The sequence below is a fragment of the Rhipicephalus sanguineus genome, chromosome 1 (genome assembly GCF_013339695.2).
Source record: "Rhipicephalus sanguineus isolate Rsan-2018 chromosome 1, BIME_Rsan_1.4, whole genome shotgun sequence".
Classification (NCBI taxonomy): Eukaryota; Metazoa; Arthropoda; class Arachnida; order Ixodida; family Ixodidae; genus Rhipicephalus; species Rhipicephalus sanguineus.
This window is the reverse complement of record NC_051176.1, coordinates 230570870-230694495: the sequence shown is the minus strand read 5'-3', so window position 1 is coordinate 230694495 and position 123626 is coordinate 230570870. Positions and strand designations below refer to the sequence as shown.

Here is a 123626-nt window from a genome sequence, read left to right as displayed (position 1 = left end):
GCAGCCTAAGGATGAACAATTTGGAAATCAATACTTTAACTCCAGCAGAGCACAGTACTGCGACCAAAATATACCTCTCGCCATTTATCATAGAAAGGACTCAAAAGGCATTATTTCTTGCAGTCTTCAATTTATCTGTAAGGAAAAGGACCTACATGAAGGAACAGCTGTTGTGGCAGGACACTGCACCAGATTGGTACAAAATAGGGAAGGGGAAAAAAAAAACACAGCAACATGGGACACAGCACGAAAGATGGGGGCACAGGCACACGGACACACAGCACTCTGCACATAATTCCCAAAGTGCTTGTTTTGCAATATATTTCCAAGATTCCAGTTCTCTAAGACTCTGAAGAGAAAGAATTATGGATAAGAGGTATGAAGAAAGGAAGGTAACGTGCCCTACTGGATTTTTGTGCGAAAGAAGATGGAACAGAAGTATACGAAAACTCCTCAGAACACCTGTGCATTGGAAAAGCACTGGTTCAAATGCGATCAAAAGCTAGAGCGACCTAAGAACACAATAGCACTCCGAGCTTTTGTGCCAATTAATGGCGAGGTCAGTGTTCCAGGATCACATTTGCACTTGTTGTATCATCATACTGGTGTGCTGGAGACTGATTGTCCACGAGTATCGAACTAAGGCCACTAAAAAACTGTGCGAGAGAGGAAATGGGACGACAAGAGAAAACATACAGCTCAACGCTGCGTTCTTTAGTTGAAAGTGACAACTGCTATCGGATGGAAAGACTAATTTGATATTAGTACAGCAATATGGCCACAAAATTCATAAATCAGCCCTTCTGCCACCAAACAAACACTGCCAAAGTTCCGAAAGAGCAATACACCAGTTAAGCCTGATAAGAATTTAATTTTAGTTCTCTCTTAAGAGTGCAAACTATCACAGCAATGAATTACATGTTTTTCTTAGCTTTCATAAAACCACATGACTCAACATCAGGTTCTTCAACAGATGGGGCTTGTGGGGCTGTCAACTCAAAAAACATCTAGAGTTAAACTCCCGAATCCAAAGCTTAAAGGGGTACTGACAAAAAATTTCATGGCCGAGATAACCTGCGAGATAGATTCCCGTGAACATGTATCTGCAAAATATTAACGCGAATATAGCTTGGATGGTATTTTATATGAATTTGAAGTTTACGTGCGTGATTCAGCGCTATATGCCGCCTCGCAACATTGACACCCTTAAAAGGACTCGAAGGCAACCCTCCCTACTTCCCCGACGTCATCACGCTGCAGCCGATGCAAACAAGTTACGATGATGTCATAGCCGCCATTTCCCTTTTGCCTGCGCTTGCGCCAGCAGACTACTTTTCGGCGGCTCTCACGAGTCTGTGGCCGCGGTGCACGTGTTGAAGTTTGTGTTGGCGACACTGCTTTCCCATTTTCCTGTTCGAAAGGACTTCTTGATTTCCTTGTACTGTCTGGGCTGCGGACTGCGTGAGGTGCGTCACAGTTCTGTGAGCTGACGTGGTTGAGCATTTCCACACGCTAGGTGGTGATAGTTGCACTGGCGGCTTGTTGTTTTTGAAGCTCTCTCAAGCCAGAATAGAGGACTGGTCGGTAATGAGGAGCCTGTAATTGATTATCTGTCGCGTGCTGCAGCAAACAATGTGCCGTGTTATGATAACAGGGCCCCAGCAATATGTTGCAGCAAAAAAAACGAGAGGCCAAAATTTTTGGGTCAGTACCCCTAAATTCATATCTCTTCTAGCACTACACTGCTATTTCACGTGAAGGCTAAGAGGCTGACGTTAACCCACATTAGGATTTCAAATTGACAACTATTTCCTGAGGCAGCAAACTACTAGAATTATGATGGCAGTTGTGCGAATAGGTGTTACAAAAGGAAAAAAACATAAATTGAGGGCATTGTGTCTGTGAATGCATATTTTGTACCACTTATTTGTGCTCAAAGAAAAAAATATAATCAAATTCAAAGTAGCTTCTTACTACTGTGGTAAAATGAAGCATGCCAGGTAACCATGACCTAAGACGTGTACGAAATTAGCTGAATCAAACTATGACGCCTTAGTTACAACCACACTTCCTTAGAAAGCCATTCACTGAGCCACAAAGTAAGTAAACACATACAAAATCAAAAAATGTAAATGAAACATGATGCTATGACCCAGTTGCAGTAAATTGCAACTTCATGAAAATTAGGAGGCATGAAATATGCAAAAAAAGTAGAACTTGTACAGTTGCACATAAACAACCACGTCACATTGAGAGGTAAACCTATCAACGCAGCTATATCACAGTCCTGTACTACGTGTACTCCCAGTTCACTTGAGAGGTCTCACTCTATGATTAGTTGGCAGAGGACTTAGACAACCAGTGAAGCATACAAAGGAGCAAGTGAACTCTACCCACTTCTCTGCATGCCAAGCAAAATGGGCACTTTTCCACACCAACAAAACAATCAGCTGTAAATCAGGGGCAGCTAAAGGGGGCAAGAGATAAAAGAGCCAAAGCCCGGCTACACCACCAATGAAAAAGGAGAATACCCCCACCCCCTCAAGGGAATTGTGGTGCTGCCCTTGCTCCTAACACAGAGCATAACCACTGTCCATCCCTATAATAACTAGTAACACTTCAGCATTAGTACACTTCTTTTTTAGAGTCCTACATCAGATAGAATATACACCATGAACAACACAGTGTTGACTGACAATTTCTTCCATGTTCACTTCTTCTTGGCTATTTTCTTTTCAGCGGAGATGACTCGGAGTCTACCTCGTTTGAGAACTCTCCTGGGACTCTAGGTGTTGCTCGAGCTTCCGCAGTATGGACCTGAGCTCATCCTTGTAGAAAAAAAAAAGACAAACAAGAAATGTGGTTTGTAAGTACTTCATGAGGTCAACAATAAAAGTACTAGAACAATTATCCCATGACACATTTATAAAGTGATGCAGTTAAGGCAGAGCAAGAAATATGGGTGATAAGATGCTGGCAACGAAAGGAATGCAAAATGAATAAGTAGACTGAGAAGTGGGGATGACAGGTCTGAGCAGCACTCAGAAGCTGCACATCTTAGAAAGCAAGCATGAATTCTCCTGCAAAACTCCCACAAAGGCCCATGCTGTGTGCAGAGGGTGATATTCACTTAAGCATCCTTTTTTGATTTAGGATCACTGAGCCAGCATGGTCTGAATTTAGAAGAAGTGAGGTAAAACACATAGAGTCCTATTCATACCATGTCATAGGTGTAAAGAAGCTTCCAAGACTTCATGTTTTTCCTCTGCAGGCAATGCACAGCATGCTCTAGGCAGTACAGGATGTCATCTTGCATGTTCACAACCTGCATAAAAGATTGCTTTAGCAGTAGTATCTGTGCAAGCAGAGCCTTCAAGATCAGTCTACAAAGTTTTTAGCTTGTATAGACCTCGTGAGATGGTATGGTGGCGCTACTGCTCTCGCCCTCTATCGGGCTAGCGGCGCACTGTTAGGATTGTCACCTACGGGCCCGTCTGCATGTTTCAAGGCGGCGGCTACGGTTGCGGCGGCTGCTGTTCTCCAAACGCCACCGTAGTTCTTTTTTTTTTTGTCTGCGTGTGTAAATAGTACGCTGTGCTAACTTATGTTTATTTTTGTTTTTCTTCCTGTCTGAAAAACTTCTCAAACTACAGCCGTTAAAGCTGTAGCCGAAAAACCAGCATTCAGCGACTCTTGTTAACGCAAGCATTCAACAAGACTTCGTCCCCTTTTTGCCTCAAGCTATTCGAGAGAGACAGGCACTCCTCAGTCCGTCTTTTGATGAAAACCGAACTGCGAGCCCTACCAAAAAAAAAAAAAAAAAAAAAAAAAAGCCGACAAAACACAGCTAGTTCTTTTCCGTCCCTTGGACACTACGCGCGGAACAGTAGATTACCCCCCCCCCCCTCCCACACACAAACACGCTCACAACGCACACACACACACACAGGCGAGCGCTCACAAACACTTTACAGACAGTGAGACTGCAAGCGCCCACCCATCAGTTGGTCACTGGTTGTCGTCTGCTGGGAAAGCGCATCGCCAGACAAGGCCGCCAGCCCGCGTGTGAACGTGAGGACAAGAAGAGACGATCGTGTGTTGTTCTGCGGTTTCCGTAGGATTGAAATTGCAATAACGTGTGTTTCAAAAGGAGTTCTTGGTCGCTTGGTACGAAGTTGCACGCGAGTGGTCGGTGTGTCGTCTGAAAGAAGAATTGATGTGCGTGATGGAATCTTTCGACATTGGGAAATGCAGAGTGCAATCGAAAACCGTGGACTACGAAGTACGAGTGGAGGTGAGCTTTTGATTTTTCAGTGCTCTACGTGTGCTGAGCCATACCGAACTGTTTTCGTTCCCAACGAAGAGGACGCGGCAAATTTGTGTCTGATTCCGCACTGGCTACCCCTGCTCGCCGCTCTGGCCGGCAAGAAATCACGCGTGAGAGCAGAAGACGCAGACAGGCGCATTGCCCCTCTAGGTGGCCGTTGTCAGCCTGCTATCTTCCTATTTCTTTGTGACCTTGTAAGCTTGTGTATACATTTAAAACAAATAATAAAATGCGAAAAAGAAAACGCACGAGAGTGGGGACACTTATAGACGGAATTCGAGGCGTTGCTTACGCAGCCCCGCACAGCTGCGGTAGAGTTGTCTTTCATTTTCGTCCGACTTCTGAGGTAACCCGCAGAATTTTAAAGCTAGTGTCTTCGGAACGGTGTTCCTACAGCTGTTGTGCCAGCCATGCACGCGAAAGTACGAAAAAGTACTGGACTACTGCGACGTTTTTACGTCCTTTCGGCGAGGAGCCCTGCGTTTCTACCGTGACTGTGCGCCCGGGAGCAACAAACGACAATCTCAACTTTTCCGCCGCGGGCGTCTGGTGGCACTGCCTGTTCGGTTCAAAGCTGCAGCGCACTAAGCCTATACACAGTCGTCTTGCTGAGACAGCATTGCTAAAAGATGACACTTCAAGGGTTTGCCAAGACAGGCTTTCATCAACAAAGTGGTCAGACCAGTGATACATATTATCACCACTATTTGCATAATAGGCAAAAGAAAAATCTAGCAGCAAGGTTTTATTCATTTCTACTGCCTATATGTGAATATGCTGGGACAGTATGGGATCTGTCCACATACACAAATATAAAGTGACGTTAAAATGTGCAGTGAAAGGCAGCTAGGTTTATTTTTAATCAGTATAGGTGGAAAAAGCTCCCAACGGTTCTTTTATAGGCTGAAAATCCAGAGTCCCTTTAAAAAACGTATGCTATCGTGAAAGGCAAAAATGTTCTATCTGACATATGATGACAAACTTCGATTGAACAAAATCATGTTATACACTTTCCAGGAATTCTTCTTGCCCCCGTACAATTCGTGAATGGAAGTGCATATCAAGAGATATAGCTGAGTAAGTGCCCTTCGGTTCCCGCTTTCGCTAATGCACTTGAAATACTGAATTGAAAATATCCTTATCATCAAGCAATGTAAAGTACCTCTTCCATTTTATGCTTGTGCAGTGATTGTGCTTTCTCAATATTGTGCCTGATGTGTCCAATGCACACAACACATCAACTGCCCAGAGTTTCCAGTTGTCTTTTTGCTCTAGTTTATTGACACGTGTGTGTGTACACACGCACACACACACGATGCTTTCCATGACTATGCCATGCCTTGCTGGTGACGTATCCAATGCTTGCGACACTGCTATATTACATCATCCAAATAATGTTATACTCAGTGTCAATGTTATACTCCGAGAACTCTAACGCCGTTAATTTTGCCATCATAGGTTATTAACAGAGGAAAAATCAAGTTCAAAGTTTCATTTTTAAATTTTGTGACGAAATCTCCCCGTGTGACGTCACGGATTTCAAAGTGTATTTATCGTATTTTGGCGCCATTGGCTTAACAAAATTACCCCAAACTTGTATGTTAAGCCTATGACCCCCTCAGAGGACAATCTACTTCATTTTTACCGATTAGGAACTACGTAGTCGCTAGTAGGCGCACTCAAAACAGGTGATGTCACGGCAAATAGTGCCGAAACCTTAAGGTCGCGTCGCCACTTACATTTCGTTTTTGCATGTTTTCTCGCTTACTAAGCGTCTTCTCGCAGTAAGCATGGTGTTTTTGATGTCGTGAAAGAGTGCTTTACTAATATGAAAAAATCGTTTTGCTCTTTATGTCCCTTTAAGGCCTATATACAGGCTAGCAGTACCTACAAAATAACTAAACAAACAAATAAACAACGTTCCTTTCACCCCACAACAGTATTGTGATAGTTATGAACTCTGCTTTCACTGTTCAAAAGTTATGGTGCTGTATTTAATAAAAGTAACATGGGCCTCAGGAGCATAGCCAGGATTGTATTTCGAAAGGGGTCTGACCCTCCATAAGTATGTACATGTGTGTATCTCTGCATACATATCTCCTGCAAAAGTCTGAGGAAAATGGGGGAGGGTGGATCTCAACTGTCGGATTCTCTTAAGATGTGGCTGATGCCAGTTCAACTTCAGTAAGTATTACTTGCAATATGACTCACTAACACTAAACCTTGATTATCATTGCACCGAGATTCTGCATTAAGTTTACATTAGCTTTTATTTTTGTCAATTGCAATGGCTTCCTACCCTGCAATAAAATGAACAGTGTTTCTCTACAGTAATGCCATGGGTACAAAAACACTATGAGCAGGCTACGCAAGCATAAACTGGGCAAACTGACATCTGTTGTTGCTCCCTTTCTATACAGGGTGACAACTTGATCATTCAGTGCAAGCTCCCTCCACAAAACTGTGCTGCATCTGCACCGTATGAAACAAGACATTATGCATCAAAAGAACAATGATATCGAAAGAAGCTCGACTCTGCCATGACATAATGGAAATAAGCAAAAGTAATCGGTTGGTGTACTACACAAATAGTCTGAGTTTAACAGTGGCATGCTACTTGCCAGTGTATTCTTAGGCTATCCAGAAACTATACAATGTAATCATGCAGCCAAGCACAAGTTTGCAGGTAGGACATATGACATGGTGTTTCAGTAACTGTGGTGGCACAATGCGAAAATACAAATCTGCTGTCTTCGAGTGCACAATGCAGAGATTGGCTGAATATGTTTATCCGAATAAGCTGTGTAAACCACAGAGAGATGCTGAACACGAAAAAAAAAAAAAAGACATAATGCATTGCTTTACATGTCCTCTCAATCTTTCTTCCATAGCTCAGCATCATTTACTTTCACCATGCTACGAGTTAGGTAACAAAAAACTCAGTATTGTGCATATGATATGCAAAAGCACTCATGCCCTGCTGTGCAAGCAACATTTAGGTGTTGGAGCGGGCAAAGCATCACACACGCTGGCAGAGTAGCAGACAGCATGCTTACAGCAACTGCCTTTGGCTCAATGAGTCAGTGCAAACAGTCCTAAAAGCTATATGTAGTGAGTGGCACCCACCTGAGCACCGTCATGTTTGGTAGATAACCCTTAAACATCATTCAGTGAAATATTTGCTAGAAAAAAAGCTTAACATGACAGTTCAAATCTAGCTTCATTCTGGACCATCTAGCTATTGGAGTTAAAAGTGGCAATGCAGAGCATCCTATGCTATGAATGTTCCTTTTCAAGTATGGTTGCACACAATGCCATCTCCTAATTGATGCCAGGAGCAAGTGTGGTGACCTCTTATGAATACAAGCATGCAGAATCACAACATTCAGCCTTTCAGCCAACATAATAGAATTTCCTTAAAAACCAGACAATATCTTAGTTTTGGGTGCAATTGCATACTTCATCTGCTGACAGAGAAAAAAAAAAATTCAATTTCTGCTGGTATTTTCTCTGTAGACTGTCAGAAAATGAAGTAGTATTACCAAATTCTTATCACATAGTTAATTCTACTTAGCAGAGAGGTATACAGTTTCTGCCCTTTTCTTCTTCCCATCTCTTATGAAAGTTTTATAAAATTATGAGTAAACAAAATCTAGTTCTTGAAAATATTCATACACTATCTTGATTATTTCCAATGCACCCCAGTTCCTCTATGGCAATGTTTCTCGCAAACAAAAAAGCTTCATCTTCTATGCGCGTAAGAAGTGCAGTTTACTTTACAAAATACTACAGATAAAACAAAACTTTACTTTGTACAGCTGCCAATATTTGTACTGCAAAGTGTCTTTTATTGCACTGTAGAACACTTGCAAAGCAGGCTGCCTTTTCGAGCTCAGAACCCTCGGCCGCACCACTTCGCTCTCCTCCTTGTCGTTCGCTTGTCCAGACACTGATATACAATAATATTGGGGTGTGCGAATATTCGAAATTTCGAATATTTTTCGAATAGTGTTTGCTATTCGATTCGATTCGCACTGAAATTTTACTATTCGAACTATTCGAACTTCCCAAAGACAAATACAGTCAACGTCCGGTTGAAAGTGACCCCTTCAGATTTTCAATTTGCTTCACCTCATTACACTTTCGTATTGCGGCAAAGCTGCCTTTCAAGCTCCGTTACGGTCGAACTTAGCCAAGAGACAAAGTTTGGTTAAAAGTGGTCCCTAGATTTTCAATATGCTTCACCTCATCACACCTCCGTATTGCGGCAAAGCTGCCTTTCAAGCTCCGCTACGGTCGAACTTAGTCGAGAGACAGTCGTCCGTTTGGAAGTGGTCTCTAGATTTTCAATATGCTTCACCTCATCACAACCCCGTATTGCGGCAAAGCTGCCTTTTAAGCTCCGCTACGGTCGCAAATGTATTAACTCAAGAAAACGCTGGTTCCAATATGGAGATGAAAGATGTGGCAGAGTTGGGGGCTCAATTAATGCTGTTTGGACCTGAAATTTGGGCAGGAAGTCTGAAAAAATCGGACGCCGAAGCTTTTAGCATCCAAAATTTTAGATGTTCTTATATATCGACGTTTACGAGGCAGATTCGGAACTCCGGAATTGAAGGGAGCACACCCTTGTCTGCCACATCAGTTGGCCTTCCAGAGAAGTTGAAAGAGAAGGAGAGGCTGAGGAAACGGCATCTCTGCCTATCACGTGTAAAGTGTTGTCGGCAACACTTTGGTTGCACCAAATCATGCACATAAATACAATTCGGCCGCTACAATGCCTCATTCTTGATAAGAAAGACAACTATGAAATATGACCCCACCAGCGCTTCATCAACCTAGCGAAAAGAAACACTTTCACAAGAACATACTTAGGGATTCTCTACAACTTTTTCTGTAATTTCACTTCGAATTATTCGAAAAATGTTTGAGAAATATTCGAAAATTATTCGAAATGATTCGATTCGATTCGCACTCAATCTTTATTATTCGAATTCGCTTCGCACCCAAAATTTTGCTATTCGCACAGCTCTAACAATAATTCATTCAGATGTGTATCAGAATAAAGCTTTACTTAGTTCTGAGCCACGTTCCAATCTGTTCCATCCTGTGACGGGGAAAAATTGCCATCCACCCGTTGGCAGCACAAAGCTACGGGGTAATCCACATGGTTTTCTCAGAAAGAAAAGCTTTGTAGTTGATAAAAAATCTGTCCTGATCCGGGTTAAAACCCAGGACGAACGCCTCTGTGGGGCTGTCACTCTACTAATCAAGCTAACTAGGAGTCTAGCAGTTGGCAGAGCGAGGGCAAATTAATTGACAATTACAAACGGCTGGATGGCAATTTTCCCTTTCAAAAACCCTTTCTCCATATTGCGGAATTCTGCAGAACTGACTGGCCATGCCCATCTTATGTCTTGTGCTCTAGCGTTGGTATTGTATAATGGAAAACCCACAAACCTAATGCAAAAACAAGTTCACAGCTATCTAGTATTTCAAGAGAGACAGAATTCTTTAGCAAGTCCTCCTGAACAAGAACAGAAACACATACCATGGAGACATGACAACTGATGCGGCAGAAGTCACACTCGTGATTGCTATCTTCAGGTCGTAGCCTTGGCCGCTTCGCTTTCTTTGGTTCTGCTGCTTCATCAAAGCGAAGGCGCTCAAACGTCTTCAGACCCATTTCCACAAGCTGGGTACGATACCTTTGCTCATTTTCACTGCATGCAAAGCACAAAAAACAGATGCTTTTTTCCTCATCTCAAGACTTTTAGTACCACAACTTGTCAAGTAACAAACTGGAAATGTGCACGCCCTCAACATTAATATACCTCCTTACATAACTATGTGTTAAATTAAACAGACCAATACAGCATGTCAAAAGTTTCTTGCAGCAATAAAAACACAGTCAATGTAACTTTAGTTCCTAGCAGCCACAGTGATATGCATATTGCTCAGGGACACATCAGGACTGGCTTTCTGAGCTCAGGTTAGAAGATGCAATGGTAGTGTAAGGATCTACTTGTAATTGTAATAATCTTTACAAAACATGAAAACCTCCCCATCCGAATTGGTGGACATGAAAAATGGTAGTATTAAGGAGAAATATATTTACACACTTGCTTAAAAGTGGCACATCTTTCCTAATAGCTTGGCTGGGCACAGCACCAAATATTTCCTCAATTAAAAACAAGACATGAGTGGTCCCTGCCAATAAGTTTATCTTTCAGTTAATGTTGCAGCTTCCCCTTCTCCCCTCTTTTGTCTCCATGCACCCTGATTAAATTTTAAAGCTAACACACTGGTTTGTTAGGGGAGCTGCAACACATTTCGAAATTTTGCAAGAAGAAATATGGCAATGCATTGCATGGTACATTTTGAGTCTGTATTTCTGGAGACTGGTGCTTATTATGCATAATGTTATAAGCAGAAAACTGTGCTATGAGTACTGGCTGACTTTATTCAATTACATGCTCACAAAATAATTATTTTCAGAAGATAATTAGTCAGCTTTTGTTGGCTAACAAATGTATTGGCAATTATCACAAATTATAATGTACAGTACTGCTTGATCAGCAAAGAGTGTTTATCTCAAAAGCATCATTTTTTATAATCAAGAAGCCTGCACAGAAGCATGCAGTAGTATAGTGTAGTAGAGCCAAAAGAAACTGCTACACGTCATTTTAGACAATTGTTTTTAAAAAGGAAGATGTGAGCATACCAGTAGCTCTGCAAGATAAAAATTCTATTCAGGTCATGACAGAACTTGTGTAACACACCACATTTTCGAAGGAGAGGAAGGGTCCAACGACAGGTGTCCAGGTTCTCTCGATGTTCAGTTGCAATTCCCAAGATCAATTTTTCAAAGGAGAATGTTGGCGGTTCACAGCTGGCTTTCATGTGCTGCACACAATAAGCAGGGGTGGAAGCGGGCTTGAGTGTTTTGGAGCAGCTCAGGGAGCAGGCATAATGCTGTTTTGGAGCAGCTTTGGAGCACCAAAATGTGTATTTTGGAGCAATGAAAGTTAGTTTTGGAGCAGAATTCTAGGGTCAAACATCACTGTTGTGTAATCTTTTTTTTTATTTCTGCTAAACACTAGAAGTTCCAACGATTTTAGAAAACATACAATACTAATGAACCAACCACACTTAACACATAAGATATATATATATATATATATATATATATATATATATATATATGCGTACGTGTTATTATTAAAACATCACAGCTGTGATAGAGCAATGACTCAGAAAAACGACATAAGCGATGTTTTGAATAGCTACACTTGACTAGACTGACAAATAAAAAACGTTCATGGGAATGAACATTTTTCAGCAGCGGCGTTTTTGCGCCGCGTTTGCCGGGTTGCTACATTTTCGTCAAAAGCCTACGCCGGCTTCAAACTGTTCCTTCGAAATGCGCGCAGGTCCAAGCGCCGTCTGGAGGCACTCGAAGAAACCAAGCAAAGACGCGTCTGCACCCTAAACTCCGCTTGTTGGACGAGCGAGCGCCGCGCCGCGTGAGGTGTTTCCAATTAGGAAGACGCGGTGGCGCGATTTTGAGATGGCGTTCGTCAAAATGACGGGCGCGACTCTCCGACCACGTGTGAGTCGCGCATGAAATCATGCCATTTGGGACGCAACAGTGCGATTTCGCAAAGGCGTTCCTCAAAAAACACGCGCGTCCCTACAAACGCGCGTAAATCGCGCCAAAAACTGCGCCATGCGGTTCCACCTTTTCCCTTCAAGTTCCCTTCCAAGATTTGTCAATTACTGGTGTCGCTTATATGCACGCAAATATGGTACATGAGGTGCGATGGTACTAGATGTTGCAAGCGCACAATCTGTTTCGCGTGGTTCTGTTTTCGTACTATGTATACCTCACGTTCGTCTGAATAATAAGCGTTCCAAGTGTCTATCTCATACTTTTTTGTATATTTCTTCACTCGCCCCCTCATGTATAAAACCACACAGCAACGGCGGTGAGCGGATGGTACGAGCTACAGCGTACTCAACCACGAGCCGAGCGCAGGTTCTGACGAACAAAAATCGAACAACGCGACTGATCACACTGGCGAGACTAAGCTCGTCGGTGCACGAGCGCGTTTACATGCTGCATTTATAGCGTCTAAGGGCTTGTGTGCAATGCGAAAAATTCTCCACATGGTGCGCTCTCACTAGAGAAAATGAGTTTCGAAAATGGTATAACCGACTTACATAAACCGAAGCCTTGTGAGTGGTTTCGCGGTTGGTAGTGGCTTCACTGACCGCAAACGGATAAAATGTTTCTTTCTCACGCAGACTTATGACACAATATCCATCTTACACACTCAGCTATACAGCAGTTTCCTTGATGCAAAGTTTCTAAATAATGGTCGCGCGTTTACGTCCACGGCAGCTGCTCGCACTATCCTCATGGCCTCACATCAAATTAAATATTCGCAGTAAATAGAACCTTTTCGACATTATCAAGCGTCAACACACTTACTTTCATTCATGTTCGCAATCCGAGGCCACGATGACAGCAACCGCCTCGTGCGCGCAGCACGTCGAAAAACTCTGTTGCCACCGGCGCCATCGAAATATGGCTGCACAACTCACTTTCTTGAATCTAAAAATGTTGCTTTCTTGTAGCTAGCTCCTGTACAGGCTCGCTAGCTTTTTTGCGCCTTCGACAACGTCATGAGAGCGCGCCATGTGATGTGATGATGATATTAGAGTGACCTAGAATAGGGGGAGTGTCCAAAGCGCCGCGCGAATACACGGGAGGAGCGAGGGCTTTTTGCAGTGAACTTCCGCGCCGCGGCGCTGCTGTGCCGGACCCGTGGGCTTTCTCCGCGGCGGAAGCCGCGTCAGAGCGGCGAGCGTCTGCTACGCGCCTGATATTTTGGCCGCTATTAGCTAAAATTGCGGAAATTTGGGCAGTATTTAATACTGCGTCACTGCAACATAATACTGTAGCGACTCATCACACAGAGAATGCGTTTGTGCGTTCATGTGTTGTGAAACGGGGATTTTGTATATATCCTTTCAGCTGGTTTGTCACCGCATTGGTTCACACTTCCGCGGCTGTTTGAGGAACGCATCCTGCGCGCACCTCATCGTGAGAGAAGGCGCTTAACTTACTTTCGTGTGGAATGACGAACGTAAACTCGCTGCAGGAGAGAATTAACTGGAGATAACCATGAGAACGTAGCAGATACGCACGTAGTAACTAGCTCATGCTAACGCGTTTGGACCCTTCATATTCTATCTTTTATTGGGAGCATTCAATTTGTTTTACAAGGCTGCCTCCCGCGCTTTGCTGTTTCAAGCCATTTCATGCAAAGCCGAATGTGTCAGTCGGCATGGCCGCGGTACCAAAAGTAAAAAATTACTTGCTGTCATGATGTGCGCGGTAGGCTCATTTGGTGCGCGGTGTTTGTGGGTTTGTGCTGTGCCGTGCGCCGACGAAGACGACGATGAGATAAGAAAAAGGCGGAATCGTGTCGTCTAAGTCAAGCCAAGCCATGGGAAGAAGATAGAGGAGGAAGACGACGAGGGGGCGTTCGAGAACGGAAACCGAACGAAGCAGTCGCAGGGTGAAGCGCTCGTCGGGTCCTGGTCCCGAAGCCTACCCCTGTGCCTGGTGACCGCTCGAGCCTGGCTACCGTCTACCAGGTGCTCCAGCAGCTGGCGCCGGTCCGTTGTTCTCGGACCCGGGCGTACTCCAGACCTGGGCCTACTACTGGCTGTCCGGGACGTCTTTGCCACACCGGCTTTGCCGCACGCTCCGCTCCGACCATGCCTGTGTCATCGCTGCTGTCGGCGTAAGATGCAGCACAACTCATCGACTGATCCGCCCTCGACCGTCACACGGTGAAGTGATCACACAAATCTTGTGTAGTGCAGTGGGGGAATACGCTGAGGGTCAGACCTTGAGTCCTTCAAGAACGTGTGTCGTGCTAGTAGCTATAGGGCAGTTCTTCGCTGTTGCATTGTAACGCGCCAAGCTTCATCATCATTTTGTGGCATTAAAGCCTTATAACGTCAAGCTGCAAATGTCTTCGTCCGTCTCGGCAACAATTCTTTAAGTTGCCGTGATTACCTGAACCTTATCCCTCACACTTGCGTAACTCGCGTCTCGTTCACTTGGTATACGAAAATTGGCACGGAGAGGCACGAATGTATGTAAGTCTAACATGACCGATAGGTCATGGCATCACTAACTTGACATATGCTTGCTAATTGCGTAACAACTATAACAATAATAACATGGTGTGTGGCGCACAAACCCGCTTTCTTTAGCCAGAAAGAATTCTGACGATGTGTGGTCTGACGATTTGTTTCCGTCAGGTGATAAAAAACGTGGCGGTCACCAATATCGATGCCAACATGTAAGACTTACCCATACATTTTGAAGAACTGACCGCACAGGTAAAATGTATGCAAAAAAATTACATGAAAAAAAAAGACACGGTCCCTTATGCAATTCGCCTGAGACGACTTGAAAGCGAAAGCCATCTTCTTCATTTTTGTCAGTCGATGCATTGATCCTCCTCCGCCCCTCTCCGAAAGCTTTCTGCACATAACGTGGTTTCGGAGTGCCCACAGGATCGAAGGCATTTGCAAGCTTTCTGCACCTCGCCTGCTTTTACATTGCCTCCGTGATCGGCCACCAATCATGGAGGCAATGCAAAGCGACCATGTCATGTGATGACGTCACATTGAATGGCGTCATAGTGACGTCACAAGTTTTGTCGATCTGTGACGTCATGGTGACATCATCGCGTGATGATTTTTAGCATCACTCGTGTTGGCGACGCTGGAAGCCGACGGTCAATTTCCGTGTTTGATGAGTCATCTAAGGCTTTAGCCTTAAAAAAAACAAGACAAATCAAAGTAAATGAAACGATAACAGTGCAACATCATGTATGCCTCACTTCATGTTACGAGCGATCGCCCGAAAACAAACGTGATTCTCAGCTCAGAGCAGCTGAATGCACGCATCTGCGGGACAAAAGAGGCTTGCTTTACCCGTCTGGTCATCCCTTTATATTTATTCAACAGATGGCCAGACACGCTGTTTAAATACGGAGCTTCAGCACGAAATTGTGGTGTATGCTATACAGTTGAACCCCTTTATAAGAGGCACGCATGGGGGAGAAATTCTTGCCTGTTATATGAGATGTCTCTTATAAGCAGGGTACTAAATTATGCATTTTCCTATCAACCCTTACTTTCATGTAGCACGCTGGTGTCTCTTATACCCCACGTGTCTCTTATAACAGTGTCTCTTATAAAGGGGTTCAACTGTATTGAGGTCATCAGGAAAAAGCAGGAAATTGTGGTCGGGTGCCGTGCTGACGCACACTCAATTGCCGCAGAAACAATTGTATTTTATGTAACTACTCGTCCACATCTTTTTGTAAAGTCTCTGAACCGGGCGAACGCTAACCGCCGAGAACCGTGAACATATCTGAAGTTGAGAATGAGTTGTTTGAAACTGTTTTCATTCGTATGGTGAAGGCTTGAAATGCACGCATCTCGCGCGAACGTTTCATAGTGACGGTCAGCGATTCCTGTAGATAGAAACTATAAGACCGACGCATGAGTGACCACAGCTGGCTCCGAAACATCTAGTCGATGTTATATACCCCCCCCCCCCTCTCTCTCTCTCTCTACACACACACACACACATATATATATATATATATATATATATATATATATATATATCTGCAGGGAATAACTTCTTGGATGCCGGTAAATAATATGAATAAAAAGAAGACACACGTCGAAAAACAGAATGGTTTCTTTACGTTTCGCATTTCTTCAGGCTAGGCACATAAGGCATCTCTGCATTTGAACAATTTTCTGAAGTGATTGAGATATTACACTTCTCTTTTTCAATTTCTTACCGCATTTTCGTTCAGGCAGCTATTTAACTCGTACAGCAAGAATGGGGGTATTTGTAACTTTATTTCATGATATCTGAATATTTGTAAAGCATTTTCTATATTACGCCTTTTATGCATAAACATGTGGAATAAGGTTAGTTTACCTGGCATCGCTTTTCTTTTCAAATGTTTGCGCACGGTGCATGAGCCTTGTGCGCTACCTTAGAAGCAAAAATAAGCCAACGGCATTGCGGTCGTATGGCCGTCTCTACTCATTTTTTGTTTCCCTTGCGTCTTCCCGGTGTGCTCTGTCCATAATAAAGTTCTATAGTGGAGGCTAATGAATTGTCGAATAAAGCGGTGTGCAGATGGCTAGCAAACCACTGGCAACCATGATTAAAAAGCTCGTAGTGTGAAGTGGTCACTGCGCGTAAGTATTTCAGCTGACTGCGCGTGTAATTTAGCTTTTTTTTATTACTCTTACTTCTTGCATGCGTGATGCTATTGCCCGATTACTCGTGCGAATAAGTTTTTTTCGTTCTTTCCTTGTGCGTGTCCGTTTTGCGCATTTTTACGCACGTATCAACGTTCTTGAACTCTGTGACCGGAACTAGGCCACGCTGATGCCACTTGACAAATGATTTTTTGCATTTTGTTGTTGCCCCAGCACTAACACAACGCTTAAAGATGAAAAAGCTCCATTCCGCACCGCATTATAAAAGTTAAGTAGACTTCAAGTGCCCTGTGTGGAAACTCAGCGCAAAAAACTACAGCGCGTAGCAGACGTCCCTCGCTTTCCACGCGCGGAAAGCCCACGGGTCCGGCGCAGCAGCGGCGTGGCACGGGAGTTCAATGCAGAAGGCCCACGCGGGAGCCGGCGCTTTGGACACTCCCCCTATTCTAGGTCACTCTAATGATATAAGCTCGCATAGGCGCGCCATGACACGGATGACAGCGGCACATGAAGGCACCAAGCGTAGCCTCGGTGATCGGTTTCGGCAGCGCGCCAGAGCCCATCGCGGAGGCCGTGCAACAAAGACAGCTTTGGAGCAGTTTCGGCGCAATATTGTGTTTTGGAGCAGGATGGCACAGCAGAAGCGGAGTGGCGCAGCGTGGCGCAAATGGCGCAGCACTTCCACCCTGAATAAGGGATGACACTATTATAACTAGAGACCAGATTTTAGGCAAATGCCTATTTTGTTCCTTGCACTTCTGTCGTGCCATTTTGATATATGAGCATGAATTAGAGGTTAAGAAGGGCTTTTATAGTGTTTTTATAGTGCCTATAAATGCCTATTTTTGGCATTCGTGCCTAAATGCTTACAAATGCCTATAAATGCCTATTTTCAAAATTGGTGCTTATATGAACGCATTTTTAGCCCCAAGTTTCACTCCCTGTGCTGTTTGATACTGTTATTCATGTTACCGCGTAACATTGACTGTTGGGAACTATGGGGTTCAACCTAGTCCTCTAGTTCAACCAACTACTGGAAACAACCGCTAGCAGCAGTGACGTGGGACACGTCAGCGGAAAGGAGAGTGAAGAGGGGGGGGGGGGGGGAAAAAAAAAAGAGAGAGAGAGAGAGAGAAAGAAAATGTAACGTGCATGCAGCTTTTGTTTTGTTTGCAATTTACTTTTTAAGGTGTTCACTGCAGTAGCGTAGCCATAAATTTTTTTTTTTCGGGGGCGGGGTTCAGCCATACTTTATGTATGTTCATGCATGCGTTTGTATGTGTGCGTGTATATACACACCCACAAAACTGAAAAGGCAGAGGGGGGGGGGTGACCCCTCCCTCCGCCTGGCTACGCCAGTGGTTCACTGACAGGGGAGAAATTGGCTCTATGCGATTTGACCTGGCCAATAGGAGAGTCCCTCTTTTCTGGTCTTTTATCAATCTGGCTGTCTGCTCCTGCTCTGCCCTTCTCAGTCATGCCGAAAAGACACCCAGCAGTGTGTTGATTCGATAGTGGACACTTGACTCCCCGTGCAGAATACGGAAGAGATTGTGTTCTGCTAACCGTGCAGGACAAGGCACAATTGCACGGCTCTGTTCAACTGTTGGCGCCTTTGTGCCTTCTTAAGCAATGACATTTTTGTTTTCCTATCGTAGATAGAGGTCGCGCACGTCTTCGTTTGAAATTATTTGCATTTATGTGAAAGTTTATTGTGCCTATATTTACGATATTGGAGGCCTAAAACATTGTTTTGCCTGCCTATTTTTGGAGCCTAAAACGAGCTTTTTAAATGCCTAGAAATCCAGTCTCTAATTATAACATAATTAAATGATGTGAAATCACACGAGGCAAAATGTTGTATTATGTTACATGACACTTCAAGAAAAATGATATGATACCAGTTCAGTAATGTAGCGTTTTGGCCGTGTTGGTATGACATGATGTAGGTTTTAGTGCATAAAAGGACACGGAAGAATGTTCATTTCAGCTTGAAATAAGTGCTGTTGCAAATGAGTGCGTGTGTGTACCAGATCTCTCTGTATCCTTGCCCTTTCGTGTGCTACAACTATCCAAGAAATAATCTTGTTAAGTAAGCTCATAATTAGATGCTGATGGTCATATCTCCATATAAGTGGACCGTCTAATCATGACCCTTGTCATAAAACCCTTTGTAATTGTATAAATGCAGATACAAAGATATAAAATGATGCAAGAGGCTAGGATGTTGAGCTGCATCTTGCATTTTTGTGTCAACTCATGGTACCTGAAAGATACCTTAAAGGCAGTTTTCATCATCTTTGGTGACAGAATTGTCTTGACAAAACTGATGCAAATTTCCACAAAAGCTGACAGCAATATAATGCACCCCACTTCGCTCACATCCACAAGCACGTGACTTTACATCCAGGATAGTTATTTCATGTAATCCCTTTTGATTTTATTTTGAAAAGGCCAGAAGCAATGTACCCAAGCAGGTACCATAGGACCGAGTAGTAGTGGTATCAAAAAGATAGCGGATGTAAAAAATAATTGGTGCTCTCACTTAACATACAATGGAGAGTGAATCCACATTACCCAATAACTATAGGTACAGCATAAGGCAAGTAACAAACTGCAGTAAAATATCTGATGTGCATCCAAGCCACACCCTTCCACCTTTACTTAATCTCTTACAATTTTCTTTACCAACTGGAAGACCTCCTCCTAGATGCCATCAGGTGGCCTGTGGGGAGCCATATAATACTAATTTGCCCCCATGTATGATTTGAATTTCAAACATATGCTTTATGGCATTCATAGCATAACTCCATCTATTATCGGAAAGATGCAGCCATATAACAAAAGCTGTTCATGTGCCTTGACACAGGAGGGGAATTGACAGAGGGGCCAGTTTTTGTTAAATGTGTTGTTAAATGTGATACATGCATGCTTATAAAATGTCATAAGTTTAATTATTACCTTATCTGTACTCCACTACCCATAAGTGGCATTGAAAACAGAATAACGAAGAAGCACTGTTTCAAACTAGCAATACTATACATACAGTGGTAACAGTGCACACAGAGGCTGCAACACCCACCTCAAAGCATTCTGCTGCCTGGAGTAACCAATCTTGGGTGGCGAAGTAGACAGACTCGGACACAGAGTAGCCACATGCAATGGTGGAGGTGAAGGCACCTGGAAAAATGACCACAAACTGCCCTTTCTCCTGGACCAAACGGCTCAAGGGGCAGCCATGTTCCACAAGTTGAGGAGGAGGCACCTAACGAAAAGGAAAAAAGAAATGCATACGCTAATGCAGAATGCCACATCCAACCTTCACCACATGAAAACATGGCTCATATCAAAGCATCAAAGCTGCAAGCATCGCACACTCAGACTGGTCCCACCCATTTGGAGGCAGCAGAGATTGGTGGCATGATTGGACAAAAAGCATGCAATACACATCCAATGTCACTAACCCTACTATGTCGCAAGCGTAATTGAGATGCTCATTGAGATAGGGTTTGCAGTGGTAGCTGTGAAAGCGACAAGCTACAGCCCAATATGAGATATACAGCAGACTCTCATTAAATGGAACCTGAAGGGACCAGGAAAGTATGTTCCATTTAACAGGAGTTCCGGTTACTGGGAGATGAACAGGGTTGCAGAATACAAGTACAAAACCAATCATAATCGAGGCAGTTTCATTTAAGCAGCAGTTCCGTTTAAGAGATTTCTGTTTACTGAGAGTCTATTGCACTGCGAATGAAAGAGGAAATGATACAGAGAAAACTGAAAGCGCACCCATGGATGTGAACGGCAGCTACTGCTCTCCATGGTGAGTGCCTCGTGCCCTTCCTTGTTCAAACGGGATACAGCAACCAGAAAATGTATCATACAATCACAGCTTGGCTATGTACTAAATGTGGTGTTGAAAAATCGACATTTACAGGGAACAGAGGATCATTACCTCGTAAAAAATGAGATTCAACTTTATTGCATCATTTGTTCTGTTCTAAACTGCAAACAGTGGTGCCTGGAAATCATAGAAAACAGGACTGTACTAAGAAGGTTTTGCTGTAGTGTGGCAGTGTGCCACTTTTGAGAAAAAAATTTTACAATTGTACTCCAAAAGTTATAATTATGGTTTTCGCTTATAGGGCTTAAAGGGCCAGTAAACAACCCCGAGGTTCAAAAATTGTAATGAAGAGAAATATGCGCACTTTTGTGATGTGAACATGCTGCCGCAAGAATTTTGCGAGTACGTGCTATAATAAGGAATATACAGGGGTTAGAACATCCGTTTCAGCTGGTTTCAAATTTTTGCGCGGCCTCGCCACCCTTCTCCGCCACAGGGAGGGGAAGGCGTAGCCCGTCGTCGTGATTCCGCCCAATTCGGCAACGTGACAGGACGTCGGCAATTGACGTCATTGGCGAGCTTCCGCTTGCTGCGGCCCCTGGTTGTTTATTGTTTACATTGTTGCACGTGCTCCGTAACTTTACGGGCAGTTTTCAGCTCTTCGGTATTTTTAAACTTTTGTGACAGTTCACAATGCAGCAGGAATGCATGCTTGCTTTCCAAGACGACGAAGGGGCACGAGAGAAAAGAACCCTGCTTGCCGCGCATGCAACAAGAAAACCAAGCAAGCGCAACCCGTCTGAGCTACCGGAGGTTCCCCCTCTCTCCCCTCAATTTGCAGCCGACAAGTGAACAATGCTTCCTCTACGTGTTGCTCCTGTTGTAGGCCAAGTGCGTGCAGGTGCTATGCAGAGCGAGGAATATATGCGCAACAACCCGACAACTGCGTGGCCGAAACCGCATCACCGCAGGGCCAAGAAACAAGGCGCAGTTTCGTGCCGGTGGGTGGGAACAGGAACTGACGTTAACTTGTTGAGACGTGGTTTAGACCAATCGACGAGCTCAGTGGTACGCCAAGTTAACCATGGGCAAGTTTGCGTCACTGCGCGTACTAGGGGGATTGGTCAGGCGAAGGAAAGAAGCACGGGAATTGTTTTTCAAAATGGAGAGTCTGCGCGGTGCGCGCGCCGTAATATTCGGAAAATGTGACCGCCGCGGTCTACTGTACGAATTGGCGAACTCGTTCGGGGCGTGTAAAAAAAAAAAAGTTGGAGTCTGTTTACTGGCCCTTTAAGTAAATTTAAACTTTAAAATGATGACGTTGTTAAAAATGTAAAAAATAAAATTTATAAAAATCAAAATGTGCCAAAATATGCATGCTGCGTCAACAGCCATAAATGCAAAACGGTTGGTGCGATTCAAACGTGACTTGGTAGTGAGGACAATATCCTGTGCATCTAACCTCCACGATCACAACACCTCTAAGCTAAGGTGCGTTATCATAAAAAGACTTATAAAGTTGATATTTGGCAGGTTTGTTTTGCACACAATTGGCCATAGTACAAAACGTTACCACTCGTTTTCAATCATTCTGCTTGAATGCACAGTTCTGCCTTTAAAGAAATAGCACGCAAAATTTCAAGTGAAAATACTTATTGGAAGTAAAGTTATCACTGTTCGCATAACTGTACCACGAAAAATTGTGTTTTGAGAAAAATGGCTTTAAAAGATTTGAACCGAATGTCCATGTAACAAAAAAACATTCAATATGTCTGAAATTTACCAGGCTCATAGCTTTGGACCTCCTTTGAAGCAGCGCAATCTCCATTTGAGCGAGCTGAAGCACGTATTGTTTTTTCTAGCTTGTTTTGCGTCTCCAGCTGACTCTCATCCACGTGCTCCAGAGTGGATTCACCCTTGGTATACTGATTCCCTAACTTGCGTCGATGCTTCCTTTTTGTCCTATACTTTGCCAGATTTCATGGAGTGCTATAACTTTTTCCTTGAAAGTCCAGAACTAAGTGCAAGAGCTCAAAACGGCGTAAGAAAAAACAGAGACAGCCGAGCGACAACAACAGTGTCGCAGCTGTGTAGTGGAAATATTAAAATGAATCGAAAACATCATGTCCCACAAGCTTTAGAACATACCTAGACAACTTTGCATTGCGAAGAGACATTTACGATGAGATGGCAGGTGTTGTGGAATCAGAAACCTTCAGTTTTGGTTTCGGACGAGTCTAGGAGGGGTTGGAAAAATGGTCATGACTTTCGAACGGCTCAAGATAACTACATAATTCTTTTTGCTAAATATTCTTGAATAGACAGGGAGCGTGAAAATGTTAAATCCAAAAAAAAAAAAAAAAGTTCTTTTTTTTAAAAATGCGTTTTTGAAGGTGGTGACCTGCCTTAACGCGAGTGCAGGCTCAGTGCACATCATCTGTCAAAACAACCTGTCATACGAAGACTATATTGTACACTGTATCTTCAGTTGCTGATGCCAATGCAAAGAAACTTCTGGAAGGAAGCTGTGGCACGAGTGCTAAAACTTTACTAAAATCTCACTGATTATTTTGACTGCCTCATCACTGTGGGTGAGTACTGGGTGCACCATTATGTGAACATGGAACAAGATCACAAAGGAAACAGCAAAAGCACCTGTATACGCCATTGCCAAAAAAGGCCGGAGCTGTGCCGTCATCAGGAGCATCATGCTGAGCCTCTTGTGAAAATGCTATGGTCACTTCTGACAGATTATGCCCGAGAGGGGCAAACCATTACGTAACGTGCTATTATGAGGTTCTCATTGAGTTGCGAAACGATATCGAGGCAAACTGTAGAAGAAAGCTCAAAAGAGGCACCAGTCTCTTCCATGACAATGCATAAACTCAGGTGACAGTGAGGGATGTGGCCTCCTTAGGCTATGAAATTTTTTACCCTCCTCTATATCCACCCGACCCAGTGACTTCTGTTTCCCTTACATGAAGAACCATCTCTGCAGGAAGCTAAGGAAGTGGTAACGCAAATGGAGCTCATGCTGAACTCTCATCAGAATGAGGTGCTCTACAGCGACAGTCTGTGGCATTTCATCCACCGGGGTCAGAAATCCATGGCAGTGGGGGCAGGATATGTAAAGAAAGAATAAACTTCCAGCAACGTGTTACATTATAGTTTAATGTTTCTTCCTTCATGGCGACAGTACAAACTTTCTAAACACTCTTCACAGCAAGCTCTCCGCCTCTAAAAACCAAGAACACAAAGGCAATAAACATGGGCAATTCTTCAATGCAAAAAAGACTCACTTTTGATTGAGAACATGAACCACCTGCTGCCTATGTGTACATGCTTGTGAGTACTATGTGGATGGGTTTGTCTCTATGCATGCATTCATGGACATGTGTGTAAAGTAAAAAGTTTATTCAGAAAAATTGGGCTCTGTGAAAGATGCTGGAGAGCATGGAGGGTGGAGAGGAGAGAGATAAAATGCATGAACATTAAGAAGAGCTCTGTACCAATGACTGCTGGTGGAGAAGTGTACCAAATCAATCTAGCATGAATGTGCCAAGCCCAACGACGAGATAATTAGGCACAGTGATGTGTTAAGGCGTAAGACACCTGGTCCTCATTAACATCTACGTAGCAACTTGTCAGCACAGAGCTCTTATATCTGGCTCAATGGCAGCAGTAAATCAGCACCCCTTTTCCTTTAGCTACAGATGTGTGCATACTGCAGAAAATGCAAGAGCTAGCTCTATCAAGAATTCAAATTTAGGCTTACATCATCACAGCTCTCTAAAACCTTCCCTTCAACTTCTTCCCTTCCCATACACTATCCTCTTCATTCATCTGGTTTTGAATCTCATTTTGTGGAAAAATGCAGACATAAATCACCATTCCTGAGAAGTACCTGCAATAGCGATATCATTTTTTTCATGTGTGTGTAAAGTTTTACTTCTTGCTAGGGCTGCTCATCTGAAGCACTCTATTCTGGCATCCAGAGTTCAGTAAAAAAATCTTGACACAAAAATATGAAAAATGCAGGACATCTATGCCAGCCAACTATATCGCATGGAAATCTACCTACATTACATATTGAAATATAATAGTACTAGCTGATAAGAACTTCTCGCATATAATCAAAACTATTGCCAACAAACTTAAAAACTGCACATCACAAGGCAAGTCTTACCATGGCACAGTCTGAAGGAAGCCAGATAACACTGTCCTTGCAAACCTGTGGCATTATCTCCTTCATTGCTGCACGAAACCGGTCCGAGCTATGTGCTGGAACACTGTACCTGCACATTAAAAACATTCACATCGAGCAATGACCTGGCAATAACTGTACACAAGTAAACATTGCAAAAGAACTAGGAGTCAACAAAGTATTTCTCCCATTTGCATGCCAAATGATCTTCAGGGCCCTTAATCCATAAACAAATCTAATTCAAAATACTATACCAACCTCTGGCTATTAAGAAGCACATGGTGAAAAATCAAAACTTGCTATGAAGGTGATTTTCGAGCAGTTAGCTATACTAGACTGCATTGGTACTTCTTACTAGTATGGTGTTTATTCCCAATGACAAAGAAAAGCCATAAGATAACAAATGCCAGTAATGAGCATAGAGTAGTCACAAAATTCCAGGGTTAAGAACTGGAATTGTGTATAAATGTTGATAACAGATAAATATTTCAGTTTAACACAGTTGGGACACTCAGCACTCTTGTGTCCCTTGGTAATGTTTTCCCCACATAAGATAGAAGTCTGTACAATGGCACGGTGGTAGAGAACATGACACTAGTGTTTTGATGCTAATGCCACCTGAAGGTGGTGAAAAGTATTTACTCAACTGTAATGCAACTATGATTGTAATGCGAGGGGTGACTTTTCGTTGCGTCCAAGAAAAAATAGTTATTTCAGTATTCGATTGCAACGCAAGGGTCTACTTTGGGTAGCAAAGGTCTCGCGTTACGTTCGAGTAAATACGGTACTCAGGTGCGAGGGGAACTTGCTTCTTTTTCTTGGGGCTGTGGAGGATCATGCCATGCACATGACAGTGCACTCCCTGGAAGAGATGTGCAGATGATCTCTCATTCGTTTGAATGTGCCTATGTAGATTTGTCTACTTTGCTTGAAAATGACTTCGTCATGAGTTACCAGCAAGAGGTGAACATAATTGCTTGGTATCTTTGAATGGCGAGTAGAACATCCTCAATTCTTCAATGCATTTTATTCATTACGTAATTCAGCTAGCTGACATTATTGTGCAAAAGGTGCAATAAATGCCTTTTTGTTTTTATGATTGTGTACTGCATCCTTTGTTGCTACACCACATATGAAGCTACAACGTAATGAAAATTGATCAGCTACACTTTATCTTGGAATCTACTTTCAGTGCAGAAAAGGCTATGCAGCGCTTGAACCAATCACGTAAGTGCGGATGGTGTCAATCACGTAAATGCGGATGGTGTCAATTCACAATGTACAGTGTAGACCGTTTATAAATGAAGTCGCTGGAGTTGCGAATACCTGCACTATAAGCAGCACCGCATGATAGCCGAAACAACCTTTTTTCAAAGGCTGCACAAATGCAAAACATGTTGTGTAAGTGGTCGTGCATGTCCAAGAATTGACATATTAGACCGGGTTATTTGCCTCCCTTTTGTCTTCTAAATGTTGAAAGATTAAGTCCGAGAACCTGCATTGCCGACAAAATGAACATACATGTGCACATACAAAAAAGTTAACAACGCACATGCACACGCACACACATAATCGCCAAAAGTCGCCAACTACCTTTCCGAATCTTCTGAATTATGCAGGCTTCTCTGCGTGGAACCACACTACACAAAAACAATGTCCAATGTCAACCAAAATTACACACTATGTGCGGTACGTTCAAGTTTTCAGGAGTGCGCGTGATGTCCAGTGTTGCAGCTACTGTGAAGGGTTTAGTTGACTGGGTAACAAACCGCAACAGACACTAAAGAGGGAAGCAATCTTTCTTACATTAGTAAATTTCTCTTTCACAATTCCAATATCACCATGCTTGCTGAGATAAGAGGCGTGGTAAGCGAGAAAATGCACATAAAAAAAGCGGGTGGCGACGTCACATTGAAGTTCCCACAGCAAACGCTGTGATGTCATGGATTTTGACGGCGTCTACTAGGTCCTACATAGTTCCTAATCAGTAGAAGTGAAGCACATTGTCCTTCAAGGGAGCCACAGACTTAACAGACCAAGCTTCAGAAAATGTCATAGAGCGAGTGTCGCCAAGATACGAAAAATACACTTTGAAATCCGTGACGTCACATGTGTACATTTTGGCGTGAAATTTAAAAATGAAATTTTGTCCTTGATTTTTTCCTCTGTTAATAAACTTATGATGTTGAAATTAACGATATTAGAGTTTTCCAAGTACAGTTTATCAATCTAAACTGATTCATTGTTCACTTTAGTGTCCCTTTAACAGCTGCTATGGACCAGGCGGCTGGCACGCATTACGCCGAGCCTGCGCATTGGTGTGCTGTCACAGGAATATTGCCTAAACATAGAGATCGGGCGTCAAAGGGATCACACTCACGCAATGAAGCAAGGGCAGTGAACATGAAACTGTTGTCTTTGAGATAAAGAACAGTAACGCGCACTCGATGTGGATGCTGGTGCGCATTCCGCGTGCACAGCTGACAAGCGGTCGGAGCAAAGCCAGTGCAAAGGCCTCTCTGTCGTCTTGGCAACTGCACCTTTTCCTCACTCTGTGCGACCGCGACAGCTGCTGGCGTGGACTTTTTATTTATCCCCTGGCTCTTCCTTCATTTGCTCTGTGTCTACTCCTCCCTTGGTTCGCCTTCGTCACGCTCTCCCCGGCTGGCGTACCTTTGTTGTGAAGGGTGCTCGCTACTTCGCTTGACGGCGGGATTTTCCCAGAAGCCGCATTATAACTGGATATTCATTTCGGGACAGGGGGCTGTGCAATAAGTGGTATGCACATACATGAAGTTCTATGGGAGGGTAAAAGGAAGTCAGAAAAAAATTTGCAGTGGCTTAGCTCAGCTATGCCAGGATATACATAGCGTTAGCAAAGGTTCAGCTGATTATTCTTAGCTTTCCCGATTGTCTAGGATTATTAGCCTTCTTCTGTTCATTCTTCGTACACTGAACCGCTAATTACAAGGCAACTACTTCGGGATCCGATGAGATAAGCTTCTCGGATCTCCTGCTGCCATTGAGCAGCATTTGCGCTCTCCTTCTCCATCGCGTTACCCACCTGCAAACGCCAGTCAGAGGCTCTATCAAGCGGCTCCAGCACAGTGTCAGACGGCGACTGCACAGCGAAGGCGAATAGCTGCGCACGCGCTGGCGCCAATACGTCTTCCAAGGCTACGACGTTACTCCTCTGGAAAGCGCAGACCTGCGGCAGCGAAGTCGTGCGCGGCGATGGCGGAGTCGGCGCGCGCGCCGGCGCCTGTTTGTTGCCGCGTCTACGACGCCACTCCTCCCGAACGCGCAGACAAGCAGCGGCGAGCCGCGCGCGGCGGTGGCGGAGAGCGCGTGAGATGCCGGCTCCGGTGAGCCAGCTGTGTGACACCACTGATGCTCGCGCATGCGCAGCACGGCTCATGACGATCCAAGCGAAATCGGCTCCTGGCTAGGCAAGTGTAGCTAACGCTACAAAACCACATTATAGCAAGTCCTGCACCATAAGCAGTTACATTATAAGAGGTCTATACTGTATCAATCTACGCCTGTGCCACTCTCTCTGAGGAGAATGGGGCAACTGATAAGGACAACAGATGTATACAAATAATTATGCATTCGTACTGTTGTTCATGACATTTTAAACCTTATAATGCTGATGGAGACACATTTACATGAAAAAAAATCACACAGATTCCCATAATAATATAGAAACTTGAGTGAGTTGGTACATCTTCATAATGCGTAAAGTGCAGCGCGCGGGAAACGACGGACGAAAGAGAAGAAGCAAACAGGACTAGCACCGACTCTCACCTCAAATTTTATTGGAAAAAGGAAAAAAAATTTTAGTTGAGAGTCAGCGCTGGCCCTATTTGCTTCTTCTTTTTTGTCCATCGTTTCCCATGCACACTGCACTTTACGCATGCTGAAGATTCCCACATACTAGAAACCCATGCAAGTTAAGCTTTTCCTCCCAAAGTTGGACCACACCTTCCAACTCTCGCTGTGTTGCAAGTTGATTGCAAGATGAAGTACAGTGAACTGCTAGAGCCAAAAACACATTTGAAGCGATCAACAACAAAAAAAGTACTGTTAAGACAGCAGTAAAGGGCATACTAAAAAAACAAGGAAAACAAGAGATTCCCACAGTGATTGCCCTGCAGATATTGGTTGAAAAAAAAAAAAAACAGAATGAAATGTCATTTATTAACATGTAAGTTATCTCATATGGTCAGATGATGGGAGGACAGTGGCGTCTAAAAGCAATGGCGATTGCATATTACCATAAAAGGTGCAGTATATGACTGCCTCTGCTGCTCCAAACACAAACGGAATATAGTACAGGGAAAATCCACTTAAGAAAAATAAAATTGGGGAACAGTGCTACCGCTGTCAATACTTGTACCAATACTGATGATCAAGTGCCTGGCACAAACAGTACGTACTGATCATATCTTAAAGCAAATAGGCGCACTATGGGAACAAGGACATAAGGGAGGAACCGACGACACACCTTATGTCCTTGTTCCCATAGTGCGCCTATTTGCTTTAAAGGGGCCCTGCAACACTTTTCGAGCATGCTCAAAAAGCGCTGCCGATCGGTAGTCGAGGCTCCCGAGAACACGCGAGCCAAATATTATAGCGATGCGCACGGCCTGGAATTTACAATAAATTCTCAAAGTCAGCTGAAAATCGCTCCCTCTTCTCTCGACAAATGATGTATTAGTCCGCAAAATATGACGCGATTGTCGGCAGTTCCACCATTGGCTGATGTTATAATCACGATAACACCCTCATTATTACTTTCGTTGTTAATTTTGAGTTCAATAAGTAGATAATACGTAGGTTTATATTCTGTTATCGCGTTAAAAACACCGAACAAACATTAATATGAGCACTTCCGGTCTCACCGACAGCTCGTCTGCTCGTAGTTGCGTGGTTCCGTTGTCTTCGCCATGCGCAGTGCCGAAAACGTGAATATTTCTGTGCTTTTGACCATCGCCGGTTGCCGTTGAGAGTGGCAGCCGTTCGAGTGTTGCCTCGTCCGCTGAGAACTGCATCGTCGGCATGTTCTCACGACTGACCGAGGCAGAGGCGCAGCGTGTCTCCGATAACAATGCTGGCGTCCGGTAATGGCGGAGCTTCGGGGTCGTCTGCCAGTGCCGTCTTACGAGGCGGTGTATCGGAGTATGGGCCGAAACCGATCTCAGCTGTCATTCGTTCCAAACGAGCGCGCACGTTTGCTTCCATGGTTGGCAGAGCGATGAAAACACTGTGGCGTTCGAGGTGCACACCCAACATTACCAAACCGACGCGCAGTTTTCAAGCACGCGCGATACACAGCGCGATCGACTCCGCTCAACGAGGACGCAAGCCGACCGGAAGTGGCGGCACAGACCACGTGGTTGCGCCGAGACGCCAGAGAGAAAAAAATGAAAAAAATGCCGCCGGCGCTGACGTCGCCTCCTCGCACCTCCGCCCTCCCTCCCTCCCCTCACGCCGCGCGCAGCTTTCCGCGCGCTCGCTGCGTTGAGTTGAGAGAGAAAGCTGCGGAACGTGATCTCTATAATTTGGTAACACCACTTAGACTTGACGGATTCGAAAAATTTTTGCGGCATATGGCTCGTGAAGAGTCATAGGTCAATAATGGGACTATTCCAATATAACAAAGAAAGGTGTTGCAGGGCCCCTTTAAGATATGAACCGTTACCAACTAGCCCAAACAGCTGTTTTGCTACAATATAGTACGTACTGCTTGTGACGATTCCCTCAACCAAGGAGACAATAGGTGAGAAAGTTGCCTCAAGACTTTCATTCAGCACTTACCAGATCTTGTTTGCACCAGTGTGAAGGTACTCAATCCATGGTAAGCAGTGAGGGTCCCTGTACCAGCAGCCAGTTGTGTACAGCATACTAAGGTGTAATGTCGGAATTGTCACCCCTGCAACATGTCACTTTGTCATAATGCTGCTGAAAGATTTCTAACTTTTCTTTTTCTTCGAAAGGCGTTTCATGCATATGACATTTCACCTGATACAGGTCCCATGCAGCGTAGAACGGTTCCTGGGTTGTTGGTAAGCACCTTGAGGTTCCACGGATGCCTTGAAAAAAAAAAAGAATAAGAAAAGGAAGAGCCATAAATCCAATGAATGTAGAGCATTTTACATGTATAATGTGAGGTAGAGCCACATGTTCTATTTTTAAACAGCATAAAGAGAGTTAGGATACCTTCAACAACCACTAAGGTTACAATATATAACATTACAATCTTTGTTTTCTTTTCCTTGGAAGAACATATTACGCACTGGTTAGCTGACTACCACTACAACCATGGCAACATTACAAAGGAAGTGTGCCATGGCTACTTTTACAGAACTGTTTCACTTTTAAAAGCCCATCACCAGGACAAATCGCAAATATTGGTTATACTACATTGAAAGCTCTAAGGCATCACCTAGGGAGCTAACATGCTGCTCAGATGACACATTATAAAATAATTTTTCAAACTGGTTCATTATTACAGATGAAAGAAGCAAATCATATGCCATGTTGCCATGTCATAAGGATGAAAGTGTCACTGCCAAGAGAGGTGCTCTGCCCCACTGCCTCAATTAGCAACTTCAAGTAGCCTTCTTTCTCTACCTTTTCCGATACCAGAGCTGAGGATCCATGTTATGTTCACATGACAAATGCTACTGCCCTTATTTTTTTGTGTCTTTCTTTCTTGGTACACATCACTCCGAGCAGTGGCACTGCAGATTCACCACGGGATAATTAGTGAACTCGAACTTCCATGGTAAATGAAGTTGCAGGCAGTGCATCTTGAATAGAGGCATCTGTGTGACCTTGACTCTTCAGGCTGAAAGTTGGGCTCCCTCGACAGGAAGGGCGCACTCACTTTTGTTTGGCATTTCAGCTGTCTTTGCAATGTGCATCACTCTGATACTGAGACATAGTTTTTAAAAATTATTATTACATTTAACAGTAAATACGGGAAGAGATAGAAGATAAAGTACTTGATCTTTCATCTCTTCCCTGCTTTACAGTAAATTGTGGTACTAAAGAAAAAAAACAATGCCTCAACATCAAAACCAATCAGCCCACTAAAACCCCTTCCATTGCTTCAATACTTAGCAGACAGGATCATCAGCACATGATGTTAAAGCACTCGTCCTTTGGCAATAACTAACCCTGGTGAGTATCCCTTTTAAAATATAACAAGAATAGTTGTTCTTCTGGTTTGTATTTTCTTTGCATTATTTAATTGATGAGTGTGAATCACCAAAAAAAAATTACCTTCTCTGCTTTCAGTCAATGCAACAATAAATATTAACTTGTCTTCTATGAAATAATTTGCCAAATCTACACATGCTATGGGTAGCTCCATGAAATGCTGGTACAGGAGGCATCGAAATCCTGTTTCATGCAAAGCGCAGTATAGAGACAGCATAATAACTAGTGCACTATAATGTGTACTAACGATCGAAAGGTTGTGTGCTTTCAGTCCAGGCACATTAAGCAGCCTACACAAGCAACCAGCGGCCTGTACCTAGCTGATAAGCTGGCCAAGATATTGGTTTTAGCTAAAATGCGACACAGGAACATGGATATTTTTTTTACATATGCTGACCTATCCTCACAGGGCTACTGCGTGTGAACCTGCTTCCTACATGGCACTGTGTGGCCACAGCTGTTACTCAGTGTTTCTGCTTGCTAATATTAGCCCAGTGTGTTGCTCTTGGCATTGGGTACTTTACTTTTGCCTGAGTGGAGTGTGCAATGTGATTTGTTTGTAGCATAATTCTTATTATGATGTGGTACATGCAATGCTGGTGTGCATGTGACAGCATTGTTATAGCTCAAGTGATCTAATGCAGCAGAGGAGCAAGGTGTGAGACAGGAGGTGCAAGGCTGCTACTGCAACCAGTGGCTCTATCATCAAAACATTAACTCAAGCTCCACTATATAGATATTGCAGTAAATGTAAACAGGGCACAATGCTACCATCTAACAGTGCTTACACAGAATACAGAGGAAAGCATGAGGTGGATATTGCAGCTGGAGGTAAGAATTATACCGAGATGGTTGCTTATAAAAATGCCCCCTGCTTCTCATTTACAGCTTGTAATTGTCAAAAGAGTGCATCGCCAGAATGTTTACTTTTTGTGTCGCAGTCATGACATTCCACCTTTTACATGAAATATTTTAGCGGGAAGATAACGCATTAAAAAATGTATTTAAATTAAAGCATATTCTGGGGCAGTCTGCTTCAAAAGTAGTGCCAACCTCAGAAAGGTACTATTAAAAAGACAAATTTCCAGCATTCACCAGTTTAAATTTCACAGACATATGTGTACTACAGTCCCTAAATAATTAGCTAACAGGTTTTTCACTTAATTACACTCTTGATGGCTCTAAGTGTATGCACAATGTGTGCCAAGGAGCATAAGCCATCTAAAATATCCGCATTTATATATCTCACATTATGATGTTTTTTTAGTAAAGCTTGAAAAAGCATAAATTTGATGACTAAGTAGAAAATAAGAAGAAATAAAATGATGAACACAGGTACTGTGAAGTGTATATGGCACCACTCCTACAAATATATTTATCTAGTTCAACTGACATGGAAGGAACAGGTAAAAAACCACATTCAATCTCTGGCTACAGCGCACTCCCTCTGCATGGCCAATGACAGAATGATTTTTTACCATACATAACCAAGAAAAGCAATTTCAGTTTCAGAGCATTTTTGATATATTCCATTTACAGCATACCTGTAGTATTAAAGAAGGAAAATTGATCGGGGGGCTCGTTTCTTTGCTAGACACAACATAATGAAGCTAAGGAAGGCGTAGAGGGCATTATTTGTAGTGTTTAACCGTAATGTAGTGATTCTGAAATAAAGTGGACTGGGAACGACTGCAGTCGTAGCTCAAGTGGCAGAGCATCGGATGTGCAGCTCAAAGGTTGTCGCTTCGGCCCGCACCGACAAAAAGTAGTTTTTTTGTCCACTTTAATTAGTTTTCATATGTGTCATAATTACTACACTACAGTTAAAACTACAAACAATGTCCCCTATGCCTTACTTGGTTTCATTTTCTGTTGGGTTCGTTAGGTTGAACCAATAGTATTACGTTTTACAGCACCTCCTAGAATGCATCAGAACTGAAAACTCACACTGTTCACCAAATTGACATTGACTTAATATTATTCAAAGCCCCAAAGAGTAAACATGAGGTGACATCAACTAAAAGTGCTGAAAATTGTTTTAACTATGAATGGGGAACTATGACGATAAAAGTAAAGATAAACAGTAAAAATGTTTGAACAGTTCAGCTTTAGCACAAAAGGTGCAACAAGAGCAAATGTAATGGTACTTTTACAGTAATAACAGAGTGCTTCGTTAGGATGATAATCTCGTCACCCCAATGCTATAGGTATAATCTGCATGCACAAGAATTCGGCGAGTTCACAATATAGACACAAAAACAAAAATACATTTGATATGATTGGTAATCACACAGCTTGCTTAGGCAATGTGATGGAGGCTGTCTCAGGAAGCCATTACAGGCTACAGCTAACCCCACAGGACGACGCGCAAAATTGGCTAGAACTTACCCACGCTCAGAAACAAAAGTCAAACAGATCCCAAACTAATGGAGAGTCAGCTCTACAGGTAGGGCCCTTTACTTTGTTTTAGAACAAAAGCCATTTCTCACTATTTTTACTCCATAAAGGGGCCCTGCAGCACATTTCCGAATAATCATAGAAATACCTCATTACTGGATTTCATTGCCTCAAAATCTGCTGCTGCAAAATTTATTAAAATCTATCAAGTATAAGCAGAGCTACAGAACTTGTTGCAGGCTCCGAGGGCAATCTTTCTTCTTTCGTCTCAAGGAGTGCACAGGAAGCTATACAGAAGGGACGGCAAGGAGTCAAGATGTTACATTACTGCGCATCATGGCCTTGAGTATTCGCTCTACTTTTTTTCTTTGAACATGTTGGCTGCAACTTCTGGTTCAGACGAGTGCAAGGCCGGCATGTGGCACTAGCGGTACCAACATGACTATGGTGTACTACTGTGACACTGAGTATGTTGCCACTGAAGAAACAACACACAGCTGTCATCTTAAAGGGGTACTGACACAAAATTTCTCGGTTGAGGTAGCTTGCGGGATCGATTCTCATGAACATTCGTATATCATATACGAAATCTGAACAGCGAATACAGATTAGAATACAGCTTCAAAATATGAATTTCAAAGTTCACGTGTCCGATCTAGCGCTATACGCTGCACCTCACGACACTGATATGCACCTCGCGACAGTGACCTACGGACCCAAATACTACCGCGACGTCACCACTGTGGCTGCGCTCCAAGATGCCCAGCTAAATAATGACGTCAAAGTCACCATTGCGCTTTTCGGAGGCCACTCGCTAGTCCGTGCCCGTGGCGAATGTGTAAAAGCCTCAAAAAAGTCTGCCATGAGGCTGACAATGGTGACAATGACGGTAACGACATCGCGCTGCACATGCCACATGCGAAAGACCATGCAGGCAGAACGGAAGTGCGTCACAGTTCTCTGTGCTGTTTCACACGCTAGATGGCGTTAGTTGCACACAGCAGGCTTGTCGTTCTCGGAGCTCTCCCAAACCAAAACTGAGACTGGTCGGTAATAAAGAGACTGTAATTCATTATCTGTTGTGCGCTGAAGAAAGCGATGTGCCATGTTATTAGTAATAGGCCTACAGCAACATATTGCAGCAAAAAAACGCCACACCAAAATTTTTGTCAGTACCCCTTTAAGTCTGGCCAAGCTACACAAGTACTGCCTGGTGCACACCAGCTTTGTCCAGCATCAGCTTCAACGATGAATAGTAGCCGAATCCAGGTTGTGCATTTTGGGGCCCTTTTAATTAGCTAAGTACAAAGCAATGTCCGGGAAGGCAGTCTAGTGTGCGATGTATGTGGGAGGGAGAGCTAGAGTGACAGTAGCAAGCATACTGCCGTTTTTAGAGACGACAATATGGATCGGTAAATACTGTGAAAGCAGGCTCAGTACAAGATGAATGACCAACTCAGGCGTGGTTGCTGCCTAACATGAATGTAGAAAAAAGCCGACACCTGAGACGACTGTTGATCGAGACCGAAAGTACAAAAATAATACTTTTTTTATAGTATTTTTGGAGGCAGATACATGTATATATTTTTTACTTTATTGAACTTGAAACAAACAACCAAAGGCAAGAATTTTTAGAGTATAAGCTATACAAGGACAAAAAGGAGAAGTACTAAAGAAGACAACTAAAGAGAAAAGTACAGGGGTTACAAAAGAGGACATCTTCGCAATTGTGAAATTAACCAATCAACCAAATTTGGCTGCCTATGACAGGAAATTGAGAATTCCCTGCTGCGTGCAGCACTACATATAATATTTAGCTAACATATTCACAGGAGCCTTGACTACACATTGGCAGCATTTTTTTACTATGTTCAAGAAGCGCCGCAAGGCACCCTTTAAGCAATTTTTTTAAAAATAGTATTATACCCATAACCTCCCTGAAAAGCCACTTGCTTGCGATCATGCTCGCCACCAAACAGGCAGAGTTGCATAATAGAAATGCTAAAATCACCGAATAGAAATTTCAGCAAATAGTGTTTAAAGTTGCCATGTCTGCTATTAAGAGTACTTATGTACTTTTCACTTCTGGTTAGGGTAGTGCGAATATTCGAGTTTCGAACTTTCAAATAATTCGACAGGGCGAATATCTAAAACGCGACAAAGGGCAATGGTGCAACTTGGTTAGGGTGGGTGGCTAAAACAAATGCTAACGCCATTACAGTAAGCCTTTCGTTAAAACTTGCACCGATATCATGGTTCAAAATCGATTGCATGTTTATTTTAAAGGATATTATGTCATTTCCGCACGTAAAAAACACATGAGAAAACTGTCAAGACCTTCACAACTTCCCTTCCGAAACGAAGGCACGAACTTCTTCTGTAGTTCGGTCGCGTACGCCGCAAGCACCGCAAAATTATTGTCCCGACTTTGGCCCGCGATACCCTCAGTGATTGGCTTCACATGCTGAAAATTTGTTCATGCTGTGCAGTCGCCACTGACGCACCGCACCACTTGTTCACAAACTCTCATTGTTCCGGCGTGCAGTTAGAACGCTGCTGTGAATGGGCACCCAAAGATTTTTGGGCCCGGAGCACCCATGGCGACAAAGCACAACATTACCGTTGCCAGATGAGCTGTAATGCGAGACCATAGGGGAAAAGGAAGCTAGCTACCATACCGCCTATCTTAGCCTTTACAATGTTTATGCATCGACATGCTTGCGCCTCCACAAAAGCTAAAAAAAAAAAAAAAACACACGAGTAAGTGCGTAATGAAGCTGCCAGCACGCCGTAGTATCCTTATTTTTCCTTTGTCTTGATGTTACTGGTGGTACACGTTTCGTGTAAATATACTATTCGATTCGATATTCGACATTTTTGGCCACTATTCGGCACTATTCGATTCAAGATGAAATTTCACTATGCGCACACCCCTACTTCTGATTTTCCAGATCAATAATAAGCTGCAGATTACTCTTTAAGAGCGCCTAACAACAACGAAAAAAAAAAAAAGAAACACAATCAGGCCATGGTTGTTTTGTCTCTACAAATAAAAATTATGACATTATTTTTCATATATAGATACTTGAGTAAAGAAAAATATGCTTCTGTCTAGCATGGTTTTCTAATTCGTAAAAACAAGGCCTGTTATGCACCCCCCCCCCCACCACACACACACAAAAGACTAATATTTAACATTTCCTTTTAGTACAAATAACCAAAAATCTACGTTCTGGAAATACTGCTACAACAGAAAGGAACTAACAAAATATCTCAGAAATATTTGATGATTTTATGAAGACAAATAGCATTCAGTTTTTATTCCTTAAGTTTTGAAGAATACCAAAGCAAAACATGACAGCCACATAATCAAGTGAGTGACTTGAATATCATCATTTAGTACAGCTTTTTGAGAGTTAGAGAGAGAGAGAGAGAGAGAGAGAGAGAGAGAGAGAGAGAGAGAGCATTCATTCAAGCACAGGGAATTCTGCTAGCATATATGTAGGTGACCACCTGCCACTCTATCTGAGGAAGGGGATCAGGAATTGAAGACTTTTATGTTGTGTATTGAAGTACATACAATATAATGCTTTGTATTACTTGTACAGCTTCTAATTTCATTGCAAAAATAACAGCATACTACATGAGATAATGGCTCATGATGCAATGTAGTGTGTAAACTATAAGTCAGGAATTATAATTAAAGCAATAGAGTAGAGCCACATTAAAGAAAACTGTGAAAAGAAGATAAAAAGTGAACACAGGAGAAATCTACAAGTTAATAACGAATGCCTATACAGTAGAGTGTGTATACATTACGTCCACAAAGCAAAAGTAATGAAAAATAACTAAGATAATAAAACTGCAGGCAACCATACCTGCTCATGGTTGTGTAATTCCGCTTCCTGTTCAAATTATAAAACAGAAGTGAGCATGTTGAAGGTGAAAGTTCAGTCAACAAGGAAATAATATTAGATAAAAAGAACACAATATGTTAGGAAAGTATTTCCTATCTCAAAATGGCGTCTGCAGATGAGCATTCCCTACATACAGTAGCCACTCAATTTTTCAGGCTTTCTTGACTATCTAGAATAACAAGGTAGCATACTGGGCCACCTGGTGCATAATTAAATTAAATGAAGCCAGTGATGAATACAGCAGAGAAAAAGGCTGCACCTGACAGAATAAGCTGGAACTAACAACTAAATGTTGATTGCAGAAAGCTGACATTACAAAAATATACGGCATGCACATGTAAAGAAAGCACATATGGTGCAAACCATGTCATATTTAATATCCTGCCTAATACAAGTAGTTTATTGCACGTCTTTATCTTATCGTAAAGTTTACATTAGAAAATTTGACAAGTGTATCAATGATTGCCTCATTGGGCTCCCTTCTTCATAAATGATGCCGCACGCATGCCAAATCAATGTAGGCAATGCAGACGCACCCCTTTAAAAAAAAAGGGCGGTTGTGATTGGTCACGGCAAAGCGAGGACACTGAAATTTTGGAGGGTTTCCATATCATTCAGCAAGGCACAAGGCATTACGTGCATCAGTGCCAGATCCCTAAGACTTGCTTATAAGCAGGCAATATTTCTTAGTGATGTAGTGTAGGTCACCTTCATGCAATGATCGTATAAAGATCATGTGTCCATTGCTTTTCGTTTTCTCCGTTATTTCATTATTATTATTTTCACACATGTGCCAGTACACTTGCACATACAGTAAAACCTCGTTAATTCAAAGTCACTGGGACTGTGAAAAACTTTCGAATTAAGCGGGCTTTCGAATTAACGAAACATACAAAAAGCGGGATGCAAGGAAGTTTGAATTACTGAAAGTAATCAGAGGTGGTCGTTTGGCCTTCTAGCTTGTGGCTCCAAGGGTTGTTTTCTAGCAATACTCGGTCCCATTTTTGCCGCAAACCCGGGAAAACGGCAGGCCTCGCTGCTGTCAGCGAAAAAAAAAAAAAAAAAAAATAGTCTCGTGGTCAGCTGAAATGCGTGCCTGCGGAAAAGAAGGCGTGCTTCACTGCAGCACAGTGGTGACACGCGGGCAGCATGTACCTACCTGCTCCTCGCAGCCTCAGCGCGTCATGATGCAACCATTCGCCCATTCTTTCTGGTAAAATAAAGAATGTGATAATGGCCAGTGTGACGGAATCCGCAATGTGTTCTGGCTGGAAAACATGATCACTAAGTTTTCGAACTGAGTTTTCGAAGTAGGCGTTACAGGCAAGAACTCCGCCAGCAGTGCAAGTGCACAATATGCCGAAGCATCCACCAATCGGAGGTTCCGTCAGACCGTCCTTTATTATCTTTCCTTTTCTTATTCTTTTCTTTTTTTATTATCATGACGCGCCGACGTTGCGAGAAGCATGCGACATGCTGCCCGCGTGTCACCGCTGTGCTGCAGTGAAGCACGTCTTCTTTTCCGCAGGCACACGTTTTAGCTGACCACGAGACTGTGGTTTTTTTTTTCTTTTTTTTTGCGCTAGCAGCAGCGATGCTGGGTTGTTTCAACTGTCACTCATTAATATCACTACATTGCATTGCCCTGTGGCTCCTAAGGGCCGTCGCTTGCGCAGATTTGCGGCGAAATCGGTATCGGGAATTGGCACATGGCACCCAAAGTTTTCGAATTAACCGGGCTGGCGATGACCGCCGCTTCAAATTATGCACTCAGATTTACATTGCGAAATACAGGACCGCAGAAACCCTTCGAATTAAGCGGAATTTCGAAATAACCGAGTTCGAATTAACGAGGTTTTATTGTAATTAACAATTGTTTTATGCTTCCAGTTTGCACCAATATCTAGCTGTTCCTGCCTCTGTGCACTGTGTTCTTCCAAGTTAATGGATTATTTGAAGTTCAAAATGCAGTGCAAAATGTACAGGACCACATACAAAGAAGACTGGACAGGCGCTCAAACATGCTTTTCTTGTCATGGTCCTGTCCATTCTTTCACTGTTCCAATAGTCTAATATGCATAACCAACAGGCGCAAAATGCTACCCCCTCAACGTCAAACATCATCACAAGCTGGCATAGAAATTTGTGGACTGTTGGTAGTTCGCAGTTAGGCAGCTTTCTAGTTACACAGTTGCATACTACATCATGATCTAGCATGATGTATGCAACTGGACCACACAATCACTGTCAATGCTGAAAATTTTGTTCAGCTACTGTATTCAAAGTCGAGAAACACAGGACAGGCACCTGTCCTGTGTTTCTCAACCATTTGTCCTGTGTTTCTCAACCTATGTAAATTTCTATTTTTTTGTACTTTATTTTTCAAAAAGCTATGCACCATCTCGCTAAATATCAAGTTTATTATCTCGAATTTTCTCAAAAGGAAAATACCTTCCTACTGTGGCACAAAAAAATGTAGTGTGAAACTTGTACTGAACTGGTAACCCTCTTCACTAATAATACATCCAGCATTATTTTAATAAGAACTCTCCTGAGTTAGACATATCAAAATACTTTCACATCAACTGGATCACTCGGAAGAATGATGTTAGTAAATGATATTTTCTTGAATTACTTTTCTATTTGTTACTTAAGAGTGCATGTTGCAAGTGCAGTACTGAAGTTAAGCAGTAATGCTGTAATAATTAATGAGTAAAAATCATGTGTTTAGCACCAGTCCCCCCCCCCCCCCAAAAAAAAAGCCCCAGTAATATGTGGTAAAATGCACTGACAGACATACCGATCTTAGCAGCTGACAAATAGTGTGGTCAAAGTCACAATACAGTATATGGTGGAAAATACTAAAACTTGTTCGATTACTCAAGATGATTGTTTATTTATTTAGCAATTTAGCAATTGTGTTTTGTGGAGATGTTGTGAATGGCATTCCACCTAAGAATTCCCTGGTCCTCTGACGTTCCATTAAAGGGCCCCTCACCAGGTGACCTAACGAATTTTAGTTAGACATTGCAAGTTGTTGCGAGCCCAATTAAGAGCATTATGCCACAAGAATATTTCTAATCGGTCGGTTAGAAGCTGAGAAAAACAATAATTTATAGCGGCACGAAACCATGATGCGAGGAGGCGAGCTGCAAACACTTGCCGCTCGCCCCGCGTAGCCTTTGCAAGCCAAATCCCTTCCCTGCCCTCTTCGGCACGCGAGCAGGAGGATCCCATAACGCATACGCATGAACACGTCATGCGCACAAAATGTCACGAGCGCATGACGTGCCCGAACCAGCCCGAGCCCCCGAGATGCGAGCGGTGTTGTGGCGGCGTTCTTTGAGCTTCATCTCTGCAAGCTATGCCGAATGCACCCTCGCCGATCACTTGGCTTTTCAACCTATTACTGAGCACGAAAGTTGCAACATTTTTACGGACGCGAGACTAGCAGTGTGCGCATGAACATCTAGTTAGACGCGGGAGGATAAATGAGGCTAATGAGCGCTGGAATGCGGTAGAAAATTAGTTTCGTTGTAAATGGTGGCGTCTGCACGATGCGCAAAGCGCGAGAACACGAACGCGTGCGAAACGGAGGTACATTAGTCTCGAGTCTCGCTGCGATTCGCAGTAAAATTTAAAACAGAAAACGCACACATTCCATTTGTGTGTTTTATTATTGCTCTCAAGTTTTATTTATCCAATCAAGCAACAAATTACACCAACTACACGTCGTGTCAAATAATTATCACAGTGTCACGTGCTACTGTTAGCGACGTCAGAGCACAGTCGTCTACGTAGAGGAGCGACGTCACAGCACTACCATCTACGTAAGGCCATTCTCTCATGTACGTCATCCCCTCATTCTCTGGGCGCGCGGCCGCGAGAAGAAGGGCAAGCGGCGTTCAGCTTGAAATTTGACCCATTTACGTGGCAAGTAGCGTTGCAAATTTCGGCAGATGTAATCGTGAACGCCCAGTGCATGCATTGCGCTCGTCAGCTCAAAATTGTCAAACCTGGTGAGGGGCCCTTTAATGAGCTTCTACTGTGTGCATGCTTGCGTGCATGCGTGTGTGTATGGGTAAAGTGACAATAGCTGTGCCCTATTGGAGTCACTTGAGCACACCCTGCCTTCTGTACTGCTTGTTTTAGCTGAAAACACTGTGGAAGGTTTGGGACTGGGTATTGCTTCGTACAGCCACGTGAAATATTCTCAGCTTGCTGACAAAAGCTTACGAGTAACTATAGCCATAGCAGAAATGAAAGCAAAAGCATATTAAAGATGCTGCCCATGTGGTGCTTAGGGCAGAGCATCAAGCCCCTATGAATTGAGCAAAAGCAGCGCAGCAATCAACAAGCTTGATGAATTCAGAAGAGACAACAAAGAGACACGAGAGAATGCAATATAGGATGGTAATAACTTTGACATGTGAATTCCTGTGCAAAGTAAGAACAGGCACTGAAGGGATGCAATATGGTAGTAATAAGTGCGTAATTGAATGAGTGCAGCCACGGTAAAAAATGTGAAATGTTATGGAGAACAAAGAAAGCGAAGCATGCCAAGTGAATGACAGAATGAGAGAAGGCATTGTGCCAAGAGTGAAGTTGGGACTAGTGACATCCAAGTATACTATTAGCTTAGTGACATGTGCAACACTTGTAAGCAACTTTGCTTCTGCTCAGACATGAGATACTACTGAAACTTTTATCTGCTTTTGTAAGTGCAGTTTCAAAACAAAACATTGAGTGCATTCATGTTATATGTAGAAGATGGGATCCACAATAAACTGGACACACACAAGCGGTGTCTCAAGGTGACAGCTACAGAATCCTGCTGATCCTCTTGGAAGTGCCCTTTCTAAAACTGACAAATGAACAAAGCCAAGATGATCATTCAGGGCAGTTTCATTGAAAAACATTAGATGCACAACTGTTACAAACATTTCATTGCCAACATAAAACAAGTGCCCACCTCAATCTTCTTCCTGCATGTAAATATCTCCTTGCTTCTGCTGCAAAAACAGTAGGAGCAGCCAGAAGTGGACCAAAATGATGTAACAAAGGGTGACAATTTATACTGTAATGGCAAAGAGAGCCACTAGTGGTGCTCTCTTTGCAACAGACAAAGCCACAAGTCTCGGTGTGGTTGCTTTTCTCAAGCTTGCCTAGCGCTAGACCTAGAGCCAAAAGTTGACCATCATATGTGTTTGAAATGAATCACGAGATCATTTTGAAACCAGGAGTAATATGCACAACCAAACGTCATAATTCTAAAGCCATATGGTGTCTAAAAATAAACGGCTCACAAGTTTCAGTGCGCTAAGGGAAAGGACTTGTCATCATTGAAAATATTACGCTGACGGTGAAGTTGAAGGAAGTCATTCATATATGGAAATTCACTGATAAATTCTGGCAAACATGCCTTACTGCCCTTTGCAGCAATCGATGCTGAACCAAAAATAACGCTGAAGACGACAAGCACATGTGCCCCCAAAATATAGGTCAAGGTCAATCTTCTGGTGCAAGGTCTATCTTACTTTTCGTGGCACTCAGAAATTGAAGTGTATGAAATTGAATGCCATAAGTTCCCAGGAACCTTTCATACTTAATGGCGTAATTCAAAAGAAAAAAATTTGTGTAGCCGATTGGTGTAATTCTAAATCCTGCACTAAATGCAGCTCCACTACTGTGAAACCTGAGGAAGTGCATAGCAAAGGCACCCAGCGATTCTCGTTCGTAGAGTTCCCACTGCTCCGTTAACCAAATTGATGACGTGAATATTTGAGGCAAGCATGTAGGGTTTCCCCAGTACGAACAGAATCTTGTTAGTGAGATTTGCAAACTCGGTGTGTGACATGTGCTACTTTTTGCCGCGCTTTATCGACTCCCTGCTTGTTACGGCGGCTGAGATATGTGTCATCTGCAGCGAGTTCCATCAGAAGTTTTCCCCCTTCAGGTGTAGCGACAAAGACACTGGAGATGCGCCGGCTGGAGGAACAATCGCATGCTTTACGAGGCGGTGGCGCCCTCTCTTGTGTGGCGTGGGTGTAAGCCGCACGTTTCCGAAGCGTTTTTAGCAATTGTAGGTTTATTGTTGCAATTATTTCTGGCTTATTTCTGTTAATTATATTGTTTTAGACCTTGTTGGTTTATTTTAACCCGACTTTGAGCATTGCTAGCCTTGTTGTAGGCCTGCATTGACACTTAATTTTGAGCGTGATCACGCCACATGAGATATACGGATGGACGACAAGCTGGGCCCCTAAAGTGCTACGCACTTAAAAATAAAAGCAATAATCAGATCGAGTGAAGGTAGTCTATACAGCCACCAATGCCCTAACCATGGCATCACCAACACCAGTAGAGGTGGCACTACAAAGTGGTGCTGAAGAACAAACCAAGATTGCTGCTGTGTGTAGCAGTAATATATACAGGGGGTTTCATGTAACAAGAATCAAGGGTTTAAAAAAAAAGTGGTTAATCGCAACTAAATGAAACCAACAACATATTGTTTGCCATCGTGGTGCTCGTTGGGATATTTTTATATTCAACTTAATTTGTTAATTAAGATAAATTAATGGAAAAATTTTCAAAATTCACTTTAGTGCCAAGTGCTTTTCGTTACGTTGTAGAGGACATTTCAAAACAACCAATCCAATTTTTTGTGGTAATGTACAGTACTCACAGATTGAAACAGGACAATTTAGAGCTTAGTAAAGCACATACTTTCATTTCCACAGTGTTCAGTTCGGGTCACGTCGGCATAATTTCGACTCGAACGCGTAGATCAGAGCCAGCACTATCTTTAGAGACCAGATTTGTCGCGACATGACGTGGTTATTTGGAGCAATTGCGCATACCAGTCTTTATACTAAAAAACTGATGTCGCATTTGAATCCGTGAATACTGTACATGCTGCGTGGCAATTTTTTCTGGTGTTTAAAGAAAGCCCACGAAATATGAAATAAAACCACGTGACTGCACTCGTGCACTAACGTATTGCAGCACTATCAACTGTGCTTCAAACGAAAGAACCACGTGCGCAGACCAGCAACCTTATTGCTTATCAGGGACGATAGCGCTTCCTTGCCGTGTTCCGCTGCCAAAAATGCTGACGTGCTGTGAAGCCTGATGCCTAGAGCCGTGGCCGCTCATTTCACCATGGCCTGTGTGCATCACCCTTTCGTACGAAGCATGGTTGATAGCACTGCAACACTGCCTGGCTGTGCATGAGCGCAGCCAGGCGGCTTTATTTCATATTTCATGGGCTTTCTTTAAGCGCCAGAAAAAATTGCCACGTAGCATGTACGTTGCCACAAACAATTCGATCGGCCATTTTGGAATTCTCTCTACAACGTAATAAAATGCACTTGGCCCTAAAGATAATATTAAAAGTTTTACATAATTGATCTTAGTTAATTTACTAATCATGTACAATATAAAAATACCCTAACGAGCTCAACATGACAGCAAACCATATGGAGTTGGTTTACTTCAGTTGCGGTTAACCACTATTTTTTAAAATCCTTGGTTCTTGTTACGTGAAACACCTTGTATGTGCATACTGCTTAATCATTCTTAGCAACTCTGCATCATGTTGACTGTGTGGCTGTTTTTAACCAAAACGGGATTCTATTAGTAAACGGCCAAGGAATGCTTTCTTTTATTGCGATAGCAATTATTTGGACACTCTCGACAGGTTCTTGCCGTTGGTGTCGCTGTCATTTTCTGTATAAAGTCCAAATTGATAACATCACCCAGCACGTCATATGTTCTATCTGCGAGTAAAAGCTCTGAAGGCTGAAGCGGAAATGAAACGAGCTGGCAGTCTCCGTCGCCCGGAGGGTGCATGCGATAACATCACTCCGCGTGCAAGGCCTGCCAGGGGAGGGGGGGTACGTCGCCCAAAGGGCGCGTGCTATCTCGACAGGCAACAGGAGACGGCTCATAAACTTGCTGTGCTCTCAAGGCTTACTTCACGTTTAGAGAACTGACAGCACGAAAACCGCTAAAGTCCCTGGAGTGGCCGCATTCCCTTGAACCAGTGTTTTTGTTGAGTTACGCAAGATCGGATCCAAAAGATTTAGCAGCTAGCCTTACTTTGTATTTACAAATCGTTGCTATCACATTCATTGCTTTGCTCGTTAGCGAAACTTTTTTTTTGTTGCTGTTGCTTAAAGCCATCTAGCTGGCCATCCATCACTTAGTGAAATCAGCAATTGGAAAGCAAGCTCTTTTATGAAATTCTAAAAACAGATTTTCCACTATGCTTTAACATAACTAACTCTAATATATGGAGCTTTACATCCCAGAACCATGATGTGATTACGAGGCATGCCGTAGTACAGGGCTCCGGAAATTTGACCATCTGGTGTTCTTTAACATGCACTGATATCGCACAGTACACGGGCCTCTAGCATTTCACGTCAATCAAAATGCGACCACCGTGACCGGTATCAAACCTGTGACTTTGAGGTCAGCAGCAGAGCCATAAATAAATCTCATACACAATTTTGTTTGAATTACGGGGTCGCCTTGACTTATTTCGCCAAATGTCAATGCAAAGGGGAGACTATCACTGCATCTGTTCACTGCATTTTTATTTTATACATTTCTGTACAACAGATCATCAGTTAGTTACCCGCCCGTATCCAGTCAGCCCTCTTTCAATGTTGAAGCAGTGCTTCTCAGTGAATAACTTCAACCATGTCAACTAACTGTCAACAACTAATATCCAGATAAACTATTAAAACATCTGTTCAAATGAAGTCTGAGAAGAAGCTATAATCTAGTTGTCTTCTATAATGTTTACACCCTTACACAAATCTCCCCATGCACCTTGGCATGCCTCTCTAAAATTTCCATTTCTTCATGCGCATGAAATTTCAAGCATAATTTTTACTAGTATATCATTGTTACTTGGTTTCTTATGCTTGGTCCTTTAATATAATAGCACATAAAAAAAAGTTTAACAAAAGATACACTTTGTTTCTTTTTCGAAAAAAAAAAATTATATTGGCTTTTATGCCACTTCAGCATTTCGAGTCACTGCTTGTTTCTTGTAAAAAGGTTTTGGACAACAAGACCAGATCAGTTAGTACTGTCAATTTTCAATGCATCAGCCAAATTGTTGTATTCGATAAATATTAAATGCAGGTCTATAAGAAGAACCACCAGAGTATAAGCTACCCGAAAACCTGAGTTTAAGCTGGAACATGTGCAATACATAATTTAGAGCACAATCCTGCACAAAAAGATCCATAAATCTGGCACAACATAGCTCACTTGGCAAATGGGACAAGACGATTAGTTGGGAAGCCACTGCCATGAACACTGCTGTCGATATTTCCTGCATGGACGCAGACATGCCGCCGCTGGTCTATTACCAGGTTCCAGTAATCTTTCTGGAAAATCAAAAGAAATGTGTTTAATTACTCAAGTAAATGTCTGATGCACAGTGAACATTCCTTACATACTACACACCACTGTTCATAAATGTGTCATCAACTGAAAAGTAAACAACAAAGTAAGCACAAGTCTGCACAGGCTGCAATTTACTGCAGTTTGTCGAGTCATAAAATATATTGTCCTGAATTAGCAATGACTGTCTTCAAATGTTAACAGGAGGCTTTTGTTTGGAAGCTTTTCTTACTGAAATACATATGAAATGAAAATAATTTTTCCTGGCGTCCACAGTACTGAATTTCATCAAATCTGTTGCATTTAACAGTAAAAGTTGAGATATCTAGGGAGCGCAGGAAACAATTTTTTATTTAGGCCAGCATCTTTTAAAAACAAATGTTACAAATAGCAAAACTGAAAAAAAATTCATGCACCCCACTCTTAGCTACAACATAGTATTATGCCACATCATAATTCTGCAAGCTGTACTTGTTAACACTTTCCTGTCCATGCCTAGTAGCCCCTTCCTAATCTTTCTACACTTTTCTGCATGACACCAGAGTACTGCAGCGAAAGTGACTTAAAAAGCACTTTGCACATGATAGAGGCCAAGCTCCTTCGCCAAGACCGCCCGCTTCGTCTCTTGGGGTCTTCGTACCACGTTTCATGGGACTTCATGACAGGACCCGCAGATCAAAATTTCAGTCTTGCTTCATAGAACGTCTCATTGTGGGGACATGGCTTGCATCGACGTAGCAGGCACATGCTAACACAGTACAAACACGCTGCTGCCTTGAGCACAGGAGCACGCGTCAACACGTTGGAAAAAAAAAAGGACGACGTCAACGTCATCTGTAATAAAACACAAAGGCACATAAAGGCCTCCAAGAGTCGCGCGCACTAATCTCGGAGGCAATGACGCACTGTTGATGGTCGCGCAGCGTGCATGCCCGCACCCGCGCGTGACTGCTGCATCTTCCGCGACAGCGCGGGCAACACCTGTTCGTACCTGTGCGCTAGCGTATGTTCGTATCAAACGTCGCGGGGTGCAAATCGGTTCGCAACAACCGTACTCCAATACATTGCAGGCTAATGGGCCTTGGCCAGGATCACAGAAAAATTCGTATCACCCCGAAATTAGTACGAGCCGTGATCGTATCACCGTGGTTTTACTGTAATTGCTTAATTTAATACCATTAGAAAGCGTATTATTTGTTGTATAAATTCATAATATATCACAGTATTAATAACTTTGTGTGGCAGTCGAAAAATCATTTGCTACAGTACCCAAGAACGGCCTATTTTAACGCGGACAGGAAAGTGTTAAAGCGGCCCTGCAACACCTTTCTAAGTGATCACAGAATGACCTTAAGTATTAGAACCTGTTGCCTCATGGATTTCCTGCAGGAAAAATGCTTTGAATCTGTCAGGTATATGAAAAGTTAGAACATAACGCGAGCTCGCTTTCTTTTGTTGACAGGAGTACACTGGAAGATACAGCAGCCTTGACTACAGATCAGTAACATTTTCTGACTACGTTCAAGAAAGTGTTGCAGGGCCCTTTCTAAAACATCTGAAGCAGACAAAATTTAAGCAGTTCAAAAATGCCAAGTGTACACCACCAATTTGTCAGTATGAGCCTCACAATATTGTTACGGAGATGAATGAAGGAAGACGAAGAGCTGGTGAAGCTGACTGGCGCGCGAGTCTGGTGGTCAGCCATCTTGACAATTTTTACAATTCTTCTCTGTAAATACATATTGTATACACTCAAACAACCCCATATCATATTGGTGGAGGTGCTGGGTGCCACGAAACAATATCCTCATAAGTCCTGTAAGAACCTCACATAAGCAGTAAAGTCGTATATCAGACACTCAGATGCTCTAGCAGATGTAGTCTTCAGAACTACGTCGAACCTCGTTAATACGTACCCGCTTTAAGCGTACTAACGGTTAAAACGTAGTTGCGACGAATCCCCGACCGAGTCTCATAGAGGCTAATGCATTCGCTGACCGCTTAAGCGGTAGTGCTTCGCCCTACGCCTACCGGTTAGTGCGTACCCTGCGTACCGTGATAACGTTTTGTGCCATAAAATTTTACTGCGCCGCTGAACTTCCCGACGCCACAATGTGCCGCCAAAGGTTTTCCGTCTTTTCGAGAAGTGCGTAGATCGGTCGATCACTGATTCCGACTTCCGCGCGATTGCGGCAACGCCTTTGCGGGTAAGCATCGGGAAAGAACGAAGGTGGGGCGGCGGCCACCGCCGAACGCGCCAGCATGACTTATCGCCGACAACCTTATCACAATAAGTATCTTCAGAGGTATCTGCTCGGGCACGCGTGCGGCGCAGCACTACTTTAAGCCTACTGCACGCATTTGACAGGCGACAACCTAAACGCACTGGGCCGCCGATCGCTGCCGCCTCGTTGTTCGGGGCCGTGTTCAAGCGCGCGCCAATTTGTAGAAACGAAGCAGCTCGCTGTTGCGGAGTTGAGCATTGCTAGTCGTGGGCGACGAGAAACCTCTTTGCATAGACGCTATCACGCTAAACGCATGCGTACGGTTCAGCAAGCGTAGCGCTGTTGTAACCGTACTGCACGCTTTTATTGGGCGACCACCCTAACGCGCTTCCGTCCGCTGCCAGTACCGCTAGAGCGTCGCGGAGTGCGCATCGCTTGCAAGAAGTTCGTCATCGCCGCGTTAACCGAACAAACTCGTCTGTGCTCATCGCCGCATCTGTGCACAGTCTGGAGCGAAGTGGGTACGAAGAACACTCCCACGACAAATGCGCGCGTGCGGTACAGCAAGCGGCCCGGCCGTGAGTCGAGAAGGCGACACGCTGCACGCAACTAGCCAAGAGACGATCTGCTCCACGCAGCCGTTTCCTTCAATCTCCTGCACGTCGTAAACATACTTGACGTTGACGAGCTTCTTGCGTTTACGCAGATTGCTTGGCCTGAAGAACTCAGCCACGCCAGAAACTGGCCGAGATCCAAAGCGCAGCACAACCGACAGCGGCGGCTCCATTGCGCATCTGAGCTTAGTGCTGCATGCGGCCGCCTGTCTGACTACTCGAAACCAAAGAACTTGTCGTAGGGGGCGCTTTTTAGCACCGTTTTCGCAGCGCCGCCTGGGCAGCCAGTCAGGCCTATCGCGGAAAGTCGACACTGTCCGTTCTGTCGCTACGTCAGTCACTGCGTATACCAGACTTATAGTTCCGGAATGCTCCTTGGCGTCGCCACCGCGCGCTATCGGCACTATCAGACGGTCGTGCGAGAGTACCAGAATCTTCTCCAGTTTGGCAAAAAAAAAAAAAAAGAAAAGGCTTTGCACTGGGTACTTTAGGCAATATTTGCTGTGGCACTGTATTTATTTCTTTGCTGGCGGCGATGGCGTACGCGAGGAGATGCAAATTTTTACTTGGTGGTTAACGCGTACTACCGTTTAGTGCGTAGTTATGCGGCGTTCCCGGCAGGTACGCATTAACGAGGTTCCACGTATGTTTTTATGCGAAGTTAGATCTTTAAACATTCCATTGAAAATTTTATGCATTTGTCTATTTCTGACAATGTGTTTAAAAATTTTAAAATATCAGGTCCTAAATTATAATACTGCTTCCTACAACTGTTAGGATTTAGCATGCTTCATTAAACAACAAATTTCATTCAAATAAGTCTAGCAGTTGCTTTACAAGATAATGTCTGAGCTCAGTCATATGTATTTCAATAAGAAAATTGATGTGGGCCCTGAACTAGAGTTTATTTTACTTAAGAATGGGTGAAGCGAGATAAGATGTAAAGGGCCCCCAAACCACCTCCGATATTTTTTCAAACATTTCAAGCAAGCATCCGCATCGTGTTCAGAATGTCGTCACGACCAACGACGCCACACGTGGCAGCGCTGCATGCCACGTGTGGCATGCAACGCTGAAACAATTCCTTCTCCTCTACGAGCCTTTCCGGCTTCCCCGGTGACGTGCGCGATGTCAACATGTTGCATCTGTGATGTTGTCGATAACTAATTTGCATATGTGACCTCCTTCATGTGTTTGTTCATGAACTTCGTTGTTTGTGCAACACCAGCAAATCTTGAACTGCTTTAGTGAGTATAACATTGCACATAAGCACACGGACACAAGAACGAACGATGAAACATACAAGACAGCAAACTAACAACAATTTGCATCTTGTGTGTTTCATCGTTCCTTCTTGTGTCCATGTCCCTTATGTGCAATGTTATACTGAGTAATGGCATACCAACAGGCCCAAATAGCAACTTTAGTGAACTGCTTTGTATTGAACCAATAACTGTTATTGCTTTTGGTTCAGGCTCAGTTTGACTGCAGGTGTGTTCCAAGGATATCAGTTTAGGTTTCAGTTCAGTTCCAGTCAAAATCACTGTTTGGGCAGTTTACAGTTTGGGTTCAGTTCGACATCCTGATAAAAAGTTAAATAGCAGAAGTCATGCCCCAAAAGGCAAAGCTCTGATACCGTGAGAAATGTATTAGAAAACTAAAAGAGGTAGAGTTGGCAGTCTTATTAGCTGTATATATATATATATTGCAGTAAACATTTGCTTACTAATTAAATGAACAAGCATGGTGAACAGAAAATGGCAGGTGTAACACTAACAGATCGAAAGACAGTAGAGTGGGTCAGACAACAAACAGCTGTAGATGATATGCTCGTTGACATTAAACAAAAGAAGTGGACCTGGGCCGGCCATGTAATGTGTAGGGCAGACAACCGGTAGTCAGAGACAGGGAGTGGATACCAAGGGCAGGGAAAAGAACCCGAGGACGGCAGTGAGTTAGATGAAGTGAATAAATTAAGAAGTTCACATGGATAAAACGAAATCAACTTGTGCAAGATTGGGAGAGGCCTTTGTCCTGCATGAAAAGGCAAACATGAATACTAGACCTCATTCAATGACTGCGAACACCCACTGCCACAATGCTGGTGTGCTGAGCAGCCTAGGCATAGGAAATGCTTTGCATCGCTTTCAAAGTGACTTCAAAATTTTGAGATAGCACAACCTCCAAGACTAGGCACCTAGGAACATGGGAAAACAGCACACACACAAGGCCATCAGCCATCTTAGCCTGCCTGGCCTTTGCATCCACTGCAGGTAACCGATAAGACAGGGTGTACAAGAGGACACGTGTACTTATGTTCCCTCTTTCACAACCCTTAGCGGGTGCACAGGAGGATAGCACACATCAATGATGGCACCCTCGCACATTTTTTCTCACGTCGGAAGCAAATATAGTGCACAGTGTGCAATAGTATTTCATTCTATTTGGACCTTTTACGGAACATCACAGCAATGGTGACAATTTACTAGGAATATTTCATGATTTCTATGGTGATATAAAGCTTTACTAACGAGATTCATATTTCCAATCAAAGCACAAATGAGAACTCTACTGCTACTACGAATTCAGGTCAGAAAAAATGATCCTTTTCTCTCAAGTCCAAACTAGGAGAATACATCACTGAAACACTTCGGATATGAAAGAGAGAGAGGGAGGGATACATTAAGGGGGGACCCTGCTTCGGAGACATATTTCTTTGTTTTTGAGTACATTTTTATGAAACTTTCGCAGCTTATGTATTTTTATGTCCTGATTTCAAATATGCAATTATTTTTCTAGTACAGTATGCTGTTTCCAAAATATCAAATATTTCATGTATATTGTTGGGAGCAAGATTTATTTATAATTGTAGAGTTATAAAGCAAATCAGCAATATCACAATAAGCTGGAATGAATGCTGTTTGCAATTAAAACAAGAATGGATGTTCTAGGCCCAATTGAACAAAAGTTATAGTACGTTGAACACTTGGCAAGTCAGCAATGTCGAGCTCGGTCAAACTGGGATCAAGCTGGGAATGTTCAAAATACCATAACTTTTGTTCAAATGGGCCTAGAACATCCATTCTTGTCTTATTGCATACAGCATTGATTCCAGGTTATTGTGATAGGCTGATTTGCTTGATAACTCTCACAGTTTAGGAATAAAGCCTGCTCCTAACAATACAAAAACTATTTAATAGTTTCAAAACTATATAATGTAGTAGAACAATAATTGCATGTTTGAAATCAGCACATAAAAATACATAAGCTGTGAAAGTTTCATAATGATACGCTCAAAAACAAGAAACATGTTTCAGAAGCAGGGTCTCCCCTTAAGCTGCAATCAGACAAGGTCAAGAGTTTTATACAAAACACAGTTAAACTGAATTAAGGACTTGGCAAATACAGGAAAATGTTCACAGTGCAACTATGAGCATATGATTCACGTACCTCAACTTCCTCTGTTGAAGGCTCATGCTTGTACCACATTGACATTGTGTTGCGTGCCACTCTAGAGAACACACTTAATGACATATTGCGTCCCTGAAAAAAAAAAAGTAACAACTGATGGCCTGGACGTACCTTTCCATTTCAATGTGCAGCCCGAGATTTTAAAAAGTATCATAGCAACAAATAACAAGGAGTCTCTGCCAGCAGTTTGTGCCCTCTGTCTTGCTTACAAGTATTAGAGGCACAATTAATCTTTACAAAAGCGTGAGTGACATGGAAGTGTGTGCGTGAGAGAGAGAGAGAGAGATTGGTGCCTTGCGTGTGTTGCTTTGGTCCGTCCATGCTGGCGGTTGTCTCATGCGTCCGTGCGAAGCACGACTGGCAAAGTACCTCGATACCTTCATAAAGCAAGAGTAAACAAACATAACAAAATATAAGTGGCCTAAACAAACACAACAACAAAACTAATCAGATTAATACATGCTTTGCATGCATCATTTCCACAAAATACACCTCTTATTCAGTCATAATGCCAAGCAGAACAAATGCTTTGAAAACAAAATTGATCTGTTTGGTGAAATGAGTGCACATTTTGCTTCTCTCAGGGTTATTAACCATCAGGCAAATCACATACACATACACAAAATGCGTAATACTCAAATCCACTTCTACAAGGACAGTGTTACTGCACAAAATATCATCACAGCCAATACGATTGGTATTCATCACCAGTAGCAATGACAATGCAAACAGTAACCTTAAAAGGCATGTCACTTCAAATGGAAAAAAAAATGTCTTATCACAAGTGTTTCTAGGAAGGCCCAGATTTGCATGCTATGACAATGTGTACAGCATGGTTTGCCCGACAAATTATAAGAAGAGCACTCTGACAGGGGCTACTCTCAGCACACTGTCAGATTTTGCCAGCACGGTGTTGTGCATGCCTTTGTAATGCTCACGGTGCTGTCGAATTCACAGACAATTTCACAACAGGCTCCATGTGATGTGCATGAAGGGTGGACATGCAGCACCAGTAAGCCTGTGTTGCTCACATTGTCAGCGAAGCAGTTGAGATGGTGCAGGTTTACAGCCTTGAAGGATTGAACGTAATCATAAGCTGAACACTTCCTCTCTTTCAGTTATTATTCAAAAAAGAGTTTAAAATGGTGACTACCGGATTGAATGAAGAAATTTCACATATCGCTTCACTGACTTAGTACTAATAAAGTGTTTTTACACTTTTCCTAATACAGCTTACGATTTATATGATATTAGGCAATGTGACATAAAAAAAGAATGGATTATTAAGTACAAGTGAAAAAACAAACATTTTTTTTAATGCATCAAGAAATATTTATATATAACTATACTGTCATAAGTGTTTTAATTTCATAATTACCACCATCTAGTGAAAAGGACACAATATGAAATCTGATTATTTTGAAGTTTTAAAGGGCACATTCATGCTGCTGATAATGTCAGCAGTCCTTTTAAATCATGCTCATGCATCTGCCTATAAGTTAGAAAACGTTTCATCGCAGGCACTTTGCGCCAGTTCATTCTGTAACAAGTTGGACAAACAGCCCGACTGTCAAAAAGTAGGACATGCACATGCACAAACAGCGAATAAATACAGAAAACACTATCCATGACACGCAAATTAAAGCTGTGAATGTGTACTGTAACAAGTGCCAAATCTATAAACTAGGTGTCAACACCAACTGGCAAAAAACTTCATAGTGTGCATGAAGATCAAAAGGAATGTTAGAAGCCAAGCACTGCAGAAGAGTTGTCATCTGGTTCAGTTGGTACATATTCTTGAGGATTTGAACCAGCCAAAAGATGAAACACGGAGGACAGATGTGGCACACGCAGCGACTGGACTGACGAGTGTGCTTTATTGAAAATCCCCATTTCCGAGGAACACCAGGCATGCATGCGCAACTCAAGAGCCTAACACACACCTAAGCAACCTTGAAACCGAGACAGATCAAGTGGCTAGTGCCAGTGCTATCGGATAGGAAGCTTGGTTGCTTCTGCATCAGTGAGATAAAAGGTGTGCCGATGCAATTATCCCCTTGAATGCTGATATAGTAGGCATAGAGAATTTCGCACTGCACTTTGCCCTAGCCTCTACCAAGAATTCTCACATTGGAAAAAAGCGAGACAAAACTGCATTCCTGACAATGACAAGACAGCTTTGCTCCATCAGAAGGGTTTAACAAATTTTGGTGCTCTCGGAGCCCTATCACTGATACACTGGCCTGTTTGGCCTATTTATACCTTTTCACAGGTAAGCGGAAACTCATACACCACATGTGTAGAACACTTAATGTAACCATTAGGATGCAATACTATACAAACAAGGGTTCTAGTTCTAGTTCTGTCATGCAAAACACACAAACAAAAACTTGAAATTTTCAAGGAGTGGAAAAGATGACGCTAACGCCCTGTCTCGGAAACTAATGTTGGAATCTGTAATAGGGCTAGCATAGCTGCCATTTTGTTCCAGATATTATAAGTGAAGTTTGACAACAAGGTTCTCTTCCTGACAAGCGTGTGTACCAAGTCTTCATATATGTACACAATTTTTTATGATTTCAAATCTTTACCAAATGACTCTTTGCTGGTAATAATAATAATATCTGGGGTTTAACGTCCCAAAACCATGATATGCTTATGAGAGACGCCGTAGTGGAGGGGTCCGGAAATTTCTAGGTACACTGGCCTCAAACATTCTCGCCTCCATCGAAAATGCAGCCGTCGCGGCCGGGATTCCATCCCACGACCTTCGGGTGAGCAGTTGAGCACCGTAACCACTAGACTACCGTGGTGGGGCGACTCTTTGCTGGTGCTATTAGATCACCATGCAAGAGGATAATTGCATCAGCATTCCTTCTATCTGACTGATGCAGAAGAAACTAAGCTTTCTATTGCACTGGTGCTAGTCATTTGACCTATCTCACTTTCAACACTTTTTGTGTGTGTTGAGCTGCGAATGCTTGCCATGTTTTCCTCGGAGATAGGTGTTTCAAATAAAGCAGAGTTCTTAGTCCAGTCATCGCATGTGTCACATCTCTCGTGTGTGTCATCTTTTAGCTGGTTCAAATCCTCAAGACAAGCATGCCTCTGCTGTAGACAAAAACTGTCTTCATTTCTGTCTTTATTTAGGTTTGTGGGTAATCATTCTATGAGCTGCTGACTTCTTTTCAAGCACATGATCTGAAGATTGAAACTGGCCATCAGCCTACAGTGTACAGGATGTTCCATCTCTAATTTGTACCAATCAAAAATGCATAACTACATCACCTGTGTTAGGAGCTGTACAAACCCCCTTCAAAAAAGTGTAACACCTAGTAACGTAGTAGCAGTTCAGGACAGTGTAACCCCGAACATGTTGCTGAATTGATGTATATTGTTTTATAGTGTGTCAACTAATCTAGTAAAGAAGCATATTCAATTTTTTTCCAAGAACAAAAACACAGAATCATTGTTTATATAGGTTTAAAGGGCAAAAATTCAAGGGTATTCAAGTCCCTGTCAAAGATTCTTTAAGGACTGTCAAAACAGCACATAAACGGACGAACACAAAGTGACATATGAGTAATGACATCCGACTGGTTAATTTTCCCAGAAACACAGAATTTAATAGCACTGACATCAAAAGGACCACAGAATTACAGTATGTGCAGAAATGTATCCTCTCTGTCAAGAAAAAAGATTGAAGGGGCGTTCACACTGATCCCCAAGTTTTTCTATGAACTCGGCTTCCATAACCTCTCTTGCAATCTGTTCCCAGCCTCTGGAGATGATGAACGACTTGACAAACATTGGAATGCACCCACAGTGAGAACAGTGATGAGCTAAATTGCCTTGCTTATATTTTTCTATGTTTTACTTCTACTCAGATAGTCTACAATTGAGGCGCCTGCCTGTATGGCATAGTATATATACATTTTACCACAAGATAATGGCACGGAATGCGCAACATTCACAGCGCACTGGACAACCTTATTCTTGTGCTGCAAGAACATGCTGCAACTTTCTTGCGGTTCGTACTATAAGTGATTCTGCAAATCTTGGACAACTTATCACATCGTTTATGCGCTGTTTTGACGACTGTGAAGCAACTAGCCCAAATTACTCCAGCGGTGTTTTTCAAGGACACATGGTTGCATCCTAAGTGGTCATATTTTCCTATAACAAGTTTTGCAGAACAATATAGACGGTTTTATTGCACTAGAAATACAAAATTTACACTATAAATGTGCAGTGTAAGTTTGTTTGTTTTATGTTCCTAAAATGCATAAAAGTCCACAACATTAAATAAGCTGCTAGGACTTTTCCTTTGTTGGCTAGGTAATGCTCTTAGATTCTCACACTTCACTTCCTGCAGTCTTCCACAATCTGTTTCACTTCAGTAAGGAGGTGACGTCATTTGATGCCATGTGAATTGTGCAATGGGTGGAAGCTAGCTGCCCACCCATTAAGAACAGCTATGCCACAGATCGTTGTCATCATCAGCAACAGCAGCATCAACAGCGGCCTTCTATTGTCCAAGGAGTCTCGTGTGCAGCTACGTAGTTCCATATGTTGCATGGCAGACACAATATTGCATCGAGTGTCATGCCACGTGAACTGCATGAGTGGGTGCCTTAAAGCTGCGCATCCATTATAAAGCACTCAGCCACGATTCCTCAATATTGTCATCAACAGCAGCACCAACAATTTTGCCTTGCATTTGCACAGCATATGCAAACTCCATGTGTCTTGCAACATGAACTGCGTAAGGGGAGGGCGCTTTAAGACTCCCCAACAGATGTAAAGGGCTGTTCCACAATTCATCAGCAGCAGCCAGGCCACAGCTTTACCTATGACCTGATTAAAGCGGGTGCCTCAGTACTAACCACACATTACAGGCTGTTACAAATGATCATCATCAGACCCTGGCCACAGCGTTCTTTATGGCCCAACTAGCATGTGCCCTTTCATAACCTCAATAACAATGAAGAGACTGCCATGACCTTTGTTTACCACAATCATGCCATGGTCGTACGTGGACATTGTGTTTACAAACAACGTGTCCGTAGTGTCAAATTGAATATCCCTCACAACATACTTTTTGGATCAAAAAGTACAGATGACAGTATTTCAATAAATGAGTGTACATTAAGCCACTACTTTGGGCTCAGTACATCCAGTAAGCACCCTAAGAGTTTACGCTGGGCTCTCAGAATACGCTATGACTATACTGCGTGTTCAAAGCAAGCCTGAAGCTTTTTCCACATGTTGTAAGTTTCATCCTTGAACAGAGACTTCTTTGACTGCCTAGCATGCTCACGCTTCACCTGTTTTTGAGCATCAATAGAGACTGAATTGGATCCGTTGCCGTATTAATAGATAAAAGTTGCCGGATCAATGCCTATCTACACCAGCAAGCGGGTTACATAGTCGATCTTAGACTGCATTGCTTAAGAAATTCAATGGTTTTCACGGAAAGAAAACTGTTCCAGGACTTTCAAGTGCATTGAAAACACAGCTTTCAAATTCAAGAGCTTTCAAGCAGTTCAAGGACTTGTAAGTACCCTTATAGATGCATCAACCATAAAAGTGCTCAACACATTCACTACTAAATGACCTGTCTAAGAAGGGTACGCATTTGGGCAGGTTGCTTAATGATTATGAGCAGACAACAGTGCTAAAAGACTCCCTTCTTTCATCCAGTCTTTAATCACTGTTTTCTGCTCCCAGTTCTATCTAAGCAAAATTTGAGTGCAAGTAGCCACTGTTCAGCTGTAAAAGTGGTTCCCTGAGTGGTGCAGCATACAGCAATACACAACTTCCCATGCTTATGTCCACCCCTGTCGCAATGAAGTTGTCATATTTTTGCTTCAGTTTTACATTTCATCAGGCAAAGTTGAAAATGTGATTAGAAAGCTAAAAAATATTCAGATCTGCAAATATCACCTACACATCTTTCAAAGGCCAAAGTGAATAGGACAGTCTGCAATCATTTTTCCCTTACCAAGCATCTAAATTGCATATGTATTTGGTGCAGATGTGCTTCATGACAAGGGCACAGATAATGTAATTATTATATTACAATGCTATTCTTTATTCTCTTGTGCTTCATCAGTGGTGCGAGCAGTGCTCTGCCCTGTCATCATTGGTATCGTCTAGTCAGGGGCAGCGCCAGCTGAAGGCACATGGTGCAGTCACCCCCCTAATACTTCCAACTGCCTACCCTTTGCCCCCCCCCCCCTCCAAGAGCAAACATAGTAAAAAAACAATGATTAAGTCCCCCCCCCCCCCAAGTTAAAAAGACCTGGCACTGCCCTTGTGTCTGGCTGTGTCTTGCTGGTGGATGGTAAGAAATCAAATTCAAGTGAAAAGAATCCTTACATTGCACTCGCTTTTTCAAAATGTTGCAAATAACGAGATTTTCAGGTTTGAGTGGCTTTACTACCACCGAAACTTTCCACAAAATTGCACAACAAAATGCAAAGGGTGCATGCTAGAGCGCAATTGGCAAAACACATGTTCTGCAGCAGTATGCAACAAAGGCCTACCTTTGCAACACACTCATTACTGAATTCGTCCTCCTCCTCTTCATCAGCTGATGTGGACGATGGTTCACTATCAGCAGCCATTTGACGTTCCCTGTCTGCCAGAACTTGTCGCTCAATTGCCTTCTTCTCATCGCCCGACAAGAGGTCATAGGGGAGGACAAACTTGCAATAGGCATCATCCACTTTTGACACTCTGTCTTGTGCCTGTCAGTCATGAAGATCAGAGTTTTAGAAGCAATTTAACAGGCCATGACAAGAACATTATCGCATGCAAATGACCAAAAAAGTAATAAATTGACTAGTTTTGAGGACATAAATTACAAGAGTCTGCCTGACACAATGGCCAACAGCTTAAAATTGGTAATCAAACTTGCAGCATGCAAGCGGAGCACAATACAAAAGTGATCAAGACAGTCGCACTTTGCCCACGAAAAACAAACTGAGGTTATTCTGCTGGCTGGCTGCTTGTGCACCATTTTCTTGCCAATTTTATTAGGATTACCAAGTTAATAAGTGGCTAATTATTAAGCTTGTTACAACCACTCACACAAAAAAATGCAGGTAGCCAGAAAGCAATAAACTGTAGAGACAACTTAGTGGGCACTAGATATACTCTTCATTCGCCCATACGTGGGAGCAACTGCTAACATAACACAAGCATTATGCATGTGTGTACAAATGGATTATACACTATTATAAAAAATATGCGGAATTTCACAAAATCCAAAAAGGGTAACAAATCAGTATTTCATAGAATAATGGCAGTTATAATGGCAAACACTGGCTTTTCTTCGGGTCAATGGAAGAATGTGATGGTGAGATAATTTCGACATATCTTTCCAGCCCCATAAGGCCGAGAATATTAAGGCTCTACCAGTACACTTATCTTTATACAGTTAATACTTTTAGTGGTAGAAAATCTCTTATTAAACTGGAGAATGCTTAAAGTTTGCCTTCAAGAGTAGAAGACGGTAGCGTTGACGACAGGCTCTACGGCCTCTCGCCGAAATGTGCGCAAACGGTGTTTCCGGTGCTTATGACAGCCAGGAGCTGAGCAACGTTAGTGCAAACTGGAGAGTCTTGACAGTGCAGGCCAGCGCCACATAAACCCTGGCGCAAGCCTCAAGGTCAGACAACGTGAGCGCTCGCTACGTCTGCCTCCAACCTGTTTAAATGACTGAGCCATCATGGCTGTTTGGGTAGCATACTCGTCTCGCATGCTGAAGGGCTGGGTTCGATTCCTACCCCGACCCGAGTTCTCCCAATTTTCTTTTCAGCTCAACTATTTTACTTTATTTGCAGAAGATCCCCGAGAAACACGGTGTAAACCTGAACATAATTTGACCAGCATCCATTGAAATTTTTCACTCACACTAATACCAGCTTGTCTGCAACCCAAGATCCTTATCACTATCGCGTAAAAAAGGCAGACAACTGAACACAATAACACATCCCACATCCAATACTGCCCTTTAAACTTTTAGATAATTTGTGATATCGACCGGAAGTACGAGTGAAAATAAGGTGGCTGACTCACAGCTTTGGGAATGTGCATGGCATCAGCTACCCTGTGCCACTTCTTTTTTTCCATCACCTGCTGTATGCCACCAAAGTTCTGCACCGTGTGGTACAGATGAGACAAGTCCAGCTCAATTCCTCCAATCTGAAAAAAGAAAACAGAAACAAAACATGTCAGGTTTGTTCTACAGCTGAGCAGCCAATGCAAAACACTGACATGCAAAAAAATATCAAATATTACCAAAGGTGGCTGGTCATCAGTGATGCCCTGGTTAGTGAAACAACGCTTGATGCATGCCATATGTTTCACATTTGGGCCCCACCTGTGAATTGTGGCAAAAGAACAAGAGTGACTGTACACAAGCACTTACAGCTTTGCACTATTGTTAAGCACTAATGACAGCTATGTCACAACCTGTATACAAATGCAATCAACACAGGGTTTACATCTTTTTAGACCTAACACAAATTATCAAAAGGGAATCGTTTACACACTGAAACTGAATAATCTGCATACAACAATGTACTATGCAACATCTCAACAATAGAGCAGCCTTTAATGCACCCAACTAACATGCTAGAAAAACACCTATGCAATTTTGTAAATTTCTGTATGCACATGGTATATTACAATATATTCATTACAACCCACTGCAATGCAACAATGCCTTTAACCTTTTGCAGTCCTAAACGTCCATCCATGTTACCACCGGTCCGGTCCAAAACTTCTTAGCTAGTTCTTCTAGGAGCTGTGTGAAAACACTCACATATGCAGACGGACAGCAAAATATTGATATTTTTTTTCTCCGTTCTGTTCTATTCTAGTCCTTCAGCGGTACTTTGAAACAGTGTGGTACCGCTCAAAGCACCCTTCAGGGTGAAACCTGGGGTTTTTGGGCATGTAGATGCACACAGTGGAAGCTGCCGTTCGCTATGTTGTCTTCACGAATGCTGTCATCGCAGCACTCACCTAATAAGCTTTTATCTTCACCGGATGGAGTAAAGTAATTTTCCTCTTGACTAAAGTCATCGTAACTTTCTACAATGCCAGGGCAATCAATTCTGTAGAATGCGTGTGGCGTGACACGAGCTGATATTTATCCCGTATTTTTCTTTTTCTTTGTATGGTTCTGCCACCTCTGGAGAACACGGTGACATAACTGTCATAAGCATCTCTGCTGCTATCCAAAAGATGGCAGTACAAATATTTTCCTAAACAAGAACGTGCACAGTTTAAAACGCCTTGGCAGACGCTTCCCAACAGCTGACCAGACGAGCCACTTCACGATGGCAAGTGCATCCCGGCCACGGACCGCAAAAGGTTTAAACATTGCAACATATTTGAATTAATTTAATTGCACATTATTTCACACACATATTTTCCATGTCAATAGTTCACAAGGCACGAGACCTGAGAAGCAGCTTGATATTTTGGTACCTTGGGCATGGCGACTGATACTTGGATTATTAGAAATTATATTTGCTTATCTGCCACCAAAAAAACATTGCAGTCTTCCTTAGAGCAGCTCCAAACTGTCAGTAAACTAAGCTTTACCACAGAACCCATGTTCCATGAACTTTTCACACAGACTCTTAAAACTAACAAAGCTGATTCTTCACAAATTTGCAGGATCCTTATTTCAACATTGGCTCAGTCAAATTAAAGTTTCAACTGTATGAATATCAAAGCCGTCAGGTTTCTTGAAACGAACATCACTTGATTAGGGTAGTAAGAGGTAACACTCACATAAATAACAAACCTTACAATGCACTTATTAAATAAAACAAAACAAGTGGCACATGCTAAACAAAACCTTGCTCAAGTAGAACACTTGGAAACTACAAATCTATTGCTGGGTAAATGCATTTTCCTATGCTCTCAATTGCTTTTTACATTATAAATAATATTAAACAGTTACCTTGAAAGCATTTTGTGAATGTACTGATTGTATGCTGTAAATCGCATATCATCAAACACCTTGCATTCAGGCTGGAAAAAAGAAGAAATGGTGCTGTTATGTGAGCTGCAGAGAATGAAGAAAACAAGCATGGTATAAGCAGAACAGGCACCAACAATGACCCACAAAGACATGCATGTAATTCTGTGCAATTCTGTGCACAAATATATTTTTCTAGCATTGCAAGCACTAAAATTCAGTCAACGGAGATGAGAAATAAATACACCATGTGCACTACACAGAAAGAAATTACACACTTAGTTTATATTGAACTTGTGTGAAAAACATTGTTATAATTACTGAAATCCTTGCACCATACCTGCCAACCTGTGAAAAAGAGAGGATTTAAATCTTGCAGACTCAACGAGCAGAAAAAGAGGAAGGCACTGGAACTAGTACACTTTCTTAAAGGAGCTGACAACCAATTTTTATGATACCCATTCTTTTCTTTTGCGCAACAGAAAGCTTACTAATCATATCGTGGTAATGCAGAAAAAGCTGTCGAAGATTTTTTATTCAGAATTTCTCTGTTTGTATGAGGATGAAGCCATATGCTGCTTGAAATATGTCGGAAACAGTGACAGGTGAGCATGATTATACACCGGCATTAGCGAGAAGTGGTAGAACATGTCAGTAGTGTCATTTATTCATGTAGTGCTGGCACCCATTTAAGGTAGAGCTAGCCTATGATCTCTAAGCCCTCATTCGCAAGCTCACACAGAAGCACTCAATTTCACTGTTCTACAATGAGCTATAGCACAACTCAACACAGGTCTACAATACTACTTGTTGGTCTGAAGGCAGCGGTGCTTGACAGAACATATTTTTTTTTCACCTTGTAAAACACACAGAATAAAGCATAAATGCCTATATAGTCAAACACCGCTATGACGAACACTTCTGCTATGTAACAGCCTGTGCAACGAAGCATGCCACATAGCTTGGCTGGATTCCTACCTTTCCTATGTATTGTGAGTGCCACTACAACAAAGACCGCTACAGAAAATTTGCCTGTTTAATGAAGCAATTCATGTGCTCCCAGGCACTAAATTGTTGCTTTACAACGAATACGCTTAACCGCACCTGCAACGTACAGCAACCAAATGAAATGGATCAATGGGGCTGGAAAGTCATCCCACGATAACTTTGAAAGAACTCCGAAAAAAAGGGCAATAATGCAGTGGCCTGCTCTCCTGCCTGGGCCAAGCCGGGTTGGCAGGCAAGTGCACGGGCACAAAGCAAGGCGCACGTGAGTTTGAGCTTCCAGGCTAGCCTTGCGGGGGCGGCAGCCAGCTACAGAAAAATGGCTTTATGACCAGCCGCGACGCGGCATTTGACGCCGTGCAGATCTATCTCTCCTCACTCCCTGACCTCGCGCTGCAGCACGCCTTGAACATCAACGACGTCAGGTCGGCGGTGGTTGAGCATTTAGTAAGTCGTACTACTGTGCAGAAGAAAAATGCATTTTTTTCACCAAGGGCCATTTGAATCTGCTGTAAATAAACATTTTTCTATCTCAGTATGTTTACTGCCTTATAGGGGTCATTAAAGTGCTTGATGCATATAACAATTATCGTGGTCCCACATACTTCGTTATAGAGGCGTTTCACTATATTGATATAAAGAAGCAATGTTAAGTAGCAAGTACAGTGGGAGTGGAACTAAATAACAGCGAACTACATACAGTATTTTAAATGCCTCCATCACACAGTACTAAGGCTTCAGCAAGATGACATGACATGCTCGTTTTTTTCCCCGACTTTCAGTGGCAATTTAAAATTCTACTTCCTACTTAAATTGTGAACAGTATGATCAATTCTATTGCTACAATCCATGGTTACTTCATTTACACCATCATCTCGTGACAAATTCTAGGTGGCTGTAAGTCCCAGCAAACCTGCATCACAAAAGACTAACATACAACACACTGCTTTTACAGTGCAGTGACTTTTCCAGAGATATCACTGTTGCCAATTTTGCCTTCCATAGAAACTTTCTGGTTAGACGGACAAGAAACTTGCTCAAAGCAAGTACATTGCTGGTGTCCTTTACCATCAGAACAGTTCCCAGAGTATGCTTGTAGAATGACAAGCGCTACTTTTCCACAAACAGAATTTTTGCAAAATGTGAGCGAACATTCCTAAAATTGTAGAATGAGCCTAAGTTCATAAAATCACAGAAAACTTGGCAAACAGGGCCGATATTCTGCACTACTTTTCAGATGCCCAATGATAGAGTCAAATTGTTGCAATGTTTACATGCTGCACATAGTTATGTGTAAAAACTACTACACTATATAACAGTGAATATGTCTCATATAATAATAATAATTACATATTTCTTTGGTAATACAATAATAATAATTAAGTACTTGGCAATAAAAAGTTTAAAATCTAGGAAGGAAAATATTAAGCATTTGATCAACTTTATTTCAATAAAGCATGCAAAATGACGACAAAGGTGTTCATGGCAACCACTGTTACTAGGGGCTTTAAGCTTGTATGTATACTTCTTTACGTTACCGTGTTACCGGATACCAGATGGAATCTGCGCATGCGTGAGCCTTTATGGAACATAAACTACTCACCGTATACTTGCTACATTCACGGCCATTGCTCGCGAATTCACCTTCGTTCGTGGCTACTCGCAATATCCGCTTTTCGGAGACTCCAGCCGCCGAGCCAAAATAAGCCGACGTGTGAGCGCCAATTACGACCACGTTGTTTGATCCGGATAACCGAAGCTAGAGTGACCTAGAATACTGAAGCCGTAAATGTGAGAGGCCTAAAGCCCCAGAGGGGGCAGACAGGTGGTGCCATCTAGCTGGGCAGAGATGTACCAGGCAAGCACAAAATTGTTCTTGTACAAATGTGGTGCATTCTACTTCTGGTGTAAATGCCTTGCAGCGGCATAATTACAAATGAGTTGCCTTTTAAATCTGTTTTTCCCTCAAAAACACTACATAAAACAAATGTGTCCATGATTGTGGTTGCACGAAGCGTTACAAGATGTTGGCACCATCGTTCGGTAACCTGGCATTCCCAGTTACTCTTTCATCCCTTTGCGTACACCGGGATACCTTACATGCTAAAAACCTCTATTGCGATTTTGCCGCAGCGGAGATTGAATCTTGTCTAAATTAAATATAGTTTGAATGCAGTTATCATCATTTAGTGGTTTGTGCAAGCGTAAAGGTATACGTTTACGTACGTACGTAAACGTTTATGCATGGGAAGCTAAAACTTTGCTAACACATGCGTTCCGGTAACACGGTAAATGCAATCCAGCATTCCGGTAACATGGTAACGTTAAAAAGTATACGAACAAAATAAAAGCCTCTATTAACCGGTTAGGGGAGATACCATGACTGAAGAAGAAAAAAAATTATCTTTTCTTTACTGCAGTCACAACAAATTTTAAAGCAGCACAGCAAACCAGGCTATATAAACCTACCTGAAAAGATGGTGGCAAGACAATTTTGCAGATGCCAAACTTTTCCGCTTCTGGTCTTATCTTGGTAATGTAGCTAATAGGATCCCGCATTTCATCTGCTGTGGGCCTGTATGTAGGTGCAGCAACAAGGCACGCTGGGTCATTCACACTTGGAAACTTCTTGCTGTCCAAAGGTGTCAGTTTGGCTCTCCTGGTATCGTCTGAGCCCATTTTGCCTCTCTTTGAAGGCCCAGACTTGGTAAATGTGAAAGCCATTTTGGGCGAACAAGACTTGGGAGCTCTTGCATTGCTCACTCTTGGATCACCGACACGTGCATCACTTGCTCTCACATTGCTTGTCCTCAAATTACTTGCCTTTGTATCACTTGTCCTGGCATCACTTATGGCATTTGCACTCATGGCACTTGCCCTTGCAACAATGGCCCTTGGAACACTAGCTCTTACAGTTCTTACCGCTGAAACACTTGACCTTGCTACCCTTGCTCTCGCGGCAGTAACCTTTGCAACACTTGCTCTCACAAAATTTGACCTTGCAGCATTTGCCCTTGCAGCATTTGCCCTTGCAGCATTTGCCCTTGCAGCACTTGCCTTTGCAACACTTTCCTTTGCAGCACTTGACTTTGCAGCATTTGCTTTTGCGACACTTGCTCTTGCAACACTTGCCCTTGCAACACTTGCCCTTGATCCAAGCGTTGGATTGAGTGATCCATGCCTTTGCATTGGCGTAATAACAACAGCCACTTTGGCTGCCCCAGATACATGACACCCTTTCGTTTCTGTAACAGCTTTTGCGACTCCAAACTTTGAACTGGAAGCATGGGTAGATAAGGAAGTATGAGACTGCATAGAACTGGTCCTCGAATCGATTTCCAAAGCTGGGTCCACACTTGTGTGGTTTGCCCTTGTATCGAGCATTGTTGAGCAATCTTGGGGCAGCGCAAGATTTTGCAATGGTGATGATGTAGGTTTTGATTTTGGTGATGCAGGCAATGACTTCGGTATTTCAGGGCTGAACTCATGAGCTGCCGCACCGTTTGCTTCTGAAGCAGTAAAGGAAAGCCTCCTTGCAGTTGGTACCAGCGTTGGAAGCCCTTCTTTGTTCATCAAATCCGTGTCAGAGATGCCAGTCTGTGTTCCAACAGAAACTTCCTCTGGCGTCATGACAAGTTCCTCAGGTGTTGAGGCTGCAAGCAGAGCCATTCCTTCTTCACTTGTGTTTGTTGACGCATCGATTTTAGATGGTGTATCATCTCGTTTTAGAAGATTCAAGCCTCCTTCAAAAGAAGCTGACCGACCATCTTGAGTGCTTAGAAGCATGGCCCCCGTAACATTTTCATCAAAAGCACCAGAGAACTCGCTTGTCATTAAACTCTGAATTTCCTGTGCACTGCCAAAACTCAAGCGACATGACATAACTTGAGAGATTTCACCAGCAAGAGCATCTAAGGCTTCTACACCTCCCGACATTGATTCCAGATCATCGAAATGTGCTTGAGTATCAAGAGGGTCTCCTGCAGCATCTGCAATGGTTTCAGACAGTGATGATGGCGATGGTTCCGAAAAACGCTCAGATGACAGGCTTGTCTTGAGCAATTTTGATTTATCAGCTTCAGTAGGCTTACTTTTGTTTTTAGCTGGTGCTGGTTTTCTGCGTGAAAGCATTCCAGAAGCTGGCAAGGATGAAACACCACATCTTTGAGTAGAACCAGACTTAGTCTGTTGTGAATCAGAATCTTTTTCTATAACTTTATCTGGTAACCCAGCTTTCTTCTCAGTGTGGCGTCCGGCCATTCTGATAAGAGGTTCATCATCACTGTCAGAAAACATACGATTGGATACAGTGATACCAGTGCTACCTTCTGTTTTACGCCTCTTTGCTACAGTTGCCTTCTGTGCTTCTTCAGACATTCCAATGGATGCTTTACGAGTTTGACGTGAATATTGCGCAGAAGAAACGCCACTCCTCTGTCTCAAGCATCGTGTATCCTTCACAAGCTCACTCGATATCCTGCGAGAGGATCGTTTTGCCACGCTATCACTGTGCCTGAGTAACGTGCCCTTTTTAGTCTTCTGGTGCACTGGTGTTGTGCTTGCTCGAGACGAGACTGGCACCAACTCACTGCCCTTTGTCAAAGGAGCTTTTGATTTAGCAGCGTTTGCAGCAAGCTCATCCATTTTCTTTTTCATAGCTGTACTGCCTGAACGACCTGCTCCACGTTTGGTTGGTAGAGCCAGAACTAAAGGGTATTCCTTTACAGGTCCAAGGCTTCGTGTTTTTCGTCTGAACACTGCACATCTGGTAGCCTTGCGAGCTTTCGATGATGGCCTCATCCTTGTTGTGGCACGACTGAGCAGCCTCCTAGCAATAACTGAGGTTGTTGGCTTTTTCTTAGTTATTGGTGCTGAGGTAGCAACCTTGGCCCTTGGCTTCAGTGGTGCATTGAGGGTTTTACTTCCTGCAGCTCGTGACCTTGGCTGAACAGAGATAACAGGGGACCTTGGAGGAGACAATGGGGACATGTCTTTTTCACTTTCGGATTCATAGTCTACAATTGGCGGAACCATTTTGGCTTTGCGTAAATGTGGTGTAATCCCAACTGAGCGCCTACGCGTAACGACACCAGCTGTCGTATTTGTCACAAAGGGATATCGTAGGCTAGCTGCAATACGTGGGTGAAGACGTGTCAGCTGAACGCTCAGCTGCTTTTTTAGCACCAATCGGCTCTTAGCAGCTATATCTTCATCTTTAGGTGGTACGGGGTGTCGACTTAATGGCACACTGGTTGACTGTTCCCTCGGCTTTGAAGTTTTTACTGCCCCCTTTGAACTCAGGTGGGAGGCTTCACGGCTGGCTTGTGATCTGAGAGCATGTCCACTTCCAAGACCCAAAGCCGAAGGCTTTCTAGATGATGCAGACTGATGCGCAATCCTCTGCTGTTTGTACTTTTCTTGAAGTGCTGTCAAGTTTCCACTGGACTTGCCATGACTTCTTGACGTGCTGCCAGCTTTATACACTTCCTTCAATTTTTCAGGTGCAGCCTTCTTTTTGTCTACTTTCTGAAAATGGATACAAAAAAATTGTATAAGCATGCTTCAACTTTTAAAAATTGATGCTTTGGTGGTATCAGTCTCATTAGGTAGCAAGTTCATGTTAAAGGAAATGGCCGGACAATGACCAAAAGTTTGTTGTTATTGAGTCTAAGCAGTTTTGCTTCTGCACAGAATCTTTATTCACAAAACACTTTCCACTTTAAATGGCAATGCTTAGAACATTTTGTACCTAACACAGGCATCTGGGGTAGGCGGTGGGAGATTTCCGTTGCTGTGATTCAGTGTTTTTCCTGTAGTCTGAATAGCAAACTGTTATCTATCTTCCCTGTTATGCACCTCTTGCATCTATAAACATCTTAACCCTTTGCGGTCCATTGTCAGCCCCTGCCTGACAACACAACATGGCCGCAGCGGCTCGTGGCTGGCCACTGCTTGACAAGTTCTTTTGTGGTTGATTCCCGTGTGCGTTTTCTCACTGCATTATGCACCATCTCTAAAACGGTAAGTACTCTTCTTTTAATGAGCTTTGCTTTCTTTAGTTTCAGACCAGAATGGACAGAAGGTGGGCAAAAATTTCTGGCCGCAAAGGGTTAACAATACTTTATTGGTTGGCATCTTTCTATTCCTCCTGACATGGCCTCAATGATTTTTTTTTTTTTTCAATATTCTGACTATGCAAAGAAATCAGTACAAAGTAAAGAGTGATTAGCAAAAATTGTTATACAATCAAACCTCATTATAATAAAGTAGCATTGGGACCATAAATTAGTGTGTTATATCTGATATTCGTTAAAACAGTAGAGGTGAAAACTGGCTCTAACAAATCGGCAATAAGGTTAATGCAAAAGTTCTAGATACAAAAACACATTATTCTAGCCTTCAAACCATTACCAGTGCCATTTCGCATGCTGCCATACAACAGACACCAACAGACAGTGGCGGTTTGCTGTGCTAGCCTTTCTTCAACGCTGGACAAGTGGCACTACCCTTCATCATCACATTAGCTTCCAAAGCATTCCCGTTCTGTTCATATGGCGGTGCAACCAACCAAATGCGCTTTCTTTTTGGTCTGGATGACCAAAACTTCCGCAACCTTTTTAATGATAAAAAAAAAATGTGGTTGCAAATGCTTTCTAAATATTTATTTTGCATTTTTGCTACCTTTCATGTCTTGAGCTTTGATAAAACCAAATATTTCTTTGTTACAGCTGATAAAGCGGCGGCTCTCGCATTTTCCATTTCGTTATAAAAAGAATAAATTTTACTGAAATGAAGCATGACCCACCCAAAGTTCATATGCAGTTTACTATAACCAATAATTCGCTACATCAGTGTTCGTTATAACGAGGTTCAACAATACCAAGGTTTTCCAAAACGTGTGTTAATAGAAACTGGAGTGTAGAAAAAGATAAATTTACAAATTAAACAATAGCACTTGAGAAGAACAAGCAAACTTGGAATTCTGGATGCAACCTGGCCCCCTCCTTCCATCAGCGACTCTTTCAGAAGCTGCGACGATGCCACCTCTACAATGTACTTCCCCCAGTCGCTACACAAGCCACTGCTCACATGAATGTCGTGCTAAGTGCATCTTCTGAAGCATCATGTATGTGTAGGTTGCCTCACGGTGAGACTTTCCTATTGAATGTCTGGAAGCTAATATTAAAGGGACCCAGCAACGCTTTTTTAACGTGGTCAGACAACACTGCTGATTGGTAGTCAAAGCTCCTGTGAACATATGAGCAAAACATCATAGCGCAGCATGCGGCAGGGAATTTACCATTACATTTAAAAGTCAGCTAGCATTCGCTCGCTCTTCTCTTGACAAATTATGCCACAGACTGGCCCGACTACGATATAGGCGAAATGACATGGCCATTGGCTGATGTGAGCATTCGTGTGCTGCATAGTTACTGAGGCCGCCATGTACCTGTGGCGCTCTCAGTAGTGACAGAATTACACTGGCACGCTCTTGATTACGGCGAAACGTGAGCCAATGTGTTTAAAGAAAAAAAAAGTGCTCAAGGTCATGACGTGTGCTGCCGTTGCTTCTCGTCCCTTTGTCATCTCCCCGTTTAGCTTTTAGCGTGCTCGTTGGTATAAAAGGACTGAGAAAGCATTTGGAACGTGCGACAAATCTCTGTGAAACTCCACTCGTACTTGACAGATTCAAAAAATTTTTGCAGCAATCAATTTGTGAAGCAAGAAACTAGGATAGTGAGGTCATTCGGCGATTACTTAGAAAAGTGTTGCAAGGCTCCGTTAAGATATCGGTCCCATGGTGAAATACAGAAGCGGGTGCATCTAGTATCCTTGCATCCAATGATTTCATGCAGAATGCAATGCCTGTAAGGTTGAACTGCCCTTTGTTTGTTCTCTCTTAAGATATAAAAAGACAAAGCAGTTGTTGTGTACAGTGAACTAGTCATTTTCACTCACAGTTCCAAAACAATTTCTATTTTTCGCTGCTTCATGGCCAGGTACACTACTGAGCAACTGATGCGATACTTGGCCAACATGATGGCTGATGCTTTTTGAGTCCCCTGAGTGCATTGGGGAATTGCTGGGGGGCCAAATGCATCTGCCATATCCAGCTGGGGTCTCCTGCAGCCACCTGTGGTTCAAAAAGCTCTCCAGCTGCTGTACAGGCCAAGTATCGCACTTTAATCATTGAGCAGCACTGTACAATGACAAGTGTGATCACCTTTACTGTCGCAGACCGGCTGGCTCTATGCTCGGTCCCTTGCTTTTCTTCCCCATTGTCAAGCCGCAAGGGCCGTCGCTCCTGTTTCGACACACGTGCAGAAGTGCGCTGTGCCTGACTGCGCAGCTCAGCAGAAGCGGTGCCCCCATGTGCGTTTCCACTGGCTCCCCTGTCTTTACTCTCAGCACTGGTTGAAGTAACTGGAGCATCAAGGTCAGGACTGCTGCTTCTATCTGATGAGGACGATGAACCAGGAAAAGCTGCCCCCACTCATGAAGTCGAGTGCGGGAGGAAGAGCACTTGTGCCTGAAATTGGGATAAGTGAGAACAACTTTACCTAAAAGCGCAGGGAATTATGTGTCCAAGCATTTGTGCGCACATGCATACATGTTTGCTTGTTCCCTAAGGGAACAATTCCCTAAGGAAGAAATTGTTCCCTTAGTTCTGTATAGAGTACTGATGAGAGTAAACCCTCATTAACTCAAGTTCTGATATACCAAAATAATCGTTACACTGAAATTTTTTCCTGGTGCCAACTCCATGTCTTTTACCCCTTATCTCAAAATGTTGTTGTGCTAGAGTCCAAAAATCTTGAAAATATCAATACAAGAATACCAGAAAAGTCACAACCTAAAACCTTCACTACTGGATGTACAGCGCTGGTGTCCCCTAAATGTGATAACAGAATAAAATAATAAAAGTCTACGGAACCATACATTACACTTGACTTGGTTAACTGACATTGAATACCATTCCACGAAGTCATTCGTAATAATACTAAGTGCAAACACAAGATGAGGGACAAGAGGCAAAAGACATCTCTTGTGCCTCGCCTTGTGTTTGCATTTAGTACCACTATGAATGACTTGTTCCAACAAGACCAAACTGCAACTCTCCATGAAGTCTACTTAAGGGCATAGGGTAAGGCAAAATTTGAAAAAAAAAATCACTTTTTTTTGCAATTTGGGAAGGGTGCCCCTTTGTGCATATTCGCCATATTCGTGCTTTCCTTCAAACATATTTTTTGCGGTTGAAAACGAGTTTTCACGAAAGCAAGTACAGTGAGTGAACATGCACCCTAGGACAAGCCCCTCGTATGCACTCCATCCTTACGGTACATTTTTCTAAAAAAAAACTTTGTGTATGAAAGCCAAAGTGTTTGTGTGGAGTCAGCTGTCTATAGGAAATTGTCACGTAACTTCTAAGGCAGTCCAAAGACGCTGCGCGCCTTTTTATTCGCACTTGTTCTTCGAAGCGCGTCTGTTTGAACACTTTCAGCTCCTAGCTTCATTACACCGTATGTCTGTCGTGCCTGTCGATAAGTTGAGATGCTGAGGGTAAAGAAGGTCTTCAGCAAGTGTAAATTTCATGGCAACCAACACAGTTCTCTTGTAAATGCGAAATGTCAGCGACATACTGAGGTGCTGAACACTGAACCAGCAAGCCCTTCATCATTGAACCTCTCAGCCTTTTCAGTGTCCTTCGAGGCGAATCGCGCGTGCAAACTGTGCAGTGCTAGTGTTGAGCTAATGGGAATTGCTTCGCAGAGTCTTTGCTGTCTTTGTTTAGGCTTCAGAGTCTTAAGGATTGTGACATTGGATGTTGTTCTTTCATTTAATGATGGCAGTATTGCACAAGCCAAAATTCTGAAATAATTAGGATTGAAGCCTGGCCAAAATACAGTCAATTTGCTGGAAAAAGTTGACCACAATCGACGATACATTGAGGATAGAGCTGCACGAGAGCTCACAAAAGAAGCAAGGCAAGCAAGACGAGAGGCTCCAAAGCAGAAAATTGACTTTGGCAATGATTACCAAGCTTGTAGCTACTAAATAAAATAGTTGAACAGTGCTTGTGGCAAAGTATGTTCCCTTTTCAGCTGTGTTCTAACTTTAAACTAAATTATCTCAAAACCATGTTTTTTATTACTTAGGTACCATTACTTCCTATGTATTCCAAGATAACCAGTTGATTATTTTTTCTTGTATTCTGCATAAATGCATACAACTACTGAACCAGAATTGAAATTATGCACTCCACAGTTTTTGTGTTACAAATTTTCAAAGATGCAAATTAACGGACAATTGAGGTCCTAGCAGTAAAAAATTCACAATAATTTTAATATTAGTCAGATTTAAATAAATCTGCTTCAGTTAAAAGAGCGAAAAATTTGGAAGGAAATGATATATGCATTATGTGGACATCCCTCTTAGTCACTGAGAAAACAGTATCTTAAAATGACTAAAAATGCATGGAACGTATAGGGCTTACCCTGTGCCTTTAATTACACCTTGCACTCTCTGACAGCTTCTACAACAATAAAAGTCTGCAACAGAGCCATTTGCTAAAAACTATGCAAAGCTCATTCCAAGCTCACACGTGGTTACAAACATATCCACAGTGGGACACAAGGACATAAGCTGACATGTAGTAGCTCCATGACACAACTGCATGACCATGTGAGTGATTAATTGCAACAAGAGTGTCAAGGCAAGGCAACACCATCCTCAGCGTAGCCTCCTTGTCACTCACCTCTCAGGCAGAGGAATGTAAGGAAGTCTTCTGTTTTTGGTCTCCGCTTGCAAGGCAGCAGCGTGGAAGGTTGGCTCACTGTCTCTCTTGAGTCGCGACATGGTGGCAGAAGCTTGACTGGCGTTGGCATGGGACTGCTCGGGTTTGAACCTTGAGCAAACTTGCGTTGAGCATGTACCTTTATCCTGCATATAACACACAATTAACCCCTACTGCAAAAATGGTCTGTCATCTATTTGAGGCTTAAAGGGACCCGAAACAGTTTTTTGACATTCTGTCAGCGTTTAGGGTACAGCATCCATAAATTAAGCGATGCACCTTGTATCAAGGCAGCTACGGGCAATTTGATATGTAACCCTCCTTCTCAGCACTGCCTTTCCTCCTTAACTAGTCAAACGTGCAGCCATCGCTGGCGACGGCAGCATACTCGACGGATTGAGCCGCGCTACCTCTCCATGGCCTCTGCAATCAACTTCAGCAGCACATCGTCAGGCAGTGGGGACAAAGTGGATCGTGGTGTGGTTGAGATCTGTACCAACAAGTGCCGCAACACTATCAGCCGTTCTTATTTTATTCTCCTGTGCACCAACAATCAGCAAACAACAAACAAAAAGTATTTGAGAATGATCATCGATAAGTGTAAACACAGATAATGTGGTTGTGTTTTCAGGGATGAAGTTACAGCTACAGACGCATGGATCTTGGCGTTGGTAGGACAGCGAGAGCCTGACGCTCACTGCACCAATGAGAGTGACTCCACTTGACAGTTGCCTAACATGCCTTACATGATGTCGCAGCTTTACAAGTCACCAATCACTAGATTTTCAGCACACAACGCAGCTAGGGCCATTCAGGGTGTCCGAGAAAAGTAACCTCGAGATAAACATTGTCATGCAGCTGATGTCAACATGCAGCACGTTGTAACACAGGCAGACGAAGCTCGCTGTACTGTGTGTTCAGTAACATACACTGGACATATCCAATCAGATCGGTTCCCAGTGCTACGTGTAATGAAACAATGCTAGGTAGAATAGAAGTGGGAAGTTGAAAACTCGTTCGGCTGCGCCGCTGCGATCTGTGGCAATTTGCATGTTTAAAATCTTGTAATAAGTTACAGACTTGAAGCAGAAAGCTTAAAACCGTCTGTAAATGACCCTTAGGACTTGCCTTACTGACTGAATGTGTTCACACAAAATCGTCAAAACCGTTTCAGGGTCCCCTTAAAAGCCATTACATATTCTTTGCTAGAGTAGTTGAGCACAGACAATTTCTGCCAAATTGTTATCCACCAGTATAGATAAAGTCATACCTTAGACTTGCACATATAGTATGTTTGCAAATTCTCAAGTGTGATGCAATCAGTAGGTCCCCATGCAGAGCTGATAAAAGGTACTTTTAAGCTTGTACGTATACTTCTTTATGTTACCGTGTTACCGGATATTGGATAGAATCTGTGCATGCGCGAACCTTTACGGAACGTAAACTACTCACCGGATAGGCCTTACGTTTACGGCCCTATTTCGCAAATCCACCTTCTTTCGTGGCTACTCGCAATATCTGCTTCTCGGAGACTCCAGCCGCCGAGTCAAAATAGTGCGAGCGCCACTTACGATCAGCTTGTTTCAGTCAGATTACAGAGACTAGAGCGACCTAGAATACCGAATCCGTAAACATAAGAGGCCTAAAACCCCTGAAAGGCTGGATAGGTGGCGCAATCTAGTGGGGCCAAGGTGAACCAGGCAAGCACCAAAATTGTTATTGCAGAAACATCGGGCATTCTACTTCCAATGTGTATGCCTTGCAGCAGCATAATTACAAATGAATTGCCTTTTTAATAATTTTTTTTGCCTCAAAAACACTAATTGAAAACAAACGTGTCCATGACTGTGGTTGCACGAAGCCTCACAAGATGTCGACACCATCGTCCGGGAACTCGTTATTGCTATACCCCTTTGCTTATACCGGGATAGTGCACACGCTAAAAGCCTCTCTTATGATTTTGCTGCAGCGGTAATTCAATATTATCTAAATTAAATGTAGCTTAAATAGAGTTATCATCACCATTTAGTGGTTTGCGCAAACGTAAAGGTATACGTTTACATACATAAGTAAACGTTTACGTATGGCGAGCTAAAACTCATCTAAAACATGCGTTCTGGTAACATGATAAACGCATTCCGGTATTCCGGTAACACGGTAACGTTAAAAAGTATAATAATAATCGACGTATGTACTCACCAACTCGCCCAATCGTCCACCTTGTATAATAATAATATCTGGGGTTTAACATTTAAAAGTATATGTACAAGCTAAAAGTCCCTAAAACTACAACAGCACTAGTGCCTGTTACCAGTAAAATGATCAATGCTACACTGAGACATGCGAAACAATGCATTTAGAAGTATGGCCAAACATACACATACGCATACAGACAGCAAAAACAAGGGAAAGCATGGTACTTTATAATTATCATGTACAGAAACTGGCACTGTCTGGATGATAGTAACATGGCTTTATAACACTTGCCTCTTAGAATCGGTGTCAGCTGCCTTTTTTGTGACAACAGTACTTGTGGAAGTTTTTGGCGTCTGCTCCCGGCTATCTTCCGACGTATTTTCATCCAGCAACCGAGCTTTTTTGGTTTCGTTGAGTGAAGCATAGAGTGCCTTTTTCAGCTGCTTCTCTTCCATCCAGTGAAGACCATTGCTACACCCCTGAGGACAAAAAGAAGGCACTAATTTTACCTTTAGAAATTCAGGCAAAAAATGTGCAAAATGGTGTGAAGCACCCCCCCCCCCCAAAGTCCGGTATAGCTTCATAATTAAAGACATTCTCAAATAAAACTTTTTTTTTGTTTTTGCAGAAACAATAAGATAGTCAAAGTCAGGACATCAAGGAAAAGTATGCATTCAAGCGTTACTTTGCCAATTTACATGCTTGACCATGTCACTGCAAGGACACCTGGTCAAAACACACAAGGTGTGGCAGAGTGGCAACAGTCTGGAGAATGTTTTGCCAGTGTGCAATGTGCACAGAGCAGATGACTTATGTTTGCTAAGCTCACGGTGTATAAGATAATATCGACAGTCACTATCCTCCTCTCACATTTTGATTAATTAGCCACAGGTGCACACTAATTGCAACCACCAACACTTATGCTTTCACACTGAAATCATAAGATCGCCTCGCCTTAACCGCGGGATTATAACAAGTGAGTCTAATATTTCCTTTAAACATCCCTTCTCCTCTCTGGGCCTTTTTGTAAACCCCAGCGTTGGCCATGATGTAAGCATTCGCATATGGTCATCTCATCCACACAAAAAAAAAACAACCTGTTTGTCTGCTCGCAGATATGTGCGCTAGTCTCTCTTCCTCCTCACAGCACTCGTCCAGGAGGTCAGACGAGCCGACGAAAGGAGCATAGCAAAGGAAAGAGTGAAACGAGCGAGGGCCACTTTTGGATGATCAAACGCATGTAACTACACTATTACCGCACCGTTTCGGAAAATTCTTACAGATACGTGTTTGCTGAAGACTTGTGCACAACTGCAACATAACTAAATTTCAACCTCTTGGTGGTTTGGGGCCCTTTAAAATGGAATAACCATTCAAAGGCATTTCAGAATACACAAATATACTTTTCCTTCGTCTCACATTTGGGGAGCTATTCTCGATGTGGCCATCTAATGCACATGTCCATATCGGCAGAGCACATTCAGTTACTCTAGAAAGCGGTGAGCCATGATGTCATCGTGCTCTTGACAATGCGAACGCACCGAACCCACACAGCATACTCCCAGCATAAGCAGAAAGAAAGTGGACAAAATGTACAGTAACAGAACACAACAAACTTGACAAGTCTACCCTTGCATATGAGCATGGCTCAAATGCTTCAGAACAGTGCAGGTAATGAGTACCGACCTCCACAGGTACGTTAGATGGGCGACTGCATTAAACCTGATTCGAGGGCTAACACAATCACAGAATCAGAGTTCATACACAGCCTCAGAGATTCACATGGCCAAAAGCGGATCTCTGGAGGCTGCATTCACTGCGTTGAAGCGCATTCCATCCCTCTCATTTGTGTCAAGAGTTGTGAAAGCTTCGTGACATCAAAATGACATTGTGGAGAAAGAGCCAGAAATGGGGGGGTGCGCTGCTTGCCAAGCTCCAGCCAATCAGCGGGGGCTGAAATGGATAGTCCATTAGATGGACACATCGAGAACAGCTCCCTTGGTGGCCACTAATGTAGCAGTATTGTGCATTGACCACAATGTAGCCATATTGTGCATTGGAAAGGAAGCCACTTAAGTGTAATTTGAATGCATTCCAAATGACTAATTTTGGTTATATGTTTTCCTTGCACACTTCCACTAAGGCATGCCGGGCAACTGGCCTACATAGGATAAAGCATTGAAGAGAGTGTACCAATCAGCACCTATAAAAATGAATACGAGGAAACGGTGCGTTGCACAGAGATGAAAGTTTGGTGACAAAATTAAATTAATCTGCAGCAAATTTCTGTAAGAGTAACTGTCATAGTGTGTGAAACATTTAACGGAGCGAGTCCAAGGCATTGTGGCACACATGTATTATTTTATTACATTGTTAAAAAAGCAGATAGCCAACATTAGGCAACAGTAAGCCGCACTTCCCTACGGTTAGCCTTGTTTACATTCCTTTTGCGCTGTTTTTCGTCGATGCTTTTGAAACCCCAGTCTACTTTCCATAGAATGCTCACACTAAAAAAGTTTACTGGCCTTAAATAATTAATGTTTGCATGTATGATTTACACAGCGTCCTAGAATATTCGCATACAAAGCAATGTGTGTGCCAACAACAACGGCCACAAGTTCAGAAACTGAGACAATATCCAGCCACCCAACCACCCAGCCGTACACACGACACTATTCTAAACCAAACATCAAGTTCCACTGAAGAGGTATGCCACATGATACTGCAGAAATGCTAGAATGTAATAGTGTGTTCAGTGGAGTTTTTCATGGCATGCAGTTGCAGTATTTCTTCTCCAATGGTAGCCTTCAGTTTGCACGTACAAATTCACTCAAGAGAAGAGCCACATGCTGAATGCTTCACATGCAGACCCAACATCATGAAGCTTAGTAAACCTATTGCAAGGCTCCTGCAGCACATACCATAATAAATACAAACAAGAAGTCACCCAAGGTTTACTTTTTTTGTAGTACATCACCATATGTATGGAAAATAGAAATTGGCTTCTTCAATACACATGTTTAATGTGAACATGTACTTAAATAAGCATTGAAACAAATAAAACTGCTTGGCTGACGGAAACACAAGTAGAAGTTGACAGGACGGGTGTAGACTAAAAGGTGAATTTATTGCAAACATCAAACTTCCATTTCTGACAACACACATGTGCACAAGCACTCGCGACAGTATCACACACTATATTTAAGGCCATTTATCTACCCTAAAAATTCAAGCTTTTTTTTTTCTGTAGATAAACAGAGGGTTCACTAACGCACTTATCTGGACCAAGCCTCGAGATCACAGACGCTTCCAATATTTCGCGTGCCCATTTTTCCCTGGCACGCCCCAACACTTTTGTTTCCTCCAAGAGTCGCTTGCAATTAGCGCACAACCTACAATTTACCGCCAAGTGTTGTCCACTCCCTGAACTTGCAGCATACGAATGCTCCAAAAGGTGCTCATTCAAGCATCTTCCCGTTTGGCCCACATAGACCCTGCCACAGCTCAACGGGACCCCCCCCCGCAAACTCTTCAACAGGAAGTTCTTGATAAAAATATCTCTTGTGAGTCACCTCTTTCAATAAAAATTCCCGTACTGGATTGCAACCACTGATAACTCATATTCAAAGTACGAGATCAAAAGGCACCAAGTAGACCACCAATTATGCGAGATATTGGTGTTAAAGAGTGTTGACACCATGGTTGAAAAGCTAATTATACGCTAACAGACACGTGAGTCGACTCGCTCAGACTCAAGCAGAGCCTGTGAGTCTGAGTGAGTCCGAGTGAGTAATATTTTGGTGAGTTTGAGTCTGAATCCGAGCTGAGTCCGGTTCAGAAAAATTTTGGCAAGTCTGAGTCCGAGATAGTTCTAAGGGCAAAATATAATTCATGAGTGAGTCTGAGTGAGCTCCACATGACCTATGCTTTCCTATCAGCAATGCTATGTCACGCTGATAATGCGCGCACCATTCGTGACCAGGAAGTGCCGGGACTGCGGTAATAATGCGAGGTGGATGACGATTATAGTTGTGTGGCAGATACTCCCCAAATACTCAATGTTTTCTTAGAGTGTAGCAAAGACTCAGTAAAGTTATACAGATCGCCTTCAGAAGCATTGTTTATAGTGCCCCAATTGTGGCAGTTAAAATTTTTTTTTGCGAACTAAACAAAGCCTGCAACAATTGAGGTGCTATCCTGACAGTGTGCCTACACTATTCAGGAGTACTGCATTGACATGTACGACTCACAGAGGTGTGACAAAACACACAGTTAGTTAGTGTTGAAAGAGAGCCAGCCCAACAAGCAAACTAACTTTGTTCCACAATTTGGATAGGTTGCCCATGGCAACCCATGGCAGCTATATTCCTTTTGTAAAAGACAACCTATAAGGAGATGCAGTACACTTTTGTATTGTCACATGAGGGCCGGGCTTATTACAGCCATAAACCTAGAGGCCAACTGCAATGCAGGTAATGTGACCTCTACGTGGGTTGTGCTTGCAACTTGCCTAAGAGCGATATCACTAAGGCATGCAAGAAGATAGTCACATGAATCATTTTTCGTTTTTTAATGCTGTAAGCCACATTGTAAGCACAGGAAAAAGGATGAACTGCTATGCAAAAAGGTGCCATGCTGCAGAAAAATAGTTCGCCATGATGTCTGTACATTTTCATAATAATTTTAAACTTTCATAATGAACCACAGCCTTTCACATTATTAAGTTAAAGGTGAGCACATCAATATTAATCACAAGCCGATTAGAACATGAAATGCACTAACAGCTTCTCAACATAACAATTTACTAATGCATAATGATAGAAACATAACACAGCCTTGGCGCAACCACTGTGAAAACATTAAACCAGCTACTTATAACGACCCAAGTACTGTATATCATTTGTAAACAGTGTTTAACAACTGATAATACGACAATTACGTTGCATCTAAATGTAAAAGTAAATTCAGTTTGGTGCCCTGCTTAAGATTTTCTCCTCATCAGTGCAAAATAATCTACAAATGGTAGAGGATTTATCTAACCAATTGCTTGTAAAAACATTTTAGGAAGCAGTAATTACACAACATTAACACTGTTGAGACAAACTAAATTTCCCAAAAGAATTCCAGTGATCTCCTGCACCCCACGTGAGATTTAAAACTAAAAGGTTTTCCACATACTCAAGAAAGCATTCCTCACAAAACAGTTTTCATAGCATGCTCTTAAAATGGTCACTTGCTATTAGCCCTATGTTTATACTTTTACACCTACGACTATTTGTAGGAATGTTTAAGTTCAAACAGTGAAATATCGATATATTAAATAAACATTTCAGAAAGACGACCTCTGAATGAAATATGTAAGCTTGATAAGAAAAGTGGCTTACTGATATTATTTGCATCTTATTTACAAGCACATTTAAGCGTATGTCATGCCATTTACAAATGGACATCTGGTCAACTGATGACGCTGAACCTTAATGATTACAGTGAAACCTCGGTGATACGAATCTCACGGGACCACCAAAAATATTCGTATCATCCGAAATTCGTATCACCAGAAAGCATAAAAAATTAGCATGTGACAAAAGAAAGCTGGCGTACATTTTCATTTATTGTTTTTCAGGGCCGCGGCGACGTCAGGAAGAACCCTGAATGACTGTCAGTTAAGTTTTTAGATGTCGGCAATCATACCAGCACTCATAAATATACGGTCCGTACGCGCGTATTTAATTAGTGAACCAGGTGCGTTGTGACCCGCGACAGCAGTAGTCCCTTCCAAATTTTAGTATGTTTTCTTTTTTTTATGACACCGGAGTACTACAGCGCAAGTAACAAAAGAAGCCCTTTGGCGCGATGGATCAAGGCCACAAAATTACAAAACCACGGTCCTGTGTTCTGATTTTGTTATCGCGTAGGTGTTGGGGATGTTTTTTGGGAGATTTACGACCGTGGCCGCACAAGTGCGACCTCAACGGTCACGCATGTTGACGTAGTGAGCCTGACTACTTCGCCAAGACCGTCCTCGCCTTTTTTCGGTCCTCGTCCACCTTTAGAAAAGTGTTCTTCTTACACCGTAATTCTGGCGATTTGGCGGTGCGGCGCGCATGCCCGCGCTTGCATTCCGGCGCTCGCACGTGCTTGGTGCGTCTTCCGCGACAGCGCGGACAGCACCTCTTCGTGCCTGGGCGGTAGCGTACGTTCGTATCAAACGTCGCTGGGTGAAAATCAGTTCGTAGCAACCGTACTCCATTACATTGCAGGCAATGGGCCTTGGCCGGGACCAACGAAAAATTCGTATCACCCCGAAATTCGTATGAGCTGTGATCGTATCACCGAGGTTTCACTGTACTGCGTTGTTACCTGGTGCACCACGACAATGACGGTAATAAAAAAAAAAGAAACAGAATGAAACAATGCATTGCCACATGTGCTCAAGAAGGGAAGTGTAATGCAGTACAATACATTGTTTTTAAGTTCCTCTCACCAAGCTAAATTGCAAAATTTTGGTTATACACTAGAAGTTATAGGGTGCTACCTAAGGAGAGCACTATTGCAATAATTTTTCAAATTGGTTCATTTTAGTGGAGATTCGAGAAATTAAAATGTGCTGCACCACTGCCAAGAAGCTAGCCTTGTGCTGACATAGATCTCTTCTGCCTTGAGTGGCATCCAAGTGACATTCCTTCACAGAATGCACTTCACTTACAACAAGCATAGTCCATTGCATACTGGGAATATAGAGGTGCACAAGTAATATGAAATTTGGTATAACCTTTCATTCTGGCATACAGCAGCACACAGAAAACCAGGATGGAAAGATGAAAACACATAATGTGTGTAAAAGTGCGCACAGGAAACCAAGCCATTAAAGAACACACACAACCTGTCATGTGTGTCCTTTTTTTGGTGATGGCTTTCTCTGCGCCTTTGCATGCCAATCTGAAGAAACTAACTCGCCCAAATCACAGTTCTGTCATAACCTTACATCTATAAGTTGTCGTACAAGAAGTCATTCTGCAGAAAGCACCGCAGATGAAAAACCAGCGTGAAGCATGCATATTTCTATGATCACGTGGTTTCTGTAAGCATTAGAAGTTAGCACAGTGTGTTGCCTTATGTGCTTGCTGTGTCCAGGCATTGTGACTGTGCTACAACAAATTAGAAGACCTACCAACAAGCATATATAGCGACACTTACAAACTGGCATAGCTTCAACAGTGTTACCTGATAAGCATGAAAATGTATATCAAATGTGGATGCAACATTACCCCTTGCCACTGCTGCCCTTCACCCCTGCCTAGATAACATGCACCATCTGTTTCTCACAGTACATGACAGAAACACAGAAGAGCTGTTCAGATGGTCAGGACACTTTAACAGCAGAGTCAGTGTGATGTCATAACTTCATGGTTTCCAGTGCCAGAAGTGATAATTTTGCAGATTAATGGATGGTAACAAATACAATGCAGACTGGATTTGTCAGAAATTGAAATACGGGGCCGTTTCCATGTGTAGACATCAGCCACTTTTGGCCTCCATACCACTTAAGCTCCGAAAGCAGCAGGAGTTTGGGCACCAACTTTTTGTACCTCAACTGTCTCATCAAGCGGCAGTTAACTAGCTTTATCGGGATAGTAACTCATACTGGCATTCGTGGATACCCATATCCCAACAGAGGGGCGAATATCATCAGATTCGGGCATTATTCAGATATCCAAAACATAAGTACAATTTAACAGGAGCTTGAAGGAACAGTAATAACCAACAGTACAGTTCGAACGCTGTGGACAAGGTTTCCTCGCTTCTAGTTTTTTTGGCGATCACAACACAATCACAAATCGAATAACGCAGATGGCACCGCGCCACGTCTACTGCCTGCGAATAAACAAGAAAACACGAGAACCATTTTCCCTTCCTATTTTTTTTTCTGGGTTAGGTATGCAGGACGACGCTCGGAGTATCGTCCTACATTCCTTGACTTGAATAGAGGAAACATATTTACCAGTCCTTTTGTAGAAGCATTACGCTTAGGTCGCTGCGATGTTGTCGAGTAGTCGGACAGCTGCCGTTCTTTGAAAGCGGACTTCATCTTTCACCTTTCACATTCACTTCATTGTTCCAACCAGCACCGACTCGTCTAGCCCGTCGCTACTCACAAGGAGTTATCGCGTTTTGTGTGCAGCATGGTGACGGCCAATCGCTCAGCGAGGCTGAATCGTACGCTCCTAGACCACGGTAGCAACGAGCAAGCGTTCCAGGATTACCCACGAACGCGTTTTAACGACGCGCTTCGGGCGGCATTTCCAGTGCAAAACGCGTGCACACACCGACCGAGGCAAGAGCGTTCCTCCGTATTAAAAACTGTCTCGGTGACTTCTGCACGTTCTTGGGCCACTATCATTCCGCATACACCACTGCCGTCGCTTGAGGTCACTCAAAATTCGACAGCGAAATAATTCACCGAGGAAAACCACAGCCGCTGGAACAAAACGCCTTCACGCACAGCCATCACACAGCACGCGCGACATGGTGCCTGCTTTGGTTAGCAGACAAGACGCGCAGTTCTTCCTTGCCGCCCGCTGCTTCTAGCGATCACGTGAATTCAAACAACAATACCGTATCTCTTAATATTTAAGCATAGTTATAGTGATAATCACCTCAGAAAAAAAATTATTGTGAAAATACTAGCCTCTTTCAGGCCATTTTTTGACATACTAAAGTAACGCTCTGCTATGTTCGCTTGTTTGAAACGCGCCCAGGCCGGCATTGTTGGAGAATGGCGTCTGCCTTGAATATTTGTTTGTGGTGGCTGTGTAGTTTTCTTGCCATTCACTGCAGTATAACGAAGGATCATCACAGTGATAGTTTCACAGAAGAACTCTTCGTAAAGCCTTTATCTAGTGGTCATGTTTATAGTTATTTTCTTTTCACAACAAGATGGAACATTGACAGAGCGAAGCAAACATGTAAGGGCTTATCGTAAACTTTAGTTACTGCCCGGCACTAGCTACACGTTTGAAGGTGCTGTTTACCTCATATAAGGTCGTGTTGTGTTATGTTGAAATGCGTAACGCAAAATTGAAATCGGTAAAAAGCTACTGTGTGGAAGTGACGGTTGGGGCGTTCACCTCTTGCTTTCGCACATTCTCATGTTGATGTAGAGCCGTGGATATGCTAAACTTTGTTGCACAACGTGCCTGCCTGATGCTTCGATGTGTTAGTTGGTTCCAGCAAACATTATTATCGCGGTACCAAAACTTTCTTTTACTGTGCGTTCCCTGCTTTCTAGTTATTTCCTGTGCTGTTGATTATGACTGCATGTTAGTAAAGTTGCTGTAATAATTTGTAAAATGATGGTAGTTGTGACAACACACGCACCCCCACTCCTACCCCTCAAGAAAAATGTTGCAGGATACCTGATTTCCTGTTGAAAGGCTAGTTACGTATGGCTACCACTTTTAACTTGCTTTCTTTTTATGTAGATGTTTATAATTTGCACAACCGCACGTGTACTTGTAATATGTATGTGCATTATGGCTCTAGTACCTCAATAGATAACTTCGTGTTGACACATATGTCATGTGGCGCGAATATTTTTACGAATGCATACCTGATCATGTTGCATATTAGCAATACAACTAATGACCGGCACTGAATAAGTTCACTTTATTTATGTCTGAATTGCACTATAAGTCCCTAAGCATCATTTTTACTTCAATAGTAACTGCAATTACTCATACTGTCAAGACTTTGTGCAGATATTATGTGCGAACCCATTGCAAAACCTGGGAAATGAAAGTCCACCTTCGAGACAGAAATTGGTCACAGTGTGATGTGTTCTAATGGTGGTGTCCCTCCATGTAGTTCTCATTTCTCTTCCTGAAGAGGTTCATTATCCAAACGGACTTTATTTTGGGCGAGTTGGTGCTTAGATTGCTTCGATATGCTTGACTGGCGCAAAATAAATTTCGTGAGAAGGGGGATAGAAAAGAGAAGAAAGTGAAGCACCAGCTACCAACTATTTCATGACACTCCCGGAAACATACAGGAAAAAAAAAAAAGACGCATTCCATGCTTGCGGAAGTGTTCATAGTTAGCACTTCGCTTTCTTCTCTTTTCTATCCCCCCTTTTTGACGAAATGTATTTTGCACTACAGTCAAGCATACCTAAGGTTCATTGTCCCACCAGCATCCTTCTGAAGTGTATCGATGCGCTGCATAGATGAACAGAGACGAATGACACGAGAACACAAAACGACAAGGACCTTGCGCTACTTGTGAAAAGGGGGGATCCTTGTCCGTTTTACACTAGGTCCTTGTCCATTTTGTGTTCTTGTGTCAGTCGTCTCTGTTCATCTATGCAGCACATCGTTACACTTCAGAATGCCATACCAACTAGCCCCAGTGGAAGCACTTTTAAACGGCATCCTTAGTGCAGAAATTGAAGGATGAGGTGTAGTCTGGGCAAGATGGTACACACAGGATGCATGCAGCTACAAAGCATGCACTTGCCTCGCATTAAAAGCAGCCACTGTCGCACTATTCTTGAGCTTCAGCACGTTCGATGTAGCAGTCACAGAAGGAATTACCCTTTGCAAGGAAGCTGACACAGATTTTGCTGTGCATCTGCAACACCTCTCATCAAGAGTTGTTGTAGAGGCCTCCTGAATTAGTGATTCTTTTTTTTTTCTTTAAATGTGTTGCTCACATAACATGCTCAATAGTATAAAAGGAAAACTGCAACCACTGCAGCTATGAAAGGTGAAAATTCCCCAATTTATTCCACCACGTGCAGTCCAACACTTCCGGCTCTTTCCTCTGTCCCTTGGTGAAATTGTGAGCCAGCAGCACGTCCAGGAACTACACCTCTCACTGACACAGGGCCGCTGGCAGCATCTTAAATGGGGCTACCCTTTTCAAGAGGCACCACCAGGTGCTCATCTTTGGGCCTGGTTTGTCCCTGACACCTCGAGGTGAGCTTGTAATTGCTAAAGCAGTATATATTCGAGGCTGACCCTTTGTAAAAAAATTTGCTAGCCATACTGTGTGCAATAAGAAATGGCCCAGTATGTTAAATAATGAAAAATGATTAAATCTGAAAAGGTTGTGGCCTGCCCTTTCTGGCCTGCTTCTTCTGTGTTCAGACTTGGCCAGCCGCTCAGAAATCCTATACTGTAAGCTGTTTAAAATATTTTTCACGCACAACATTTTCAGGATATGTTTTTTGTTGGGTTATGTTTGTGGCAGCTGCAGTTATAGTTTTATTTCATTGTGTTTCTGGGGCATTGGGCATCTGTGTAGTGCTGTTTTCACAGTTGTTAGGGCTGCGGGATAGGCAGCAAGAAAAAAATTAAAGCAACATTTTACTGCTTACTTTAACACATTTCATCATTAATTTCATTGTTGCATGTCATTCTTCACTTGGCAATGAATTTGCTGCATTGTACTGTATACAGCATCATACGTAGTGGTATCGAGTCCATGAGCTCTGCCACTGCAAGTCATGCAGGAGTAGTGCAAAGGCAGGCACAGCTTTTTTTTTTTTTTTTTTTCCCCCAGAAGGCATACCATTTAGTGTTGCACAAGATGTAGGAAATGTATCAGGTTGAGAACTTGGCGGCAACCATGTACGTTATAATAGTGCTGTAGCTCCAAAACTGTTCTGAAGAGAAGTAAAAGTTTAGCCATTTGTTAAGCAGTGGAATGTGTTGGAATATTGGTCCCACTTTTCAATGAAATAACTTCTATTGCAACTTTTTATGTAGCTCTGTCTCACTGCTTTTTCATTTATTCATTATTCATATTATCCAAGCTTACTATGTTTGAGCATTGCAAATGAACAAGTGCAGTAACACAGATCAGGCAGTAGAAATTGTGCCTGAAAAGTATGAAACTGCTTCATGGCATGGAAATGCCTGGAATTTCAAACAGAAAAGCATGCACCCTTCCCGAGAAAGTCATGAATCGGGCGAGTGTCAGTCACATCCGCACACATGCACAAACGCAAACTGGAATTGTCACACAGCTGCAGATCATCAGCCATTGGGGAGTGCACAACACCAGCACTGGAAATGTGCCACGAAGCAATATCGAAAAAGAACAAACAAAGGAGGCACAGCTCATGGAACATGACACACTCCCTCTGCTTCAGCACATGAGAGAACACAGGGGAAATATGCCACATGTGGATGCTAGCTGAGGCAAAGGGAGAGAGCATTTCTGCTAACAGTTACTCTTTCTTTCTGACAGCAGGGTAACAGGACAGTTCTATTTCTTCTGGCTCCTCCAATAATGAACTGATCTTAATAATTATTTCGGTAAAACTGTTCTGACATAGTGCTTTAGAATTTACGGTGTGTAACGATAATTTACAGTGTGGCCTGCTGAGGATCTTTTTAACCTTGATATCATGAGGTTAGATTGAACTGCAGTTAGAGGGGTTTACATATATGTGCTTCGGTTTTCTGCTGCCTTGTGCAGCGATTTAGTTGGCAGAACTGAAATGTCTGTTGAGTGTAAAGTTTCTTTAGATTAACAGCTATCTTCATAATTGTATTGCACTTAGTATTACACTGAGGGAGCAACGAAAGAACCGTCATGAAAGAACAAAAACTAATAGCCGTCTGTTTCATGCATGGCATGTATTGCCAAGTACATGGATCTACAAAAGAGAGGGAAGAAAAATGGGTGAGACTTCCTATTTAAGAGTACACAAGGTCAGTGTTGTCTTTAAAAGCCATCTGTTCCACTGTGGACAGCAGCACAGTTTACATAAAGCAGGTGCCAGGGTTGGCAGGAAGGGTCTGTCACTTAGCAAATGGTTGGCCATGAAATTAACATTTTTTGTCTGCTGCTTTCTTGAACTATTCATTGAATTGTCTCATCAGAATTTTAATCTCTTTCAGCGTTTCCAGTGCTTGGAAGAACTTGACGAATGCTTTGTCAGGCCAGCTGTGTGCATCACTCAATTTTGTTGATGACACAGTGACTGTGAGTCCGAAGCGATCTTTCCGGCCTCAAGGATGGGTTCGTTCGGCCAACTCATCGCTTTTGCGGTATGCTGCTTTGCCACGCGAGTCAGTCTGCACAGAGAACTTGACGCCATGGAAGAAACTTTTACCATGCAGCAGCAAGGTAAGCACTCCTGGGCTGCCAATGCCTTGCCTGCTTGTATAGGTTCATTAAATTGTAACTTGATATTTCTAGAGCAGCTCGAAGCAAAAACGGTCTAGTGTGAAAATTACATTAGCAACTAACAATGTTTCATTGTTCATAGCAACTAACAACTCACACTTGAAATTATTAGTTCACTCACCACTGTCTTCACTATTCATTATGCCAGCATTGTAACAACGAGTGTTTGTAAATATCAAGTGTGATTTGTTGGTGTTTGCCTGTACATGTGTGGCTTTATGCTTGTTCATTTAATTTAGTAAGCAAATGTTTGCAAAAATAACGCAACACTAGAAACCTTAATTTGTGTAGTTGACTAAGACATTGCTGTCACTCTCAAAGCTTCAACTTTTAGGTGGAACTGAAACATTGAAAATATTGTTTTTGCAACCAACTTTGTTTTTGTTTTTTTGTCGATAACAGGCGGGACTTGCTACATTGCTGCATGCCCTGCAACTGTTCACAGCAAACTACATGTCCCTGGGTCTAGACCTGAAGACAGTCTGCCAGGTATGAAGCAAAACAGAGGCGAGCTAGTTGGTATTGATGCATTCTTGTATAACAGAAGTGAAAAAAAAAAAAAAAGGACAAAAAAGTGCACAACACGAGCGCTTACTTACAACTGGAAGCTTTATTGCTTGAAAAGAAAATATATACCTAAACTCGGCCTAACACGTTCATGTTGCACTTTCTTGTCGTTGTCTTTCTTTGCACTTCTGTTATACAAAACTGCCAGGTATGTGGATGTGGGACAATATAATACATAAGAATAGCTGCATGAAGAAAAGTGCCAGTGCCATGAATTTATACTATACCAACAATTTTTATGGTGTAATGCAAAGTCCTTTAATTCATTACGTGAATTTGTAAGTGTGTCGTGAATCATTATTCTAAAATTATTGCAACTAGTTTTATTTTCTGTAGTATGCTTTTTTTTTTCATCTCGTGTTATTCACCTTTGTTTGGCACATTAACCAACTTTGTTCTATATTTAATGCATATGTAACTTTTTATAAACACAAGCTAAACATTTGACAAATGTCATATGCCATCTTTTGGCATTTTCATTAGTCAGACAGACATGCTGGCAGTGGTGTCAGGGCTGCATTATAGCATAGTGTGACCCTGTTTACTCCTAAACTTTATTGCTGTGCTTTCACAGCAGTGAAGTGAATTGACCCGTGTTTGTTTGCATTATTTTTCGCACCTTCCAGCTCTGAATGTATCATTTGTATTTTGTGACAAAACACTGAGTATATGCATGCGAGCTAAGCGACAGGCTGCATGTAGTGATACAGTCGCAACCAGACTGATATTTGAGATGTGCAATTGCCCAATTTATTCTTAAAATGCTCCTCATCATTGATAATGTGTGAAACTTCCTTATCTAGGCGAGAAATTTTACCTTAGAAGTTCTGTAGCCACTGTAGCAACACAACTCATGGCTTCCCCTGAACCCATGTTTTTGCAGTGCTGCAAATATCTTGCGTTTGCTGTGACAGATTTAGGGATCATCAAACCTGTGACATGTTAATTCTTGGCCCTAAAAAGCTGGATATGCTTAATTAAGTTTGCGACCTCTGTGCTAAATTCTTCTGCTGCAGGTTCACGTCATTTAATTTTATTGGGCAGTAACATAGTCATCTTATTAAAGGTTCATACTTAGATAGCTTTCAGGTTTATAGATCAAGTGAGATTCTATGTTTGCATCGCTTCATGATCTATTGTGTTGTATGTTTTTCTTAAGATTATGAACATTTTCAAGATAACGTCTTTATATGTGTGCCTATCCTCGTCCTCCCCCTTATTGTAATACTCCAAAAGGGGCCTTGAAGGCTACAATAACTCACAGTAATAATATTGGCTTACAGTTATGGCGTTACTTTAACTCATAAGGAACCAATCTCTCTGCATGCATCTTGTGGCATTCAGCTGCCTTGTTTTAGTCATTGTCATTGCCGTGATTATGGAAGTTCTCATGGTCTTTCACTTCTTCCTAACTTACAAGCTATCCACTTGATTGTATGTTGTTGCAAATATAGCATTATGTGTGCTGAATTACGTGAATTAGTTTGCTTTACCACTCTAGTCTACGTACCACTTTTTTCTGCTTTATAAATAGACATGCAGTAGTTGAGTTTTATCCAGATTAACTCTTTACTGAATATTCACATTTATTTCACTACTTGGCCACCCAACTGCAAAACAGGCTATGTGTATTCTTGACGTAAGTACGTCTGAGCACGTAATTATATGCAGCTACTTTACACCATCTGCACATGTATGGCTATATCTGTAAGGTTTTAAGCTGTTGGTCACATTGTTCTGCACATGCTCCATCCAAAGAGTTTATCTTCCTTATTTTTTTAGCCTTTCTCAAAGTTTAAGCACTGCTAATTATAGCAAGTTTGAGCATAGGACAAGGAAAAGTAACTGCCCATGCTCTTTCCGTTATTTTGCATCAGGATGAAAATTGTCTGCACGCCATCCTGGAGCTACAAATGTCAGTGTCATTGGTTATTGATGCTGTGGCTGCACAAAATGGATACCAGAGTAAGTAGGCAACATCCTAGTATCAGTAATCATTTCATCTCATGTCTTTCTAAAAATGTCCATTAGTACAGCTCATAAGAAGAAATCTAAGGTACTTCCTCGTTCTGATAGTGTTTTCTTTTTTTACAAGTCTTGTGGTTCCTGTTTTATATACAAGACTATTCCACTTCATTATTACTACTTTAGGGTTGGGGATGCTTTAAAAAAAATTACACTATCTCCCACTCAAGGGAACCATGAGGGGATGTGAAGCAGCATTGGGGGCGCAGACCGAGTTTCCATTACGTTGTGTTTGTGCATTGCTTTCCGTTAGCGCCAAGTGAACGAGTGGCGCCAACGTTGACATTACAACTCATCTGAACGAGAGTGAAATGAGAATGACAGAAGCCGACCGAGCGCACGCGCGTATATACACATGAAATGGGGGAGGGAGAGGAGAGAGTGGGTTACAGGCTGTATTTGGCTGCGGTGCGGCTGCATCACGTGGGAGGAGAGGCTGCGTCGCGGCTGCAGCGCGGGGGAGGAGAGAAGGCGACCGAACACGTGCGTAAAGGAGGAGAGTGGGAGAGAGAGTAGGCGCATGCGCAGTGGAGCGCGGATGCCACCACCGACAACGGACACAGCCCTTGACCAAAAGCTGCTTCGCATCTAATAAAAGTACCAGTTCCTCATGTGTAGTGAACTATAAACGAGCCATGGTGGTTAGTAGCTGTTTGTTGCACTGCCGAGCGTGAGGTCACAGGTTGAATCTTGACCAAGGCAGCAGCATTGATGTGCACATAATGCCAAAATGCTTATGTTCTGTGCTTTTGGGGTACATTAAGAAAATCAGGCTGTTAAAAATATGCGTCATCCAGTTCGTCATCCATCATAATCCACTGAGCAGTTTCGAGACACTAACCCTTTTCGGCCTGCACGAGCATACAATGTGAAAAATTATACAGCTGAACTTCTCCACGCATCTACCATAGTCACCCAGTGACTATGATGTTGAACTACTGCGATCAAGGTTGCATGCGCAGTCCTAATCACGATGACTGCATTTCAATGGGAATGAAATGAAAAACCACTCGTGTGATTAGAATAAGGTGCAGGTTAAAACAATTCCAGGTGCTCAAAATTAATTTAAAGTCCCCTAGCCTGACATACTTCCTAACCAGATTGTAGTTATGGCATTTAAAACCCCAGAATTTCCTTTTTCTTTTTCTCCACACAACTAGAACTTCACCATTAAGGATTCACTATTTGAGCCCCAAGCAAATAGTAAAAAGAAAAATATATGTGCATGCATAGTATCTCTTCCTCATTTACTTATTATGTCTAGCTTGCTAGCATGTCCTTGCTATCTACTCTGAGTTTCTTGGACAATCCTTATACCCCTGTCACATGAGATGGCAAAACTCTTTTACATCAGCGGTCCTTTACCAAGTTAAGACTTCTTAATGAAGAGGTGTTACACAGGAGACACACGGCACCAACAATTTCTTTTTAGTGCTTCCAAAAGCGTGGCACTAGCATTCGAAACAGAATTAGCCAGAATAAACTGACGTTTCTCAAAATACAAGGCAAGAGCTGATTGTATTTCGTGTTTTTCAAATGAATTTTACAACACCGCACGTGTTGTTTCATTCTTCCGTGCTGAGTACATTGGTAAGCATCATCACATGATATCTCCTACCCATTCGACCTGCTCATGAGAGTACAGAAGCAAACAAGCATCGCTGCATTTGCTACATTTTCCATGAGACATGAAATTCATCTTTATGATGAACCTAGGCAACAGAAAAATATGCGCTTGCCTATTTTTTTCATTAATTCATAATTGATAGTGCCCACTGATTTCAAGGCTACTCTTTATTGGCCATAAAGGAGATCGACGAACTCCGTTTCCTGTAAAGTCTGCTTCTGAAAAGAAGCTCCCTGTTTCACTGTATATTTTATACTGTTTCAGCATGGTCTCTCAGCAAGTTATTCGGAGCTGGCCTCAAGACTTCATGCCCTTTAGCTTCCATGAGTACCATCTACGTTGATGTATCTAATAATGGTGTAAGTGACTGATAAACTACATTCATTGTTTGTGTTTCTTAGCACTGTATGATTTTTCAGCATTTTTATTCTTTTATATAATACAGTGTGTTTACATCTTTTTGCACCATTGAAAAATGGCCATTTTTTAAGACTTTAGTAAGGGGTTTTTTAATGCAGGAACAGGGCTATAATAACAAGCTATACATTATCAAAGCTAAAAAAATGCAATTTCTGGACATAAGTTTCAAAAATACATAATTGGACAGCGTCATGTGATTTCAGTTTGCGTGCTCCTGTACAAGCATCTGATTCATGGCTCCTGCTGCAGCATTACACTGAGCTCATGATACTTTTCAGTGGCTGCATTTGCCTCTGACTAACAGTCAAAATTCTGAGCTATTACCTGCAATTTGGCCAGAAAGTCCTTTGCGATAAATGGTAATATACTAAATGCACGAGGCAAAATGTAGCAGAATGGTAAGGCATCACGAATGTTTGGAATCATTAGCACACCTGAAATGCCAAAACCTCAATGCAGTGATGTTCATGATACCATAACGAAGTTTTTCCCGACATTATGTAGAGCCTCAACTGTATACATATGTTCTCACTTCACATTTGTGCAGCACATGACAGATTGAATGTTGTAACGCTTTAATAAACTTGACCTGCAAAACAATGTTCTCTGCTAGTGGCAATTGCCTACTTTCAGTAGGTGACAAAAGTACCGGTCAAAATGTCACACTCTGCTAGACTGGGGTCAAGGAATCACCATATGCTGTAAAGACACTGTAAATAAGAGTTGTAATATTGCCAATATGCCCCTACTACATCTTCCCAGGACCTAATGGCATCTTGAAGTCATGATCCCTTTTCAAGTCTATTCTTATTATTCACTAATGTTCTACAAGCATGAAAAACAAATGTTTTGTTTAGATATCTCAGATGTGGGAGGCAGGTCCTCCATAAGCAAAATAAGTGGCCCTCTTATGTTTTCAATGGAAAAAAACTACTTTTGTTTATACAGTAGAACCCCGCTGATACGTTTTTGAAGGGACCGTAGGAAATAAACGTAAGAGACGGGAAACGTAAGAGCCGAAAAACAGGAAAAACGGCATAAAATATTTAGTGGTACAGAATTTTATTTCAATTCTTACGAGCAGCACGAAAATTGGCGCGCTCAGCCGCGATCTAGTCAATGAATAGAAACGCGGAGCTTAGGACGGCCTCATCCACAGAAATGTAATCAACGTATGTGATTTTTTTAACACCAACAGCTGTAGGCATGAAAGAACTAAGCACACGCAATCACGACCGGCGCGGCGAGTCCGACCGCGAACCGCACGCACGACCGTGCGAGCTCCAACCAGCTCGAACTCCTCCCGCTCTCCGACAAATAACGATGATGATGAGTCTACGCCAACGCGATGGCAGAAGTGAATGCCAATCTCGAAGGCCTTGCTTTCGCATGCAGTTACGTCATACACGCCATGTTTGTGCAATACAAATCTCAAAGGCTATGCTTTTGTAAATAGTAAATGCCAATCTCGAAGGCCTTGCTTTCGCGAGCAGTGACGTCATAGACGCCATCTTTGCAATTTGAATCTCGAAGGCCATGCTTTTGTTTGCATCAATTGAAAGATTCTGTTGCTTGCGCCTCTCATGCGGCTAATATTACGGTCAAACGAGGCCAAGCTGCGTGAAAATGCACCATGGCGGCTCTCTTTGGTAGTCACTCAGTCGGCTCCGAGCGCACTTCGCGACGTATCATACGGGAACGGTCCGACAGTTACGACGTAACAGCGGGGTTCCCAATACATTGTATCCTATGGGAGCTATGCCGGGACCGGCGGAAAACGACGTAACAGCCGGGAAAACGCAGCAGTGAGGAACGTAACAGCGGGGTTCTACTGTATAGAGTTAGGAAAGTGTGACATAGTGTCTTTAGTTAAAAGGCTAGTTCAGTATCCTGGATTTTCGTGTCCTTTTTTTCAATATGCAAAACATAAGACGAGCCCTCTAAGAGCGCTCATCTTATGGGGTTTCTCGCTTCGTCCTCTGTGTTTTTTTTCTGCACTCCCAGTTCGCTGAACGAAGAAAATTTGATAGTCGCTTTTGGTTGTCTGTGATGACACAATGACCTATGTCAAATGAGCATCATTTTTCTGAACACATGCAGTCCCTCTGGCCTCTGGCCTCATACGCAGTACGAGTACACAACTGTTTCTGAAATTTTTGTTCGTAAATTATAAGAATTAGCATGTTGTCTGCCTGGTTTCAGTTTACAAAGAGCACTTTCTGCTCCTACAGCATTTTTGTGATAATGATGGCTGTACTTGGTTTGGGGTGGGGAGCAGAGTGTAGGAACATACCGGCTTAGCCCTGAGCCCACACAGCTGGTTGTCTCTGGAGGGGGTGCTTACCAGCGTAGATTGGCCATTTATGACCTGAAACGCCATGTGGCCCAGGGACGGTTCAACCTAGCAGCCCAGTATGAAAAGCCCCACATCTACTGGATTATCCCAGAGCCGCCCCTTCACATCACCCGCTACATTCAAGGTATGCTGAGAGGCATTGTGGGGTGTGTTGAATTGTGCAAATTGTTTCATCCCTGCAGACAGCTTCTGGTTTGCACCAGTGACTGTTGTGTCCTGTAATGTGCTCATTGATGGTGTTCATTTTTTATACTGATTTATACTTCTCTACTTAAGTTGGAAAGGGCATTTAACAGCCATATCATCGCCCATTAAATAGCACTTTGCACCTGACTTTAAATAATGCTGATAAGGTGCATGAAAATGTCATAATGTTTTGTTTTTGAATGCCTTATAGCTTTGGTGGATGCAATGTGGGGAAGTTCCTGCTGGCAGCACTTTTGATTCAGCCACTTGCATGAACACTTAATGGCATGCTCATTTTTTTGTCTTTTCTCTGTGATAGCTGCAATCTACTGGTTAAACGTTCATGTTACTAAGCCATATTTCTCATTTTACCTACAAGTGAAATGCATGCATGAATTCAAATTTGCAAAGACAGTAATTAAAAGTAATGTTGAAAAATCACAAAACTGCCATTCACGTGTGACTGACAATTTAACATGTCTTCAATGCTTTTCTTGGCCTTGTTTTTGTTGTAGGTGGCCTCCCCATTTGCTTAGTGCCATCTGACTTATTGCAAACTTATATGAATGGTGCATAAATGACTTGCTCAAACCTAAGCCCTCTATTCATGAGCAATAATATAATTAGCACTACTTGTGTTACAACTAGAAATTAGAAAAGCTCATGTGACACTGAATCAGAGTTGTCTTGATATACTAGGGTTACCCCACTTTGCTGAATTTTACATCGCTAGTATGTTAACATGATCGCTTGTATGGCACACCAGCACTTGCCTTTTGTTAGTCAGCTACAAAAGTTTACAGATTGTGGGATTTATGAAAAAGCTGATGCTAGAAAAACCTGTGCACATAGCTTTGAATCCAAAGTTTTAATCTGTGGTAGCTTCTACAACCTACACAATGATTCATCAGATCGCAAGAACCAAATGTTAATAGAGCAAAAATTCATTCTTTCATCCTGTGTCCCATCAGCATTTCTTGCTGACTGTGTATTTTGTTTGCAACTCTTGTCAGTAGCTGGATGTGCTTTAGGTGCCAGCACAAAAATGTGCAATGCAGCTGCATATTCTTGCATGATAGTTATGCAGACATTCCATAGTGACACTTCAAATGAAGACCGAAGTACCACCTGACACACGGTTGCTCTGTATTTACTTTTTCTTTCATTAGAAAATGCTGCAGTCTATTTTTTTTTTTTTGTTATGCCTACTGTGAAAGTCCTGGGCACTGCTAAATGCCGAGGGACAGTCCTCTTCCCTACAGTTACTCAGTCACGAGAAGTCTGCATAACATGGTACCAATGAAAGGTAGAAAATTTTGCTACTGCCTAAGTGGACAAAAACTGAGATGTGCACCACTCTGGTTACACTTGAAAATGCAATGCTTCTCGCTTCTTTTATGCCCATGTTGTCCACAAGAACATTTCTTCCTAATGGCTTGTGCTTTTACTAACCTTCCATGATTATCAATAAGTTTATGTGCAGATTTTTGTGAATAATATACATAGGCTAGCTGTTCAATGCATGAAGTGCTATGAAAAGTTGTTTTACATTTCAGGTTATGGTCTTGAGCGTGGTGGAATAGTCAATCGTATCAAGAATAATCACCCTACAAAAGCTGTACGAGTTGTGCTGCTCGATGTCATTCCCTGGTTTCTTCCCATATACCTGCACACATTGAAAATTTCCTCAGGTTCAAGGCAGCTGAAAGCAGGTACGTCAACCATTCTGTATTTTTAAGTAAACTTTGTTTTCACTAATTCAAGCAAGGCTTCTTCTTCTTATCCTCCTTTCCCTCCTTTCCTTCTTTTTATCCTCTATCTTTCTTCCCCTTGTGTAGGCCAGCTAACCCGACATATCCTTGGTCGACCACCTTGCTTTCCTTTTTTCTCGTCTCCAACTCTCGTAAATACACATGCGGATAGCATGTAGGCAATGTATAGGCAAAAGCCAAAAGCTTTATCAATATGACCTGCTAGCCAACTGTACACTAATCATATTATTCACCCAAAGTTTTAGCCAGATGCAAGCAACGTAATGGAGGTTTAGCGAGCAGACAACATTCCACACGTTATCTGTGAGACTGCAGTGGGGCTGTAGCAACTGCAATTCGGATGGATAGGCACACATGGCTGCAGCCAAAAGTGGCACAAAAGGAGGAACGATAACCTAGACTGATGTCGCAAAAGCTCAGGGCATGTGTCAAAAAGACGGTAATCAGATCAAATGGTGGCAGAACCCAAACACACGCTGTTGCAAACAACATGTGCCTGTTATTCAGCTCGACAGCACATTCTCCAAACACCTGTGTCGCCACCTGCATTTTTGCCTTTTCCACCGCGACGGACACGTGTAGACTAGTGCCACCTGGTGGTGTTGAAAGGAGCAAATGGCTGGTTACGTGTGATTCTATAATAAAAATAACGAGAGTTCTCGCTTGAAGAAATTTATTGTCACTGACTGTGACCTTAGGTCAGAATCTAATTAACTGAAAGTTTAATCAGCTGAAGTCAAAATAAATGAAGTCTACAGCATATGTGAACTCTGAATTTTTTTAAAGCAAGCGTGCACCATTTCAAATCACGAAATCCAGTGCACTTGTGCTTAAGATGTACAATGCAGAACGTGTGCACTGGGTGGCCAATGTAATTTGATTTTATTCATGTAAATACATGGTCTGTCCCAAAAGTTCCCGGAATTTTTTTGTTATAAATAATTTATTCAGTATTTTTTTATAATCTCTTCAGAACTTTTTAAAGCACTCTCTCCCTGCTTTGATGCACCGTCGTCAACGCTTCACCCGATCACTGAAGGAAGGCGCACTGTAAGCAGTCAACTGTCATTCTGCAGCTCAGCACTAGGTCACAAGTTCGATTTCATGTGCTGCTTGTTTTATTCTGATAGAGTGAAATGTAGACACTTTTGGATGCTTATTTGAGGGCCATATTCAATAAATACAGGTGGTCAGAATTAGTCTGGAGTTCTTCACTATGGTACATCTCCTGGCACTTATGTCACATTGAGTCAGCCAACTAGTCAGTAGGCATTGCTCGCAATTTTCCATGTTTAGCATTACATCCTTCAGTCAGTTATACTTCTTAAGGGAGCAGCTATATATAAATATTTCCACTGCATTTATCGTGAAGTGTTTGCAAAGGTCTTGTCCAAGTGCACACTAATAATCAAGGCCTAATGAACATCTTGACGCAATGGTAGCCTCTGTGCCAAAATTATTATTGTTTAGAAACACTGAAAATGTACAAGTTAAGGTGTGTTAAGGTGTGTTAAGTCACACACTATGCACCGTGTGAACCGTGCACTGTGTATATGTGGCTCTCTAAAATAGTACCAAGCATTGTTTTCATCTGAGTAGTCATCCAATCTCTTCACACTCTTCTATCTCCAGAGCATGTGAGCTACCAACCAGGTCGTGATCGAGAGAGGCCACACCATCTGGAGATTACCCTCATGCTCCCCCCAGCAGCAGAGACAATTGTGGCATATGAATTTGAGCGAGCCTTCCTCAAATGGACCGAGTATCCGCCCGATGCCAACCATGGCTTTTATGTTGGGGCAGCTGTACTTAGCGCTCTTCTGGATGAACCTGTGGCCAACTACAGCGGTGACATCTCACTTTGCCCTAGTCTGAGGCACTGGTCAGTAGTGGCACTTTCACAGAATTTGTAGTGCACAGCATCTCTGCTTTGAAGCTTCTCTGTGTACTTCTGTTGCTTATTCCTGCTTTGTTGAAAAATTGCTGCAAGTATGTTTATAGGCATGTTGTTAGTTGTCTTTATCTAGTTCCTTCTAGTTTGCTGTCCACTGGGATGTGTTGTGTAGTGGCGCCTGCAGGCACATAGAAAGAATTCTTAAGGGGGCAAAACAGCACCACTCCCTTCTACATCCCAATATAGTTAGTAACAACATAAGGCATGATGCTGAAGCACCTATTTTTACATGAAACTAGCTTGCAGCAAAAGGTGATGTGCACAAAGCATGCACACCAATTATAAGCTAGCTGTTTCGGCTAATAACTATAGTTCAGCCATCTGTTTTTTATGCTTGTTGACATATGTTGATAAAATTGTAGCAAGTTTGTATTAATGTGGAGCACACTGGCCATAGCCTTTTTGTGCCACTTTTATAAAAGAACATGTAAACAATCTGAACATGCTTGAAGTGCCATGTGTCATCATGCACATGAAACCATTCGTTTACTCCTTGCCTTATGGTGACATTATTGGGCTGCCTGAACATAGTAGTGCAGGCTAACGAATTTCACTGTGTAGTACAGTACTCACAGAATGAAAAGCGACATCAAAGCTTTTAGTATAATGACTTGTCATGGACGTCGACAGGGAAGTGCAAAAGGGGCACTTGCCCCCCCCCCCCCCCCCCATCGCGATGCAATACGGATTTGGACCTCTCAAGACAAAATCCTGCTGACACCCATGCGACTAGTATGCACAATTGCTCATAATGGCTGCGATAAGTTACTACGAATATGACCGCTAAAGGTAATGTCAGCTGTTATGTAAGTGTTTTAGTTAAAATCATGTCGCTATGACACAAAACGAAGATGGTGGGAACAAATGTACGTGCAATACTTAGCCTTAAATTGTCACGTTTCTCTCTGTAAACACTGCACATTTTTTAATAAACATTCAGTTTATTGAAAAGTGGTGCTGTATGCGTGCTTCTCTTGTTTTTCATTTGGTACCTTGCTGATCGTTGATTTAATTGTGTGGCATCACTACGAGGTATCACACGAAAAAGTTTTACAAAACATTTTTCCTGAGGAATTGAGCCATGCTCTTTTTCCTTCTTTCCTGTGTAGAAATACATAGGGCCTTCGGTAAATACTTAGAAGACACTCAGTGTGTGACTGGTACTCCCAATAAGCCATGTAACAGGGCACACCTGTGACTTTCAGTGTTTTAAAGTTTTGAAGTCTGAGAAAGACATTCTTCTTCAGTTTCTTCAGACTACTAAGTGTGTAACAGAATCCACAACAAACAGCCCTATGGCTCTCATCACTTACATGGTGGCATTGAGCCTTCTAGCAGGGAATGCACAAAAAAGCTGGTACTGTCACACAGAGTGGTCAGCAGTCGGCACTCATTTTCAGTCCCTTGCTAGTCTGTCATGTCATAATGTACTTACAGTACATTAGGTATGACACATTAGCGCTTCTTGTGTACCTAGCTACAGTGACAGGTCACAGATCACTTCATAATGTTTGCCCTGTTTTCCTTCATGCTGGCATGCTGGCATGCGTGTCTGTTATGTATACTTTGCAAAGTGAATGTCGCACTCATATTACAGGCCTGCTTAATTTACTTAGCTTAGTGTTTCATATGTATATAAAGCCTATTTCTTGCACTGGACATTGTTCTGGTAAGATAAGGGTGCTTTCAAGAAAAATTGGTATGCTGCTTAACAGTACAGAACATTTAATTTTTCAGTATTACTGGGACAGCATCAGCACTCAACGAAAAAGGCAGTTCAGGAAAGCAGTTTGTGCGCATCTACACTGAGACCTTGTTGGTATCACTGCCAACACCTGACTTCAGCATGCCATACAACGTCATCTGCCTTGCCTGCACCGTAGTTGCTTTAGCCTTTGGACCCATACATAACATAGCCACCAATGCGTGAGTAATTTTTATTCATATTTTTGTGTACTCGCCACATTTTCTGTTGCTTGCTTGGAATGAATAATAATATATGGCGTTTTACGTGCCGAAACCACGATATACACCCCGCCACGGTGGTTATGGCACTCAACTGCTGACTCGAAGGTCGCGGGATTGAATCCCGGCTGCTGTGACTGCATTTTCGATGGAGGCGAAAATGTTTGAGGCCCGTGTACTTAGCTTTAGGTGCACGTTAAAGAACCCCTGCAAACTTCTTAGTCTCATCTACCCACCTAATTTTCTGTCTCCCCCTCCCGCGTTTGCCATCTCTTGGAATCCAGTCAGTTACCCTTAATGACCATCGGTTATCCTGCCGACGTGCTACGTGCCCGGCCCATATCCATTTCTTCTTCTTGATTTCAACTATGATGTCCTTAACCCCCGTTTGTTCCCTGACCCACTCTGCTCTCTTCCTGTCTCTTAAGGTTACACCTATCATTTTCCTTTCCATCGCTCGCTGCGTCGTCCTCAATTTAAGTTGAACCCTCTTTGTAAGTCTCCAGGTTTCTGCTCCGTAGGTAAGTACCGGTAAGATGCAGCTGTTATATACCTTCCTCTTGAGGGATAGTGGTAGATTACCATTCATGATTTGATAATTCTTGCCGAATGAGCCCCAACCCATCCTTATTCTTCTAGTTATTTCACTCTCATGGTTCGGCTCCGCGGTTACTACCTGTCCTAAGTAGACGTACTCCTTTACAACTTCCAGTGTCTCGCCACCTATCGCAAAGCGCTGTTCTCTGCCAAGATTGTTCCACATTACTTTAGTTTTATGCATATTAATTTTCAGACCTACTCTTCTACTTTCCGTATCCAGTTCAGTAATCATGAGCTGTAATTCGTCTCCCGCATTACTCATCAATGCAATGTCATCAGCGAATCATAGGTTACTGAGATACTCTCCATTAACTCTTATTGCTAACTCTTCCCAATCTAGGGCCCTGAAAACCTCCTGTAAACACGCGGTGAATAGCATTGGAGAGATCGTGTCTCCCTGCCGTACGCCCTTCTTTATTGGGATTCTGTCGCTTTCTTTATGGAGGACTATAGTGGCTGTGGATCCGCTGTAGATTTCTTCCATTATGTTTATATAGGCTTCGTCGATGCCTTGATTCCGCAGTGCCTGCATGACTGCTGATGTCTCCACCGAATCAAATGCCTTCTCATAATCTATGAAGGCTATGTATAGGGGTTGGTTGTATTCCGCGCATTTCTCTATCACCTGATTGATAGTATGAATATGGTCTATTGTTGAGAATCCTGTACGAAATCCTGCCTGGTCCCTTGGTTGATTGAACTCTAATGTCGTATTAATTCTGTTAGTAATTACTTTTGTAAATAGCTTGTAGACAACGGACAATAAGCTTATGGGCCTGTAATTTTTCAGGTCCTTGACGTCCCCTTTCTTATTGATCAAGATGATGTTGGCATTCTTCCAAGATTCTGGTATCCTCCCCGTCGAGAGGCACTTCGTATAACGTGGCAGCAGAAAGCACACGACCAGGTTGATTGGCGGAACATGGGAGAGGCCTTTGCCCTGCAGTGGGCGTAGACAGGCTGACGATGATGATGATAAAGAACCCCAGGTGGTCGAAATTTCTGAAGCCCTCCACTACGGCGTCCGTCATAATCATATCGTGGTTTTGGGATGTTAAACCCCAGATGTTATTATTATTATTATTATTATTATTATTATTATTATTATTATTATTATTATTATTATTATTATTATTATTATTATTATATGATTATGAGGCATGCCGTAGTGGAGGGTTCCAGAAATTTTGACCATCTGGTGTTCTTTAACGTGCACAGCGCGCAGTACAAGGGCCTCTGGCATTCAGTCTGTAATTAATGACGCCCGTTTGAAATCGCAGTTTAATGGAGCTCCCAAACGAACGTGCGGAACTGTCGGCCGCCTTAGGCACAAACTTCTCTTATCGTGACGTCACGGTAAGGGAAGTTATAAACACTGCATTAGCTTTGATTTGCTCTAAAATAATAGATTTATAGAAACCTAGAAGAGAAACAAATAACAGAGCACCTTTTGCGCTCTGAGTTATATACTGTGCACATACAGCACGTGATCTGCTTGCTTCCGCTTTCAAGTACATCCGGGCTCCATCACGTGTGTATTCTTTCCTTCGCTCGCTTGGTGCAGCGTCCCAGTTTTTTCTTTCTGGTTGTGTTAAGTTGTGTTTTACGGCGTGTTTTGGGTGGCTTAGTCCTCGCTATGCCAACCGTGTGCGTCTTAAAATCTTAAAGGCGTTATGGTGACGTCTTTACTGCGTCACGATATAAACAGTATGATGCTACGAACCTTGGCCAACTATGGCTCAGCAAACATCGCTGCGTCGCCATGTTTTGTCGATGACAGAGTCTTTTCATTGGCTGACTTAAAGTGATGTCAGCTATAGTTGGGGGGAACGTGAGAAGGGAATCGTAATTGTGCTTTTAGTACAGCTAATAAATGAACCCGGACGATGAAACGAGTCGAGGTATAGTATTGAATGGATGGCCAAGGGATTCCGAATATACACGTAGTTGAAAATTTTCGGAAAACGTTTCACGACCCCTTTAAATATTTTACAATACTTGATATATTATAATAATTTCCTTTTTTTTTTCTGTTACTTATAAGCTGGTTTCACCATCCTGAACCTTCATGTAAGCATGCTTTGCACATGTATGTACATATATCTCTTCACCATCTCCTGCAGGTTGACCACTGTTGAAGCGAAGAAAGGAAGTGAAGGACTGCTACGGCAACTAGCATCCAAGGCGAAACGATTGTTCCGTAAGAGTCCCTCAGAAGGCTCTGGTGGTGGCGACAGTGGTGATCAAGAGAAGAAGAACAAATAATTTAGGCTTTCTATTATTTAGTTATACTTATCACCATCTACATGCGCATATTTGTGCATGTAACCTGTATATATAGTGTTATACAAATTCATTTATCATGCTAATAAATTTTGCTTTTGTTATCATGAGGCGTCTCACTTTCTGCGAGCTCTCTTGTACTCCATTACTATCACTTTCATGAACAGTAACACTGGTAGCAAAGTTTTGAAAATCCACAACAGCAAGGTAAAATCATGCCTTAAGCAAGGACTTATGAAAGATTGAATTCAATGTAAATGTCTTATAGTTTGTGACAAACCAAGAAAGCAGAAGGAGCTCCTCCAAAAAATGCTTAATGTGTCTTCCCCTCATCCCAGGTCCCCATAAAGGGAGAGGGTAGAAGAATGTGGGGCCCTATCAATAAAGGCACGTTCACACCGAGCGCGGATCCGAAAAGCTAATGCGGATTATCCACAAAAGCGAAAAACCCGCGGCCGCTTGCCCGGATCGCTCCTGGACTGATTTTCTCCGCGCGGAAAAGTTGGCCGCTATGGCCGCAGCCAATCAGGGCCGAGAAGCGCGCGCACTATTGCGTAGTGCCGCATGATGGCGACAGGTTCACCATGGATTTAATCATTGCTCCATTCCCGTGGCGGAGCTGGCAGAAGGCAACACGGTCAGTCTGAACAGCCGCACAGCCTCACTGCCTCTCCGCTTTGAAAATCCGCTTGCCCGCTTGCGTGCTCCGCGTTCGGTGTGAACGTGCCTTAAGTGGGCAACCCTCACGTTCTCTTGTGTAGCGACACCAGCACACCATTTGTTTTGGCATTTCTTGTAAGAAACCAAACTGAGACTTTTGTTAACTTCTATAGCACACAAAAAGAACGAGGATAGAAAGGGACACAGCGCTGTGGCTGTGTCATCCCTTTCTGTCCCAGTTCTTTTTGTGCACTATAGAAGTTAACATGCACTACCAACATACCCAAGCTTATGCTCTTTCAAGTCAGACTTTCGTTTTGAGTAGGGTTACAGGAACACGCTTGGTGCAGGGCATATTTGAAAAGCAGCTGAACCATCTTCAGCATAGGCATTGTCTCCAAGCACACACGCCGTAGATGTGTAATCAAGCCAGGCGCCACCCCATTCTTATTTTTGGTGGGAAGCCACTTGTGTGGGTAAGGGGTTTGCAGTATGAGGTATAGCTTCAACCACAACCTTTTCAAAGTTCAGCCTCAGTCCCACATGTCATACCTTCTCGCTAGTCTCGCCATATTTAAGCATATTCACATTCTGCTAACCTAACCATCCATGCAAATGTTTGTAATTGTCATGCATGCTTTCTTATCATGAGGAACTTTCTTCAAGTAGGAGGTTTTAATATCAACCTTTAGGTGGTCGTTATACACGACGGTCCAGTGGCACCCTCAATCCCGTCAAAGGCAATGTGATATTAGCACTGTCTTATGATAGTCATTATACCCATGGTACTCAACATTGCTAAAGACAAGCTGCACGCCATTGAAGGCAGAGTATGGTGCCTCCTTTTGTGATTAACCAAGGCTCAGACATGCCGACATACTGTTTACTCAGTTTCTCGTTGTCACCTATTCCTGTCAAGAGGGTGGAGAACATCTCTTCCTTTTGCTGGGCCACATGGTAGTCAATGCTATTTTAAAGGTTATCTGTCCTGAAGGCGACATATTTTAATTGCCACTAGCTTAGCACGAAACCTAGTGTCCTCTTCCCATTTTCAGTTTAAGTGTCGGTGAACCAAAGTCCTCCGTCTTTCTCACGGCCTTCCGACTTGTAGTCGTAGCAACATGCAAGTTGGCAAGCCATCTTGAACTAATCAGGTATGCACCAACTGTTTCAGGCTGTTGTATGCCTGCCCCAACGTTAAGTTATTTTGATTCATAAAAACCGCGGATAAATGCGACATAGTGCCACCACCGACGCTAGCAAATCTAAACATCATAATGGTAGCGGTTGTCCTGTGTCTTTTCTGTATCTTTGTGCGTGTTCGCTAGTTTATGGAAGCATTCAGTCAGTACAGACTAGCCCAGCTAAATGCATTAACGAATACAAGAGCCCGCGCGGGAGCGTGGGCCAATGGGCGAGCGCTTTCTCCTCACGTGTTCAGTCGGCGTAAAGATAGTCTACTGAGCACGGGATTCGCGGATGCGAATTTCCGAGCATTTTCTGTCCGTAGCCACCAAACAAAGAAATCCAGACAGTTCCACGCTGTGAAAACCGTCGGACAGCAATGCTGTCGCCCCTTTCGTTAGGCATTGCATTTTCCTCCTAGGTTTCGGCAAAGTTTTTACTAAGTACATATTTTATATATACCCCCTAACTGGCTCGCGAAATGCGTCTCTCCTCGTAAGCTCGTGTTGGCACCGGCGAAACCACCGGCAGCGTCGTCGCCGTCGTCTCGTCGCTGGCAGAGCCATATATACCCTTCGGGAGAGTTCGGCGATTGTTTCATCTCGCCGCTCTCCGAGCTCCGCCCCAGCGCCGCCCTCTTCTCGTGACGTAAACCCTCTCTCCTCGCCGGCGGCGGCGGGCGGCATTAGGGCGGCAGTGGCGACAGCGCCAGACAGCGTGGCGCGGAGTCCGGCGCTGCCGCGACGGAGAGACGCCGGCGCGCCGCACTCTGAGGAGCGCGCGTAGGTTACGAAGCTCTTGTGCGAAGCCGCGCGTATTCATGGCGACTGCTCCTCGCATTCAAGCGTGAATTTGTTGCGTGCGATGGGCTGCTGTTGCGCGGTTGGCTGTTCAAACAGCAGAGCTCAGGGTTTCCGCCTTTTTAGGCTTCCGAAGGAAAAGAAGCGACGACGCCTTTGGATCAGAAACATCAGACGCACAAATGGACCCCGACCGACTGCTCCGTGCTATGCGAGATACGTACTTGAGTATTCAGCTTGAATATTGCTCGTATTGTAAACAACATACCATTAACACAAACTTATTATTTGTTGTGCAATGGGGCCCTTTCAGGCGCACAAACTTTAAAAATAATTTTGTCACGCTGAAAAAAAGGCGTTTTATGGTTCGCGTTTCGATCGCTTGGGCAGATTGAAATTTTGCAGTGATCACGCTATAAGTGTCAAGCGTGATGTGTTGCGTTTACGTAATTTATCGCGCGTTCTGAGCACGAGCTTGGGATGTTACCGTGATGTTGTGAGGGAAAGATTTATTTCGATATTGCAGGTTAGTGCCGCCGCGCGTCAGCTGCGGCGGTTACCTGGCATGTGTTGTACGTTATGTGGTCTGCGTTTCTGTGGCTGTCAGCCTATGGTGTCATTTACCGCTGTGTTGCCGCTTGTGTACTTGCTACCAGTTTCACGCTTAATTCGCGCATGTAAATTAATCTGCGCCTCTGTGCTAAGCGAATGTGCCTTGCGCTTTTTGGTCATGCACGTATAGCGCACTGTCTGTGCTCGTGCAGGAAGCTCTTCTACTATAGCAAGGGGCCCTCATGTGCTCGATGAAATTTCGTGATTAGGAAGTATAGAGCGCGAAGAAGTTGAGCAGAAAAATGATTTTGTAAAGTAAACCAATAGGATGTCCGCTATCAGACTAGCCGAACGAGGTATTGTTTTCATTTAACACGCGCCTAAGGGGGGCCCTGCACCTGCTCTTACGAAAACCTTAGATGCATCAGCAAACGCGAAAATTGACCGCCGTCGTCCGCGGCGTCGGCGTCCCGCGTCGGCGGCGTCAACACGAGGGATGTCAAAAATCACGTAATGACGTGACCATACGACCAAAGATTGTGACGTCATCATGACGTCGAATAACGTGACTTCACGCGATGACGTCAGCACATGACCAGATGTGGGGTAGAAAGATTGCAGTGCCTCCGATCTTGGAGGCAGTGCAAAACAATGTTAGGTCACAAAGCTTTCGAGGGGGGGGGGGGGGGGCGTGACGAACAATACATCAACTGAAGAAAAGGAAGACGGCTTTCGCGTTCGAGTGGTCTTAGGCGAATGCATAAGGGACCCTGTGAGTTCTTTTTTTCTCTCTTGTTAGAGAGTTTTAGTGCTGGGGACTCCAAGCCGCTTCCTTATTCACCCTCTTACGTCTCTTGTACACTCAGCCGCGCCCCATGAACTATACAAAGGAACGCAAGGGGCTTACGTACGCAAGACACTTTGGGGTCCCGGTACTAAAATTCTCTAAGAGGGAATTTTAGGGCTCGTGATCCCCAAGCCGCTTGTGTACGCCCGCGTTTACGCTTTTGTGGCCTTAATACAATTACCTGCGCTGGTATCTCTGTTTCTTTTAAAAGCAGAGCTGTTTAAGCTTGGAGAATCCCCGTTAGTGGCGAATAAAAATTGTCAAAATCATGAACCGGCACGCAATCCGTCCTCTTCTTTATCTTCTGCTTTGCTGCCAGAACACGTGCACAGACTTTTCCAGCGCGGTATGCAATGAATCTCACGTAACACTTGTCACGTGACATGTTCCAAAAATCACACCTGTTATATATGCTCGTCACAGAGTCACATCACGCAATACCAATTTTGGTGTATATCAATCTGGCGGAACGGCCGCCATCGCACCATGAGCGTGGCAAGTAAGTCATGCTGTACATGACACGCGTGTCATGATATTCACATTAACTCCCGTTCTTTATGTTCGTCACACAGTCATGTCGCGCACTACCAATTTTGGTGTATATCAAGCTAGCACAACTGCCGCCAGCGCACCATGAGCGTGACACGTAAGTCGTGCTGTACATGACATGCGTGTCATGATTTTCATAATAACTCCTGTTATTTATGTTCGCCATACGCTCTTGTCAAGCCATACCAATTTTGGTATATATCAAATTAACGAAACGGCCGCAAGAGCACCAATACTGTGGCATGTAAATCATGCTGTACATGACATGCATGTCATGATTTTCATGTTATGACCAGTCCTTTACGTTTGTCATACAGTCACATTACGCCATACCAATTATGGTATACACCCCATTTACGAAACGGCCAGGAGAGCACAAATTCGTAGGCGGCTAGATAGGTAGATAGACAGATAGATACGCTCAAAGTCGCAGAAGTTCGCTAAGAAATGCTTCGCATTTAAAAAAAACCAAGATAGACGCAAACGCACAGGTCTTCATAGCTCGAAAAGTCACCGATGATCACGATACTCCCTCATGCGAATCCTGAGCGCAGCTTTGTGTTGAGGCAACGCGAACTGTGTTTGAATTTCTGGCTATCCGCGTTGGAACATTCGTTACATATTGCCACAGAAACTGCCAGTGCTAGAGTGCTACGCGCGCCACTCTGTGGATTGCAGGCGTCATCGGCATCCCCGTCACGACAAGCGAGACAGTAGCAGCGCACCCACCAGCCCTGCATGCGCACGAGCTCCGACCGAAGGGCGAGCAAGCATGACGGAGGAAGAAAGCGATGTTAGAGGCCAGTGGCTCGTGATAACGACAGAATCCACGTTCGCTATCTTTCGTCCTCGTTCGCTCTATCGGTTACGCCGACTACGCCATCGGCGATGTCGAACAGCGCAGGAACAGACGCCTAAGAGCTGCGCTCTAAAAGCACAGCGTGTATCGTAGAACGTCGTGGACTCGAATCGGCGTGCACAACTCAGTTTCACGATGATTTGGACACGCCTAATTCACTCCATATTCTTCATTAAATTTGTCTAACAATGTTCTTGCGCAAATTCGCTTTCGCAATTTGTTTAGGAGCGCTAGATTTCATGAATGAACAGCGCGTACATAGCCTCAGCCGTGCGCCCGTCGCGCGGAAAGACGCCGCCGGAGCGGAGGCGTGGCGGTGACGTGAACAGCGTCATCGCCGCGCCGCGACGTCACTGCCCCGCCCATTCGCCAGACTCTCCCCATCGACCGCTCCCCATCGTCCGCATCGACCGTCAGACTCTCCCCATCGACCCATCGGTCGCTGGCGCACGGCGTTTTGGGCTAGCCCCTCCACGCGATGGAGGGGCTTTAGCCACATCCAGTCAACGAACATGACAACCTCAGCAACGTCAGGGCGAGAATAATAATAATAATTGTGGTTGAAGGAAGAATGAGACGCCTAATTTCTGCAGCCCTATAGGGAGCACGGCGCACGTCTTGGGGTGGGGGAGGGTGGGAGAAAAGGGGATAGCAGTGTTAAGGATGTCGTTGTGGCTCGGACATGGTAGAAGTCAGCAAAACCGGCAGCAAGGGCAGGGGGGCAGGGGTGGAAGGATCCGCGCTCAGCGGTAGGCGGCGAGAATGAGCCCCGTAGACAAACCGGAGACCGCAGACGCGCGCGTGATTCGCTTCGAGGGGCCCCCCTTGTCACTCGCCACTCGCCCAACTCGCCTTCCACTTTCACTCGGAGAAAAGGTTACGCCTCCTCTCCGCCGTCGATCACGTGACCTCCATGCTCCATCTCTTTCCCGCTCTCACGAGGCTCCTCCTTTCCCCCTGGCCACGCGTCCTGTTTTAGCGAACGCGAACGACGACACTGGTACACTGGCACAGGGTCCGCAAAGACAGCTTCGCTGTAAACAGTAAGCTTCGCCGCACTGAATATGCGATATATCTTCAAAGCAAACGACGGTGAGAACAGAGCACTCACAAAGGTGTGAGCCTTTTCTGCTGATTGCTTACACTTGACTCGGTGGCTCTTCACGCATGCGCGGAAAGTGTCCTTCTTCCTGTACGTTTCTCGGAGCACCAGCTCGCCCAAAAAGAAGTCCTTTTGGATTATTTGCTGATCCCTGTCGAGATAGTGCGCGGCCGGTCAATGTACGCAGTCTCTGCGGGAGCCACTCCCCCCCCCTCCCCTCTCCTCCCTCTCCGGGGCCACCCCGCCCCATGGGCCTTTCGGCGCAACGGAGACGGCCGGCGCGTTTCCTTTGCGCTTGATCCCCGATCGTCGGCTGCCTTCGCACGCTGTAACTCGCACGAAAACAATATACGACGCGTGGGGCGATGTTATCGCAACTTAGACTTCATACGGAACCTCACGGCGACGCCGACAGCAAAAATACGCTTAGAGTGTCCGTATCGTTGCTATCACAATAAATGTACAATGATCACACTGTTCACGTATGCTGACTTTCCGGACTGTGTGCTAGTATACAGTCCGGAAATGAGCATACCACGCTGCGTACGTAGTCCAGGCCGCGCGGTCCTCAAGCTGTGGACCGCGCCACTAAATTTCAGACTAATTGGCACGAAATGGTACCCAGTCAAAAAAATTCAAGTGGTCCAATTGGAAAAATACCAATTGGCACCAAATGGTTGAAAACCAGTAGGATTTTCGCCACCCGTTGGAACGTACGTATACCAATTACATCTAATTGGTAAGCCAGTTCATATCCAATTGGTAAACCATTTGGGTAGGACTTGTGGTAATGGATTGACCAGTTGATATAGACTGGGGTCCAATTGGTCCACCTCTTGACACGCATGGTCGTCCAATTGAAACTAAATGGTGCCCAAATTGCTAACCAGTTAAAGTGAACTGGTGTTCAACTGGTAATTCCAGTTAATCATAAATGGTCTCCCAATTGAAACTAAGTGGTGTTTAATTGGTTAACCAATTAAATAGATGTGGTCGTCCAGTTGAAGCTAGCTGGTGCCCAAATGGGTAACCAGTTCAAGAGAACTGGTGTCCAACTGGTCAGCCAGTTGAAGGTAGGTGGTGTTCAACTGGTTAACCAACTGAAGCTAGCTGGTGCCCAAATGGGTAACCAGTTGAAGAGAACTGGCGTCCAACTGGTCAGCCAGTTGAAGGTAGGTGGGGTTCAATTGGTTAACCACTTGAATAGATGTGGTCATCCAATTGAAGCTAACGGGTTCCCGAATGGTTAACCAGTTGGTCACTTATGGTCATCCAGTTGAGGCTAACTGGTTAACCGGCTGAATGTATATGGTCATCCAATTAAAGCTAACTGGTGCTCAACATGAAGAGCCTTTATTACACAACAGTAGTTTGGTGAAAACATCTCATACAGGGGGGGGGGGGGGGGCTTCACAGTACAGCTCTCTAATACCTGCTACGAAGGGTATTCGTTGTCAAACTGTTGCCCGTTCTGCTTCAGCTTCAGGGAACGAAGTCACGGATATATTCTCGTTGCTTAGGGTTCTTTCTTTGTTCCGCGTTGCGTCAGCAATCAGACAGGCTGCGTAAAAGAAAAATATGACAAGACAATGAGGAATATGAGCAACATGGCTGTTGTTCCGCGTTACGTCAGCAATCAGACAGGCTGCGTGAAAGAAAAATATGACAAGACGGTGAGGAAAATGAGCAACATGGCTAGTACGGAGGTGAACACACTTGTCTAGCATGCTGTAACGGTACGCTCGAGCCAGCACGAGCAGTTTGAGATAGCCCACGCTCGAGCATTCACCCTGTTGTTTTCCACTCATACAATTTACAAGATGAAAATGTTAGCGATGTAACAACACTTACCGCGTACGGTAGCTCCCACACGTCATGCTTGTTGCACCCGTTTACCGTGTCCGCTGCAGTCGCGAGCCAACAATAGTTAGGGTAACGAACGAAATGTGCGAGCGAAAGCTGCTAATAATGCAACAATTGCAGTAGTTCAAAAGTAAAAAAAAATCACAGCATATCCACGGAGTGAATGATGATGAGTGGGCGAAGCTGCGGAGGTTCATTGGTAAACCGTGAATCTTCCGTGAATTCTGCCCAGTACATCATCACCGACGTGAGATCGGGTGCGTTTATACTAAAGGTTCGATGAGAGTTATGACGACTTGCAGCTCACTTTAATTTTACATGTACGCTGTGAATTTTCATTGTTTAATCACGCACATAAGAAATCGCACACACGCACTACCTTGGAGGTCAAATTCTAGTGCCTATATATACGGGGTGGTCAGTGAACGGTTGTGCAGCGCGAGCGGTCGGTTTTTTCAATCAAGACGCTGCCGCAACGCTGCCTCGCGACGCTTCCTGCGTCGGCGCCGCTGCGCCGCGAGGCAAGATAGGGGGGGGGGGGGGAGGTGATTCTTAAAAGGAAGAAGGAAATGAAAATGGAAATTGGGTGTGGAGTGCACGATAACTGTCTCTCAAGTGAGGACACCTCAAGCAAGATAGGGAGCAGGGGGGACCGTAGGAGAGGAGAAAGAGGGGGAAGCGTAGGAGAGGAGAGGGCGATACATATCACGTACTGTCGCAGCGCATTGTCTTTAGGGAGCCTTCATGTGTGCACGCCCCCTCCGTTTTTAAGACTGGTTATGGGAGAGGGGAAGGGGGAGGGGAAGTGGAGAGGGGCATGGGAGAGGGGAAGGGGATAGGGTGAGTGGAGAGGGAAAGTGGTAGAGGACATGGGGAATGGTGAGGGGGAGTGGAGAGGAGGTGTGTGGAGAGGGTATGCGCATGCGCAGTAAGGGTGGTCACGCCGCACACCACCACCACCACCACCGGACATATACTGCCGTTTACTGCCGGCTGCCGGGAGATACGCCGGACAACGGAGACGTGACAAGGTTAGACTAAGAGGAGCTACGCCCCTAATACCTACCTCGAATGTAAAGAAATCGGGCTGAATCCACGGACCGTGCCAACGTGACTATTTCAAAGACGCCGGATATAAAACACGCCGGTGAAGCTGCTGACTGTGGCCACGGTGAGCATGATGTGTTCACAAAAAAAACGCGGTTCGATCGCGATGACCATGCTGATGGCACTTGCTGCAGCGCACGCACTTCTAAGAAAATTAAATTTGAAGATTATTGATTTTGTCAAGAAACAGTACAAAATTTTGTAAGCAGGAATTGCGTTTATTTTAGATCTTATTTTCACCTTATTTTACCACTTCAAGTGCAACTTTTTTGCAAGGGTTGTTAGTACTACAGTGTTCTAGAAGTTTGTAGTGCGCTCACTGAGCGGCGGAGCGTGACGCACTTCATGTCGCCGCCGACAGGCGGCGCGGCTCGCAGCGTCACCTGAAACTTTCCGGCGGATTGCTGGGCGCGGCTAGCGCGCGTTGCTGTTTTGCGCGCAAGAAAAGTCAAAGTTACGGTGCGCAACACACGGAGCTTCTTTTGATGCAACTTTTCTGTGAGTTGTGAAATAAATTACTGTCGTTGTGACTGATTTACGAAGGGTGGGCGATGTTTTAAGCGGCTATTGCATAGATGAATGCTCCTCCACGTAGCCGCTGCAGTAACAGATAGGGCGTGTAGTTGGGGGGTTGAAGTTTTTTTTTTTTGTCCTGCTGATCGATACGATTTTCAATGCCCTTTCGCCACTGCAACGATCATAGCGACTTCACTCTCGTCTTTCGAGCCCCACAACAACGCCTCACTTTTTTGTTCTTTTTTTTATTCGCATATATGAGCTGGTCTGTGTAATAGGAGAATCTGTTGCTGGGCCTGTTGGTATACATACTTGAAGAAACGAAAAAAAAAAACAGCTTACGGACGCTTACACAAGAAGAGAAGACCCTCGCTGGAACTAGTAACAGGTTTAATGAAACCACATAACGTTCCCTGATAAGCCAAGCGCGCTTGCGTCGTACATAAAACACGTGTGATTCACAATAAGAGAGAATGACATCAGTATAACCACATTTTTTTAAATAAGCAATCTCTTTCTTTGATAGTGACAGATACAGTAATGCATTTGTTCGAACCATATGTTTCCAGAATGGCGCATCAATCAGTTCACGTTCGTATTAATTGCGTGGTTCCCTTACCAATAATTTGCGTGCCTTTCAGATCAGGAGAACAGCCGCACACCCGGCAGTGAATGAGCAGGCAGATTGGCTCCTCCTCCTGACCTGAGAGACGTCTGATCTGATTTTATTTACACAAACCCCTGCCTATGTATGCACAAATGCTTGCCATGATTAACAATGCAGAAATGGTCGCGACCAATAAACAGCCGAAGATGACGTTGATCTAACAGGCACTGGAGCATCCCAAAAGGAGCCCAATCCCTACGGGTCTCCCGCTTCCTGACAGCTACTTCAGTCTTCCCTCTACATCTCCTTTTCTGTACACGAGTATGGTTTTGCTGTGACCACCCTCCTGTTTTTTTTTGTTTTTTTTTTTTTGCTTTTATTGTTACTGCGCGGTCACTCCTAGCAGGGGCTCCGGAAGTATATTTGATGTGTGGGGGCGACCTCTGTGGCCTTATATCGCTTCGTGTGTACACACACACACACACACACACACACACACACACACATATATATATATATATATATATATATATATATATATATATATAATATATATATATATATATATATATATATATATATATATATATATATATATATATATATATATATATATACTACCTACATACATACCTTAACAACATACAATGGTGCTTTGTAGGGAAATTTATCGCGAATAAGAACACGGTATCCGAGTGCCAATATGACGCGACTGCCAGGTGAAATTATTTTCTCCAATCTTCTCGGCTGCCGGGAGAATAGATACTCTCTGTCTAGTTCGTTCACAGCACCCTCGGCCTATTTTCTGGGTTTTGTGCCTCATCCGGAGTCTATGTCGACCAGATGACGCTGATACCATGTCATGCCAGCACAACGCGTTAGAGTGAAACATCAAACGCGAAATCTTGAGCTGTATTAGCAGAAAATGAAGAATCGTGATAGCTCACCGCGTCATTGAATTCGACAGTGAAGTCGATGTTGTTGATCCGCCTTCTCTCCCAAGGTAATGGGTAAAACATGTGCGTATAGATGTTTTCTGGTGTAACTTTCCCGCTTTGACATCCGATACGCACAGCCAGTTAACGTCCTTAAAGCGACGTACACTAACGAGAAATATGAAGTTGAGCTGGAATGAACAGGGGCATTCAAGAATGCGTGTAGTTCTTGTCGGGTGTGAAAAGATGATATTCGTAAGCAAAGACCAAATATCTCTTAATTTCTCTCGCCCCAGACTCGGTGCTGAAGCGATGTCGTCTCTAATCTCATTGCTCTTAGCGAAGTTTCCGCGGCATGGCCGCGGTGCTTGCCGCAATGGATGTGGTTGCAGACTTTGAACCTCGCAGCGAAGATCTCGCCATAGAAGCAGGATTGCATTTCAGTGAGTATGAAGTGATCCCCCCCCCCTGCTCTCACGCCAGCTCTTTCTGCGTACGACGTCTGGCAGCAACCGACGGAAAGCGAAGCCTCGTTTTTGTTGATGGCATGCGAAGCGTCCGATTGCCGAATACGTACTGTTTGTGTACACGCGTGTTTCATTTTGCGTTTTAGGGGCGAAGCTCCTTATAGCGGCACCCGTTCGTCCCTCGTAGCGTAGTATGTAACCAGTCTTACGCTTTGACCTGCAAGGCGGTGCCGGTGGGAGATTTTTCCTGTGCGTTGTTGAACAATAAAAAATTCGCAGCGTTAGCTAAAAGCCGACTTCTTCTGTCTCTCATTCCCATTAGCAGCCATTCTTTACCTCCAAGGTAGTGCCTGGTGAGATTTCTCCTGTGCGTGATTAAACAATAAAAATTTTGTTCAAAACGCCGTTGATTGATGAAATAAACCAACAAAAGACGCCAGATGTTTTGTAAATGCAAAACGAAAGAACGCCAGATGTTTCTAAAGCAAAACGAAAGGCGCCAGCTGCTTAACGAAAGACGCCAGATGTTTTCTAAGCAATGGTTTTCTAAACAATGAAAATTCACAGCGTACATGTAAAATTAAAGTGCGCTGCAAGTCGTCATAACTCATCGAACCTTTAGTATAAACGCGCCCGATCTCTCGTTGGTGATGATGTACTGGGCAGAATTCACGGAAGATTCACGGTTTACCGATGAACCTCCGCAGCTTCGCCCACTCATCATCATTCACTCCGTGGATATGCTGTGATTTTTTTTTTTGTTAATGGCGATTTTCTTTGGAGCAGAGGCGTCGTGCAGTGAGGAGAGGCCACGGAGGGAGAGGCGCTGCAGATCAGTGGGAGCACGCAGTGCCACTCAATCCGCCTGTGGAATGCGGCACGCATCCGAAGAGCAGGTGGGAGGGGGGCCAGTACCAGGTGATGGAAACCATCGAAGCCCCACAGTTCTCTGTGGGACGGCACCAGAACACGTGTGAAATCCGACGCAAAATCGCTGCTAAGCTCGCTCGTATGAACGACGTCAACATCATCGGGGTCAGACTGCACCTGGCTGCTCTTATTACCACCGCGCTCACCGGGAAAAGCAAAATAAAAACGAATGAGGAGGATATCACGATGAATAGCTCTCCATGAATCGTGGGCAGACTGCGTTGATGATTATTTACTACGAGAAACTTGGAGGGGCGTTAGTACATTTTCGCCGTTTTCTCCCTTGTTAAAGCTCAGTTCACCGTATAAGAATGGCATGAATGTGATCTTGATATGATAACTTGCCATTACAGTTCCGCTTCCTGTATCTATGTAGTGTTATTTTGCACCAGGGCCACCACTGGAGGCAGGGGCGCTGCAGTTGTTGTCATGTGCTAAGTTGGATCACGTGATGCCACCTTGCTTCACGAAACCTTGCTGTGACGAAGGAAAGACGGCGGCCCGAGGGCGTTTTTTTCTTTGAGTTTCCCACTTCGCTTCATTCAGCCTCGTTTCACAACCAGTTTATGTGCACTAGAATCTAGAAAGAACAAGAACTTGGAAAGCGTGACCAATGCTTTCGGCGGCATGGTGCTCTGGTGCTGTGTGCCACAATTCATGCGCCTTGCATGCAAAAAAGCAGGGTGCAATTTCACATTTACGGTTTTACCTCAAGGATAACGAACATCACGATGCATGGCTCATGAAGCTTAGAAAGGGAATGAACCGAAGTCCCGCGCACGTGTTTGCAGCAAGCACTTCTGAAAAGGCGACTTTGTCTGCAAACTAGGAATGCAAATATTAATTCGGTGAGCAACGGTGAGTACGGGACCATACTTTCAGTGAAGACGCCCACACCTCGAAGTCTTTTCAAAAATGACTTCGGGAACGTCATGCCACATAGTCATCCCCCATGCTACGCACACTCATCGGGGAAGATGTGATTGGGAAAGTACCGATACACAAAGAAAAATTTGAAGGAGGAAATGCACTTGGACTGAAAAAAGCAGTCTGTGAAGTTTGAATGAGAAAATAAGAAACAAACCTTGCAGAAAAGCTTATACTTAAATTATTTTTCAAATTGTCAATTCGTCCCGGCGTCTGGCCATGAAAGCTCGCTGCATTCTTGGAGGGTGAAATGCATGATGAGATGGTAAAGAGCTTCGCGATCGCAACCCTTCGGCAACGAGACCGTGGGCCGCGCTTTTGCCTATCTGATTTTCACTGCGGTCATTCTGTGTGGATGAGCCAAGGTAGTACGGGCCAAACAGGAAAACGAACGTTTCAAGCGACTACTTGAGTAGCGAAGCCAGTTCCTACTGGCTTCGCTACTGAAGCCAGCAGCGAAGCCAGAAGCTTTAGGGGGTTTCACCCCCCCCCCCCACCCCCACTACCACCGCCCCAAAATTATTACATTTTGTATGCGTACGCGCGCGCATACAAACACATCAAAGAACAGAGATAAATGGAGGTCAGAGCCCCCAGAAAAAGGTTTCTGGATAGGTTCATGGTTAAAATCGTGCTCACGTGGGAACAAGCTTTACACCGACCTTCTTATATGATTGCTTTTACTAGGCTTGGCTAGGAGCAAGGAAAAAGGGAGAGAACGAGAGGAATCCTAAAGTCGTGGCGCTTAGACGTGCTCCTGCACGTCTAGCCAGAATAGAGTACCGGCCTTTGCCTCCTCGAGAACCACTTCAGGACGGAAGATACGTTGAACTAGACGGAAACAGGCAATGCTCTTTACGCAGAAAAATCGCCGGCAAATAGAGTGTTAGCCGAAGTCACAGGCTTCCAGAAGATTTTGTTTCGTTTGTTGAAGGAAGAGATCACACTTTAGCTAGTCAAAAGGGGTCTTTAGCCACATGGTTGGTACTTTGAAATACGAGCGCGTAACTTATACAGGGACTTAGGAAGACAAGGACAGGACTTATACAGGGACAAGGAGCGCCTGTATAAGTTACGCGCGCTCGTATTTCTAAGTATCATGAATCACCAACTCGCCCAATCAGCCATTTTATCACGGTTGGTATCAGGAGAGAAAAAGGCGAGAGGGGGGGGGGAAGGAGCAGCTTTGAGTGTGGGGGCATGCCCCCACTGGTTTTGAACCTGTGGGGGCGATGGCCCCCACTGCCCCCCCGGTTCCGGAGTCCCTGACTCCTAGCTTCGTTGGGTCCAGCTGTTTTTGTTGTCAAACGCTGCCCCAGCAATTTTCTGCACGTACGCTGCATGCCCTATGTGAACGACCACCGGAGGCTGTAGCGCGTCCCTCCCCGCCAGATGCAGCGGCGTACCGTCTTTGAGACAGTTGCAGTTTGCGGACAGACACAAATGCCGATCCTTCAGCAAAAGAAGCAGCAAGCAGCAGAAAAAAAGCACGCGGCACCACGCGTGCAGCAAAGCGGCACGCGTGGTGCCGATCGACAAAGGTCTTTCAAACGAATGAATGGCGTGAGCATGCGCTGCAGGGGAATCCTCCCACCATTTTTTTTTTTGTGTGGCCTCTTTTAAGTGTCGCTGTGGTGGCCCTCTTACCGCCTTCAACTCCGCGTTTGTTGATCCCCTCGGAACTACATCGTAACCAGCGTAACCCCGACCAGGGGACGCGCTTCGCACCCCTCAAGAGAAGTTTTCAGGATATACTGGCGGCAGCGCCCCTGGCGGGCGCCCAGGCTGTCGACGCGGAGAGGGCCATGGCGGCGCGGCGCAGGGATACGGCAGTGAGCCCACTGCCCCATTCTAGTACACTGTATTAGTACGAAAGCAACGTTTGTTCAGCCGTTTTCTGTCCGGGCGGCTGTTCGCGAACTTCGCGTCGGTAAGGTGTAAAGTGGCTAGGCATGCAGGTGGTATTCAATTGGTTAACCAATTGAATAGATGTGGTCATTCAGTTGAAGCTAACAGGTTCCCAAATGGTTAACCAGTTGGTCACATATGGTCATCCAATTAAAGCGAACTGGTGCTTAATTGGTCAGCCAGTTGAAAGTAACTGTTCTTCAACTGGTTAACCGGCTGACTTCATGTGGTCATCCAGTTTACACACACATACACACACACACACACACACACACACACACACACACACACACACACACACACACACCACACACAACACACACACACACACACACACACACACACGCACACGCACACACACACGCACACACACACACAATAGCACTTCCCGGAAACCTCATTCGTTTCGTGGACGTCTCGGTCAGAGACTGAACTACTTTTTTAGGGCTGCCATGTTGGTCACAAACATTGCTACTAGAATGTTTCAAATAATGGGTCTAATACGATTGGTAGTGCTTTACCAATCCGAATGTGCACATCCAATCGGACCAACAAGCATTCCAATTGGGAGGCCAATTGGAATGCACTGTTCCAATGGTTTTCCAATTGGAATTTGTGACACCAATTGGACTGAACAAGCATTCCACTTGGGAGACCAAATGGCAAATGGTGGACCAATTGGAATGACCACTTGGAACTGTGAAGTGCAATTGGTCCTCCCTGTTTAAGTGCAGCAGTCCAGTTGGTTTCCAATTCATTCCATTTGGGACCAATTGCTGGGAACTGGTATGACCAGTTGGACCCATTCACTTTTTTTTGACTGGGTAAGTATATATTCATTACGAGCTACAAAAAAAAAAAGGTTTAATCGTATATCTG

At 43.4% G+C, this 123626-nt stretch overlaps 2 protein-coding genes across 2 annotated transcripts; one reads left to right on the top strand and one right to left on the bottom strand.

The window, feature by feature from the left end:
- Nucleotides 1-2537: 2537 nt before the first annotated feature.
- Nucleotides 2538-86524, bottom strand: LOC119374064 (protein Jumonji-like). The gene is given in 21 exon segments (XM_037644128.2): nucleotides 2538-2828; nucleotides 3221-3325; nucleotides 9879-10035; nucleotides 11097-11233; nucleotides 19749-19931; nucleotides 24697-24805; nucleotides 30535-30649; nucleotides 30739-30809; nucleotides 47541-47659; nucleotides 53965-54057; nucleotides 54279-54362; nucleotides 60534-60737; nucleotides 62071-62196; nucleotides 62293-62374; nucleotides 63971-64041; nucleotides 67463-70519; nucleotides 73218-73472; nucleotides 73474-73523; nucleotides 75750-75934; nucleotides 78276-78463; nucleotides 85987-86524. Coding segments are annotated over 21 exon segments (5550 nt in total). The 5' UTR covers nucleotides 86074-86524; the 3' UTR covers nucleotides 2538-2756.
- Nucleotides 86525-86742: 218 nt separating this feature from the next.
- Nucleotides 86743-107043, top strand: LOC119374054 (GPI transamidase component PIG-T). The gene is made up of 11 exons (XM_037644114.1): nucleotides 86743-86950; nucleotides 88780-88957; nucleotides 90890-91118; nucleotides 91581-91667; nucleotides 93623-93710; nucleotides 95662-95756; nucleotides 98096-98297; nucleotides 99916-100071; nucleotides 101764-102013; nucleotides 103823-104011; nucleotides 106774-107043. Exons 1-11 carry the CDS (start codon nucleotides 86761-86763, stop codon nucleotides 106913-106915), a joined length of 1806 nt encoding a protein of 601 aa, XP_037500042.1. The 5' UTR covers nucleotides 86743-86760; the 3' UTR covers nucleotides 106916-107043.
- The last annotated feature ends 16583 nt before the right edge of the window (nucleotides 107044-123626 follow it).

Bases quoted from the DNA above. Each gene is read 5' to 3' on its own strand.
- LOC119374054 (XM_037644114.1), top strand. From the start codon at position 86,761: ATGGCGTCTGCCTTGAATATTTGTTTGTGGTGGCTGTGTAGTTTTCTT. The intron at 86,951-88,779 runs GTAAGGGCTTAT...CACCACGTGCAG, and splicing joins TGACAGAGCGAAGCAAACAT to TCCAACACTTCCGGCTCTTT. The intron at 91,119-91,580 runs GTAAGCACTCCT...TGTCGATAACAG, and splicing joins TTTTACCATGCAGCAGCAAG to GCGGGACTTGCTACATTGCT.